This window comes from Siniperca chuatsi, linkage group LG2 (genome assembly GCF_020085105.1).
Source record: "Siniperca chuatsi isolate FFG_IHB_CAS linkage group LG2, ASM2008510v1, whole genome shotgun sequence".
NCBI classification, from domain to species: domain Eukaryota; kingdom Metazoa; phylum Chordata; class Actinopteri; order Centrarchiformes; family Sinipercidae; genus Siniperca; species Siniperca chuatsi.
The window spans coordinates 17819928-17926898 of NC_058043.1; the positions used below are offsets into that span (position 1 = coordinate 17819928).

At 39.7% G+C, this 106971-nt stretch overlaps 7 protein-coding genes and 1 long non-coding RNA gene across 23 annotated transcripts; 3 read left to right on the top strand and 5 right to left on the bottom strand.

The window, feature by feature from the left end:
• Positions 1-7618: 7618 nt before the first annotated feature.
• LOC122887712 (G-protein coupled receptor 61-like) lies at positions 7619-11683 on the top strand. 2 transcript variants are annotated; one of them, XM_044221164.1, is made up of 2 exons: positions 7619-7953; positions 9263-11683. In XM_044221164.1, exon 2 carries the CDS (start codon positions 9477-9479, stop codon positions 10878-10880), a length of 1404 nt encoding a protein of 467 aa, XP_044077099.1. In that variant the 5' UTR covers positions 7619-7953; positions 9263-9476; the 3' UTR covers positions 10881-11683. The 2 variants fall into 2 exon arrangements, with proteins under 2 accessions (XP_044077099.1, XP_044077109.1); XM_044221174.1 differs by lacking the exon at positions 7619-7953 and adding an exon at positions 8691-9042.
• Positions 11684-11724: 41 nt separating this feature from the next.
• On the bottom strand, positions 11725-19697 carry LOC122887720. Of its 2 annotated transcripts, none has more exons than XR_006380600.1 (3): positions 19506-19697; positions 19282-19387; positions 11725-15436 (listed from the first exon to the last, which is right to left on the bottom strand). It is a non-coding gene; the product is annotated as an uncharacterized LOC122887720 (long non-coding RNA). The 2 variants fall into 2 exon arrangements; XR_006380598.1 differs by having other exon boundaries at positions 19282-19407.
• On the top strand, positions 18696-56238 carry LOC122887636 (AMP deaminase 2-like). Of its 7 annotated transcripts, XM_044221100.1 has the most exons (19): positions 18697-19022; positions 19311-19374; positions 41237-41367; positions 42257-42387; positions 43007-43075; positions 45875-45986; positions 46106-46292; positions 47534-47675; positions 47767-47856; positions 47962-48091; positions 48302-48496; positions 48628-48759; positions 48862-49025; positions 49586-49712; positions 49825-49988; positions 50091-50211; positions 51156-51329; positions 51509-51619; positions 51894-56238. In XM_044221100.1, the coding sequence occupies exons 2-19, from the start codon at positions 19365-19367 to the stop codon at positions 52107-52109; spliced, it is 2406 nt and encodes an 801-aa protein (XP_044077035.1). In that variant the 5' UTR covers positions 18697-19022; positions 19311-19364; the 3' UTR covers positions 52110-56238. The 7 variants fall into 7 exon arrangements, with proteins under 7 accessions (XP_044077044.1, XP_044077035.1, XP_044077069.1 ...); XM_044221109.1 differs by lacking the exon at positions 43007-43075 and having other exon boundaries at positions 18696-19022; XM_044221134.1 differs by lacking the exons at positions 18697-19022; positions 19311-19374 and adding an exon at positions 20519-20626.
• Position 56239: 1 nt separating this feature from the next.
• eps8l3a (EPS8-like 3a) lies at positions 56240-66941 on the bottom strand. Of its 5 annotated transcripts, none has more exons than XM_044221146.1 (20): positions 66200-66542; positions 65425-65509; positions 65239-65312; positions 65081-65145; positions 64834-64992; positions 62279-62428; positions 62118-62182; positions 61907-62034; positions 61726-61814; positions 61383-61488; positions 61196-61269; positions 60991-61065; positions 60365-60510; positions 59297-59423; positions 59145-59191; positions 58967-59063; positions 58755-58859; positions 57539-57624; positions 56811-56943; positions 56240-56682 (listed from the first exon to the last, which is right to left on the bottom strand). In XM_044221146.1, the coding sequence occupies exons 2-20, from the start codon at positions 65487-65489 to the stop codon at positions 56671-56673; spliced, it is 1803 nt and encodes a 600-aa protein (XP_044077081.1). In that variant the 5' UTR covers positions 65490-65509; positions 66200-66542; the 3' UTR covers positions 56240-56670. The 5 variants fall into 5 exon arrangements, with proteins under 5 accessions (XP_044077081.1, XP_044077079.1, XP_044077080.1 ...); XM_044221144.1 differs by having other exon boundaries at positions 61663-61814; positions 66200-66534; XM_044221145.1 differs by having other exon boundaries at positions 61663-61814; positions 61907-62031; positions 66200-66529.
• Positions 66942-71406: 4465 nt separating this feature from the next.
• Positions 71407-77092, bottom strand: irf6 (interferon regulatory factor 6). Of its 3 annotated transcripts, XM_044172253.1 has the most exons (9): positions 76987-77092; positions 76745-76897; positions 76234-76412; positions 75292-75487; positions 75068-75181; positions 74683-74949; positions 73172-73564; positions 72958-73076; positions 71407-72510 (listed from the first exon to the last, which is right to left on the bottom strand). In XM_044172253.1, exons 3-9 carry the CDS (start codon positions 76405-76407, stop codon positions 72280-72282), a joined length of 1494 nt encoding a protein of 497 aa, XP_044028188.1. In that variant the 5' UTR covers positions 76408-76412; positions 76745-76897; positions 76987-77092; the 3' UTR covers positions 71407-72279. The 3 variants fall into 3 exon arrangements, with proteins under 3 accessions (XP_044028188.1, XP_044028199.1, XP_044028177.1); XM_044172264.1 differs by having other exon boundaries at positions 75068-75166; positions 76745-76998; XM_044172242.1 differs by having other exon boundaries at positions 76745-76987.
• A 1912-nt stretch (positions 77093-79004) lies between these two features.
• Positions 79005-85334, bottom strand: LOC122887629 (guanylyl cyclase-activating protein 1-like). Its single transcript, XM_044221073.1, has 3 exons — positions 85314-85334; positions 80437-80586; positions 79005-80154 (listed from the first exon to the last, which is right to left on the bottom strand). The coding sequence occupies exons 1-3, from the start codon at positions 85332-85334 to the stop codon at positions 79834-79836; spliced, it is 492 nt and encodes a 163-aa protein (XP_044077008.1). The 3' UTR covers positions 79005-79833.
• A 1589-nt stretch (positions 85335-86923) lies between these two features.
• Positions 86924-96067, top strand: LOC122863069 (pollen-specific leucine-rich repeat extensin-like protein 1). Of its 2 annotated transcripts, none has more exons than XM_044169177.1 (5): positions 86924-87434; positions 90094-90194; positions 92347-92437; positions 93102-95076; positions 95183-96067. In XM_044169177.1, exons 1-5 carry the CDS (start codon positions 87356-87358, stop codon positions 95277-95279), a joined length of 2343 nt encoding a protein of 780 aa, XP_044025112.1. In that variant the 5' UTR covers positions 86924-87355; the 3' UTR covers positions 95280-96067. The 2 variants fall into 2 exon arrangements, with proteins under 2 accessions (XP_044025112.1, XP_044025122.1); XM_044169187.1 differs by having other exon boundaries at positions 86983-87434; positions 90094-90182.
• Positions 96068-97204: 1137 nt separating this feature from the next.
• On the bottom strand, positions 97205-100536 carry wdr77 (WD repeat domain 77). The gene is made up of 10 exons (XM_044169201.1): positions 100133-100536; positions 99510-99695; positions 99277-99418; positions 99081-99130; positions 98818-98888; positions 98485-98542; positions 98138-98209; positions 97945-98053; positions 97784-97852; positions 97205-97689 (listed from the first exon to the last, which is right to left on the bottom strand). Exons 1-10 carry the CDS (start codon positions 100239-100241, stop codon positions 97542-97544), a joined length of 1014 nt encoding a protein of 337 aa, XP_044025136.1. The 5' UTR covers positions 100242-100536; the 3' UTR covers positions 97205-97541.
• Positions 100537-106971: the final 6435 nt, after the last annotated feature.

Consider the following 106971-nt stretch of genomic DNA (forward strand, 5'->3'; position numbering starts at 1 on the left):
TTTTTATTGTTTTCTGGATATTTAACAGCAGATTTCTACAGTGTCAATCATGCAGAAAAAATGTGACTATATAAATTAGAGAGTATTTTATATTAAAAAATCCATGTAGGAGCTTTCTCCTGACAGAAGATGAAAAATTTAAATATAACAATCAAGAAGGACAATAGTCAACTGAAAGATCTATGTGGAGTCCATATAGGCTGAAATGATTAGTATCACTGTGTTTAAACAAAGACCTGCTATCATGTACACATTATTCACTAGTAATGAATGATAACAATGAATAAAGTAACGATAAATAAAATAAGAATAAAATGATAATGAACAAAGAGTAAATGCCAGTGGTAGAAGAAATAATTGACTTAAATAAGAGTAGGTATACCACAAAATACTCCATTACAAGTAAAATTTCACTTAAGTAAAAGAACAGAAGTACTACAAATGTAATAAATGTACTTTAAGTATCAAAAGTACTCAATATGCAGAATGGCTCCTGTCAGTGTTGTATTATTATATTATTGGATCATTATTATTGATGTATTATTATGCAAGCAGTGCTTCAGTGTTGTAGTTGGTTGAGGTGGAGCTAATTTTAACTACTTCATACACTGCTGGTGGTTTAATCTGTAACAACAGATCATATTTTATTAACTGATTTTATGTTTTGTATGTAAAATTTGTAATTTGAAAAGTAACAGTAGCAGTTAACTAAATGTAGTGAGGTGAAAAGTACTTACTTGAGTAAATGTACTTAGTTATTTTCCACCAATGCCAGTGAATAGAGAATAAATGTGGCCTATCCTTCCTCCTTCCTTCTGACACGTCCTTTTTATTCCATAATGGAAAATGACAAAAACTTTCAGCGATGTGATGGATGTGTCAAAACTTATAATAAGAAAAGCTCAATCAAATATTTGCTCAAATAAACTCTTACAAATTAGAAATCAACTAAAACCTTTTTGAAAGTCCCCGTGGAAGATGCTGTACATTGATCAGCTCATCTAGAGTGCTGTAACTGGAGGAGTATTATCTGATATTATCATCATTAATCTTTTTGCCAGACGTCCTTAGGGATCCATGCTTACATCCTCTCCCACTTATGAGAGGAGTTACAAGAAACAGAGAGGACACATTTTCATTTTGAGCTTTTATCGATACCTGTCCTAAACACTGCTACAGAGTGTGTTTCCATTAATTTAATTCATGTGTCATCATATGCGCTGCCTTTCAGGGCAAGAATCCAACTGTTCTTGTGCTAGAGCTGTTGAGCATTATGGGAAAGTGTGACGCATGGAAAAGAAAAAGGATGATTCATTTAGAGTTGAAAAGTGAAACATCTCACTCCACTTTACAAACCCACATGCCTCTACTTTCCAATGAAAACTGTGTATCTCCAAAATATCAGTTGTTCATGACATGAAAACAGCCTTGTTTTAAGCTTTGTGACAGTGAATTTTTAAAGTAATTTAAGTGTTTTTTAGTGTACGACGTAGAAGAGCATTTTGCTTATAATAATTTATGTGAAAACCTAAAAATCACCAAATATGGAGATACATGGTTTTCACTAGACGATGACAATATACATCACGATTACTTTGAGGTCCAGCGAGTTATGGAGCTGTGTTACTGAGACCGTGCTGTGTAGGCGCAATGCATCTGCAACCTCCACTCTATAATAATGTGACATGGATCTCAGTAGCAGTAATTACCCGTCATTACCAGAGTGTTTTCAGTACTAGTACACAGAGATACACATGCAAGAAACACACACACACACACACACACACACACACACACACACACACACACACACACACAAATGAAAACAAGCAGTTTATGCTACTTTTGCTGTACAAATGTACAACATTGCTGCCACGATGCAAGGAATTTGGCCTGGTGGCCTTTTTCTTTAGTTAAAATTCATGAGTTCACTATACCCAGGCTCAAATCCCAACAAATAGTCAACAAATCCCATGAAAAGATCAAAACCAACAGTAAATTGATCCTACAAGTATTGTCTGTGTAGCCAAAGCCTGATGTAGCTTATTCGTCTGTGCCTCCATTGTTATCCAGAAACTATTTAGAAACACATCAGTGAGCCACATAGTTGCACTGTGTGTCATGTTCCTTCATTACGATGAACACACACACTGTAGTCTATTTTGAGTCAATCCTATATACAGCATCCTGCTGCTGTATACACTCACTAGCTCATCATATGTATTAATCCACAGTGGAAAATAGTCCCCAACAAATACACTATTTGCTCCTGTTTGATTAATGATTGCTAAAAACTACAGTGTCCAGAAATCATATTATATATTTGTGACTTGCTTTTAAAGATTTATGTCTTCATTTGGAACTAACAGGTTGAGAGCCAGAGACAGGCTGGGGAAGTTGGGAAGTACTAAGAGACGATTAATGTCCTGCTGTTTGTTGACAATATCAAAACATAGAGCGTATTGCCTTAGCCTTTAAATTCATAAAGACAATCTTCACAAAGGACAAAACTGATGCAGCTTTTGCTTTCATTCTACAGTTATAATAGTAGCAGCTGGACAAAGCTGATTCAACCTGATGTGCATTCGATTGGGAAGCATCAGATAGCAGGGGTGATTTAGGCAGTGGCCTGGAGGATGGCGTTCTGTTCTCAGGAGATTTACAGTCGTCTTGTGAATTATAAATGAGGTGCAGCTCTGGGGCAGTCCACAGCGCTCCATCAGCTAAATGAGATCTGCCTCTTTTCTCAAGAGCTGCTTGCTGCTCACAGCTGAAAAAATAATGGATTTAATTGTTTTATAACAACTGATACTGAACATGATTGTGTGTTGTTGATGAAGATGATCCACATATTGGTTGACAGCTCATTGTGATGCTCAGAAATAATATATTCTGGTCATGATATAACCTGATGTGCCATGATGCTTTTATATGTATAATATATTGAAGATCTATGAAGATATACAGTGGCATCAAATGATAAATAGCTTTTATATCATTCTTTAGTAAGTATTCAGGTTAGGGATCATACAACAGGTTATTTTGGGCTTCAGGGTTGAATTGCATGCAATTGCATGTTTTTTTCATTAAAACATCATTGTGTTGTTGGCCTTAGAATAAAGGCAAAAGTATTTAGAGAATACCAGTAGATTTATATTTACTCCTGAACACTGAATGGAAATAAAGATATTGGAGCTCACAGAGCATGCACATTTTTTGTGCTTGTGATAGGTTGTAGTATCATAGTTTGTCATCAGACTCTTTCTGAATGATATCTTCTCTGAAAGTTTACAGAAGTCATTGCAGATGACTGAAGATGATGAAATTCTGGCTCATTTTCCTCACTGAAGGATCCATAGTAATTCTATTAATGTGTTGGATGTATTGCACACTGATATTCCTTCAAAGCCAGAGAAAGAACAGATGAACAAATCCCAGAGATAAAGCTCTCTGTGTGATAAACATAGCAAGAACAAGAGCATTCATATGGTTTCTTTGTATTAGAGAAGAACAATTAGGTACTGTATAACCCCGCAGACACACACACAAAACATGATCATACTACAAGCTGAACAAGAGTTCACATAATTATTGTTATCAGGTGACTCCCTGGTGTGGTGTGCCTGTGTGATGTTCCTGTCTTATGTGTCTGTATTACCTGTTTAAGAGTGTACATGTGAACCGCATGTGCAGGTGAATTTGTCTCGAAAGGTACCACAACTGTTGTTCAGTTGTTTTGTACATCCAGAACGGGTGGTTGCAGCTCCACGTCTCCATCTAACAAAGGCCAGAAAATCTCCCTTGTTTGCATTTTGCCTCTCTCTGCTTGGCACTGGTGCATCGCAGTTATGTTTAGGTACATGCATATTCAAGTGAGCTTGTGTAAGTGTGTGTGGCTATAAAATAATGCAATACCAAAACTGTTCTTAGAGATATTTCTGTGATCTCTGTTACAGTGGGTGAAGCAGGCAGCTACTGTCCCACACACACAATAAAGTGGACACACTGCCACCATCTGGCAGGTTTGCTGAGTTATCTGGAGTAAAAGATGGTTTCATTCAGCAGAGTTATAGATAACTCAGTAAACCTGCTTCTTGGAACAGGCCTCATGTCTAATGGGATTTCTATAAAAATATAAAACAAATGTTTTTGTTAGGCTGTATTTAGATGTATTCCTACACTAATTTGCTAAAGATGGCAGTCTAATTGCGACAAAAGACGCCCTCATGCATTTTGTTGGAACATATTATGAAGCAAATAAACAGAGAGGCATTGCTACCATGAGATGTGACATCAGCTTTTACAACACTTACTACAAAGCTCTTGCACATTGTCAGTCACTTGGACTCACTTTATTTATGATGTTTTGGTCCTCAGACCTTCATCAGGTAAAAACCTGGTAAAAACAAATTAACTTGGTGAAGGTCTGAGGACTGAAATGTCAAAAATAAATTATTTTAATGGACTCAATTGCAAACTTTCTGAACTCCAAGAGCATCATAGCAGCTACCTGCCTGAAAATAATTCAATGTAAACTGATTCCAGAGGAAACTTTTACTGTTTAGCTTTTTCATAGCTGTTCCCAGTGGCACAGTGATTCAGAAAAAAACAACAACATCTCTATTATGAATGACTCATAATGTCTGATATGCTCCGCCATAATATTATCCAACATTGTGTACAATTCCCAATGCCAAACAATACCTCTTACAATAATACAATACTAATTCTGTATACACACAGTCACTTCGTATTAGTTGTTCCTCCATCCTCTGTTTGACTGTCTGCTGCGATATAAACCTTTCTCCAAAAGTGTCTCCAAGGCAACATTCATCACTTTACCCTTCATTTCCAGTAACATCACTCCAACACATTTACAAGATATCTGAAAATGTGACATGACAGATGCTTGTTAGAATAGTATGTTAGACATTTGTAAATAATCTCTCTTTCAGTTATGTCAGGTATTGTGCAGCTTGACTGAACAATCTCTTTGTGCTTCAGCTTTGATGTTGTTAATGTTCTTCCATGCCTCGGTACACCCGTGCTAAATGTGCTTTTGAATTTGAGTTGACTGTTTGTGTAGGTTGCAGTAATTATGTTCTGGTAAATGTAATGGCGTGATTTTATTTCTGAGCGCGCCTGATATTTGTGCGTCCATATCTATGGGTAGTTATTATTGGCAGTAGGGGCTCTCTGGGGTTAGTGCAGCGTCCTTTGCTATTTCTGAGTACGAATGTGGAGTCTATTTTCAAGGTTGCCATGGAAACCATTGTATTTGTGGTAGCAGCGATTGGTGCTGCCGGCCGAGCAAGACTGCTATTTTTGTCATGAGTCAACGCCTGATACACGCACACACACACACACACACACACACACACACACACACACACACACACACACACACACACACACACACACACACACACACACACACACACTCAGGTGTACATGCCTGAATACAGATGAAAACAGACAGATACACTCACACAATGCGCAAAACCACACCACATACTTGTGTTGTTGTGTTAGTCATATATGCTGTTTGAGAGACACTATGTGTTACACAAGCATGTGTATGTTTCCCATCTATCCTTAGTGTTACCAGACATCTTGATACATCTTCACCATGACAACAGTAGTAATCGCTGTCCATTAAATCTCTCCACCCAACTGCATCATGTTTTCTTAGGTTCTGTTGTTCAGTCATGTTTGAAGTATTGACAGGAAGAGACAGATGATGTTAGCCTGTAATCAGTCAGGTTTAAAAGAGCATAGGTTACTATACATAAAATGTATTATGTATGATTATAAAAAGTGGCAATGGTTGTCTACTACTGTGATGTATGATATTAGAAGGTGAAAGGTATTTGGATTGTGAGACTGTGGACAAAAATGCCATTTTACACAGTCTGAAATAACGGTTTAAAATGGTGAAGAGTGGCATTGTGATGTGTAGCAGGGCTGCAACTACCATAATAATGTTATTTTCATTGTCAATGAAAGTGCTGATTATTTTCTTGATTAATCAATCAATCATTTTGTCAGTAATAGTGAAAAATGCCCGTCACGATTTCACCTGGGCTGAAGGTTAAAAATTACTCTTTTTGTTTGAGTGCAAAGATATTCACTTTGCTATAACACAAGCAGAAAATCCTCACATTTTAGAAGATGAAAACAGAGAATCTTTGGCTTTTTTGCTTGAAAAATGACTTGCAGATTCATTTTTTGTTGACAGACTAACCAACTAATCATTGCAGCTCTACTATGCAGTAGTATACATAAAGTAGTATTATGATCTCTAAAATAAAACTTTTTTTATTTTATTCAGTAGTTTGCAATATGAGAGTAACAAGTACCTTTCACCATTGTTCATCCATAACTGAGTCTGTTGTTCCTGATGCAGTAAGTACACTGATTTGTGGGCTGAAAGCAACAAAATGTATAATATTTCAACCAGAAGACCTCAATTCTCACAGTGACTTAACCAGTGACATTATTATAATAAGGCTATTAGTAAACTAGATTAATCAATCAATTCATGAGAGGTGCTGCAAATTAAAACATGAGACACGATTTCCATGAAATGCAAATGTTATGTGTATTATCATGGGGAACCTTACAAATGCAAATGAAAAACACCTAGGACCTAGCAGCTCCATGCTTGCTCCTTCAGTAAAGTAGCCTTCACCCATAATAGCCCAGGTTTCATTGTCCTCCGCAGACAGAGCAATAAGACGGACTGTATATGAAAAAGATCACTGTGGCAACAGGAGCCCCAGTTTAGAGGCTGAGGCCTGGCCTAAACAATGCCTCACTGTCTCAGTAAATCTTGTACTGGAGGGCACTTTAATCCATGAAATTACTACCTGAATCATTACTGACTGACAAGAAATAAATAAACTTGGAGAGGAGCAAGAAATAAGGGATTAGATATGAGGGTGAGGTAGCCTGTGCCATGAACTGTGCACATTCCTATTTCTGAGTAAACACCAAGAGATCTCTTGGAGTTCATCTGTTAAGAATTTAAGCATTTACCCTCAAGTATGTGTAAAACAAGACTAAAAGTTCATAGCCATGCTATCGGCAGTTTAATAGGCTGTAATTTGTTGGATAAATGAAAATTGGAGAGATAACTTCCTTGATCATACTTGATGCTAGGGGAGATTTAGTTTGTAACATGTGTACAGTTAGTATGATAGCATTCTCATTATGGATGTGGCATACAGTGTGGCATTTAGCATGTTAGCATTGTATTCTGACCTGGTGGTGGAATTAGAGGAAACTTTAGGCAATCACCGAACTAATTTGATTCATCCTCTGAGGATGATGAATGTCTGTGCAAAATTACATGCTAATTAGGTAGTTGTTGAGCTATATTGTAATACATATATATTTAATGTATATTATATATAGTAGTGTTGGACTAACAGAGATATTTTCATCCCTTGTACTACCCTGATAGGGTGGTTACAAAAATCTGTGCTAATGCTAATAACTACAGCGACAAGATAACATTTCCCTACTTCCATCATATTCAGTTCCTCATTTCTAAAGGTAAAATTTCACAATACGGTAAGGACACTAGGACCCTGTGGAGACAGCAGCTCTGGTCCTGTTTCTCACTGCCTCCTGCTCCATCTCTGCAGTCACTGTGTGTGAGTTGAGGGGGGAAAGCAGAGAGTGAGCTGGTGTCTTTGCAAGCATTTACATCAGCATCGTTTCAGAAAAATCCCTGCTGCCACAGCTGAAGTCATCCAGAGAGGAGGATGCACGAGGCAGATCAAGGGACGGGAAGAGAAATAGGCTTGTATAGTGGGAAGTACCTCAACAGCATCCACAAGGTACAGTGACTGATGTCTACTGTGTACCTCAGTAGTGGGAGCTACACCAGGTTTTCATCCTCAGAGACCAAAGCAGCAGACAGCTGCATCAGGAAATACTCTGATTCAGGTACATAATGCTCTCTGCCTTGTTCTCTCTCTGTTTCTTCCCCACACGCTCCCTGATTCTCACCACATTTTCTTGCTTGTTCTCACCCTCTTCTTCTAATCCACTGATTATACACTGCTGAGTGCAACGATAAATCTAATTCAGTTATAATGTGATATATAGAATGTGGGCCTTGCTTTATACAGTGGGTGTAATGCATTAATGATTAATATATAAACGAGTAGGCGGTAAGACATGACTAAACCAGGCAGGAGGGTTAAACTGAATTGGGAGTACCCCTATGTGTGATTTTGAGATGTTGCTCAATGAGGGCAATCATTCATAGGTGATTAGGGAGGTTAGAGCTAATTTTTTACCGTGATGTATACTCTTATCAGGAGACAGAACAACCTGAGCTTTTGTTACAACTGTGGCAGAGAGCATTCATAGCAGTAAGCAACTGGATTTCCTTGATCTGACACATACATATAACAGCAGCCACCCATGTCTATTTGTTGTCTGTAGGCACAGTTAATACAGCATGCAGACAGCCTCTGCAACCTATGAATACCCTCAGGTTTTCCATTTGAAACACTAAATTCACTCATGCTAAGTGGTCAGGGCTTCCTTAGTGGTAGACATGCTATTGTAGTACATGTACACAAGTAAAATCATACAGAAGATTGGATCTCTGACCTACACACAGGGGTACACATTGGCAAGGCCTTCCAGAAATCTGCAATTGTGTGTTTATTTGTTTGGTTTTTTTTTTTAGAAAAAGTAGCCCTACACAATCAGTTTAGACCATGAGTTTACATTTTCAGCAAGAGCTTTCACAGCAGGTGTAGATGTGATGAAAATGGGCAATTATTGGCCTCTTAGGTGATAGGATTGTTTCGGGGGAATTAGCATACATTCATGCATTGACAGGATGTGTGCTTATAAAGTATCACATGCAGCTCCTCAGGAAAGGAGCACACTGGATTTATCTTTGACATTTTTTACCGTAATAGTAATAAAAGTGTAAAGAAGCTCAACTCTCTTGCACGATGATTTATGATTGTTCAAATCATTTTACTCCTTCAGTTTTCTCAGTATGTTGCTAAAAAGGTGCCCAATTTGTCCTGTCCTTGAATAATGCATACTTAATTGAGTTCATTGGTTTGAGGGCTGGTGCCTTAATGGAGATTTGAGAAGCTAAGGAGGATTTTTATAAAACTTCATCCGAGTGAATTAATCTTAATGGTAGCTGGGGCAAAAGTGATGATGCAAACTCAGGTGAACACACATTCACAATTTATTTTCATCTGTCTTTCTCTCTTGTTTTTAGGGCGCGTTGTGACTGATGGCAGACACGACACTTTCTAAATGGACAGGAATCATAAAATCTGAACCTCCTGACGATCACAGCATCATCCTCCAGACTACAAGGCAGCTTTTGACCTCATTTTTAAGTCGCTGTTTTCTGGCCGTACTTCTTGGCTTTGAAGGATGGGTGATGAGCCTGTGACTGATCCTGCTTGCCTGCCTCATCCCACCCTTCAATGGAGCCGATGTGGAACTCCTCCCTCCCACCTCCACAGCTCATGTCCAACATGTCTGCCTCCTCACTGCCTGAGGGCTGGGCTCTGTCCCAGTCACTAGCCCTGCTGGCCATGCTGCTCATGGATCTGCTGGCTGTGGTGGGTAATGTGGCTGTCATGGCAGTCATTGCCAAGGCCCCACAGCTCCACAAGTTTGCCTTTGTCTTCCACCTGTGCGTGGTGGACCTGCTGGCAGCCCTGGTGCTGATGCCCCTTGGCATGCTCTCAAACCGAGCCTTCTTTGGGGAGGCGCTGTGCCGGAGCTACCTCTTTCTCAGTGTGTGCCTGGTTAGCGCTGCCATCCTCTCTATCTCTGTCATCAATGTAGAGCGTTATTACTACATCATACATCCGATGCGCTATGAAGTAAAGATGACTGTTGGCCTAGTAGCGTCAGTGCTGGTGGGGATATGGGTCAAAGCCCTAGCCATGTCTGCTCTGCCGCTGCTTGCTTGGTTCCTGCAAGGTGGAAGAACTCCTCTTCTGGAGAGTAGTGTGGTTGGGGGAGGAGGAGGTGGGGCAGTCCCATCTCCCCCTGCTCAGGGTCACAGGCGCTGCTCACTACATTGGACAGGGGGAGGGTCAAACCGCCTGGCCTTCATGGTCTTGTTTACTCTGGTGTATTTCCTGTGTCCACTACTGGTTATTCTTGTTGTGTACTGCAATATGTTCAAAGTGGCTCGGGTAGCAGCCATGCACCATGGGCCTCTGCCTACCTGGATGGACACACCTCGTCGCCAGCGGTCAGAATCACTCAGCAGCCGTTCCACGATGGTTACCAGCTCTGGGACGGGGACTGGGACAGGCAGAGCGACTCCACAGCGCCCCTTTGGGGGAGGAAAGGCTGCAGCAGTGTTGGCAGCAGTAGGTGGGCAATTCCTTTGTTGCTGGCTGCCCTACTTTACTTTCCACCTGTATTCAGCACTGGCTGCCAGCCCTCCAGCCACCCTTGCCTCTCTGGAGGAGGTGGTCACCTGGATTGGCTACTTCTGCTTCACCTCCAATCCCTTCTTCTATGGCTGTCTCAACAGACAGATCCGGGAGGAGTTGGGCAAGCATCTGCCTTGTCTGTTTCGTCGAGCAGGGATTGAGATGGAGGACAGACTGCCGAGCCGTGAAGGGTCCATAGAGGAGAATTTCCTTCAGTTTCTTCAGGGTACTGGCTGCAACTTGGATCCTCAAAACTCTCACAGCACCTCCAGTCCTAAAGGGGAGGCCTGTTGCCCCGTGGCCCAGTCGCAGCCACCTGAGCCAGCGCAGCCCATTCCGATTGATTTCCGTATCCCTGGACAAATTGCAGAAGAGACTTCAGAGTTTATTGAGATTGAACAGGTGAAAAACAACCATATATACACAGACAATTAAGTTTTTAATGTCTTTATTTTATGAAAGTAAGACTAATTTTGATCATTCAGATATAAACCGTTTCAGGAGTTATTTCAGTGAAAACACGTTTCTCTATTCCTACTGAAAGCTGTGCAACAGTTCATTTAAATGACTTAAAATTCTATCTTTAAATCATTGCACTTTGCCTCATCAGATTTCATCCTTAAACAGTCTCGATGATACAGTTATATGCAGTTGTTTGTGAACAGGGAAATTACTGCTTGATTTTAAAACATTCCACACAACCGCTCAGCTCTGTACAGTAAACGACTCAGTGAATTAATATTGATATAACTTGTTAAAGCCTTTTTTTTATAATGAAAAAATAACATTCATTATATGTTGGATTCTACGAAGGTAACGGAACAGTTTTCAAAGTTAAATGTTTTCAGAATATCCCTTTTGATCTTAAATTAGGGAACGCTTGCTGAAATACACAGGCTCCCTCAATTAATTACTTAACTATTGTGCAGTGAAGATCTGCTATTAGACGAATCGCCTTTGGTATTCAGAAATGAAGATTAAATGGTTCCACACACCAAGTGATACTGTATTTATAACTGCCAAATCAATCATTTTTGAGACTCTGGTAAGTTGATTATTTTTGAAAAGCGTTTTGTAAATTACTTGCAAGAAAAGTAATGTCAAAGAAGACAGCAATAAAATACACAAAATTATGAGTATTTACTACTAATAATAATAATGATAAACTTTATTTGTATAGCACCTTTCATACAAGAAATGCAGCTCAAAGTGCTTTACAACAAAGAAAATACATTTACCAATTGCATCACATTAAAAACAACAGAATGAACATAAAAACAGGGATAGAATGCCATAATTAATGTAAAATAAAGTAAAAATAAGATGAGAATAGAAAACATAAAATAGACATAGAATGACAGAATGCCATACTTACTGTAAAATAAAAAATGAGGAATGCATAACATAAGATGGGAAATAAAACCCACTAAATAATAATAATAAATAAATACAAATAAAGTTAAAAAGTAGAATACATAAAATGCATAAAATGTAGTAAAATACAGCATTTTAAAAGAAGTGCAGCAGTGCATAAATGCGAAGCAAAGAGCAAAACATTTATGGGATCCATTAAGGGAAAAGCACTGTCACTTCTCATTGGTAGTTGAGCTTTCATCAATGATAATGCCACTCTTAACCCTTATGCCAATCTGATTATACTCGATTAGGAGGCATACATACTGTGGCCTAACTCTCATGGAATTGCAACGAGCTGTTTACAGATAACCATCTGAATTTTGTTCTCCTTTCTTGGGTTGCTTGTTCACACATCTTTTTTGGGGGGATTTTCCTAAAAAGCAAGCCAGATCTGTTGTGACTCAGTTTAGGATGTAGGCTGACTTTGTAACGCATCTTTAAGGGTCACCCAGCTTTCTGCCATGTTGATGTATTTATCAGTGTATTTGGATATAGATCTTAAGAATCAGTATTCTCTTGATGCACTGCACTGCATTCAAATATGGTTCTATTTCTTACATTTGTTAAATGTACTAAACTGTATGTTATGTTTAGTAAAACTGTATAAGTTGTGGGTTGTGTATTTCACTCAACATGCCCATTTTTCTTTTTATTCGTGAGTGTAAGTATTTGTTATGAATTTCATTCATTACAAGGAGACTACTTTGACACGTATGCAGTAACTGCCTTCTTTGTTTGTTTTTCAGCTGTGGAGATTTTTTATCCTGGAAGGAGAATACATTTAAATTTTCTTTGATTACCCTGCCCATCAGGGTTTTTATAGTACCTCACATGCAGGAAAAAAACATTACTTTACAGTCCTGCGCAGTTCAATGTCATGTCCTGCACACTCTATTCTAATGTTGTAAGGAGACTAAAGCAGGTGTGATTTGCTCATTGAGGTTTTATTAGAAATTGAGGGTGCAGACTTTGATAAAGTTTTTCAGCTTGAGTTTGATGATGAGATGAAGTAGTATTTTATAGTAAACTGTTAGGGATATGTGGAAATGTTTGATTGAAATAACAGATTCTTTCTTATGTAATGTGGATACAGGGTTTTTAAGATATTTTTTTCAAAGGTTGTTTTTGAGTGACAATGCCAATCCAAAATCCAAAAGCTTGTTGAGCTTGATATCTTCTTTTCATCACGTCTAAATATCCCAAACTGTGAATGATGTTGAACGTTCGTGTTAGGATTTTCACTTGTTCAGAGATTGTTTTTTATGCTGTGATAAAAAAAAAGAATGACTTCCACTGTACTGCAATGACATGAATGTGTTTAGAAAAATACATGGATAAAACTTGAGTGAGAGATACTGTTGTAATAAAGAGTTTCTATGTTTGTAAAACATTTTGGATCCATTCTCATAATTGTACCGTACAGGCTGCTATCACAAATACAGTTAAGTGATACCAAATACATGCTTAACATTTAGGGTCTTTTTGAGCTTCTTTTACTCAACATCTCAGTGCTCTTTTTCTGTATAACTGTAATCTCTGACTCAGTGTGTGTGGCATAATCTCTCTGCTTTGCTTTTGTATTCCATTGCAATGAGGAGGGTGGGAGGATACAGTTCAAACACTTTGACCTTAAGGTAACATTTAAACTTCAAAGGCCAAAGGCAGTGGTATGACCTTCATCAGAAAGAAAAGACTGTCAATACACAGTGAAAGATAGATAGATGTAAATGTGAAGAAAAAAATGTAAAGATACACAATCTAAATAAAGACATCCTGCTGCTGTTTAATGTTGTGTTTCAGTTGGAGGATGCTGGTGCGCGCACCAGCCCTCACACCTCAACGATGGACCTCAGTCAAACCGCCCCCAGCTTCGCCAGGCTCTGCATCCCCATGGCAATTATTACCTAGTGACATTTCTCAGTGCTGTAGTGGGCGGTAGGAGGAGCTCGCTCTATTGGGAACCCAACACGACACCCTTATCTGTGACTTCTTAAAATACATTCTCTTGACTAAACCAGAGCTGACATTTTTTTGTTGTTGTTATTGTTTTCACAATCTTAGGATTGTTTGTGTGAGTATCTCATACTGTAAACTGAAATAACTCAGCCTATTCTGCTGTTTACTTTTGATTATTTCTTTGTAATCTTGGACTGCTTTACCTGCTTTATTATAATCTAGAAAATTAATTATTATATATTGTGTGAAACGTAAAATGGTTAAGCACTGTAGCTGATAGCACCAGTTGTTTACATTAAAATCAATCTAACCTGATAGCTTGGGGCCAAAGAAATGCAAAGCAAAAAATTAAAGAATTGTTGAAAATGCACTTCTCATGTATGTGTCAAGATAAAAGCTAACTGCAAACACAACACAAGTTACAAACCAAAGATTTTCAGGTTAGAGTAGGAGGTGCAGAACAGGTATGACTGTATGGCTAGATAAGATAAACAGTATGTACTGACTGAGTGCCTGGAAAAGGGCAAAAGGCATTTAGCTAGAGCTAAATGATGAACCATGGCCTGGAATGTGTGGGATGCGAGGAAGTGAAAGAGGGAAGTAAGATGGGAATATCTACATATGTATGTAGCTAATGTTTATTATGGAACAAAGACCTGGATCAATAAATTCAATTTTTGCCACTTGGGGGCAGTGGAACAGCCTGAAAACACTGACATATTGTCAATTTATAAAGTTGTTGTGACGAACATCTTGGCGAACATATTTGCATATCCAGCTTACACGGACCAACATTAGTATTCATTTGGAGTCGTGTTTTTCTATTCACACTCCTTTTAGCTCTGGTTTCATCTCCACTAATTCTTCAGGGAAATATTAGCTGCTCTTTAGCTGCTAAAATGCGCCAGTATGTTCACCAGCTAGTTGCTAACTTTGTCTGTCTGCTGTTTGGCGCCGGGCAGGTAGTGTACAGTGGGTTTATCAGAGGTTTCCACTGAAAACAGCTGCTGCTGCAGCTGGAAACAACACTGATGAGAGCGGTGAGACTGAACCAAAACAGTAAAGTTGAAGGCCGCAAAAACCCAAAACAATGACCTGAATGATGCTAAAACGCTTTGTAGAGGTGAGGGAAACTGCAATTGGGTGATCAATTTCTGTGCGTTTGTTACTACGAGTGACACCTTTGACATTACATACATGCATAGTCATTGATACATTTATAATATAAAAATATTGATCAGTGCAACTGTAGACATTATTCTCTATAAAAAATCAACAAACACCATTTGTAGGCAAAGATAAGGCTCCGTGTTACTATCAAAAGAGCATATGGTTATATCATGTAATGCTGTTAGCCATATGGGATACAGTAGCCAGGGCAAGATTTGGTGTCAAATGAACATTTTCTGAACGGCAGTCCTCAATGTATTGTGCTGCCACTGTAAAGACCCAGCTGTTCACTCAAAATTGTTATTGACCTTGTCCTGTAAGGGCAATATTGTCACTGAACAAACCCAAAAAGTTGACTCTAGATGGAGGTCAGTGCTTTACATCACCATCACGTTTCCTGCCGCTGGTTATCAAGAAGAAGTGAAAGCAGATGGACACAAGGGTTGCAGCTGGATTCGGTGGCAGAAACATAGACAGGGAGAGCAAGAAAACAACAATATCATTTCTTTGTTTCCACCAACTTTCCAGGCATATTGTCAGCATTTCACAAAAGAGAGGTACTGTTTGTAGGAGGGACAACAAGCGGACAAGACAAACTGGGGAGACACAAGTGAAGACTGCAGGAGGGGTGGAGAGAGAGCAGAGATTAGATAGAGGAGGAGGGAAGAAGAAGAAGAAGAAGTGAGAGGGGAGAAGAGGAAATAAGATCTGAGAAATGGATGTAAAATGGAGAGAGGAATAAAACTGTCAGACACATGGGCAGAATAAAAGTGAACATTACAAACACAAATAGGCTAAAATGATTTGAACATTTTAAGACAATAATGAAAATGCAGCTACTGGTACATCAATAGCACAGTAATCTTTGAGTATATTATAATTATTGTACTATTCCTACCCAACAACATATTAGTTCAACAGTGACTGTGTTAGTATTGGGCCTTTTTCACGCTAAGTTGCTTCTTTTTAAAGCCTATTATTATACAAAATTAACAGTGTAAATAAACTTCCACATTATGTCAGAAAACCACTTACCACTCAAACTGGAACCTTGTACAGCACCAGTGAATATATCAACATCATATCAAGATCATTATTGTAACGGGAGCTACTAAATTGTATTTCTAAATCGTATCTGTTGGTTTTAATAAAGGTAAAAGGTTTTTATTCAAGAGTGACACACGTGGTTAAATGAAATGTTGGACTTCAATCTTAAAAGCCCTGAGTCAGCCAACTCTGCACTGCTATGTGTTCCCATTTTTACTAAATGTGTCTGGCAGTCTTCCAGTTTGCTTTTGCAAATAGCCTGTCTTGTAGTTACTTCAATGGAATACACAAACTATACAATAAAAGGTATTTTACCGCTATTTTCCTTCTTAAACTCTAGTGGGTATTGTGTTGGATTAACTAGTGAGATCTGGCCAGTGGTATTGTACAACTTTTGAGATACTTTTACTTTACTTGAGTAATTCCATTATTGTAGAAAAGGTTTCAGTCGTAGTCATCTGGACACTGTTTTCAGAATCAAGACGTTTCGGCTCCCATCCGGAAGTCATTCTCAATTGTGAAAAAATTGGACGGGAACTGGAAATTTAAACTACTCTGAGTTACATAAGCCCTGCCCTCAGGAAGGAATCTGCCTGAGTATCTGTAAATAGCTAGTTTCACCTGAAACTGACCTAATAGTTTCAAGATGGCCCAGTAATCAGGCCTATTGTTCTCTGGCTGCATCTACTTCATCACTGCTAAGTGCCTGATTAGCATGTGATAGGCGTGACCAAGGTGATAATACACTCTGATAGACTTTGGGCAGATTAAATCTCAGACCACCATTTCTGTTCAAAGAGGGTTCTCTTTCTTCACAAAAATGGCTTCCTTGACGCCCGTTCAAACCAACTCTTCTCTCTACTAAGAATCTTCACCTCGCTGTCTTCAAATGTGTGGTTTGTAGCTTTTAAATGCAAATGCACGGCGCTCTGTAATCCTGAGTTAGCGTGTCGTCTGTGCTGATAAAGTCTTTTGTGAAGTGGCTGTTTGGTTTCGCCTATGTACCGTTCTTTGCAGTTTTCCTCACTGCACTGAATGGAGTAGACAACATTGCTCTGTTTCTGTGTGGGTAACCTGTCCTTAGGGTGAACGAGTTTCTGTCTTAAAGTGTTGCCTGGTTTAAAGAAGACAGGAACATCGTGCTGTCTAAAGATCCTTTGTAGTTTTTCAGACAGTCCAGACACATAAGGAATGGAGACACCGTTCCTTCTTGGTTCAGTTACACTTTTGTCCTGTTTTTGGCTCTTTTAACTTTGTTGATAGCCCAAGTAGGATAACCACAGGCTGAGAGTGCATTCTGGACATGCCTTTCCTCTTTCTTCTTACCCTCTGAGCCTGTGGGCACTTCTTTGGCTCTGTGCTGTAATGTCCGGATTACACCCAGCTTGTGCTGTAGTGGATGGTGTGAGTCAAAGAGCAGGTATTGATCCGTATGTGTTGGTTTCCTGTACACTTCTATCTGGAGCTTTCCGTCCTCTCCTCTGAGAGTAGAACAATCAAGAAAGGCCAAGCGGTTCTCTTTTGCATCCTCACGCGTGAACTTGATGTTGGGGTCCACCGTATTAATATGCTCTGAGAACGCTTCCAAGTCTTGTTTCTTGATTTTCACAAAGGTGTCATCCACGTAACGGTACCAATGACTTGGTGGTGTGCCCGGGAACGAGGATAATGCCTTCTTCTCAAACTGTTCCATGTACAGGTTGGCCACAATGGGAGAGACCGGAGAGCCCATAGCACAACCGTGAATCTGTCTGTAGAAGTGTCCCCGGAATTGGAAGTAGGTTGTGTTGAGACAGATGTCTAATAGTTTACATATGTGTTCAGGTGTAAGCTTGGTCCTTTGCTGCAAGGTGGAGTCCTCCTGCAGTCTTCTCATCACCGCTGACACTGCTTCTGAGGTTGGGATGCAAGTGAACAAGGACACTACATCATAAGAAACCATAACGTCATCTGGGTCCAACTGGAGATGTTTCACTTTGTCCACAAATTTCTGTGTGTTTTCCACATGATGTACTGTGTTCCCCACCAACGGAGCCAAGATTGTAGTCAAATGTTTGGCTATGTTGTATGTGATGGAATCTGTGCTGCACACGATGGGTCTGAGTGGAACATTCTCTTTGTGAATTTTGGGAAGGCCATAGATGCATGGAATGGCTTCCCCAGGGTATAGTCTGTAGTACAGAGGCCTGTCTATCACCTCCTCCTTCTCAAGCTTCTGTAGACAGTCTATAACCTTCTTCTTGTAGCCATTGGTTGGATCTCTTTTAAGTTTTTGATATGTGGTTGTGTCTTCAAGAAGGTTGTTGACCTTGGTTTCATAATCGGCTGTGTTCAGAATCACAGTGCAGCGACCCTTGTCTGCTGGTAGAATGTTTATGCTGTGATCCTTCTGCAGTGCTGAGAGTGCCCTCCTCTCTTCGGATGTAATGTTGGAAGGAGGTGGTTTGGCACTCTTTAATGTTGCAGTGACACGTAGCCTCAGGTCTGCAGCCTCTGCTTCAGTCATCTTGTTCTTCCTAATGGCTGTTTCGGTGGCTGTGATGTAGTCCACTGAGGGACTACACCGTCTTAATTCCATTATTGCAACTTAAATAAAACAACTGAATATCTCCTCAACCACTGGGTCTGGTGACCAGCGGGGAACTTTGAGGGTCCTCCAGGGATGCTCCCGGCAAAATGCGAACCAAACTCCAGTTTACGTTCCCCATACTAAGCAGAGCTTGTGGTGTAAACATGACAGTTATTTTACTGCCTCTTATATACAACATAAATCTTAGGAAGCTCTTTGTGTGCGTTGAAGTGTTTCATCTTCTGGCGACCTTTGAACCACGACACACGGTCAAAGCGGGCGGCTCCTTTAAAAGTAAAACTTCGTCCCTCTTTTGAGGAACCTGCTTTTACGCCGAAACAAAAACCCCACCGAGTCGAGCAAAGGTGAAGATTACCTCTGGTAACTAACTGCCGCTGCCAGCTGTTCACCGACGAAAGGTAACTGACGTAACGTTAACGGTTAACTTAATTAACATTACTGATAGCTACCGTTAATTTATAACTAGGTATCAGACGTTAAACTACCGTTAGTGGAGTTCGTGGTAAGCCGTCAACTAGCTTGTCAGGGAGGTAGCGAAAAGCACATTTTAACGTTAGCTATGTGAAGCTATATATATATATATAAGATAAGCTTTCCAGGTCTCAGTGTAACGTTAGCGTATCAGCCCGCTAGCTATCTGTTGTGAGTTTAACAAACCGTGTTATGTTGCTGTGTGTTTTCTGCAGGACATCTCCTGTCTTGTGCCACAGTCTACTTCTGCTCCCAGCTGGTCCTCAACAATGTCAGGCGGTAAGTCAGCAAGCTGTGACGCAGTGCAAACATCTGTCAAGAACCATTCAATACAAGTTACATAAAACGACCCAGTGCTAGTTTTGAAATACGGGACGTTTAGCCTAAAAGGTCTAAAGGCAACTGCTTACCTCCAGCAGCTCAAAACTCCTTGAATATACTTCGTGTTAGTAAGTCCGAAGTCTTTATATTGTTCTTAGCGGCCATGCAACAACCAAAGTGGCTTGTACATCCTCTGACACAGGATTTATAAGTAGGGCTGAGTAGCCTACTGAAGGACTAGATGAGTCAATTTCAGTTAAAGCCCCAAAATCACAGTTTTGGGGCTTTACAACCTGTACGACATATGACACCCTCTATCCTTATAGACCCTTGCCTTGGATAAGGAAACAATCATTACTTGGCCTAAATTTTACTATGTTTGTAGTAAAGGTACAAATATCTTCAGATTAATGCTACATGTGTTTAAAAACTACATAAATAGCATGCAAAAGTAGTGCTTTTGGAGACTACTTTGAGTAGCAGTTAAATGGTCACTATGAAATGACCAAGGTGTCACCATCTCATGACTACACCCTACTAATATCTTCAATTCACTGATGTTTTACAATATAGTGACTGTCTTTTGTTTATAACAAAATGTTCTCAAAGATTACATACAGGGAAAACTTAACTGGAATAGCATCATCTTTTTGCTGTTAAAGGATAACTGCAGGTGTCTTTACCTCCTTCCTTTTCATAAACAGTTAAGTGAAAAAATGAGCTTACAAACAAACGTACAAAAAAGGTGCTCAGTAAGTTCTTGCAAATAGTTACTATCCAGTCCTGGTGATTAGCAGAAGCTGTGCTGTTAATAGGAGAAGGCCATGTTATGTAAAATGCTAAAACAATCCTGGGTTTGCTTTTCTCATGCATAGGTTTGGCAATATCAGCCTTTGAATATAATGTGTACGTATTCTAACTAGAGGAAATGACACATGGCGTTTTACATTCCACATTACCTATGAAAGGCTTCACATGGGAAGAGAGAACACTGTTTTCTGCCTTTGCAAACAAATTGCTAAATTCCATGAGCTTTGCTCTGAAGGAGTGAAAAAAAAATCCCCCAGCAGACAGTGATATGCACAGTGGTCTCATTTTTAGCAAAAGGCTGTGTAGGCAGAAAGCTTGACCAAGCAGCAGAGAGCAAAAAGAAAACCAAAGAAGGAATAACAAGAGCTATCAGGCAAACATAATCGATTCCTGTTTCCAGGTAAGGCCTTGAGAATGTGAGTACTTTGGTTTTAGCAACATGTGTGAGATAGTCATGGGGTAGTTAAGATTTTTGTTTCAAACAAAAGTAGGCCTCTGTTTTTAGCTGCTGCACCAGATGGTGAGCGCTCTCAAAAACTGGGTCAGATTTCAGAAAAGGCTGGAGACACCCTGAAACAAGATTTTTATTTTAACTTGGGAAATATAAACCTTGACTTCTTTTGCTTTTGTCAGTCACCCACCAGAATTTATCTTTGAAAGACATTGTTGCCAAGCTCATTTAACAGAAAGGTTGAATTTTAGTTATTTGATTGTATGTGCAGGTCTGTTATAAATCTTCAGGGCATAGTTTGAACAGCTTTGTGTTTGGAGTTCAGTCTTTGTTTTTAGCCTAATTCCACAACGATTCTAACAAAAAATAACTTTTAACGATTATGTTTCAGTTTTAGAGATCAGTGTGGTAGGTTGAAGTGTTTTTGGCTTTGGCCTCACAGTCTCAGATTTCTCAAATTTCACCAGTTTCTATGTATTCTAATTTATACTAAATGAAAATTGAGCATTTTGTTCTGTTCAGTCTATACTGTAATGCCAGAGGCCAGTTTACCTGTAAAACGTTAGAGCATATAATCCAGTAGTTGCCACCTCAATTCAGTTGTATTCTGATGTGTTTAAGTGTAATTAGAGGATGATGGGTGAGGGAATTAATAAATGAATGGACAGCAGCTACAGTATATTTGAAACTGTCTTTATACCAAGTGCTATCCCTGATAACTGCTCTATATTGTTGTATGGAGTGAGTAAAAATGATCACACTTCATGAAATGATCAGTATGCTCCAGTCAAATTATGGTGAAGCCCCTTGAAAATGCTGTTTTTGTTAGTGTATAAGTTAAATGTTTGCTGTGTGGTGTCCATTACAGTTTTAGATTTGATAAACTGAGGCTGCTTGAACAGCAATTGTGTGCTCAGAAGGGACAAACATGTTTTTGTCTAACTGCATAAAATGTTCATACCACTAGATGGGGATCTTTACTCTTTTTCAATTCAGTTAAAAGGCTTTATTGGCATGAAAGTTTTAAAAAAACAATTTTGCCAAAGCATCCAAGTACAAATTTATCAAATATTTAGACAATACACAAACCAGTAATAAAAAATATAAATAAAAACACTTGCTCTGACTACTCAGATTAGTGAAGTTCCAAAATACACGGTAAGGCCAATATTAGATAGTCAGTGTCATCCAGCTACAGCAATATACTGTAGATGTGATGCAGTTTTTGAATATATGTATATTGATCTGTGACATGAAAAATCAGTAATCTGAAATGATTTTTTTTGAGCCATTTTGGTTGTATTCAGTGTATGCACCGGGGAGTCCAAGAAAAGCTCATTATTCTGAAATGCCAAATTAGAGCTAACATGATACTCCATGTGTACTTATCACATGGAGTAAAAGTGTATTTTTGTACTGTCTGTATAATATGTACGAGTCTGATGATCAACAACTTTAACTTATTTACTTGCTCAGGCTCTGGAAGCTTGCTCAGGTTTGGAAGCTTGTGTGGTTATTACACTTTAAATAAAAGTGTGTAATAAACTACAGGAAACAGAGAAAGTTGTGTATGTACTTGTCACGGGTTGCATTACTAGTCTTGCTGGGCATTGGTTGTCACTATTTATAATACTTCATGTCAGGCGGGCCTGTGCTGTGTGTGTTTAGGATGTCTGTCTCCCCTCAGAATTTTCCAGCAAAGGAGATTGAGAGTTCACTGGTCAGCTTACACTCTAAGCTGGTTTCTGTACTTATCCACTCTGACCATTCTGTATTCTTTGGCTTTTTTTTTTGTTACTTACCGTTTATCTGGATCCTTTGTGTTTCTCTCTCTTGGTTGAATACACATCCTGATGATATCTAGTGTATCTAATGGCTATTTTTAGATGAGTGGAAAAACTTTTGTCCTTCACTCCCCATGGCGCTCAGCTGGCAGGGTGTTGTCGGTCTCCAGGCTTGCTGGCTGTCATGCTAGCTATACACTGTGATCTACAATGCCCTCCTCTGTGGCTGTTTTTCCCTGCATTGGCTACAGGAAGCTCATTCCCTGGTTGCTAGGGCAACCAAGGAGGATGGCCCCCAGCAGGAGCTGGGGAAGCCTTGGGCTGCCTTTCAGCTCGTCGTTGTGCAGCATGCCTGCTGACCTGCTGTGGGCTGGGAGGAGGAGCCAATTCTGCAGAGGAGCTTTTCTCGGCCCCGTATGGGTCCTGCCGCCCCATTGCCCCACCATGAGACAGAGCTCCTGCACTAGAGCTAGTGCTCCTCTCTCCCTCTGCTGGCCACTGTGCAGCTCTGACTCACTCTGCTCCAGTAGTAACAGGAGCACAGGCAGCAAGATGTCATCCTCTTCCTCCTCCTCCAGCAATGATGGACAAGGGAAGCCTAAACCTAAATCCCCGTTTCGCAAGAGGGGGAGCCTGCAGAGCACCACAAGCCCTGGTGAGTGTGGGTGAGAGGGGGTCCCATAGAAAGAATGATTAAACTCTCAGCTGTTACGTGAATGTGGAGTCAGAGCATTACACAGATGCTTGTGCAGTGGCATTTAAGAATCCATGCTGCTCACCAAGAGCAGTAAGGGAAGGAATTGAGTTTACAGAGGCTGGGGCCGCTGCAACTCTAGTTTGTTGCTCAGTTTTGTTTTGTATCTGTTTTTGAGACATTGGTTGAATTTGTTTGAAGCTTTGACTGATATATATTTAGCATTCAGCATGCATGCTGCTTTGTGTGGATCTCTATTGCAATTCGCTACAAAGAATATTTTAACTGAACTAGGACTGCAATTAATCTGTTGATAATTGCAGTTTATGTATGAAATGTCAGAAAATATGGGAAAAAGCTCACTGCATGTTTTCAGAGCAAACCTTGTTTTTAGTGAGGCATGAATCAAGAAATATTTGGCGTTTTAATTTGATAAGTTATCTAAAATGATCAATCAATTATTAAAATTGTTATTGATGGTCAGTCGACTCATCAATTAATCAACAAATCTTGTCAGCTCTAAACTAAATGATAATCTTGACTGATCAGTAACTGACACTCTAATTAGGACATTTGTTATTTAGTACCACTGCAGTTAGGGAGGCAGTGTGGGGTGGGTGAGAGAGGGAAGCACAATGTAAATACCACCTAGAATTGTTAAAATATTAATAATGTAATGGTAGTGGTAACATTAATATTAATAAATTAATAATAATACGAATGACAGCTATAGGAATAATAATGATAATAATGACAGTATTAGTAACAGAGCCAATAACAACAACTGAAGTAGCATTTGTCGAGCAGGAACACGGGGGCAGCAAGTGGCCCAGAACCACAGATCCAGTCTCTGCAGCTCTGGAGGCAGAAATACCTGCTGAAAGCGACAGAAGGAGAGAGGAGAGAGACGAGAAAGCACAAAACTATGGGAGAGAGAAGATGTCGAGTTAGTAACATGCAGTAATGGGATAAAAATGCATACAGATGGAGAGGGAGAGAAAGAAGCGGAGAAGAGAGAAGAGCGGAAAGAGGTGCATCATGGGAAGTCTCCCGGCAGTCTAGGCCTATAGCAGCATAACTAAGGGATGGTTCAGGGCTCACCCAAGCCAGCCCTAACTATAAGCTTTATCAAAGAGGAAAGTCTTAAGCCTACTCTTAAATGTGGAGATGGTGTCTGCTTCCTGAACCCAAACTGGGATCTGATTCCACAGGAGAGGAGCTTGATAACTGAAGGCTCTGGTTCCCAATCTACTTTTGGAGACTCTAGGAACCACAAGTAACCCTGCATCCTGGGAGCACAGTGTTCTAGTAATAAGGTAATAAGGTATTATGAGATCTTTAAAATACGATGGTACCAGACCATTAAGAGCTTTGTAGGTGAGGAGAAGGATTTTAAATTCTATTCTGGATTTTACAGGGAGCCAGTGCAGAGAAGCTAATACTGGAGAAATATGATCTCTTTTCCTAGTTCTTGTCAGTACACGTGCCACAGCATTCTGGATCAACTGGAGAGTCTTAAGGGACTTATTGGGGCAGCCTGATAATAAGGAATTGCAGTAGTCGAACCTAGAAGTAACAAATGCATGCACTAGTTTTTCTGCATCATTTTGAGACAGGATGTGCCTGATTTTTGCAATGTTGCGTAGGTGAAAGAAGGCAGTCCTTGAAGTTTGTTTCATGTGGGAGTTAAAGGATAAATCCTTATCAAAGATAACTCCGAGGTTCAATACGGTGGTGCTGGAGGCCAGGGCAATGCTATCTAGAGCAACTATGTCTTTAGATAATGTGTCTCGGAGGTGTTTGGGGCCAAGTACAATAACTTCAGTTTTGTCAGAGTCACAACATCAGAAAATTGCAGGTCATCCAGGTTTTTATGTCCTTAAGGCATGCTTGAAGTTTAGTTAACTGGTTAGTTTCATCTCGCTTGATCGATAGATATAATTGGGTATCATCCGCATAACAATGAAAGTTTATGGAGTGTTTCCTAATGATACTGCGTAAAGGAAGCATATATAAGGTGAATAGAATCGGTCCAAGCACAGAACCTTGTGGAACTCTGTGACTAACTTTGGCGTGCACAGAGGACTCACCGTTAACATGTACAAACTGATCTATATATCTAACTATCGATCTGATAGATAGGGCCAATGGACAAGTCCATTGTCTGATGCAATTAAAAGGTCATTTGTAATTTTCACCAGTGCTGTCTCTGTGCTATGATGCACTCTAAATTCTGACTGAAAATCCTCAAATAAACTATTGTTATTTAGAAAGTCACACAACTGATTGGCGACTGCTTTCTCAAGGATCTTAGAGAGAAAGGGAAGGTTAGGTATAGGCCTATAGTTGGCTAAAACCCCTGGATCAAGACCGGGCTTTTTAAGAAATGGTTTAATTACAGCTACTTTAAAGGATTGTGGTACAAAGCTTGTTAATAAAGACAGATTGATCATATCCAGTAAAGAAGTGCTAACTAAGGATAAAACGTCTTTAAGCAGCCTAGTTGGAATTGGGTCTAAGAAACAGGTTGATGGCTTAGATGAATTAATCGTTGAAGTTAGTTGAAGAAGGTTGATAGGAGTAAAGCAGTCAAAATATATATCAGGGTTTACAGCTGTTTCTAAGGTTCCTGTGTTTTAAGATAAATTGGTACCGGTTGATGGCAGGATGTGATGAATTACAGAGAAGCATGTAGGACTGCAACTCTGCCCCCTGGTCTCAACTCTAAGTCGTCATGGTTTAGGTCCACTAATAACATTTTTAGTGATTTCTAGCTATGAGAGCTGGTCCATCCAAAGTGGGATGAATGCCGTCTCTCCTAATCAGACCAGGTCTTCCCCAAAAAGTCCGCCAATTGTCTACAAAGCCCACATCGTTTGCTGGACAATAGATACATTATAATATAGCCTAGACTTATAATATAGCCTAAACACATTAAAATATGGATCTGACTCTGCCTTTACTGATTTTACTGTCATATTGTGCACACTGATGAAACACCACACTATTGTACTATAGGAGCCGCCTTTTGGGAGTGTTTGCCATAAAAACTATACTAAAACTGTTATTTGGGTTGCCCGCCCAAATATATATACACCCTTAAAGAAGTGCCCTTAATGGGCTCCTTTGCCCTCCCCTTGTAGGAACAACAGTTTATCATGGGTCTACTGGCTATGGCTTCTCCTTATCTCATCACCTTGGGTTGGACGGAGCAGTGGGATCGTTTTATCTTGTAACTTCACCTCTCTCACCATGACAACAACACCCTCTCCAACTGTTTGGCCAAAATCTCATTTTGTTTAGGGGAATAGTGACCATGTGGAGAAAAAGAAAAATCATTATATCATATTTATTGTTACTACAGTTAAAGATTACTGCTTTTCATCCTCCCTGTACATTTCAGTTAGATTCCTTCATTAGAATCCCAGATGTGATAACTATAATGAACTTTGAGTCTCATTGAGCATATTTTTAGCAACTTGCTGTAGTGATGATGACCTCTGGACTTCCATCCAAATTGGATGAATTACAACAAAAGTCATGTCACAAAATTTAGGAAATGCAGTTTCCAAGTTCCTTTTTGATTGTTTGGGTTTAGCTACTTTACTTGGCTTGAATGTATTACTGTTGTTAGTTACAAAATGAATATGACAAAGCAGTTAAATTTTGTATGCTATTCTATAAATAAGATATTAGTTATTGACATGGACATTTTAATTGGACGTTGTTACCACACTGGCATATGGTGGTGTATTAATTAGTGTTACAGTGTCAATTCACAAGGTATGCATAGGGGTTTCATTAACTTTTTAGTGTGATGGGATACAGGCCAAATGATCATAGCTCTATGATTACCTTTTGAAGTTGACGGTAACTGGTCTCTGTTGGGAGAAACTAGACCAGAAATGTATCTGTGAAGCAATTACATGTTGCTATTGATTTAATTTGAAGCTACTTCCTCAGTGTGCCATAGTATAGCACAAATGTTGGGTGTTTGAAGGGATGCAGCAGCAGATCTCAAGCAGTAACTCATGTTGACACACACTACTGTATTTGCTGAGGAAGCTTGTCTTTGCTGCAGTAATAAATAACTTAGAGGTCTCTCCATCCATGCAGTCATTTAAGTCCTCTCAATTAGCCGCTTGGCTGAGCCCTCTGCACTCCCAGTCCAATAAGAACCACATGTAGGCCACCCATTATATTACTTCCATCTGACCACGCCAGTCTGTTAGCCTTCTCGATGCCAAATTGCTGCTGTAGAAAAATCTACTGTAGCTGCAGCTTGAGCAGCTGGTGTTTTATCCACGTCATGAACTGAAGCATTCAATATTTCCTGTGTTACGTCTTGTAGCAGCACCAGAAATAGCTCCACTCCACGGCATCCTTCCTTTCAAGAATTTATTTTTCAAATAAATTCTTATCTCCGGCACTCCTTCACATTTGAAACAATTATATTATGTAAGTGTTGGTGTTGATTTGCTGGAGAGAAACATTGATTACTCATCTGCAGGAATCTGTCTCTGCCTGCAGGCTTCTCTCTCCCACTGGACCTTCATTGCATCACATGAAGCAGAATATGTAATGTCCAGCCTTTGCAGCTGAAGCAATATGACGTGATATATATAGAGGCTATTAAAGGATCTGCCAGAGAGGTGGAGGGAATTCCTCTCTCCAGCATGAATCACTGCTGTTGTGATCTGATACAGAAGCTCTTACCTTGATCTTCACTAACTTCCTGGCCTCTAACTTGACACTACCTTGTGTACCTTTTTATCTGTAGGCTGTCTTGTAGTCTAGCTTGTCAGATGATTTTGTTGCAACACATTTTCTTTGTTCCTTTCAAGCTGGGTTGTCAACTCAATAACATTTGCACTCAGTATGCTCTGTATGGTACTGGATAATGTAAAGAGAGTATAGAGGGTCTCTGAAATGTTTTTGGATACAGTTACAATTTGCCACTGACTTAAGCATATTGGGGGGGAAGTCTATTTAAACTGTGAGCTTTACATAATCTGTATACTTCCTACTCACTAAACACTATACATCCTGCTCCATACTGCAGTTGACTGGCTACTGTACTCACTCTTCTGGTTCATTATTAATCAGATATACTGTTCCTGTTATGGCATGTCTCTGTGGTCTTCTCTCTTGAATTCATGTGTATTCTGTATCTCATGACTTGTCAAGTCATGTGGGCTCTGTTCTGTTACTGAACAGAGCCCTGAATCATTAGCACATCTACACATTGTTGCCCTATGGACTTTAACCTGCACAACTGGCAGTTCCTGCCCTGGCCCCATAACCTTACAGTTGTGGTTGGTGGTGTTACCCACTCCTGCTGAAAAGGTATTGAGGGAACCAGGGAAGACACATTTGGGACTAAGAGCAACTAAAAGGTATGGTGATAATGACTTGTATGTATTACAAAACAGTCCTTAAACTTTGTGTGTAACCAGTTAGGCCAGTGTTTATATGGGGAATGGGGGGATATTTAGAACATTTTCTGTGAACTGCTTTTTCTAGACTATGTTTTAGTAGCACATTCAAGCAGTAGGACAGTAGTACAGTTCTGCACTTTTCCATCTCACCACTAGAGGGAGTATCTGGCACAAAAGTGTTTTGTGAAGTCAAACCATCAATTTAAAAACAAGTGGTTGGTTGTCAGTGACTCTGGTGTTTGGCTGTTCTGCAGTCAGACATAAGTAAAGACCAGTTTGCTCTGTGTTTGGGTGGAAAATTCCAGGGCTTTATTCTGCTATGAATAGCTCAGTTGCTTCCCATATAACAGAGGAAGTGTGTCAGATTTTGGAGGACCAGGAACCAAGGCCATGAAAGCTATAACACCAACAGGTGGGCCTCTTGTTGCTGGGGGCGAGTAGATAACAAGCAGAGCCACAATATCTGTCCTTTTGATCGTCACAACAACATGAACACACACACACACTCACATGCACAGAGCAACCAGACTCAACATCACACTATCAGCCACACCATATCTCACTGGGGTGATTTGCAGGTCAACAGACACATGGTTATGATGGGTTGTATTTCATCGCTGAGGTACAGTTAAGCTTTGGTCTGTCTCTGCTCTCAGCATGGCTCCTAATGAAGATCTGTTTTCATTTAATCCACTGCATTTGATCACAAATTAACTGGCGTCAGCTGATGTTTGGTCCCTGACTGGCTTTTTTTATTGTCCTGTGACCTCAGTGAGTCAGTGAATTGCTCGCCCACCGCTCCCTTGTTCACTTAATGATCACCTAGCTCATACACTCACTTTTTTTAGGATTATATGCGCACACATGCGGCTCCACACTAATACCGTATAAAAAGATGCAACACCCATATGGTTTCTCCACACACACTGCCATACATCACAGTTTACTGATCATCATCAAGAGAGCTCTGAGTATAAACCACACATTCTTGAGGGGGGGGGGGAAGATGTGGGCTCCACAGTTGGTCAGCATTGATCCAGTCAGACAATTGGTCAGTATTGATTAGCCCCCCCTGCAATTATCAAAATTGTTAAAGTGTTCTTCATTGTTTGATATCAGGTGATATCAAGTAGAAAATTCTTCCTGTAATTATGTTTGCATTTGCGCATTCCTGTGTGTATCAGACCACTAAAGTGTTCTTCTTAATGAGGAAATTGAGCTTTCCTTATAAAGGCTAAATCAAGAGCTGAAATGATTAGTGGATTAATTGATTAGTTTGATTAATCAAAAATAGAGTTTCAAGCTTGTGAAATATGAGGATTAACTGCTTTTCTCCATTGTATAACATTTCACTTTTCATATCTTTGAGTCTTGGACTGTTAGTTAGACAAAACAAGACATTTTACGATGTCACCTTGTGCTCTGAGAAATTGTGATGGACAATTTTTCACTGTTGTTGGACTTGGCATTGACTAAATGATTAATCAATGAATTGATACGGTTATGAAACATTAGTCGCTTAGTGAATATGCAGCTCACTAAAAGCTCACACAGTGTGGTTAAAAAAAAAGCCTAAAGTTTGATTCACCCTTAAAACAGACTTTATAGCATTTATAGTGTTCGTGTTATTGTCATGACAATTCTACCAAACAAACAACACTATATCAAAGCAAGAATGGTGAGTCTCAACAGAGTATCCCAAATTAAGCATTAGCAGTGACGAGGTGTGTACATGTGAGTCTGCATCGAAGTTCATAGAAACAGGAGGTGTGTTATCAGAAGCCTCCTCACTTAGCCATCTCAGTGAAGTAACACTCTTGTTATTGCCTCCAGCTTTGGTCCCTGTCACACCTTTTGTCTTAGGAATGGTTTTTCAACCTCTCAATGTCCATGCAGTGCTAAGTACAGTGTGCTACATGTTGACAGTGTCAAGTGACACAGTGCTCCTCTTTGCTATATTCAGATATGATGAGAGCTGCACTGACAGAGGTGGCAAGAGGTTTGGTGACTGGACAGGGCTCTGGATAATCACAGAGGATTGGAGGGGGGAGTGTGAATGTGTGTGTCTGTATATGTTTTGGAGTGTGTGACTGTCAGTGTGTATATGCACTGGCTATGTATGTGTACGTGTGTGTGTGTGTGTGTGTGTGTGGGAGTATACAGGTAGTGTTTTTGTGTATTTGCGTGTGATGGGCTGCAGGGAGGATTTATTGTTTTGAGAACTTTCCCGATGGACTTTGGAAGAGAGATACACAGCATCAGTTTGAATGCTGAGAAGCCAGGAGTATTTTGTTGGAATGTTTGTCCTGTTTTATTCACATGGGAATTTTTGTGCAGGGTTAGAGATTAGGTTTGCTTGACAACAATAATGCCAACTCTGCCAGCAGTTCCTCTGGGAGAGTGAAAGTGAAAAATGTTGCACAGCCACTCCCCTGTGCTGTTGATTAGTCTCTTGGGGAAAAAGTTGTGTTGAACACAACATAGGTAAAAGCAGAAAAGGTCAATCTGGGGTTGAAAAAGAAAGCAAATCTCAGACTATTTTTGAGAAATGGGAAAAAAGTAGACGCTGTAACTTAGATAGAGGTGACAGTAGCATTCATCTGTGGAAATGAACTGCTACTTTTACCTGTAAACCCCCTTAAACACCTCTTTATAACTTTCTACATATAAAGGCTTCTCTATAGGCTTCTTAATAAGTGAATGAATTTGAGATACCATCCTCTGTAGAAGGAATTTAAACATGGCAGCGCCAATAAAATGGTGTGTAGTCACAGTTCCTACCACTGTTTAAATTGTCACATGAAAATACACTTAATGTACGATGCAATCAACAGTTATATTGTTTACTATCCTGTAGTTAAGGCAATCTTTTATAAAAATGAAAGATATTATTATATTATTTTGCCGTAATGTGTTTTTAATGAACAGGAAGTGTTTTAATGAACAGGAAGTTTATTGTTACAAATCTACACAGACAAAATCAAATGATCATTTTTATATGTATTCAGAAACTTGTGTCACATTATAGCCTGTTTAGATGCTGCAGCTGGCTTTGGCGTGCAGCAAGAGCCTCTGTTTATTGACTTGCTGTCTGAAAAACTGCACGCCCTGTCATATGATCAAAATAGGGCAACACATCAATTCTCACAAAACAGTTCAAGGTTAGTTATTTTTCTTTTCCACAGTGCCAGCATCTCCCAGCCATTTTTAAGCTTTGCACTCTCCAAAATGTACACCACCACCACCATAAGCTTTCATGGAATAAGGACACATTTGTTTCCTTTCTTAAAGTCAAAGTCATGAGCAATGTACTTTCAAAAGTCTTATTTATTCATCATGTTTTGTGTTTATCTTTAATCCCTAAGATTTAAATCAGCATAGCATACAGCATTCACTGATATCTATACAATTTGAGATTAATGCAAAGGTGGCAACTATGCTTCAGAAATCATATTTTTTACTTTGTGAAACTTACACATGTTGAAGTATTTATTAAAGACCCTTCTATGTTTGCTGAAATCACTGAAGCAAAAATAGATTGTTGTTTTGGCTGTGTTTCGTTAGACCTCAACTTAACTGTAAAAGTCCTGCCCACTTAGTACACAGCAGAATGGATGTGGAAACATCACTGACCACCACCAGGGCTGGACTGGGATAATAATTCAGGCTGGGAATCTAACGTCAGCCCAAGCCAATCTGCACACATTAATAACCACATATACTGTACGTTTTGTTGAAATATTTTCTCTATTTACTGTCAGTAACATATTTTTTAGTTTTAGTACTACACACAAAAAGTGCTTCATAATACATCCAAAATAGTTAAAAACAGCCAAGTGTCTTCAGTTTCAAGAGTTAGTCAATTGCACTTCCATAAGTAAGAGTGTTTGTTTTGCAGCTGGCATTTCCCCAGAGCTCTGACTGGACTTGTGTTGATCATTAAGAAGCTCTGAGTAACTTGATCACTTCCACATGACAGAACAGCGTATACAGGTCTTTTTCCTGCTTTCCTACAGAGCGTGATTAAGTGTTGATACCATTTATTAGTTTTTGAAACGTAGAAACTCGGGAAGGGTAGTTGAAGGGTAGTGAACATATGTCATTTTGCAGCATTTAGCTGCACTTTCCTCCCAGGCTTTTCTCCTTTTAATGCGCTCCCTCTCAGCTCCACCTTTTCTCGTTCTCTCTTTCTCCTGTGGTGTTAATTTTTTCTCCACGCTGCTCGGCCACGCACACTCCGAGCACTGACTGAACTTTGTGTACCACTTGCGTGTGATGACAGGCAGAGATCATACCATCAAGTTATGATACCAAAGCAGGCGGGGAGGCTGACGGTCTACAGTTCTGAATGACTGTAGCTGCCCCATGTTGTTTTCACTTTAATTTACCCATTTCATTATGTATATTAAACACTGGCCTGACACGCAAGGCCAATCAGCTGACCAGGCCACTGGGAATTCTCCTGGTGCCCCCTATGGCCAGTCCGAGCCATTTTAGGTCCATCATGTAACAGGCTGCATAGCTAGAGCAATCAAAGTATTGTGTATGTAGGTCAACTTTTTTTCAAAATCAATGGGTGACGGGTAGGTGTTGATTGTGCAGCTTACTAGTACGGCATGGTTCATGAGTTCATCTCATTCTTCACATTTTGGCCAACTTCATCAATCATGCAACTGTGGAGAGAGGAATTCCAATTTTCTCAGTGTGTAATGCCCATAGATCATGTTCTCAGATTCAACAGACCCAGTAGGCATTGTCTTGTATTGTAGTAGCCTAAAGGCTTGGCCCATATAGGCTAGCTCTCCGGCTGTCAAACTGGGTTCGTAAACAATATTGAGTTTGGATACGGTAGCATGAAAGATGAAAAACAAACTCTCACTCATGAGTCAGACAAGTAGAGCAACCCTGTCATCGTAGTTTCCTCTGAGTCTCGTGTACTGTATGTTGTTGACTTGACTTATGATGCAGCTTGGTCGTTTGCTTGTGATGATATTGCACGAGAATGGGGATCTGTCCAGAATTCAGTACCCAGTGTGGTTTGTGTCTACCTTTTGTGTGTCTTTAACACTGAAGTTCATATGTGTCTTTGTGTACCTATGTTTGACGGTCATCTGGATAATTCCTTTATCATCTTTGCTCTGAATGTTGCTTTGAAAAATCACTAAAAATAGAACTTAAATAGAGGCTTAGCAGGTTTCTTGTACACTGAAATACAGCAAACAGGCCTTCCTTGTGCCGTGCAGCAGTCATGTGATAGGGGAACGAAATAGCCTCCCCTGGCATCATGTGGTCGGTAGAGAAAGTAACATGGCATGTAGTTTTTAAATGCGCTAACTTGCATGTACACACAATCATATACCCATATACCTGTAGTAGTAAGTAATCACACTTCAGACATTGAATTTAAACATCTGACAATCACATAAAAATTATTTATATCATGAAAAAGTTTTTGTTTTTGAAAATTGGCTCCCAGCATGGATAAATCAGATGCATCAACACAGACAACACAACAGCAAGCAGAATAAAAAACACCAGTTAGAGAGACTAGCATATAATAGCAGTTAAACATTAAGTCACAGCAATAAACCAATTATAACAGATCAAATTCATAAATAAGAACAACTTACAAAGAAAAACAACAAGCCAAGGACCATGATACAGTGCTACAGTGTAGACAACTACATGTGAGGCAAATAAATTGATAGAGTGCAAATTAAGTAATTTTTATTTTGAATCAATATGCAACAAAACATGTCATGTAATAATTGTTTTTTAATACTGGTATTCATGTTATGAATACCAGTATTTAAAATTTAAAGGTTTGCAGTCATGAGATGATTGGAGAAGTGTGTTCATGAATATGAGGTGGGAGGTAGAGAAGAAGTGGGAGTGGCCAGAGCTGCAGGGCCTCCTCCATTTTACAGCACAATAGAGTCTGAAGTGGTTCAACCCAGTCCCTCCCCTGTTTTGCCACGTGGTATGTTCCAACCCAGTATTTAAATCCGGGAGCTTGAAGGCTGTGCTGTTCATCCACTGACAACCGGTGTAATCCAGGAAGCAGCTGAAAGACAGAGGCAGAAAGAGAGAGAGAGAGAGAGAGAGAAAGAGAATCAGAGGAAAGAGGAAAAAAAACTGCTTCACCAGCACACTGGAGGTGGCGACAGTTACAGCAGGAGAAGCAAAGAAAAGAGAAAAAGAGGGGAAATTGTGTGATCCTGGTGTTAGAGCAGCTTGCGTTTAGGAGAGAGTGCATATCCTGTCTCTCTCTTCTCCCTCTTTGCTTTAATTTCTCTCTCCTCCACTGTGCTAGCGGGGGAGGGTACATCGGCTGTCCCAGGCCTAGTTACATGTCCCAGCATCCCGCAAGAGCTCACACAAGGCCACTGCGACCGTAACGGAGACTGTGAGAACCAGACAGACAGGGAGATAGAGGTACTGTAACCCATGCTGATTAATGATAATTAACAGTACCATATACTGTAGAGCCTGTTAAAGTGCATACTGTTACTACAAGTTTCAGCAGTTCTGTGTGACGCATGGTACTTATCATTCCAAAAATACTGCACATCAAGCTCATTGTGACAGATGAGGTGCTAGTAAACACAGCTGCTGTGTACTGGAATAAGCTGACAACATGCAGAAGGAAATGTAAAAATGGGGGGGGTCTTTATAAAGAAGCATAAGCAGATGGACGAGAAAAATGCCTTGTGCATTTGTTAGGTCGGTCTGTTGCTATGATGCTGATATTTGGAAAGCTTGAAGCGTTCCATAGTTTTTTGCAGAGTGTGGCTGTTGCAGTGAGTGAACATTTGGGGCATCTAGTCCCTGCTGCTGTTTGCTACAGTCCTGTATGATGCAGTAATATTGCCCAGTGGATTAATCACTAAGATTCTCGTGAGTGTGCTGACGAAAACAAAACATATACTGTATATGGCACACATTCTACAAGAGTGTGCAGTAAATCAGAAAGGCAGCAGAGTTTCAATAAGCGAAAATGTGCCACTGAAGCTGAAAGAAAATAAATATCTTATTCAGAATTGAAACTGTCAATTCTTCATTAACACTGTACTCAGGCAGTTTGTGTGAGCAGACATACTGTAAACTGCTGGGGTCTTAGTCCACCTGAACATGTCAAGCTTCCTGATGTTTATGAGGGCAGTGTTTTCATGAGAACAGCTGACATCTGTTTTGTGTGATGGCAGTGACGAGTGACTTATCTGTCTTCTCTGAAAGGCTGTTTATGGTATAGATAGCAGCAGAGAAGCAGTAAAGGGAAACGTATCTTATCACAGTACTGGGGATGATCTTGTTGGTTATCTTGCATGCATTGAAATGTATTTTTGTTTCTCTAGCAGGCCGTCATTAAGTTTTCACCCCCCCGTTTGTTCCCTTGCACCCAGCCTGCTGAGTACTGATAATATATGTTCGAGACGAAGACCCGAAGTAGAGTTTTATTCTCATCTGTAGTTGCTAAGTAACATCTGAAGTGTGTGCCATCACTCTCCCTCTCAGGGAATAAAGTGAAAACTGTAAAGAAAAACAAATGTTTCTTAACACTGGAGCCACAATCGCAGTAGACCAAAAAGTAAACACATTATGGGACACTTCACACACACACACACACACACACACACACACACACACACTAGCATAGTTTTTATGCCATCAACAGTTTCTCTCATTTTAAGATGCCCATCATGCATAGTTGCTGACATTCCTGGCTGTACATGACTTTTAGCTTTTGTGAAGAGATGACACTTTCCCTTGTTAACATCACTACAAATGTAAGTAGCCATCCATTATTTAATTTATTTGTCTCTATTATTATTTTCTTGGTTTGATAATGGTTCACACAACAATGAGTAGGGCTGGGCAATATTTCAATATTATTGTTTATTGACTTTTAGCAGAATCATATTGTGATGACACAATCATTATGTTGTTGTTCAACACATTTCTAGTACTCAAAAGTATTCAAATTAGTTACTGAAGTTCTTCTTTTGACACGTATGAAGTCTGGTGTCTGGTGAAGAGACTGGTATGTGCACCATCAAGTAAGAACAAACCAAGAACAAAATTGTGGCCAGGTTGCTGCAATTAGACAGACAGTGCTAGACACACCCCTGAATTCATGGAGTTATGGTAGTGTCTAATTTAAAAATAGGTAAACAAGAAAGGAGATGAGAAACAAGCATTGTTTGCTTAGCACAATAGTTGATTTCTCCCTGCAGCTATAATCACTTGTCACTTAGGCATCCGGCTATCCAACCCCCTAACAGTTGTAGTTTTTTAGACTTAGGAAATAATCATGTTGATATCTGGGTGAAAAGGAGAACCATCCATTATCTGTTGTGTACTGAACTGAAATTCACGCAAGTGCTTAATTGAGCGTTTCCAAACCACAATGACAAAAGGGAATTGCAGGCTGGCATTGTGAGGTCCCATGTAAGAAGATTTACAATGAAAGTATATTTTTCTCATTATTTCTTTGAGACATGAACTGGTTGAACTGTCCATAACATGTTATTAGCTCTGGTGTCATGGTGGGGAATTTTGGCAATTTCCTGACTTAAAGATGCAATCTTTGATATTTGTGTACCCAGCACAGCGTGCTTTGAGTAAAGGTTTGAGGAGAGAAATCCATACAGATGAGGCAGTGCAAGGCCAGATGGATTCACCAAAATGCCGGTTACCTTGGGTGTTGTTATTGTGGTGAAAACTGTCTCTTTGTTATTGCACTGAGCATAGTTGTCTAACAACAAGGTCTGTTTTCAGCACAATATCACGCATTATTTGACCGATATGCTCATCAATTGCAGAGAAGGATAGAACAAATGTAGAAATGAAACTGGGAGATAACTGAGATAACTGCTGTTCACCTCTGCAGTGGCAGCTAAATGTTTATCATCACAGTAAATGACTCAGCCAGTAGGCCTGATGGGAACATTTTGGTAACAATGTGGGGCTTATGGGACTTGCAGTTTGTTGCACACGTTGTTTTGTTTTCAAAATTCACACAACCAATAAAAGTTGCAAAATTGATATAGATTGTTCTGGTCATGGAATATTTTCATGGACATACTGTACAACGTTTTGTTTGACTACTTCAGTATATGAACTAGAATGACACTGCCAAAACTAGTCTGTTGATACTTTTGGCCTGAAGGATGTGGAGGACGAGACAGGCTGGAAGGATTGTATTGATCCTTAGAGATTCTAGATGGCTGTCTCTCTGGTAGGGTTTAAAAGAACAGGTGGGTAGTGTATATGGGTGGTGTGCTGACTCAGGTCTCAGGGATGTGAGAGAAAGCTGAGATGGAGATCTTTGTCAGTATTACTCACTGGTCTAAGAAATTAACCCACAATGGCTACATGAAGATAGAAGGGTTGAAGCATTTCATTCTAAAATAGATAAGACATCCTCGCACAGTAAACCGCACGTTTCCAGAAATACTACCAAGAAAAGGAAATTAAGGTGTTTTGTCCCTTGTTGAACCACACTCTCTTTCACAAGTGAGTCGCACAGCTTAAATTTGTCTCAAGGACAAGCCCATAGCCTACAGTGTAAAATGCTTCCTATGGTTTGTTCATTGCTCAGACATGAAAGACATTTATCTTTATTGTTCAAAGAATTATAGATTTACCATAGCCAAGACAGATTAACAGTATTGTTTTAATTTAATTTAATTTACCTGTCTAGTTGCTATTTGGACAGATTTTCTTTTAAATGAACTACAACTGAATGAATCATACAAGCCTTTATGACTAATTAAAGTCTTTCATGAAGTTTCCCATCATAAACTTGCTAGAGCTGTTGTTTTGATGGTTGACTTTTGACTGTGTTTTTGTTGTCTTTGCACGTCAGTAGGGTGATTTTTAAAAGAGGTATCACAGTGCAGAGCAGAAAATGAGCCAAAACTCTGAGATAATTTGCTGTTTACCTTTATTTTTTTCTAATTTTGTAGTGTTATTTGTAGAGTTTCTCCCAGTTTTGTTGTGTTTACTTGTATGGATGTGTGTAGAAGGTTTGTGCTCCCTACTACCACGATGTCACTGAGATAAATAGAGTTGGGAGTGCTGGATTAAGAGTCATCTGTGGTGGAAAGGTCGGGGGATTACATGGATACTATACTGGGGTTGACTCTGTTTGTGTGTGTATCTGTATACTTGAAGCCATCTGTTTGTCCATGTGAAATGGACATGTACTTATATCCACACACGTGTGTATACTCTGCATATAATCTGATAAATTGGTCAGGCAGATATGACAAAGATATGTTTGAGGTAATTTAGAAAGTGTTACCATTATTTGGTTTGTCCACCAGAGAACACTGACAAGTTTATTTTTCAACAGTAAAATGGTCCGCTCACTACATATTGTGATCATAGATCTTTAAAAATCTAATTTATGGAATGTTTATCAAAAATGTTGACGATATGTCTGTATGTTCAAGCACTCTTTTTATGTCCTTGAGCATATGATTGTCAGCACATCATGGCACAGCTTTAACTTGCATCCTTTAAAACTTCTAGGTGCAATATTGAAAGGTTTTGCAGTGTCACGCCAGTATTAGTAGTGTGGAGAGTTACCCTCTGTTCATTCCTAACTCCACAGCCTTGGAGGCAGACAGCAGATGGCAGAGACTAATTGTCACAGGCCAGACACAGCACTAATAACTGCGCCAGTTATAGAGGAGAATAGCTGTCTTTAGAAAGTAGACAAGAATTGGTAAATTTGATGTTCCTAAATGTACCTCAGTCAAATGTATTTTGTCTTTAGGTAGTTCTCCCCTGTTGTGTTTGGTTTAGTCTGGAGTGGAGCTGGCGTCATCTGTTTCCAGCAGGTCTAGAGTGGGAAAGGCACCTCTGTGTCATTCCCAGCTGTGTGTATACAACCGTCAGTGTGTACATGTGAGTTAGGGTAATTCTTTTCCAAGTGTGTACATGCCCATGTGTGATTGAAGTGACACAGTATCTGCTGTTACAGTTGTCTGTCCTTAAGCTGGCCTCTGTTCTTGGACACATTGGAAAGCATTTTCATGCTCTGTCACAGATTGCAGCCACAGTCACTGTCACCAGAGACAACTGATGTCTTCAGTGTAGATACAAGAAAAATGGGCTACGGTGTTAATGTAGCTGAAGGAAGGAAACAAAGGAAGTTGTCTGCCAAAGACTGCTCAATCTTGAGAGCACTGGTTTTCTCCTGATAGCCTGTCTTTAGTTGTGGTCTGTGAGATCAGTTATGTGTTACAGTAACTTATGTAACTGGCAGAAGTTTTTAGTTGACTGATTTTCTAGTTTCACATATAATGAAGTGGTAAGAGCAGTAATTAGCTGTTTGTCCAAAGTCTATAGTTTTTAACTAAATGAATGTGTACTTTTGTATTAGTTTTAAGGATCACATGAGTCTCAGTTGTAGTGAACACAGTCTGAGCCAAATTTGTGCTTGCTAAAATCATTGTTTTCCGCACTCAAACTACCACATGTTGCAATCTTTGGTAAACCAAATGTAAAATCTTTTCTAATTTTGTCTGTGATGGTACTAGTTAGCGTTGTCTGTTGTTACATATTTGTCTGTCTCTGAGACTGACATCATGGTTACTGAATTAGCTGTGAGCCTGCAAAGCACCCAGTTGGTCCATGTGTATCTGAACCACCATGAGTTCTGTCTGTTACTACACACTGCACATGATGTTGTATGCAGTAAAGAAGCTGTTATGTGTGTTTGGATAGAGGTCTACTGTCAGAGCTGTTTTAATAGTAAACATTTACATTGTAAACTGCAGGCCTTAACAATTCTTTGTACAAGCACACACAACACATAGTATTTTGTTATCCTGTACTTACATGGTAAAATTCATATGACTCTTTTCCATAGACACTAGGCTTCATACAGTAGTGGAAAGATTTCTGGAATGCATTAGTCAACTGGAGGTCCAGTCACTTTACTGACATTTTACTTCAGCAAATGTATCTGTGTGATATACCTAAGCAAAAGAAAAATAGAGCTTAGTATAAGTTGCCTTGTTACTTTGCAGAAAAGAGACAGCATCGTTAAATGTGATCTTTCCCATGCAACACTAAAAGGTCCAGAGGTGGAGTTCCAGATAGATAGATAATTGCAATTGTGTGGCTTCAGATGCAGAAAACTAAACCACGTAACTATCTCTGGCCAAAGGGAACCTACTCAAAACCTATATTATTCAGTAGACAGTGTGAAAGTGTGCTGAAATTTTACATAGCTAAGAAAAGAATGTGCATCAATTATAGAAAATGTACTTAGATTACCACTCATATATACATATTTTTCAGGCAGTTAAAAAGTTAAAACTAGTTTAAATGATTATGAGGCTGACCCCTTCCTTTAATGCAGACATTTTAATGTTTAACTGTTCTGCTTTCTGGTTTTTCAGCCTTTTATGGCTGTTTTATGTTTGAATGGTGGCACACGTGTAGATGTTGCCATGACTGCGTTCAAAAGGCTCAGTTTTTGCAGTTTGTTACTTGTTAATTGTAATCCATCGACTCTGCCTTTACTGGGCACAGGACCTAAAAGAAAAGACTCTGTAATTAATCATTTCTGATTTTGAGACCATGTGTTTCTATCACATACTGTAACTCTCTCTTTGTCTGTCTACAGACCTGTGTGGTGCATCTGGGCCCAAGCCCCTCAAGCCCCAGAGATCTCTTCCAGGGACGCCTGTTTCTCTCACACACTACCCAATCGACCTGCGAACATCCATGGAAGAAAAGTACAAAGAAATTGCTGAGGTAAAAATTCAAAGCCAGACAGATACTACACAGTAAACTCACAGAAACACTATGATCCACGATTACATTAGATCTTTTAGATACAGCTAATCTAACTAATCTTAATCTTAAGGAGCACTATTGGATAGCACCCATGCACCCGTTTTTTTAGCTATTCAGATATTTTAATCAGCTGTTACTGGCATTTGTTTGAATATGTAATAGTTCTGAAAATACATCTTTGAAAACCAATTAACAACTGTATATTGCCGCGGGGGCTTTTGCCTGGAGAATAATTTCAGTTTCCCAATATCTTACCAGTTTAACACAAGAAGATTTAGTTTTGTTGATTGACTGAGTAATATTAATTATACAAAATGAATTAATATAATGCCTTATAAGTGGGCAAACACATTTGAAACTATGTCACAAGTTCAACTTCTTATTTTGAATCAAAGCACTTTCAATCACAGCATGTTCTGGCTTTATGTGAGGGTCAATGTAATGCCAGGGACACACAGGTTCGCTGTTCACACCAGAAGCGCATTTCTCCGCGCCGGTCAACAAGCGATTCTGCTCCTCTCCTTTTCTAATCACAATAAAGAGCCGATCTTTATAATAACCTCATGAATTTATAACTTAAAGCTTTTTATGTGTTTCTGTCGGGTAAGAGATGAGCAGACTGTGTGTGTGTGCTGCTCGCAGAAGCCCAACTGGTTAACATGTGCGCCTAAAGGAAGCAGGCAGCACTTTGGGTCGCGTTGCGCCGCTTCCGCCTCCTGTGTGTCCCCGGCGTAATAGGTGGTGTTGTGTGAGCCTCAGAGTCTGCCATATGTCCATAGGTGCATGGAAATTGACCCGTTTTCCTGTTTTATAACACCATAAATGGTATAACTTGTGTTTGCACCAGGAGCTGTTCACACGCAGCATGGCAGAGAGTGAGATGCGAAGCGCTCCTTATGAGTTCCCGGAGGACAGCCCCATCGAACAGCTGGAAGAGCGACGGCACCGCCTAGAGAGGCAAATCAGCCAGGACATTAAGTGAGGAAATGCAAACACACCACACCCACAAAGCCAGTTAAATAAACTCTTTACATTACCTCCGACAGACACAGCTCTCCGCTGCCCCCAACCTTTACACACAGTCTTGCTTTCAACCCATGCACACATGCTTATCAGCTTCCAACATGCCACTTTGTGGGCTGACTAACCCCAGCAATCAGCTAAGTGGGCTAGGCAGCAGTTGGCACCTGTCCTGGTGTTCAGTCTTCTTCTTTACAAACTTTTATAAGGAGGTGGGTTCTGTCTCAGTTGCCAGTGTTGACGCTATCTGCACCACTAAGCCGTTCGATTGGGTGGTTATCTGACACAACCCCTGCCAGCTTCTGTTTACCAATCAGGGTGTACCACTACTAACTGATGATATTTTTCTGTTTGTGTCAATCTCCTTGATAACTTAATACCTAATATGCTTTGTATGTATCTGTATTTGTGTGTTTGTGAGAGGGTGCTTGTTTGAGTGTGTGTTCATGAGTGTGTGCTTGTGCATATTTTTGGTCTCTCTCCGTTTGTGTGCTTAATTTCTTCTCACTACCTCTGATGCCCCTCTGCCCCCCCTGCCTTGCCCACACTATCCTGCGCCGCTGCATATCACCTCAAGGCTTGAGCCAGAGATCTTGCTCCGCGCCAAACAGGACTTCATGAAAATCGACAGTGCTACAGACCTGGAGTGAGTGAGCTTTGCTTCAATATGTATGTTTTGTATATTGATTTTCTCTTTGGTTGTTTATTTTCTGTCTGTCCTTGTCTGTGTCTGTGTTAGCCCTGCGACGAGTTGGCCACTGTCCAGGGTGTACCCTGCCTAAGGCCCAAAGTCACTGGGATAGGCTCCAGTCACCCGCGACCCCTAACGGGACCAAGCGGTAGAAAATGGATGGATGGATGGATGTTTATTTTCTTTCAATTCATCTCTATTTTTCTTGCTTGTACTCTTAGAAATGTACATGGCAAGTACTTACCTAAATGTTGTAGTATTTATCAATACAACATTCTTCATCAATGTCTAGTCTACAGTATTTAGGAACTCTGGACTGGTGAAAGTACTTTTCTCCAGAACCACTGACAGAGATTATCAGCATACTGAGATGGACCACATCTTCCCCCTGCTGGTGACTTGATAGATGTACAAATGGGTACCTTGTTCTTGCTTTTCACTCTCTAAAAACAACAACTCTATTAAGTGTGAAAGTCTAAAGTCTGTGACAGCATTTGCATATTCTATCGATCTTAATTTGACTCCTTAACTCAGATATGACTTCCTGTATTTTTTAGTAATGAAACTTGTACCTCCTGTGAACCTCGAGAAATTCTTACAGTTCTGGGGTCTCCTTTATAACCGTTGCGTTCGCACAAAACAGGGACTGGAAGAGGCATACGCCACTTCCCATGCAAAAGTTGTGATCTATAAAAACAAACTTAAAGGGAAAATTTGCGCACCTATAAGTAAACTCTGACCTATGCATACGCATTTTGGAGACAGTGGAAATTGGCGACACAGATGGTGAGGTGGTGAATTGAAGCCAGATTGTATAATGATGCCTCTCACGCATTTAATTTCACTTAATATCAAACATTAATTATAGATCCACTTTATCATAAACATTCAAACCAGCAATGTTATTTGTACTTGCACTTGTAGTGAGACATAACTATTCCATAAGCACCTTTCAATTGTGAGAGATATTAGCCAACTAAAATCTTAAATCAAAGTCTGCTCAATATTTCAACAGCGCTGTCTCACCGCCAACTGGTGCGTAATGCTGCATGATGGATGCGTTGTCACTGCAGAGGACAACGCGAATGGAAGGATTAGGAGGGAACAAAGATTTCCTGGCCCATGATGATGACTGGCTAATATGCCAATTTAGATTCCCTAGAGCCGTGCTCTTGCATCTATGTGCCTAACTGTGACCAGCATTAGACAGACCAACCTGATGGAACCGCACCATCCCCGTACAAATACAAGTAGGCTACTAACCACTCTGGGGTTTCTGGCAACTGGCTGTTACCAGCGGGAATTAGCTGACAGGTGTTTGATATGATCAACAATATATAATGTTTACCTTTCTGCCTAAAGCCCCTTTTTTTGTTAAACTTGTTGCATTTTCTTCTGTTTGTGACCCCCCTGCTGTGGCCATCAAACAATATGTGCTTTCTCACCTCGATTTCTGTGTCAGAAATTTTGTTTTTCCCATCTTCCTCTCGGTTGTTGTTGCCATGATCATTGCCATTGATCAGCAGGCTCATTTATATGCCTCAGTATTCATGTAGTGCTTTGCATTGACCATTTATGGTTAAATGTGGGCATGTAGAGGGCTGGATATGAGGCTGATCCACGTGTGCACATTTCCAGGTGGACTGTGATTTACAAAGGGAAAGTTGGTTGCAGGTGTGCGTACGCACAATTTTATAAATCAGATTTTTTTTAAGCGCACGCCATTTTCAGCTTTTGTGTGCACTTTTAGTATGGATCCTATACACTGTTTTATAAATGAGGCCCCTGGTCATTAGGCAGCTCTGTAGGTTCAATATTGAAGTTTATAATATAGATACATGAAATCTTACTAGCTGTTACCCTATATATACAGTGGGCTTGAAAAGTATTCATATTTATTCACTTTTTGTTGACTTTTTTTTACTCAATTTTTTAACCCCAGTACCCCATGGCAAAGTATACATTTTTAGAGATTATTCAAATGTGTTAAAATTAACTCACAGAAATACCTCCTCAACATATGTCACCAGACCCTTTGCAATAACATTTCTAATTGAGTTTGGATGCATCCTCCTTAAATCATTCCTGTCCTGACCTGGCTCCAGAACTTGATTAGAGAACTCGTGGCAGATTCAGTCGACTGGACATTACTTTTAGAGGTTGTTTGAGACATGCATCTAGAAAAGTCTATACAGTTTCTTACAGTCTTACACTCAAAGTTCACAGGAACACAATGGGCTTCATTGTTGTTTGGGTCACCAAGACCTCAAGAACTGAACCACTGAAATCCTATGGAGAGAATTGAAGATTGCTGTTCATCAATGTTCTGCATCCAATTTGTCAGTGCCTGAAATAATCTGCAAGAAACTGTGCTGAGCTGCCATATCCAAGAAGACTTTAAGTTGCATTGACAGCTTATAATGTTTCTACGAAACACTGAATAAGGGTATGAACATGTATGTAAATGAGAAATTTCAGGTGTTTTTTGTGAAAAAAATCACTTTGTTTATGGAGCGTGTTGATTAAAGTGAAGGGGTCAAAATACTTTCCAAACCTATTGTTTCAAACAATAAACTGCACTAATTTCTGATGTTGCCATTACAACTTTATAAAATCAATATTATCTGGATTTTCTTTTCAATCATTTACTTTTCTGCCACACTTCCTGCTTATATCCACATGTGTACTCATCCATCCTGCCTCTGCCTACCTTGGTCTTTTTTAAAATTCTCTTCTCTATCTCTAACCTTTCAGGTTAATGAAGGAGAAGAGCGTGGACGCTGTTGATGGAAGCTTTAAGGAGAGGGCAATGCCAATGGAGAGAGAGTACCAGCGGGTCTCAATATCTGGAGAGGAAAAGTGCGGGGTGAGTAGCTTTTTTTCATAAGATTTTTATGTGTTTTCATCTGCATTTAAACTTAAAACTCCAGTTAGTTAAATTCCATTCACACCCATTTTTATTACTGTCTATTGATATCTTCCCAGGTGCCCTTCACTGACCTGGTAGATGCTGCAAAGTGTGTGGTGAAGGCATTATTCATTCGGGAGAAGTACATAAATCGATCTATGCAGAATTTTTGTAAGACCACAGCTCACGCCTTGCAGGAGCTCGGGGTGAAGCCTCTGGATCTGAGAGTCTATGACGATATACCAGAGACCCCTGTTGATGCTGGTATGACGTGCACACACCAAACACATATTCTATTACAGTTGGGAAGAAATAGCAATTAGAAAATGTACATCAGAAAGCATAGAAACACATGGTGGACATTGTTCAGTCTTGTACTGAGTTTAAGGGTTTTGTTGAATTCCACAGAGATGGCTGTTGTACCACATAAGGAGGCAGTAATGGCCGAGCTACAGTATATACTTTGAAAATATGCAGCAGCATTGGAAAACAGTGAATAGGTATTCAGGGAATCGGCTACAAGCATTTCTGGCCCTGTTCTACAGGGGAAGCTTGTTTCTTTTCATATTATACCTCAGAATACCAGGAATGATTGCATCATCCTTACATGAGGTGTCATTGGGCTGTATACAAGAGGCATTTGGGGAAACTTGCAGCCTAATCCAGCTAGAGCTGTAATGATTAGTAGATCATTGGATTAGTTGATGGACAGAATATGAATTGGCAACTATTTTGATAAATGATTAATCGTTTGACTCATTTTTCAAGCAAAAATGCCAAAAATTCTCTGGTTCCAGCTTCTCAAATGTGAGGATTTTCTGCTTTTCTATGTCTTATACGATAGGAAACTGAATATCTTTGCTTTTTGGACTTAGTCAGACAAAACAAGTAATTTAAATATGTCCCCTTCAACACAGGGAAATTGTGATGGGCATTTTTCATTATCCTCTGACATTTTACTAAAACTATTAATCGATTAATTGAGAAATGAATTGGCAGCTTAATCGATGATTAAAATAATTGTTAGCTGCCGCTCTAAATCCATGCCCCTAAGAACCAAACAGTCAAACCTCTTTCCATTGGAATTTAGTCTTTCTACTCTCCACATTTTCCCTCTAAGGTGTTTCAGTTCAGTTTTTCCCAAAGGGGATTTCCAGGACCAAAACTAATGGGCGTGTTCAAGCTTGAAAAAGCTTGACTGTCTTTAAGATGAGCCTTTCAGGCAACACATAAATGGGTATATATATTGATGGAGACAACAAGGAAATGCCAACTAGTGGGAAAAACTAATGAACAATAAAGTGTGTGAAAAACACTGGCTCAACAGTTGTTTTTTATTTATTGTTATGAAGCTTGCCAGATTCAAATCTAGATCAAATGAAAACACAGCAGTCCCCCGGGACCACTATGTAATAAAAACTCCTACACTTTGTCTCTTATCTGAGCAGTTACCTTGTCATTATTTATCATTTTAATAAATTGATATCAATTTCCTGTTTTCCCAGATGCCCCCGTCCACCCACCTGTGTCAGAGACACACCCCTATGACAATCAGGACCCCAAGAATATGCCGGCAGACACAGGATACGGTTGCAAGATGGTGGATGGAGTAGCCCATGTCTATACCAAGAAAAACAACATGGACAAGTATGCATTTGTATCTGTAAGATGACATGTTAATAAAAAAAATTAAAAAAAACGTAACTTGTGTAACTTGTATACTGTTCTCCTTTTTTAGAAGTACAGAACTGGACCTGCCTTATCCTGACCTGAAGGAGTATATTGCAGACATGAATGTTATGATGGCGCTCATAATCAACGGACCAGTGTAAGTGTTTCTTTGATACCATCATTCTGCAAATGTCATTATTTTGTAGCTCCGTGTTTATATTAAATGAAATATGTCTGTGCTTCCTCTGTATGATGTCCACAGGAAGTCTTTCTGCTACCGCCGCCTACAGTACCTGAGCTCTAAATTCCAGATGCACATCCTCCTGAATGAGATGAAGGAGTTGGCAGCTCAGAAGAAAGTTCCACACAGAGACTTCTACAACATACGAAAGGCAAGAGCCAACAAATGGCAGTCAAAGTCAATCACTACTATTTTATTTGGGAATCTAATTATTCAACTTAATTTCTAAGCCGGCTGCAAACCAAATGGCAAAACTGCAACTCTGCTGATTATTTACTGTGATGTAAATATATAAATAAGACTTAAGGCTGACTTCCAAGGTCATATCTGCCTCTCATATTCTGCTCTGACCTAACTTCAGGTGGACACACACATACATGCATCATCCTGCATGAATCAGAAGCACCTGCTGCGATTCATCAAGAGAGCCATGAAGAAATACCCTGGGGAGATCGTTCACATTGAGCGCGGCCGCGGTCAGACCCTCAAGGATGTGTTTGAGAACATGAACCTGACGGCCTTTGACCTGAGCGTAGACACCCTCGACATGCATGCGGTGAGAAATGGGAACAGCAGTAACCAGTATCTAACTAAAAAGTATTTTGAGAGATTATGTACAAAGGGATACTGTATAATACATTTGGTATAGATAAAAATGAGGTTTGATTGGTTTTGTTTACTTAACAGGACCGTAACACATTCCATCGGTTTGACAAGTTCAACGCCAAATACAACCCCATTGGAGAATCCATCCTCAGAGAGATCTTCATCAAGACTGACAACCACATTGAAGGAAAATACTTTGCACACATAATCAAGGTGTGAAATCATTCATATGTAAGGTATATCTGTGCCTTATCCAAACAATTTATCAATACACACAAACTGATACATCGATGTCTCCTGTCACTGTTTGTCCAGGAGGTGATGTTTGACTTAGAGGAGAGTAAGTACCAGAACTCTGAGCTGCGTCTGTCGATCTATGGTCGCTCCCGAGACGAATGGGATAAGCTGGCTCAGTGGGCCGTGAAACATCGAGTGTACTCTGATAATGTGCGCTGGCTTATCCAGGTGCCCCGTCTTTTGTAAGTACTCCCTTAACTTGCTTTACCTTGAAGCTGAGGTTGTGCAGCGTTTAACCTTTAGATTTTAGATTGGTGAGAGTATAAGCGCCAATCAAAACAAAATGTCACTGCAAATTGTGTATCTGTTTTTTTTTTTTTTGCATGTATGAGAATGCATATCTGTTCCATAAGCATGGTGCTGTGTGATAAACTGTTGTTTTGCGAGATAGAAGGTCCTGTAGTGTTGTTACTATGTTGATCAAACACATGGTTGTAATAAGAGCATGAACCAAAAGGAATTAATTTGTCTGATGCTAGCGAAAGAAGATATCCATCCATCATAAGATGAGTTATCTTTCCTTTGTGGTTCCAGCTTACTCAAGAAAAAAGAAAGCAACGAACAAGCAACTATATCTAACTCCTTAACTAGTGTAGACATGGATTATAGCTTCTAGCCTCTACAATGAAACCTACATTTGAAATAAATGAGTTATCGTTTTTTTTTTTTTTAAAAGAAAAACAAATAATAATCATCGCTATGATAACAACAATATGACACTGTTCTATCACCACCTCTCCAGCGATGTGTACCACACAAAGAAGCAGCTGGCTAATTTCCAGGAGATGTTGGAGAATATCTTCATGCCTCTGTTTGAAGTCACAATCAACCCCCGCAGTCATCCTGAGCTGCACCTCTTCCTGGAGCATGTGAGTATCACTTCACAGGACATCCAAGCTATCCTGATGATTCACACTTAAACAGACTGACTGATTGTTGCTTTGTTGTTTTTTTTTTTGTTTGTTGCATGTGCGTTGGTAGGTGGTGGGCTTTGATAGCGTGGACGATGAGTCTAAACCTGAGCACCACATTTTCAATCTTGACAGTCCGCTGCCAGCGAACTGGACAGAAGAAGACAACCCACCCTACTCCTACTACCTCTACTACACCTATGCCAACATGACTGTGCTCAACCACCTCCGAAGGTCCTTTTATTAGACCTCACACCCATTCATTTAAACACATAATCACTCACAAAATACATGAGGTTTTAATTTTGTATTTGTGAATACATTCGTCTGACTCAGGCGGCGAGGCTTTCATTCGTTTGTGCTGCGACCTCACTGTGGGGAGGCGGGGCCGATCCACCACCTGGTGTCAGGTTTCATGTTATCAGAGAACATCTCCCATGGGCTGCTGCTCAGAAAGGTCAGGACAGAGCATACTGGATTGTTGCTATGTTGAAATGTTGCCATGTTGAAATAACATTGTTCTTACTAATTCTGGCTGTATGACATTCAAAATACGTTCTAATTTGGAAAGCTTGCTGAAAGAGTTAGTTCAATGTTTCCTGCAGACCCTGTAGTGTATTACAAACGAACAAATACCTTTGTCATTGTACATGTACAACGAGATTCGGTGAGCCGTACCAAGCTACAAGGAGAGATTGAATAAAAATTTAATGGGTGAACACGTTAAATGAAGACCTGAATTATAAATACTACTTTTTGACATGCATAATTTTCAAATTTTGTTGAGACTGTGTCAGAGCTGAGAGCAGTTAATTAAACATAATGGTAATTTTTAGTTACAATTGTATTGGACTGGACTGCATTATATTTTAGGAAGTATAAGGAGAGATACACATTATTGGGCCTTCACTGAGGGAATTACAAACAGGTTCAAGGTTCAATTTATTCTTCCCTAAAAACATGGAAATTACAGTGCTCCCATCCTAATCAACCAATGCTGATTACCAAATGGCAGGAAACAAATACCCACAAAATAAAACCACAGAACAACATAAATTATATTTCCATAATAAACTGTTAAAAATGTTCAAACAATATAAAAGCAGACCATGGTAACAATAAATTTTGAAAAAAGTTCCAGTTTACGTACTCCGTACAAAGTTCTGGTTTTACTGCTGTATCCCCTGTGGAATAAAAGAGAGCGAATACCATTTAGTGTGTGTGACAGGTGGTCTTAACTAGTGACTTTATGCAGCAGAGCATAAGAGATCTTAACTAATGCTGGTGCTGTTAAAAAGAGTTACTCATATCAACCCGTGACTGTGGCTTGCAGCTGTATTTACTCATTCATCTGTCTCTGTCTTTGTCTCTCATGATCTCTCTCTATTTGATATTCATCAGGCCCCGGTGCTGCAGTATCTTTACTACCTGGCTCAAATTGGCATCGCCATGTCACCACTAAGTAACAACAGCCTGTTCCTCAGTTACCATCGCAACCCGCTGCCAGAGTACCTTTCCAGAGGCCTCATGGTCTCTCTGTCCACTGATGATCCTCTTCAGTTCCACTTCACCAAGGTCAGTATGAAGGAAGTTTCTCTGAATCTATACATGGCCTACATTTAAGGTACAAACTGCAAAAAGATGATCAGAAGTGATGAGGCTGAAATGACATTTTTCTCTGTGTGTGTGTGTGTGTGTGTGTGTGTGTGTGTGTGTGTGTGTGTGTGTGTGTGTGTGTGTTTGTCTGGGCCCAGGAGCCTCTGATGGAGGAGTACAGCATTGCTGCTCAAGTGTGGAAACTAAGTTCCTGTGACATGTGTGAGCTGGCAAGAAACAGTGTCCTCATGAGTGGATTTTCACACAAGGTAAACTTAGTTTAACTAGTTTCTTCTCATTTTGTGTATTTAATCAGGTGACATACACTCAATGGCCACTTTATTAGGTACACATGTACATTATAATGCAATTCAATACAGCAGCTCAGCCATAAACTCTACCTTTATGAAGTTTATAATGTTCAGTTTTTGGTGACATTGTCAGAAAAATACAATTATATGTTTATTACTGATTTTTGTGTCAGATATTGTGTGTTTTGCTTGTACCTGAGCTTCCCACTCATGTAGCTTCTCCTAATTCCAGGCCAAAAGCTACTGGCTTGGCCCCAGTTATTCTAAGGAGGGTCCTGTGAGCAACGACATCCGTCGTACCAACGTCCCTGATATCCGAGTGGCGTACCGCAGCGAGACACTCTCTGAGGAGCTTCAACTCATCACTCACGCTGTGCGCACTGAAGAGCTGGACACTATTGATGAGGAGGACTCTCTGTCCATGGCCCCACTCCCGGGACAACGCTGAAATCACAGTCACCAGGACTTGGGTTCCTGTAAATCCCCAACCCTGTGGTCCCCCCAGCATGACAATGAAGAGAGGTGATAGTAATTCTGTCGTTCATCCTATATACAGCATAAACCCCACCAACCATCACTATAGAAGTATGCCGCACACTGACAGCTTCACAGCTACCAAAAAGCCAAGGATACAGTTCTGCCAGAGCACTCCAGCTTCGACGTACTTTGATTTAACCCCATATTATTAAGTTTCCAAATTTATAGTCAAGGTTTTCCCCAGCTCTTTATAACCTCTGTTTCAAGGGATGCACCGATATACCGGCCGAACATCAGTATCTGCCAATATTCGATATTGGCCTATTGGCAAATAGGATGACATTCACCGATGGCAGTGGCCGATATTTATCTGTTGTGTCGCATCAATTTTCTATTTGTTGTATAGCAGCAGGCTAAAAAGGCTTTTGAAGCACTTATTTTTCAAAAAAATAATCTTTTTCACATGAAAGAAGGTTGTATTAAAGGTTGTTTCATAATTGAATTTATGCTCATTCAAAGGTAGTGTAATGAAGGGCTGGCTGAATGACTTAAACTAAACTAAAACAGTTCAATGTTTTTTTATAATAAAGATTTCTTTGTTTCCCTGGCACAAAATGGGGAATAAATGACAACAACAAAATAAACAACAACAAAACATCAGCTATCAGCCAAATTGTTATTTTAAACATCGGTTTTGGCCTAGAATTTCACAATCGGTGCAGTTTAATCTGTTTCTATTTTTCTCTGTGACGTGTTCAGTCTCAGTCAGCATAATGAGGGTTAGCAGAGGTGAGCAGCACCAGGGTTTTTTGTGAATGAAAAGCAGGGAAGCAATGTTGTCTTTATTTCTCAGTTCATGCGTTTGACTCTCCATCCTGTCCGGCCAATGCCATCAGATCTCTGCGATATGTTTGAATATCGGAGACATTACATAGCATGTAGTAGTTCTGTAACTTTCTTCACAGCCAATCGGCTCTGAACGTTGTTTATCTTCCACTATACAATCATGCTGTTTAACTAAACTTAGTGCATCTATCATCTTCGTTATACAAACTTATAATGAAGGATTACAGATGCAGTTTTATTGAAAGAATACAGTGGGGTTATTAGTGAAGGTTGGACATACCTACACAACAAACTCTGGCAGGTTTCAAGTTTTAAGCTTCAGGGTGGCTTAAAGCTTGGAGATATACAGTAACTGAATCAGAGAGTCGTATAACAAGAGAGTATAGCCTCTCTCAGCCACGCATAGTGCTTGGTGTGGTTTCAGATCATTTATTAGCCAAATTGCGCACACAGAATCGTTCTTCCGTGATTTTAATCAGCTCAGAAAGTAACATAAAAGAGAGAAACTCCATCGCCCTCAAGTCAGGAGAGAAGCAGACGTCCTGTGGTTGACTGCAAACATTCCATGAAGAAAACTGTCCTCTAGCTGCAAATGCAACAAGTTCCAGTAAATGTTGAAAATCATCTTGGTTTGATGTTATAGTTCTGTGGTAGAAGAGATATAAAGGGAAACTGTGCATTGTAGACTTTAACCACAGCACAAATGAATGTGGATGAATTCAGCATCGTCCGAGGAGAACGCCCTTACCGTTACCTCACTGTGGCCATGAAGACATGGACCCTCTGTCCCTCCTGATTTCACTCATTCCTTCCCCTGCGGGTAAACTAGAAAGACATGGAGTTTTTTTTCCCCCTTTGCATGCAGTGCACTGTACATATGCACCAAGCCAAGACTTCACAGTGCCTTTTCATTTTTAGCTTTGGGTGCTGCATGCCCAGTTTATGTCTCTATCACCTCAGTCATATACAGTAGGCCTCTATCCACGCCAATGGAACTGAAACCACCTAGCTGCATGCTCGGTGTAAAATAGCTTTTACCTTGGCCTTCATTTGAGGAGGAAAGTTGATTTGTTTGTAGTTCTCTACTTATAAGTACTTTTTTGCATGCCTGCATGAATAATGGATGGCAGGAGAGAAAGAGTTGTTTATAGCAAGCTGTAATGTGAAGCATCTTAACTATTTCTGGGCTGCCGACCAGCTTTCCAGTCAGTTTGAATATTACAGCAAACAGATTTAAACTAAGCATTGTTCACCATGTAGAAATCAGAAAACCATGCTGGGACATGGTTAAGACTGTTGCATGGTTCTTGTAGCCTTTAAATTTTTTTTAACTCGCCCCAAATCTGATCAAAGCTGGGATCACATTTTGTATTGTACACTCACATCCTGTATATGTCATCACATCCTGCCACTGGACGCGGTCCAACTTCCCATCAAACTGTGAGCATTCTTCTTAAACCTAGATGCTACTGTCGAGTAATATTTGCTGCCAAGACGAGGAGAGTGAATGAGAAAATGTCATTCTTTATTTGAATAACCAACTTTAATGTATTGATATATATATACATGTTCGCTTTATAGATGATTAGGATAAAAGATGAGAACCCGTCTTAGTTCAGCAAGAATACAGTAGCTTCTAAGTGTTCAACGAATACACCAGAGTTGTGCAAACACGAACATGGTGAAATTTGTGTGTTTGTTGGATTCCATGTATAAAGTGTATTTTTTTAAAGGCGATATAGAGATAAGAAATTTTATATTCACAATATATTGATGTCAAGGTTTGACACTTAGTTTTGTTTCTGTCGATCATTGTGAATTAACATTATGTCATGATCATAGTTTTTATTGTAGTTAGTAGTTAGCCTTTTTAATTTGTTAATTAGACACAATATTTTAGTGTCTGTTCCGCATATTTGATATTATAGTAGCCGTTTTTTCTCACTTCCTGATCATTCTCAGTTAATATTATAGTACATCTATTGCGCCCATGATAGATAGGTCCATGATAGACACCTCTTACTTTAAAGCCAAAAGTCAGAATCTGACCCCTATACACACACACACATAAAAACCCTAATTTTTAAATAGTTGGCTTTTTCTGTTTTTTTTGGTTGCAAAGACTCTTTTTAACCACTGATCTACACTGACTTGTCCTTAACTGTCTGACAGCATCCGTCCACAGACTGAAGCACAAAGTGTAGTTATGTCTAATTATTACAGCTTCATTTTGTTATTGGCCTTTCCTAGTTTAAATGTTTAACAACCATCTTGCTGACTTTGTAACATTTTGCGAGGTAAATATGGGAATAAGTACGTTTTCACTGAGAGACAGTTTAGATCCGGACTGACCTAAACCTTTTCCATCCATTCAGTTTCCATCCATTCAGCTTTACAACAATAGTGCGCCTTACCTCACAAATACTATTCTCTGATAAATGTCATGTTGCTGCTCTGTGTTGCCCTCAGCAGCAGCAGGGCCACAGCTAATTACTATTTTCACTATTGATTAATCTTAATCTGGCTATTTTCTCGATTAATTGTTTGGTCTATAAAATATAAAAAAAATTGTGAAAAATGCCCACATATAATTCCCCATAGTGCACGGGGTATTGAACAGTCCAAACCCCAAAAACATTCACCTTTCATAGACAACAAAGAAAAAGCAACAAATCTTCATTTTTGAGAAGTTTTTGGTCTGTTTTACTTATAAAATTATTTAAAACATCAATCAGCACAGTTGTTGCTAATAAATAATTTTTTTGTCAATCAACTAATCGATTAATTCCAGGAAATAACGGCACAAGTGATTCACAAGAGACAAGACCATTTAAAGACACATCAATATTCTCTGAGCAGTAACAGTGATTATTTGGATGCCTACACAAAAAATATTAATTATTTAAATATATACTATACTGTATTCACAGATTTCTAGTTCAGTTTCTGTAGTTAATACATTCAGATTGATATATTTCTGTGCACTAACGTCACAGTGCATTGATTACAAGTATTCTGATGCTCACACACAAGATATTTTTGTTTTTTTCTCAAAGTATCTTTGTTTTTACACAGTCTTGTCACTTTTTGACATATGATTTATATTTTTAATTTAGCCTAATTTTTTGTCCATTGATCTGTAACCATATAATTGCCTGAAATGGATTACCAGTGTTGAACAGATTCAGATGCTTCTGGTTTAAGGTTCATGTGTAATGTCTGAACAATAAAATAAAGCATGTTTATTCACTAAACCTTTGTGTGTCAAACATGACTTTTATTTACAGGTTCCATAATGACCACATAGATAGGCTTTTTGCTCACCCAATCATTTGATACATAATTCAGACCATTACACTTTGTTAAATGTCTTACTACACACCATTAGCACAGTACAGCTGGTTAAATCGTCTAAGTGCACTTAAATTTACACTTCAACGTAACTCTTGCCAACTGATTTGATTACATGCTGACCTTAAACATTTTTGAGCACATTCTGTGAATGTGACAAAATACAAAAGGTTTCAGAGGATAATCTGTTATGCCAAACAAGCTGTAAACCTAATCTCTCTGATTAATATTATCTGAAAGTTTACAGTGTTTGATCATTGGTGACTTGTTTTGGTCCACGGTGATTCTTCTTGTTCTTCCTCTCTGATGTTCTCTTACTGCATTGTTGGTCCCACTTAAATGGCAGCCTACAGTGTTGAAACAAAACAGTCAGAGGGGGTGTCTGTGTTTACACCAGCATTCAACAGTGTGATAATAATACATCTCCAGACGAACAGTGGAGACACATGAAGCTGCACCGTGGTCTGTCACTTACAGCCATGGCAGACTTGACCGCTTGTAAATGGAAGAAGACTCGCCCCCCTTCCTCTGGACACAAAGTCTTCAGTTCCTCTCTGGTCATCCCCAGGAGTATAGAGCCGCTCAGCACGCCCAGACAGCGTATAGTGCTGTAAGAGATGAGTCATATTGATCTGTCGTTAATCAATGCTGGGGTTCATTCTAGCAGGAAAAGTGTTATTTGTGTCGGTTGAGTTACCACTGAATTTCAATTGAAGAAGAAAAAAAAAAGGTAAAAATTCCTGCTATTTCGTATTGCAGCTCCAAAAAGTTTGGGCACAATTGTAAAAATCAAAGCGGCAGAAGCCAGTATATCCTGACTTTTAGTCCCTAATAAGGGTCAAGCTCCAAAAACACTGGATCCTGCATTTCTCATAATGCAACTCGATAGTGTCTGTCATTAGACCCCACCTGCATCTTAAATGCCCACTTCTTTTAAACCCCACACCTCCATTTTTAATACAGGCTTTCTGTTCAAAGATTTAAGTCATCAAGACATTTTGATGTACATGCATCATTAAAGGCTGATGGAAGTCTATAACACTATATTAGATAATAATAATAATAATAATGATAATAATATAATGTAATATACTTATGGCCATAGATTTTAGTAGCTTTTATCAAGTTGAAAAAAAAATCTAATCTAGCTTCTATTGCATATATTAATTTAATACTACATTTATTAACTGTGTGTGTACTTACATTTTACTAAAGCCCTTGTCTTCGAGCCAGGCTTTCACTTCTGCAGGCTTGGACTTCTTTGTTAGGACAGGAGAACCTCCAGTTTGCTGAGAACATGGAACGATAATGATTTTACTGAAATGTAAGAATGGAAATTCGAGAGCAATCAGCCTTAATCAACAATGTTACTGTCAAGTTTAGCCACATCTCTCCTCCTATCCTTGTGTGCTCTGTTGTGTTTCTCCCTTCCCCGTGTTCCTTGTCAGTCCTCTCTCTGTCTCGTGTGTGTGTGTGTGTGTGTGTGTGTGGGCTGGCCTGGGCATGGCGCTCTGGTTTTCCCTCCTGCTGCTGATCACCGGCACACCTGATGCTCATCATCCAATCAAGTCTCACAATATATCTACCCGGCTCTACCATTCAACCATCGCCAGATCATCTCAGTGCACCATTGTGGTACTTTCGCTACGGCCAAATTCTGAACCAGTCTAGTTTTCTAGTTTGCTCTTTTTTCCAGTCTGTCTCTGCCTCAGATCCATTTCCTGCCGGTGATCTCAGCCAGAGTCTCTTCGGTCTCCAGTCAAGCTGCCTCCACCTCTGTCTACTGCGCTACTCGAGCCATCTCCAGCACACTCTACCCACCGCCTTCGCCCTCAGAGTCCTGCCAGTATGCCAAGGGCCTTATTAGAAATCCTGCCTGCTCTGGAGCTCTCACCTACAAGTGATCTACTGTATCATTTGCAATAAAGACTGACTGAACTAACATCCAGTTCTCTCTCTCTGCGTCCTGCTTTTGGGTCCTTTAGATTGTTAACCCTAACAGTTAGAGTTGTCATTCGGTTTGCAAATGATGCAGTTTAAATCAACATACTGTGAGTCACGTTTTACATTTTGTAATCATTCTGAGCATATTTGAATTTTCTTTCACTGCAGTGGTGACTTTTCTGCTCCGATTTAATCTGGTAAATGTCGGTCAAAATCACTGAGGAAGTGACACACACCTACACATAAGCCTATTGTGTTAGTAGAAAATGCTCAATTTACTGAAGTACAGTAATTGCATTCCCACCAGTGGTTGAGGAAAAAGTGTAGTCTCAGACTGACATCCTGTTTTCTGACCGTGAAGTTGCTGCTTTTCTTCACTGTCATTGTCAGGATTACCCAGTGATTGAATGATCCAGTTATTGAAGATTCCTGTAATACTGAGTTTAATTTTACCTGTGGTGTTGGTGGTACCCACCTCGACAGGTCGCTCATCATGAGCCTCCAGGACATTATTGGGTACAAAGCCCTCCTCCCCTCTGCTGTTCCTCACTTCCCACCACTGCTTCGACATGTCCAGCAGCTGTGGACGGACAAAGCAAAGACTAGCCAGGGTCTTGAAGAAGAATAGTTGAGCAATGGAGAAAAGAAACAGAGAAAGAGCAGTTGGTTCAGGTCACTAATACTCACCTCAACTATTTCTCCTTTTCTGACAGTGAGCTCTCGGTGGTTTCTTGAAATGAAGTCATACATAACGCGCATGGGACGCGTTTTTAACTGACCTGAGCTGAAAAACACATCAGGGCATCCTTTTAGGGTTAAAAACATTCACATTTAATTGAATTATTCTTTATGTGCTTGTGCGTACCGTGTTTTTTGCGGGGGGTGTGATGGTGTCCACTTGGCACACGGAGTCTACACGGAAAAAGTACACAGTCTTGTTATGTTTTTTCTCCTTCTGCCCAAACTACCTGTCTACCTGCGCTAAAGTCACACTGAATGTTTGATGTGAAGGTTTACCTGGCTGGGTGCAGGTTGTGGACTCTCCCTTCTGCTCACAGGTTCTCTGGGTTCAGGGGGCTGCCAGCCGTCAGAGAACTCCAGAGTGTATGTTGGGATGTCCTCATCGTCTTCTGGCCATTTGGTGCTGGTGATATTGTCAAAATCATAACTGATTATTTCCCTGAGACTTATCAGACGGACACACAGCAGTCTGATACACTAAACCAAACCGAAGTGTGCGAGTGTAGAAGCAGTGAAGAAGAAGTACTCATATCCTTTACTTAAGTAAAAGTGCCAATGCAACAATGTAAAAATACTTATTTACAAGTAAATGTCTGTTATTCAAAATCCTAGTTAGGTAAATCTGAGTAAGATAAAAGTATTATTAGCAAAATAAACTAATAGTATCAAAAGTAAAATCAAAAGAAAACTGGCAAAAGCAGCATTTTACTGTTGAAGCTAGTTTAGATGGAGCTACTTATATCCAGTTAGGTTTAGTCCATAGGTTCCCCTCCAAAGGATCACAAGATAAATCTTGGGGGTTGTGAGATGATTAATGAGAGAGGAAAGAAGAAAAAAACAAAGTTATGCTACACAAATGTATCAATATTTCTCAAATATTTGCTTTTTTTAAATAATATTGGACAATTGTACCTCTTTGGGAAATGAACAGTTATTTAAATGCAACCATATGAGAAGTTTAGAGGAGAAATGTCTCCTTTGGTGGAACTCAGACATTTGAAACAAGGGGTCCCAACTAAACACTGCTTTTTTTTTACAAGGCAAAAAAGTCAGGAACCACTGATTCAATCTTTAATAATAATAAAGTTCATTGTATGTTTTTTATGTAAAATCTTCATCTAAAAATGAAGTAGTACTAAAAAGTAACATTTTTTCCTCTGAAATGTAATGGAGTAGAAATATTAATAAAGTAGCATAAAATGGAAATAGTAAAGTACAAATACTTCTAAACTGTACTTAAGTACAGTACTTGTACATTTAGTACTTACTGTACTAAATGTACAGTTACTTTCCCCCCACTGGTCTCATGCAGAAATAAAGGTCCAACAGTGTCCAGTGTCCCACCTGGGGATGTTCCAGGCGTCTCCCAGAGACTGCCACAGCTTGTCGTTGTCTGCGGAGGCCTCTTCACTCATCAGACGGATACACTGAGGCGTCAGCAGCGGTGCCACAATGGTCGGTGGCAGATCCTCAGGGCAGTGAGATACCACCTGGTGAGGAAAAGCATACCTCACTCTGTTAACAAAAAATATGTGCAGTAGTTGTGTAATTAGGCCAGGTGCAGGGTCACAGATTTGGTTAAATAGGAGCAGAGGGTGTCTGCACACTGGATTACAGCTCCCACAATGAATTGATGAGGCAATGCAGACATGATGGTCAACCAATTAAGCAAATAAATTGGATCCAACATATATTCATGAATAGCTGATTTTAGATACATACAACATACATACATACAACATAGCTATCATAGAAAAGTCATTAACTATAAAGAGAAAATGAAATAACAATTTCTGAGCTAATTATACAACAGAACGTGGTAATGCATTCTTTCAAACTGGTATATGAAGATCTATAATCTAAATCTCCATAGTATGTGATAGAATAGGGTTTTATGTGCATTTTGAACTTTGTAACTGATAATAAATTCTAAAAACAATTATTCAAATTTAAAAGATGTAAGCACTTACAAATGTTAATGTGGAGAAGAAGGAGTGAACAAATTCAGGAGCACTGGGATTATTAATCCTTCCATTGAGCTCTCCCTGTCAAAACGAAAACATATTTATACATAATACGCAGCAGCAACACTGTTACACATACTGTACAGTGTAAAGTGAACAGGAATAAGGCCGACAATGATGATAGTATGGAAATGTGTTTAAGGACACATACCAGAAGGTTGAAACCACATTTGATCTTATGGAGACACGCTGCAAATTCTGCTACAGGGGGCATGCCGTCCATGGCTTAAAAAAAAAAAATCCAAAATAAATACATGATGACGCCGTCACAACTGATATTTCAACAATTTAATTTAGGTCTACATGTATGTCTGCCTTTATTTTCTGCATTAAATTACATTTTCCTTTTTTCTTTTTCTTCTTTTTCTTTGCATTTTTAGCTACTACCGCAGCTACTTGTCCCATGAAGATTTCTATGTCACTTAGAATATGATTCAGGATATCCTGGAGAGAAAGGAAGAGAAAGAAGAAGATAATTTCCACATTCTTCTTCTCTTAAATGTTACTAAACATGTATCCTGCTTAAAATGTACAAAAACCAAAATAGGTCACAGGTTATCAGTGTATCAAATATAGCTTGCACATTTCCTGTGTGTGACTACAAAAGGAAACACTCACTACATTCCTGTCCAGCTCTGTGTACGGGCGTGGAGCGGTGGTGAAAGGTTGCAGCGATAGTACCTCATCTCTGGGAGTTGGGGGCTCATCTTCCTCCTCTTCCTCCTCTTCCTGAGGTACAACCAGCTCAGGCTCAGAGACGTCATCCTCCTCTATGTCCAAAGGAGACTGAATGTTTGTATTGATTTTGAGTCCATCATTATTGATCAACGCAGCATTTGTATATCTCCTGTCACAGACTCACCATAGTCAGGAGCCATCCATTGGGGCACTGAGTCAACTGCAGGCTTCTGCTCTTTATGTTCAGAAGATTTTGCAGCATTACAAAGGTTTTTCATTTCCTCATGTGCAGCCGTAAGTCCTGCATTGCTGCTTCAAAAAGTGTGAGAGGTGTTTTGAGGAAAACAAATTAATAAAGTTTCAGGTATTTGTTCTCACTGACTTTAGGTTCCTACCTGATGCTTGAATCCTCTCTTCTCTGTGACAGGGCACGTGAGAGATCCCTTTGAACATAGTCAGCCTGTAAACAACAAAAAAACATTTACTCACCCATTTCTTTCTTATTCCTTTTACGTAATAGTCATGATAGCTGCCATTTCCGTCGGTTTGTCCTCACCCTGACATCCTCGCACTGAAACATGAAGACAGTGGTGGTGTGTTTTCTCCTGGTCTGGACTGACACTGTGAGCAGAGAGTTAAACACTCCAGCATCCAGCACAGCCTTTAGCTCCAGGACGTCATTGAGAGCCATGGACTCCAGCTCCTCCTGAGAAAACACAACAGGTTTTTATACACACAAACCACTTCATATATCTCTGCACATACACAGATGAGTGATAAATTAAAGGAAAAAACAAGTCTATAAACTCTATTAGAGCACACCATTCTACCAAAAGATATTCCTTCATTTTATATTAATAATAGTAAAACTGAATTTAGATAGCACATTTTCATACAAAAAGATGCTAAACAATTTGCTTCACAAAAAAACAAAAAATACAGACAAAAAAGACATGCATGAAATAGGAGTATTAAAAGAGCAAAAAAGTTTTTTTAGACAAATAAGAGAGATTTTAAAGGTGGGTAAGGTAAACTAGTTAAAGTTTCTAGTTAAAAGCAAGTTTGAAAATATGAGTTTTAAGTTTTGTTAAAATTATAAACCAGGGGCACATTCTCAAATCTATAGGGAGACTGTTCCAGAGTCTGCAGGAGATAGCCCAAATTCTAAAACCTTAACTGAAGGAGATTTTGACCTCTTCCAATCATTAATTTCTGAAATGCAATTTACAAGATTGTCGACAGGGATCAACAGTCTGATCTGATGCCCCTATCGACAGAATGAAATAATTTGTTAGTGTACCGTTACAAATCACTGTTTTATGATGTGACAATGTTATGGTTGAGGTTTGGTTAGGTTTAGGCACAAAAATGACTTGGTTATAGGTTTAGGGAAAGATCATGATTTTGGTTCAAATACGTACTTAGTTAAAGCTCCAGTGTATAGGATATAGTGGCATCTTGCTGTGAAATTGCATTTTGCAACCATTTGAATACTGCTCGCTTCACCCTCCCCTTTCAAGCGTGTTGGAGAAACTACGGTGGCTGTAAAAGTCACGAAAAACGTAAATGGCCTTATCTAGAGCCAGTGTTTGGTTTGTCCGTTGTGGCCTACTGTAGAAACATGGCGGTGCAACATGGCGACCTCCGTGGAAGGGGACTCGCTTCCTCTGTAGATAAAACAGCTTATTCTAAGGTAATGAAAACACGATTCTTATTTTCGGGTGATTATACACCAACGAAAACATGCTTATAAATACTATATTCCTTTTCTGCCAATAGCTCCTAAATGTTACACGCTGGACCTTTAAGGTTAGGGAAACATTGTGGTTAGGATTAAAATTACTACTTTGTTTATAAGGTTTGCCATCTATTCAGACCCTTGGCCCATAAAAATGTATAAAAAATACTAAAAAAAAACAACCTTTCTCTATCTCTTACTGTTACTAAATGTAGCACTTGCAGCAGTTCAGCATATTTGATGAAGTTGATGTACTTATATGATTCTTTCATAAAAGCGTCAGCTAAATAAATATAATGTAGTTGGAGGACCTTTGATGACATGGTTACAATAATAACCACATGGTTAAGGTTAGGGAACAATCATAGTAGTTATGGTTAAAAGAAACAAACATTGACCCACGTTACAGTCCGACATTTCTATAATAACGTCACCTGATATCCTCCTTTGCTCCAGATGGACAAGATGTCATAATTCCTACGGCTGCTAGAGGGCTTTGTCGCAACATATGCCGTTATTGGGAACTTCCTGAAACAACTGATTTTGGCGTTTTTCTTGAAAGGACAGTCTCAAATATAGAATTGCGTGTCGTCTGCGTAGAAGTGGAAACAGATGCCACGTTTGAAGATAAGAGAACTTGTGACTAGACTGTAAAGGCTATAACATATGATTCACATCAATTTTTGTACTCATCTAATCATTCAGTGACCATTTATGCCCTGGGTGGGGTCATTGGCATCCTGGAAGTGTTGTAGTTTAGGTGTATCACTTCCTGGTTTATTTTGTAGTAGTCTCCTTCCCTTGTGTGTCTTGTGTTTTTACTTCCTGTCTGTGTTTTCCCTCCAGTTTTGATTGTTGGTCCTCCCTTGATTGTTGGCACCTGTGTCTTGTTATCTCACCTCCCCTAGGGTATTTAGTCTGGGTCTTTTCTTTGTTCTGTGTTGGATTATTGTTGTACACATGGTGGTGGTCCTTGCTGAGCCCTTGTCAGTGAGTTTATATTGGATTCTTTGTTCTCCTGTGGTCTTTTTTTGGATTCTTGGATTTTGGATTTTTGGATTTTGCCTGCTCCCCTGTGAACTGTGTTCCCACCTTGGACTCACTCCCCTGCTTTCACCCATGCTATCTGGTACTTATCTGCCTTTTGTCTGCTCATTACCTGTCTGCTCACCTCTGCCTGTTCTTGCCTGTATACCACCCCACAATAAACACGGTAGTCATCCGGCTACTTCACCCTGAGACCGCTTCCTTGTCATCTGCTTTTGGGTCCACATACCTCTATTTAGCACCTCGCCTTACGACAGGAAGAGACTACTCCCATCAGATTTGTATTTTAATTTGTCACTCGTCTGAAGGTCTCAAATGCCGCTTACCTTGGTTTGCTTGTCTGTGAGCAGCAGTTTAGCACCTCGCACCTCCAGCAGCATGCTCTGACCCCACACACGACCCATCCCGTCCAGCAGATTCAGCCGCTCCACGCAGTCAGCCACGCTTCTCAACTCCTTCCCATCCAGCTCACAAGTGAACAAATGCTGCAGCAGAGAGGCATTAACGCACAACATTGAACATAGCATGATCCAAAAAGGGTCACATTTGTATGGATAATGTTGCATATGATACCTCCACTCTGTACTGAAATTTGTCCATCATCTTGTTTATTGATGCAACATACTCCTTCCTTTGCACTGTTAAAACATCAACCAGAGCTCTGTCATTCATAAGATTAACCTGAACAGGTGTACCCACTGATTATGTCAAGTGCAGCAGTGTTAACTTACAGTAAATTGACTTTCCACTGGGTTTCGACAGATTTGACACCTGTGATGACACCTCATCCATAGTGGAGTAACCACTGTCACAACAAATGCAAGCAATTTACAACATCGCTCATCTGCTAATAAAGTAAGTAATGAATGAAACAATCAATCAATTGATCAATCAAACACAAATTGTGAAATACATACTTAGACTGGATCGATCCTGCGTAGCTGCTGGTGTCATTGTCAAAGGGACTGTTACTCCTGATCATTGTCAGTACTGACCTAACAGCTGCAATATCATATGATATGAATTATACACACCATGAATGTGTAATGTTAATGGTATGAGCTGACTCAACAACCTGCATCTGACATAAATCTAGAAATCATTTATTTTGGGAGGTTTGTCGAGCCATCAGTCTTTAATCAAAGCTGAGTGAAGCTTAAAAATATCAAGTTTTGTTAAGTTTTAGCTGAGAAACTTTTACATATGTCAGAAGCAAAATGAGTCTTTGCTCAAACAACACCTTGGTTATTAGCACTAAATTAATAAATAGCTGTTGATAATTATCAACTAGTTGTAGTCACCTAGCAACACAGCATTCTGATCAACCTGACATCTTTATGGTGTTGTTAGAATATTTCAAGAGTTTGTATGTTTTAAAAACAGGTTTGCAGACTGTTTTATATCACAAATGCAGACTAAATCAGGCCGAAGGTAAACGATCTGAATACAATAAAACAAACAACATATTTCAAACACAAATACATTGCAAATGGTTAAGAACATTCCACAGTAAGTAAGTCAGATAAGTCTTCTATCTGTTCTAATAAGATCTATTCTTGAGATTTTATGGTAATGTGGATTTTATTTGAGTTGTCTTAAATGAAGTGCAAACACGCAGCAACCCTTCATTACAGATCATATAACAAAGACATATCCAGTTTACTATGGAGATTTATTGTCAAAAGCTCTTACCTTTGTTGTCTGGCAGGTGAATGTTGTTACTTCCTTCTGTATTATTTACCCTTATATTAATACCCTTGTATTAGTAAAAATACAACTCGTATTTTAATCCTGTACCTGAGTGAACAACATAATGCACCCAAGACTTCCTTGATAAAGAGAAGGACAAAGTCCACTGTCAGTAGCAAAACGATCTGTGGGATACTGAGCCAACCCAGTTGAGGGTGTGAGATCTTAGTGTGGCATCCCATCTGAGCAAAGGTTACCAGATACTGAGAAAAACACCTTACCCTGGAAAAGCTTAAAGGTTTCCAGGTCTATAAATGACACCCCCCCGTTAAATATTAACAAAAACACACCGCTACAGGCGCAGCAGCTTCAAAAACGCCACAACAGCTGGTGCGCCCCTTCAACAACAACTGTTCGTCTATTTACCGGCATAGTAAACGGCATTATACTCACCAGAGAGATTCACCTGGCTGCAAATGCAACAGGAAGAAAGTGGTAAAGTAGTCAAGCTCGCCTCTTGCTTGATTTGATTGGCTGCCTGGGCCAAGTTTGGCATTAACGAGCGGTGCGACTCCGCACTTTACATTAAAAAGTTGAGAATAATAACTTAATAATAACTTTTATGCGCGTCTAAAAACCGCTAGAAAAACGCGACACGCAAAAGAGGAGCGCACGCCAGGCGCGCCGTACCATAGGAAAACATTGGTTCTGCTGGTGACGCATTTCTAGCGTCTAGACCTCTGTGTGATCGCCTCTTTAGAGTGAATTAAAAATAGATCTACGGAGGACGAAAAGATAAGGCAGTATTATAGAAAAGGTTTCAGTCGTAGTCATCTGGACACTGTTTTCAGAATCAAGACGTTTCAATTATGAAAATGGTCTGAGAACTCAGAAATTTAAGCTAATCTGTGTTACTTAAACCCTGAGTTTCTGCTGTTTAACCTGCCTAGTGATTGAATTGAGAATGACTTCCGGATGGGAGCCGAAACGTCTTGATTCTGAAAACAGTGTCCAGATGACTACGACTGAAACCTTTTCTACGATAGAACACTCCTGGACGAATGAGGGGCTACACCGTCTTATTTTGAAGAATTTTGGATAAGGAAGTATTCATTGCAGTTTTGATAGGCCAACTTCTCTTCAGGGGGGGTCATAACTTAAAACTTAAAACTAACATTATATTGTATTTTAGTTACATAAACAAAATGAAAACCTACCAAAGTCAGGTTCATCTCTATTCAACATCCAGTTTAAAATGTTTTCAATATCAAATAATGTCAGTCCATTTGGCAGAACGGTTTCACAATAAAACCACACCAGCCTTTTGTGTTTTAATGTCAACTGAGGAGCAATCACACTGCCAAACATTAACGTTGGGTTACTTAAGGTAATTCCCGGTTCTTTGATAACAGAGTGAGGTGTTTCACTGTGGGGAATGCCTCTGACGTGACCACTACGGAGGCTCCAATGACACCACGTCTGTCTATGACAGACAGGTAGATCCGTGGGGTAGATCCGTCTTTATAACATGGTTGACCAGCCAGCCAGGTCATTCTACACCGGTTTCTTCCCTCATCCTACAAGGAGGGAAGTGATAGTGAAACACCTCACTGTTATCAAAGAACCAGGGATTATGTTAAGTAACCCAACATTCTTTTTCTGATGTCGTTCGGTGTTTCACTATGGGAGATATGGCCCACTCCCAGATTGCATAATCTCCCGGAGCCATATGACTCCCAGACTCCCATCTGAGACCCCACTAGACAGTCCCTGAGGCCCCAGTCTCCAGTACTGCATGCGCTAAGAGTGGACCTGAGACATCCAATCTGTAGAACTTCACAAACGTATGTTATGTAGCGCAACTCGCCGCGGCACAAACATCCTCAACCAGAACTCCTTTACAAAGTGCCTACGACGTAGCCATGCCTCTGGTGGAGTGGGCCTTCAACCCTAAGGGCGGCTGCAGGCCCCTGCACCTGTAAGCCAGCCTTATAGCCTCCACAATCCAGTGGGACAGCCTCTGGTGGGACAGTGTCTTTCCTTTGTGGGGTGTAGCCCAAGACACAAACAGCTGATCGCTTCTCCTGAAGCTTGTTGACCTGCCAACATAAAATGGTGATGCCCGTACGGGGTATAGCGTATTCAGCCTGCGCTCCTCCACTATACTGAATGGCGGAGGGTGGAAAGCCTGCAGCTCCACTGTGGGACACCTAAACGCAGACTCCACCATCTTAGGTACAAAAGCTGGGTTAGGCCGTAAAAACTTTTGAAAACCCCGGAGCAAACTGCATTCAGGCCGTGCGTGTCGACAACGCCTGTAAATCACTCACCTGCTTAGCCGTAGTCAGAGCTAACAACAGTGCAGTGAAGTGAAAGAAACTTTAAACCTACGCCATATAAAGGTTCTAATGGATGTTGTGAGAGAGCATCCCACAATGGTACCAGGGGCCTAGAAACTGGGAGCTTATGGCACACCCCATCTCTGCCACCAAGTGTTTGGATGTCCATCGTGGGGCTATCGGGAACAGTGACAGGCCCAGCTCCCTCACCCTGGCCAGAGTGGGGGAGATCAGGCTGAGGGGAGGGAACGCTTATAACAGCACGTTCAGCCACAGATGAGCCAGTGCATCCACACCCAACGGTGCATTTACATCCGCCAGGGAGAAGTACAGAGGGCACTGAGCGTTTTCTTGCGATGCAAAGAGATTGACAGCAGCCTGACCGTATCTCTGCCATGTTTGTTCCACTACTTGGGGATGGAGCTTCCATTCCACCAAATAGAGGATGTCCTCTGGACAACAGATCTACACCCTTGTTCAACACTCCTGCAACGTGGCGACCCGAGCCGGGAGCTGCTCCACGGAACTATCTTGCAAGCCAACCTGTACAGCTGCCGGGAGCGTGTGGCTCCCTGGCGATTTATAAACGTGACCACTGTGGTGTTGTCCGACTTTAACAGAACATGCTGGTCCTGGAGGAAAGGAAGAAAATGTTTGAAAAAGGACGGTTCATTCGGTAAGTATGAAAAAGCTGCTTCGGCCGCGCTGGCTGGTCTGGATTGCTGAGATGAGAAGGTGGAATCGTCCTTCCCTTCCTCCATCTCATTCAGGTCGAGGATGTCGGACCCGGACTCGCCATCTACATCATCGCTCTCCGCCCCCGGCCCAGTGAGGCCGTCAAAAAACAGGCACATGTCCAGCGGATCCCCCTCATCCATCATGTCCACCCAGCTCGTAGTGGCTCGCAGCTGATGGGTAGAAGGGTATGCTTTAGTGGCGGTGGCAGAAGCAGCCAGGCAGGGATCCTGGCTACCAACACTCACCACTGCAACCCTCAGTCTCCTCTCCAGGATGTTTTCAGGCATTGCTGCGCAGTGTGCATAGACTTGGGGCCAGCAAGGCCTAGGCGTGTTTAGCACCCATGCACATTATGCATAATGGGTGCTGGGTCCCTGCCCGAAATGGCTGCTCCACATTACGCAGGGCACGGGCGGGAGGCGCTGCGGGCCTCTCCTTCGGCTCGGATCCTTTGGTGGAGGCCGCAAGCACAGACATGTCGCCTGGAATGGAGAAACAAAAAGGGGAAGCTAGGTGGTAGCCTAGAGAGATAATAAAACCACCACAAGGCTCGTCATTTAACATCTTGCAAGGGTGCACCTAGTTGATAGTATAGTCGATATTAGCCTAACTACAAATATGCTGTACGGAGGATAGCCCACCACTATGCATTAGCTGTGCTCCAAAGTCAGCCAGCCCACCAGCTAATGCAAGCTGACCCACTGGGCTTGCATGATCCGTTAGCCTGAGATACTGTGGCTACATAGAAAATAAATACGCGGTAGCCGGCTTGAATAGCTTGCCACGACGCGGTTGCTATTCCACTCACAGCTTAATGCTTATCAGCTTATTAGCACAAACCAGAGTTGCTGCCGATATCTCGCTAGGCGACGTGACGCCTCGACTGGATGGCTATTTAGCTGTTAAGCAGATATCTGACTGGATGCACTGAGGGAGCTTAGGTAGCTTCCCCGCACGGGAAGAAAGCGAGAATGACCTGGCTGAGGGGGCTGGTCCCCTCCCACAGGTCGACCTGTCTGTCACGGGCAGACGTGGTGTCATTGGAGCTTCATAGTGGTCCGCCAGAGGCAATTCCCGTTAGAAATCACGTTAGAAAAAGAACCAGAACGAAAGTAATGTAATGAATACAGGGCAAACAACGTGACCATATTTAGCTCAAAGGACCTCACAGGGGAGTCATAATATGTGTGACAACGATACAAAATCGAGAACTAACACCTGTCACCTATTCATCATCCAGTTTAAATGCAATGTAATGATAAGAGCTTGTTTTAGATTAATATCCTCCATCCTGAAAATCAGCAGAACACGTGGCTAAATAACCTACACAATCCACAGCCAACCTGCCTGCTACACAGCGGTGGAAAATACTAGTACATCAAGGACTGTAATTACAGTAATTACAATTTCGAGGTAGTTGTACTTTGAGTATTTCAATTGTATGCTACCTTATACTCCCACTCCACTACATTTCAGAGGGAATTATTAAAATTCTGCTTACATGTTAATGCCTAATGAGTACTTTTACTTTTGATACTTATATAACATTTTGAATACAGGACTTGTGATGGAGTACTGTGGTATTTTTTGTCAGAGTATCTACCTAACGTATCTGAATACTTCTTCCACCAAGGCTGTTAAATATAAAGAATATTTATGGTATTTATTTATGGAACAGACTTATACTGTATATTTGGTCAATCTAATGATATATTTGGCATTTATTGTCAGATGGCTGGAAAACGATTAATGTAACTAACAACAAACAACCTCACTTTGGAGGTTCAGGAGCTCTACTAATGTGGACACTGGACCAAAACATATCACACATTATACTCATTTTCTGTTGAACTAAACCACTGGAGGTCAGCAATGTTGCATGAGCACATCCAGAAGGTGTAGAGCTGCAGTCAACTAAAAAAAATCTGTCAACCTGCAGCCTCACCAGTCAGTCAGCTGGAGCAGAAAAGTAAACCATGTTTAGACATGTAACTACTGTCAATATCTAACAGCTATTTGAGAGGGGATGAGGTAACAATGCCGCATTGTACAAAGCTGATATATTTTACTCTTTTTGCCCAGAAAGAAGTCTAGCACATTTGTAATCATTAAAGTAATTTATAAACTCAAATGTTATTTTAGCATTTTTTTATTGATAAACTATACAATCACAGGATAAATGCACTGACATTCATCTAAAACATAATTCAGCACCCCAAAGTGCAGTGGCATCCATATTAACAGATCCATATAGCTGAATGTGTAGTTAAATGGCTGCCTGGATACAATAAATGGCTTAAAATCAAAGATATGAATACAAAAATATCCTACAATATAAATGGAAAAATAAAAACAACTTAAGACAAACTGCAGGCCGGGTGACCAGAAAACTGATACTTCTGTCAAACGGGAAGATTTTTGGTCAAACATATGTTAAGAAATTGTGCTTGCAGGATAATGGGATCTCAAACAGCTTGACTATTTAGTCATAAATGAATGGAAAAAGAAACCAACCATCCATGCGTTCATTCACATTTGCCTGTATGCTATCCAAAATATACAAATCCCATGCTAGATGACATTTTATATGGAGGTCAAAAGATAAAAATCATTCTGCCCTTTTTCTTGACTCTAGGAAAGTTTGGTAATCACTGTCACATGATCTGTTTTGGATAACTAAGGCACAGGGCAATTTCTGTAACTCATTAACCATGTTAAATGTTCTCTTGCAGCTAGCAGGACTTTGGCCCATGCAGTCACCACATCTGTCTACAGTCCATGCACACATAATGCAGAGTAATGCAGGCTTGAAGTCACTACTTCTATATACAGAAAAGCATTGTCACTGCACATTTATACCAGAGAAAAGCATATGAATTCTACAGTATATTGTGCACACTTCTAAATATGATTACACATAAGTACTTCTTTGCTAACAGTAGGTAACTCTCAGTAGCAGTGTGAAACATACAGTGATATATGATATAATTCGCAGTGTGGGCTGCTTCACTGTGTCTGCAGAGCCTGGGCGATGTTCAGGCCTGAGCCAGGGGGCAATGCCCAGCCGTCCTGGCCCTGGTGGGTCTGTAGTAGGCAGTAGAGCTGCTTTAGGTGGGTCACTATGTTGTCCTTGATATCTGGGATTGAAATCTGCAGGCGAACGCTGCCGCTGTCGAAGGATCGTGTGTTGTCTCCGGAAAACATCTCGCTTAGCATACGTGCCACCACTGGAATGATCTGCAGGTCAGAGGACGGACAGAGGACCAGTATGAGTCACACTATCAGAGATTCTAAACACCAAAAGAGTACAGCTTATCGACAGTCCTGTAGTCCTTGTGACAAGGATCAATAGTTGTTCCTCAGGATGAGAGGAGAAATATGAGTTGTGTGAAAAAAGGTTGCTAAAGTTAAATTAAGCAGCTGTATACCTTTTATTTTCTTTAAATAATAATGATAAATAAGAAGAAGAAGAAGAAGAAGAAGAAGAAAATGTTCAGAGATTTTCCGCTTGTATCTTTTATGTTTTTTCAAGCAGTGAAATATTTCCACAGAGTTTACTCTCTTTATGGAGTAAACTATTCACAGGTATGACCCCTGATTACTGCCCTGTATTGTCCCTCGATGACCACAAAGATTCATTACCTTTTTCAAACTCTTGTTACAAAAAACGCCAACATTTCTCACCTGCACCATGATGAGTTTCCTCTCCCTGGGCCTTCCATCAGGCCACTCCTCTCCAAAACACAGGTTGATTTCAAACGAAGGAGGGATTGGCGTCTGGCCGCGCTGGTGGGCTATCACCCCTGCACACCACACAAACACATTTATCAGAATTCTTTCTCAGAGAATATCACGTTTAAAGAAGAGCTGCAAAGACCATCATTTAAAATAAACTTACCACTGAGAAAAGACTCCAGGCAAAAGAGTTTGACCTTCCTCTGACGCTCTATAAGATTTGGTGCAGCTGGATTTGGAGCACAGGGACCAGACCAGTACACCTTACACTGGCAGAGACGGACTGCATAGATATCGTGGCCGCTGATCTCCAGGATTAGGCCTCTGTCCATCACATCCAGCAGGCGGCTAGTGAAAATCCTCTGCTTGTCATTGGTAATATGCTCTGTGGTCGGAAAGCGTAGCTGTTCCAGGTTCACTGGCCCGAACAGCTCCTCCTGGTTGACCATAGGGCCGAGGTCTCCGTAGAACAGCCTGCAGCCCTGCGGGTTACTGACGGTCATTGTGGGACACATCTCCTTCCCTCTGTACTGGAACTGCACCTCCAGGTCCGTCACTGTGTCAGAGACAAATGTAGGCACGTGTTAAAACCATGTTTGATGCACAACTGAAGTTATGCTTCAAATTTATTTAAAAAAAAAAAAAGGGGGCAGTTCACCCAAATACATAAACTTAAAATTTCTCACACAGTACCTGAAGTGCTCCCAAGTTTTGGAGATAAGTATAGGTCAAGTTTCATTTAAAAAAATATGTCTGGTGATATTCTACAATTTTCTTACTGTCAACTAATGAATTGATCTTTCTAACAAGTATTGGCTGTGTGGCTTATTCCAATGTGCCATAGACCTCCACTGTAAAACACATCAATAAGCCACATTGTTTCACTGGCTGACATGTTCCTTCATTATGATGAACATGGGCACTGTAGTTTAATTGGAGTCACCAAATCCACAGCTGAAAATAGTCCTCAACAAAAGGCACTACTTACTCCTTTTGACTATTGTTTACTAAAAACTACAATGCCCAGCTGTTTACATAACCTTTTCAAAAATGAAACTATGTATTTGTGACCCATTTTTAAAGATGTATGTCTTCAGTTCGAAACAATGAGCTTGAGGTTGTGTGACGTAGACAGGTTGGGGAAGTCAGTAAGTATTGAAAGACATTGTTGGTTATAGTCTTTTTATTGGATTTGTTAACAATAACAATATAATATTGCCAGCTTTATTCTTTAAGAAGAGAGATGTTGAGCTTTTCAAATGTAACAGTTTGGTCATTTGGGCAAACTGAATGCCATTGAGCTCCACTGGACTGGGTTGAGCTGCAGTAGGAATCCCCACACCTCAGCTGTGGCACTAAATCTATCTGAATCTGGTGCTTTTCTGTGAACTGTCTCTTTAATTATGTGTGGTGATCACAAGATTGCTGCATTTTTAAAATGATACTAGAAGAATATATTAATACATTTATTTATGGAGCACTTATCAAAACAAAGTACAAAGTGCTTCACAGAGAGAGAAATAAAATACCACAGTGAATGATGAAATACATAAAAACCAATAAAATAAAACAGACAGCTCAGGTAAGATCAGGATATGCTTTCCGATAAAAATGCGTTTTGAGAAGAGACTTAAAAGAAGACACTGACTCAGACAGCCTAAAGTGCATACTCACTCGGGAGGGAACTGATCCATGTTTCTGGAGAGGCAAACAGTACGTCAGGTAGAGGAGGGGGCTGCATTGCGTGATCAGGCAGAGGAGCAGGAGGCATGTCAGCCAGAGGTGAGGGGTGCATCTCCACATCCACAGGCTCCTCTTTAGGCCAGATTTTAACAGGCTCCTCTTTGGGCCAGACCTCATTTGAAGGAGGGCAACTGGGAGGCTGCATGGAGGACTCTGAGCTCATAGGAGACCACATAATGAGAGGAGAGGGACTGGTGCCTACATGAGGAAAGAGAGAAGAATATATTTGTTATCAACAGCAATCAAACTGTTTCTGTTTGCTTTGCTTTTTGATATACTGCCAGGAAATTGCAATGTGCAAGGAGAAGTCATTCACCATTGGATGGGTATGGAGGGAGAGACTCTGGTGTATCTGGAACATCTTCCTCACCACCATCTTCATCATGCGGAGTCCAGGAGCCAGCGTCTGAGGAGCCTGTGGGGTGAGAAACTGTATTTAAAAATGGTATTTATTACAAAATGAAAGTAAAATTGCAGCAAATTTGTAAAGATGAGTTGAGGATGAAGAAAGTCAGTCATATTCAAACAGCTCTTATTGACCTTGGTTACTGAGGGGCTGTGGGATGTCACAGACATCATAGATCTTCAAAGGATTAATGGGGACCTCTTTGGTGCCATCATAGACCAGGTTGAACTCTCTGCTTTTGTTCAGGGCACAGCGAAGCTGAGCTTTCCACTTTGCAGGATCAGGTTCATCAACTCCTTCTTGGAACTTCCCGGTCTCCACAGCCCACGCCTGGAGGAACATTTACACAGAACGCCGGTATCAATATCATAGTCCATTTTTATATTCCTGCACAGGATCCACATGTCTGTACTTTTGAACCCCTAAAGAGTTCCTTTCTCATGAAGCATGTGTACAATGTATCTGTTCAGTACCAAGATGTTTTAGTTTTCATAACCTTACACCTTTCCTCTTTAAAAAAATAAATAAAAATCAGTCATATCTTGTTTGGCAAGTGTACAGGGACATAAGACAAAGAAGACTGAATGCAAGGAAGTACACAAGCCATGATTAAATACCTGCACACAATCTTATAAAAACGGAAACGAGATGTCCCAACATCTCTGTCTTAGATCTTTAATTGCAGCAACACAAATACAGATCCAATGCCCTATAACGTTACCTATATGACCTGATGGCTTGTACCAATCTTTCCTAATGCTGGAAGCCAGAGAAACCACATGCAACTGGGTTGCAAAAACAGATGTTGCTCCAGAGACCTGGAATGGTCTTGAGTTTTTGCTACAAAATGAGGTACTTTTAAGCATATTTTACCGATATGAAGCAGGATAAACCTTGCTTAAACATTGGACTACAAAAATGTGAGAGCCTAATTCCCTGCCTGTGCAGCAGTGTCACCTTTCACGTGTTGTGACTGTCAGTTTCAGAGTACTTTACAAAAAAAATCCTCTTTCAGCTGAACCCAACGTTTTTTTTTTATTATCATGCCATCTGTTAAGGATAGGTAGAGTCTTAACCTTAAATATGGTGTCCTCGTCCTCGTGCTGGGGTGTGTGTCGCGTAGCGTGTTTCCACGGAATCCTGAAGCGCATGGCTTCACGGTCCATCCACACCAGACCCGGGTACCGTCCGCTGTCCACCTGAGAGACCAGCCAGGGCTTCAGCCGGACACGTCGAGGGGTGACCGACATCCTGACTGTCAAGAAAACACAAACCCGTCAGTCCACAGTAGTTTGTTTATAACTGAATCATTTCCCCAAACTGCCAAAGATCTTCAATATACTCAGTGGCAAACAATGCTGCAGCCGAAAGCCTGCACATCCGGATTTTCCAAACATTTTAAAACTGCATGTCCACACCTTGACAGGCGGAACTTGTTTGGCATATTATGGCCACTGCGGTTGCTTACAGGTTAGACCTTGTGTGACAGGCCACCGTATCTTTTAAATGTGAGGATTAGTCGAATTCATCCAAAAACTAAAATAAACAAAAGCGACCAAACACGATACTAAAGAACGAGACACATACCTGTGGTAAACCAGGAAGTCGGAGAAGTATTTCCTCGTCGGCCTGCTGACCAGCAGCTGATGATAAAACCGACTGTTTCCTCAGCAAATCCCCCAAAACTCCTGCAGATTCCCTCCAAACAAAGTTAATCGGTAATCACTTCGACGAAAGTGGCTGAGAATAACAACAAAAGACAAGTTTATCTCGGAGAACTCTGAAGAGCTGATATTGTTCACGCGGTTTGGCCCTTCCCCTTTGCTCACCGAAACTCAGGTACGGGCGTGACGTCACGCCAGTGACACACCTTTCCTGAGCAGCTGGGGGGCAGCTTTTTCAAAAAGCACGTGGACAGGGCACTTACTTTTCCAGGAGCATGTGAGCATTTCACTGAGAGCCATGCAATATGAGTCTGACACAGAAATGTTACTTATAATTAGTCATATAAAATATTCCTAATCTCGACATAAATAGTTGCTTTTGTAAGGAAGAAACACGTTTATTTTGGCTTTGTTCACCCAAGACAGTTATGGCCATATATATATAGTTATTATACTGGCATATATCATATAAGGCACAGAGAAATTTAGGAAAAACTAAACATCTGTTTTCAGGGAATTAGATCACATTAGAATTGCTGAATCATCCATTAACATGAAGACATTTAATCTGCCCATTTAGGGTTTTTAGGACCTCAGTTTTGTTATTTTTCTCCATTGATGTTTGATATTTTTTCACACATATGCACATTTTCATGCAATTATATAAGTATATGTTATTTGCTTTGAAGAGTGTGAGGAGAAAAAAAAACAAACTGTATAACTTAAGGGTTTAATATAAGTGGCCTACGTCTGACCTACATCAGATTGCAGACAATATTTATGACTGACATGACTTGACTCAGCAGGCAGGCATACCAGGAGTTATACCGAGATAACAATACATTCACTATGAAGTAACACAAGTGAACGGGCGATGATGATCGTTGCTAATAGTCGCCAAAACAGCCCGACAATAACAAACCACTCCCTGAAACTATTCATGGCTTTGGGAGCATGTGTCCGCTGTCAGCAGCGCACCTTTCCCTTTGGGTTTCCTGGTTTCGGCATCATATGCATGATGAGCCTGTTGCCGTCTGTGTGTGATGCTAATTATGTGTTTTGCATTCTCGGACTGGGGGTGGATGGTTGTATGGGGCTATAGTGGCTGGGTGTGTTGGGTTGTTTTGGGTCCAGGTAAGTCAATTTAGTGCCAGCTGCCTGTAGCATCACAAAGGATGTGCATGTATGTGGTTCACCACCTGAGGGTCAGGATCACCCAAGGGATCCCAACATACATCTAACATAAAGGGGACTGTAAAGGGGTCACCAGATGATTAAAGGGATTTTAAAAAATAGAATATTCCTGTTACACACTATTTGGTTATTTTTTTCTGACTTCGCTCCAATTCTTGCCATCTTCTTGTGGAAGGCCACTAAAAATCAGTCAAATGAAACAATCCATGAGGGCAAAATTGTCCCAAACTGTCCACATTAAAGCCATAACCTGTGATGAGGAGAATAGATATTTGATTGGTTGGGAACCGCTGTACCACAAAGTCATCAGTCCTCCTTGGGAATTTTGCAAGTCTTTCTGTGTCAGTCAGAGCCAGTTAATTAAACTGTATGCACAATACATTCATGCACCAACACATGGAGCATTTTCAAAATATTTAAAAATATAAGCTCTGATGGAACTAATTAAAGAATTAATTAAAACAAAAAAAAAACAACCAAAAAAACAAACAACAACAAAAAAAAATTCAAAATCTATCAGTTACTGAGCTGTCTATTACATTAATGCTCGATATGCTTGTAGTTTAACACTTTACAACAAAATGTATTTGGTTACACAAAGGTACATTTTGCACAATCTGTCATTTACATTTAGGAATGTGCACAAATCAAAATGAAGTATTTTGGTTTTCTTTTTAAACATAAACTCTCTAGTCAACAGACTTGACAGCATCAGAAACTAATCTAATGTGGAACTTTAATTGAAGAACAACAGAATATTTTAAAGCACTTGCTTTGTGCTTGCTTGCAACAGCTGTTGTTTCCAGTTACTTTGCTTTCAGTGATACAACAATTTAAAGGGCAGCTTAAGGGACAAACTTGTAAATGCACACGTCCTGATGGTTGTCCTAAAGAATAATACACATTCAGTCAGAATCAGACTAGAGGCTGATTAAAGAAGAGAGTCACATGATTTTAATAAAGGTACAGTTATTGTTAATTTTAAAATATACATTACAGCTACAGTCCAGTCTACCTCAGTGTAGTATAGTTCTTTACATGTAATTAATTCAAAGTATAAAACAGCTTTTCTGTAAAGGCTTTACAAAAATACCTTCAGAAGCAGAGAAATCTCAGGGGCCTTTACTGTACAGTACATAAAATACTACAATTAAGGAAGTTAAGGGGTCTCTGGATTCTACTGGTACTAGGTTTTACTTAAAACACATAAAGTTCAGCATGTATTTAATGTCAAACAGCATGCAGTGGCTAAAATTCATGGCAATAATGGCACTTAATGGGCACTGGACAGAAATCATGCAGAGTTTCATTTCAGTGCTGATACAGCTGGACAATATACGTTATTAACTTGTCCTTATAACGTAGACCTATTGAATTTGTTTCAGTTATTTCAGAACCTGAAGCTGACAAGAAGACATTTTATCAAAAAGTAGCATCCTAACATTTTGTTTTCACTGTTATTGCCACATTCGTAGATAGCTTGAAAATATGTGTTTTAGTTTTTTAGGTGCATGTTGAAATCATTAGAAGCTATGAGGTGACACACTTTGCATTTTAAAGTTTGTGTCCTTTCATTGAATACATCTTTAATATAGATGGAAAGTCTTTGCTGGCCCATGAATATGTGAGGAAAAAACAAAAACAGTACAACCATGCTGTACTCTGACAATGACCCAGAGATTTTTTCGACATCCATTTGTCCTGATGATGATTTGTGGGTTATCCTGAACCCACATCTTCACTCATTCAGTTGTGGTGCAGTTATACCAAATATATATTTCAGTGGTACATAAAGTTGGAAATATTAAATGTTGGCCCTCATATCTCCTTGAATTCTTGGCACAGGGTGCAGAGCTTGAGGTCCAAGCTTTCTGTTAGTGTCTTCAGCAGTATTTCGTCATTCTGAACCACCTCCATGAGCTCCTCATAGGACAGTTCACTTGGGAAATAAACAAACACACACACTGAACTCAAATCCTTCACTGCTGGTGGTGACATAGATTCATATTTAGTGAATAATTTGGCGAGCTTTTTCCATCTATCCCCCCTATCTCCACTGATGTCAGTCTTGTCAAACACCATGTTGGCAAAGTCTTCTGCTGACATCTCACCAGGAATTCCATTGATCGCACGGATGGACTAAACATGACACAAAGAAAGGAGTTGAAGACTGACACATGTATTGCTTAATTGTTGCTTCCATTTTTTTCAACCAGTAGATGTCAGTTAAGTGTCAGCTGCTTGCCTCTGCACATTGCATTACCACAGGATGTCCTACACTCCTCTAAGCCTGAGGTGGGATTTCTGTGCCTGATATCTCATTCAGACCCGAATGGTCTGAGCATGTTGTTTCAGGGCAGTACTTGGCATTTTCTTAGGTCTGTCACTAAGCCATTCGTCAAGCTGAAGGCTCATGCGCACCTTAATTATCAGAAGCAGCTCCTCATGGTCGATGCAGCCACTCCCGTCTATATCATACAGTTTAAAGTACCAGTAGAGCTTCTGCTGCACCCCTCCTTTTAGCACCCGGGTCAGAGCGGCTACATACTTCATGCAATCAATTAAGCCATCCTACAAAAGAAAAGTACAACATAAATATTGTCATAAGCAGAGCCATATGGAATTTAAGGTATACTCCTGCCACATTAAAAGCTTGGCAAATTGTGGGAGCAAGGCCTGTTGCCCACCCATTTTATACTTTCGTTAAATGTAATACTTCTGCTACACTGATCTACACCTCCAAAATAATCTAATAATACAGTCATAACTACTGAATAAACACACTTTTATTGGAAACTCTATATGATAGTTCACATGTATGTAAAAAAGAGGTTGCACCTGTCTTGTTTAAGGTTGTAGGTCATTTGGGTAAGCAGCGTCTGAAGGGGTAAGCCCCCTCTCTAATAGACTAAGTTCCTTTCAAACTGATTTTCTATAAGCAGAAATAACATGAACAACTTTCCTCTAATGAAAACACAAGCAAACACTGAAGCAAAATACACATGCAGTTTTTCAAAAAATTGGGATGAACATGAGCCAGTTTCTTTGCTCATACAGTTAATAGACACGAAATAGATGTAATTGGTGGATACAAAGTACATACAAACAAATAAACATACATGTTTTAAAAATATTTGTGGGATAAAGATGATGATGATCATTATAATTCTTTTTTTTATAATAGTAGTAGTAGATTTTCAGTATTATTGGTATATTATGAGTATGATTTGGGTTATTCATATTACCATCATTATTGTAAGCTATCTACCTGCAAATCAATTAATGTTATGTAAATTAAGCCTGGCTTTTATGAATCACATACCAATTATTACTGCTCATTTACCCAATTTCTATGTAGGCATTATTGTGTTTAATGAAGTCTGCAACTCAGCTATGTGTTCATAAGACCAAAAACCTCTTTCTGTATTTCTGTATTTCAGTTTTCTGTAACTGTGAATGTATTTTAATATGCATCCACCTTGTTGCTGTTTTTAATGCTTCTTTTTGATTCCTGATATGTGTACATGCCTGGATAGCAGTATAATACTTGGAATTTGTGTACTTCATTTGATTGTATGTATATGTTGCTTTCCTGTGTCCTGTATGCTTGTCATAAACAAGACTAACAGTCTACAGCTATGCTAGTAGCTCTGTGAGGCTGTACTTGATGCTCACATCAGCAAGCTAACATGCTTACAATGATAATACTAGCATGCTGATATTTAGCAAATATAATGTTTTCCATTTTCACTGTATTGGTTTAGCATGTTTGCACGCTAATATTTGCTAATTAGCACTAAACACAAAGTAAAGATGAGGCTGATGGGAATGTCATTAGTTTTGCAGGTATTTGGTCATAAACCAAAGTATCACACAAGTGGGAATTTTTGACCAAATGGTGGCTCTGGATGAAAATTCAAGAGATCAAAGTTATCACAAATCATCCTCTAGGGACCATGAATGTCTGAACAAAATGTTACAGCAAACCATCCAATAGTTGTCGAGATATTTCAATAGAGAACTAAAAAGTCAAACTCATGGTGGCGTTAGAGGAAAAATAAGAGGTTCACCAAAGTCAGTAGGATTCAGCCTCTGGAGACCATGAATGTCTTTACAAAATTTCATGATAATCAATTCAGTAGTTGTTGAGATATTTCAGTCTGGACCAAAGTGGTGGGCCGACGAACCGACCAGCATAGCCTTCCCTAGAGCCACTTTGCTAGCTTAGCACCAAGACTGCACTCATAAAATGACATTCACCTGAACAGAACCTGAAGTCTCTGTTTTAGTATTGTTAGATCTTAGTGCCGCTTTTGACACTGTGGACCATACACTTCTATAGCAAAGATTAGAAAACTGGGTGGGACTCTCTGGAACTGTGCTTAAGTGGTTCAAGTCATATCATCATGACAGAAAGTACTTTGTCTCCATTCGTAGAAAAGGTTTCAGTCGTAGTCATCTGGACACTGTTTTCAGAATCAAGACATTTCGGCTCCCATCCGGTTGTCTCCATTGGTAACTCTGTGTATCCGAGCAAATGGCCATGACTTGCAGAGTTCCACAAGGGTCCATCTTGGGACCTCTCTTGTTTAACCGCTATATGCTTCCTTTAGGCCAAATTATACAAAATAATAAAGTAGCTTACCATAATTGCGCAGATGACACGCAAATCTACATTTCACTTACAGTCAGTGATTATGGACCTGTTGGATCTTTGTGTGGCTGTATCGAACAAATCAATGGCTTGCACAGAAAGAAAGACAGAATATCGGCTTTCACTTTAACTCTCATAACTAAGAGTCAAGCCAGAAATCTTGGCGTCATCTTGGACTCAGTTTTATATTTCAATAGTCACATCAAATTGGTCACTTCGTCTGCTTACTGCCATCTAAATGTCCAAGCAAGACCTAGAAAAGCTTACCCACTCCTTTATTTCCAGTAGATTGGATTACTGCAATGGTCTATTCACGGGGCTTTAAAAAAAGTTCTGTGGCAACTCCAACTTATTCAGAACATTGCTGCCAGGGTCCTCACGAAAACTAGGAAGTACGACCACATTACATCAGTTCTAAAATCCTTCAACTGGCTACCAGTCACTCAGAGAATTGACTTCAAAATCTTGCTGCTCATCTACAAATGACTCTGTGACTGTGGGCCCAACATATCTTTGATATGCTTGTGCCATTTGAACCTCCTAGAACCCTTAGAACATCTGGGACTAGAGTTAGAACAAAACACGGTGAAGCAGCATTCTGTTATCATGCAACACAGACCTGGAATAACCTCCCAGTTGATATCAGACAAGCCCCGACCACTTTCAAGTCAAAGTTAAAAACCTTCCTATTTTACACTGCCTACTCTACCCAGTAATGACTAATAATGTATCTTCTTAGCTTAGATTTTAAATAGCCTTAATTTGTATTGTTATTAAATTATTTTCCATTTAATTAAATTGTGCATCTAAATGTGGGAGTATTTGCTGTGTTCTTTTATTGTTTTACTTTTACTTGATTTAAAATGTACTAGTTCACTTTGTATCACTTGTCTGTACTTTGCACTTTGCAAAATTGTAAATCTTTTACCTTTGCTGTATTTTAGTAGCCTGTAAAGCACATTGAATTGCCCTTATGTCATTCAAATAAAGTTGCCTTGCCTTGCCTGTTGTTTTTTAAATAGGGAGAAGTGAGTTTAGTTTATAAGCATGCAGAGCAATAACAAGGGAATTTTAATACTGGTTAAAAAATATGTGGAACAAGACACCATTATGCTACAGTATCAGGTATTAATTGAAACATGCAACACAGAAGCATACAGCAAGCGACACATACATAAACAAACATATATTACTGTGGCACAATAAAAGCAATACAACTATGAAAGACGTGCATGCAGGCTCACACAGATATCACTGGGAACAGTTTTCATTTCGAAATACTGACAGAAATGAAAGATGCCTTCAGATGGCAGATCTATAATGCTGAAATACACTGTACCTGCATCTGTCATCCTAGTAACTGCACACATTCTTCCACACATTTTATGTGGTTCAGATATCATCTGTAGTTTCATTTCCATTTACAACCAATTCAAACCTCATCATAATGGAATGTATAATATTTATGGTCTTTCTGTCTTCATTTCCTTTTACTTCAGTGTGTGTAAACGCATAATGTCAGGTGTCTTTGTACTCATGTATGAGTTACAATGCTCAATGTGCTAATGCACAGGTCAGGGCCTGTATGATGTGTAGCTAAAATTACATAGGAACAAAGGGGAGGAAAGCAGAAGTTCATCAGAAATTTTTTTGTATAAACTGGTACCTGTATTTGCCATCAGGACACTGTCATGTTTCAACATGATAAAACTTTAAAACTTTTATCAACAGTGTAAAGTGGCTTTATTAGTTTATATGCAATTGAAATACAATTAAAAAACTGTCATCATGGTGCCTCTCCTTACTGAATGAGCTTAAAGTGGTAATTAGTAACTGAATAAATGGCTGAATAATTACATGAATGAATGGCCCAAAGTGCTAATGATGCCCAGATCTGTTACTGCTTGCATTTTACGATATCCTGCGTAGAGCTGAGCTGTACAGTGTGTTCAGCACTGTGAAGCAGGTAAAGTGTTAAAGGCTCTTGCTAACACATTCTTCACATTTCAGCCAGCATCAGTCAACAAGGACAGAGGAACTGGATCAACCAGTCTGGTTTGTCTCCAGGACAACTGAGGTTTAGGTGCGACAGACAGACTTGTGACTGAGCTTTCTGGATATGCAGGAATATTTCAAAAATCCACTGTTACATAATTAAAAAACACTGGGCCAAAACTGCTCCTACTTAAATTCACTTCACTTTTACAATTGATATTCAAGGAAATAGATCAAAGGTCCTTATTGGATTATTACTGTTAATAGTAAGTGAAGTCTTATTCAGATCCTTTACTTAAGTAAAAGTAATGATACTACAAAGTATTATCAGCAAAATGTACTTAAAGTTATCAAAAGTAAACTCTAATAATGCTCCATGGTCCGTCATTGTTATAATATATATAACATTTTTGGATGATTATTTCTTTAATTGATACAATTTAACTATTAATACCAACAAATAGCTGGTATAGCACACTGTGAACTTCCTCAGCTCCAAGGCCATGAGAAAAACAAAGATCTTCGTTCAGCTCAGATGTTCAGTAGGTGAATGCTGTTGTCAGAGGTCAGCTCACTCTGACCTTTAGAGGATTCTTTGTCCTCTTTAGCCAAGGCTCTTCAACATCATATTTACAGTTATCTTGCTTACATAGGTCACATGCTTCACCATCCTTAGGTAAATACCGCCATGGAATTCAGGTAATACTTAAGCAAAGACACAGATTTGTAATAAAGATTAAAAAAAAGGATTCATAACAAAAACTTAATGTTTCAACAACTGAGCAAACACCCAGAGGGATAAACAGCATGGCAATTACTGATTTGTTATCTTAAGGCTTCTGACAAACATTACACGCAGAGAACATATCTCTGCAGTCCCGGCTCCAGGCTCCATAATATCTGTTTGATATTTTTCTGACCAAATGTTGTTAAAAGTTCCGCAATCCAGGCACAGGACAAAGGGTGATGGGTGATGCTTTTACGTTTACCTCCAACACTGTGCAAAGTCCTCCTCACTGCAGGTTAGCTGAGTCTGTGCCACACTGTAAAAAAGCTAGCAATATCACACTATTAAAATACTCTGTTACAAGTAAAAGTCCTCCATTCACATTTTCCTTAAGTAAATATACAGTATTATCAGCAAAGGGTACTTAAAGTATCAAAAGTAAAATTACTCACTCTGCAGAATGAATCCTGTCAGTGTTATATTATTGCTGGTTGAAGTGAAGGAGTTAATTTCAACTGCTTTATATACTTTTGGGTAGTTTAATCTATAACAATGCATCATATTTTATAAACTGATCATAGGCTTCGTATTTAAAGTCTTCATCTTCAAAGTATAACTGCCTGATATATGTAAATATTTGCCTCTGAAATGTGGTGGAATACAAGCATAAAGTAGCATGAGATAGAAATACTCAAGTACAAGTACATTAAAGTTGTATTTAACAGTGGTGGAAGAAGTATTGAGATCTTTCTAAAACTAGCAATACCACAATTTAAAAATACTCTTTTACAAGTAAAACTCTTGCATTCAAAATCTTACTTAAGTAAAAGTACATAAGTATTATCAAGAAATTGTATTTAAAGTATAAAAGTACTCACTATGCAGCCAAAATCAGCTCAGTCGTTGTTACATTACTATAGGCTATATTGCACTTATTAGATTATTAATATTGCTGCAGTAACATGTAAGATGGATTTTAATAGTGTAGCTGGCTTTTTTATACTGTTGGGTAGTTTAATGTACTGTTTAACGATGCATTGTATTTATATGTGCATTGTAGGTGTTTAAAATCTTAATCTGCAAAGTAACTACAGGTAGGCCTACTTAATAAATGTAGTGGAGTAAAAAGTACAATATTTCCCTCTGAAATGTAGAAGAAGAAAGTAGCAGACAATGAAAACACTTAAGTAAAGTACAAGTAACTCAGAATTGTACTTAAGTACAGTATTTGAGTAAATGTGGTTACTGGATGTTTTGAAAGGTGCTATAGAAATAAAGTATAATAAAATTGATTTACATATGATCTGAAGATGACTGTTTTATTACTCATTTATAACCATAAGCGCAAAATATCCAGTTTATTTCCCTCATTTGACTCATATAAAATAAAAGCCCATTTGGCTTTTTATCAAGGTGCTGTAAAGTTAAACTGTGTTTCCTGAACATGTTTATGATGGTCATTAATCAAATAGGCCTGATGTTTCTTCCAAGTGAAACCACTGCCACAGTCAGTCAGCTCTGCCAACTAGACCTTCGAAGTGTTTATGAGGATGACGGACTCATTTCACGGCGATCTAAGCTGAGCAGGGAGAGCAGGTCGTGAGCAACCATTAAAGACAGGAGCAGCTCAGTGAGTGCGCAGGTGAACGCAGATGAGATTTGTCCTGGAATGTCGCTGAAAAGGAGAGCTGAGGCCTCACCTGTTGGGGGTGTACAAAAAACAGGGAGGCACAGTGAAAGGAGAGTGGGCGGAGTCAGATCCATTTTTTCTGTCGGTCCCGAAAAGTTTCCACCAAATAACTGCAGGCTTCAGGCTTACCTGGTGCGCGGCGGTGCACCTGTCCGAAAGCAGAAGAGAGTAACTCACCTGCTGCTTCACCTCGGATTTACCTGTTGATCAAAATGCGTCAATAATCCTGCCTGAACCAGATCGGTCGTATCTAGACATTCACTAATCATTAATCATGAAGAGGGGAACGTTGAATTTTTTGGGTCGGAAGAACCAGTCTCTTTTCGGCTCCAATATCGAAATCAAGGACATGGGTGAGTACAGTGTTTACAGGGCCTGTAGGCTATAATGGAGATTATTACTATTACTACGATTACTATTGAGGAATAACACGACCTTTGTACTTGGTGTTGACATGGGCAAAAGTGTTAGAACCTGTTTCAACGAAGCTCCCATGTGTAGACTTTATACCTGTTGACAAGTGGCTCCTAAAGGAAATCTCAACAGTATTTTAGTATTATAGTCTTTTTAATGCCATGTCCTGATGAACAGCAGGTGTCATCAAGGGAATATGATTCAGCCATGATAAACCTGTTCTCAAATGTCCCTTCTTGTAAATCTGGGTGACCTTGCAGACGTGGCTTCACACTGACCTGTCCTCTGTCCTCCACAAATTGTGTTCACTTAGTGTAGTTTTGTGTTGCCTTAACAACGCTTTAAGGAAATAAGGGCTTGTAGTTTAGGACAGGCATCTCTAGAAACTCCAGCCAAGTGGGAGAATTGGTGTAGCTGAATATCTCCAGGATCTGTTAGACAAGAATTAGACAAATTAGAATTATGTCTAAAACAGCTGCTTTCAGTGTGCTTGTTTGACTGATTTTTACGGTTCTGACCTGTTTGGACACAGTTTGAAATAGTTTATGTGAACATGAGTCAACTCTAATCTTAGATAGAAAACATAATGATATCTAGTGGTGATTACAGGTGAAATATCCTGAAAAAAGTATGACAACCTGACAGTAGGACTGGATGATACTGATGAAATCAAAAATCACATTACTTTTGTTTAAATACCTTGATATCAATACACTATTTTAGGGATTGGAACATTTATTAGTATCATAGGAACATACTATAACAACATATATGCATACTATTACAACTGAGCAAGTTCTATCTGCTGAGGAAGACCGTGAGATGCGGTTGATAGATAGTAAGTGGACCTTGAGTTAAGTTTTTTTTTTTTTGCCAAATGATAAGAACACAGTGTGAAATAATAACCATGCATTCACAGTTCATTTCACTCAGCTTAAACAGTTAAATAATGAAGTTGTATTGCTTAAATGTAAAGCAGCCTTTAAGACCAGGAAAAGACCATTTCAAAGAGGTAATACTACAATATCTGGGTAACACTAATCCCTGACAATATCTACTCGCACATGTTGATATCAGTTTGCTGATAAACTGTCCAGCTCAAAGTTTCATTTGATTGGCGAGAGCAGGAAACAAGAGCTATGCAAAGCCACAACATGAGAGAGAGCATTTGTCTATTTAAATCAGGCAGGTGCACAATAGGGAAACTAATCTTTTGGTTAAACTGGTTTAACACCACAGGCAATTCTCTCTGTAGTCGTTCATACTGATTTGATCCCTCAGTTGTATTTATTTATTTTTTTTTTGGTGTGACACCATCAAATTTTTGGTCTAAAGTGCGTGAACATCACAGGGACAACATGATACTTGTTGAGTAAAGGAAAAACACTTTGCCTTCCTTGTTTATAATGTCAAGCTCTTCGGTTATCCTTTCTTCAGCCACTTTGAAAAGTGTTGCTATAGAATGCTGACAGAACATGCAGACTAAGTGCCTCTCAGTGACAAGTTTCTTTCATCAGTCACTTAGTGGACAAACAAGATGACAGCAAAATAACGTGCGGCTTCTAATTTTCTGTTCTTCAGCCAACCCCAGTGACTTCTGATATCAGTTAGTTTAGCAAAATGGGTTTTTCAGCTGTCCTGGTTTCTATTTGTTTGTACTTCTACATTTAAAGTTAAGGGAATACGATTAGTTACTGGCTCTGTATCTCAGTGCTCTTTCAACTCACCTTTCCCCTTTTGGCCTAAGTCTAGGATTGTATTTGATTTGAATTGAACACAAATATGAGATAAAGACCATCAGGCAGTTTTTCTGACCATTTCCACTAACATTATATTAGAATTATATAAATATCTCTTTGCCACTTTGACTCCAAAATTCAGTATGCAATATACTCCACTGTTTTCAGTACAAATAACAAAGAACTTTAAAAGCATTAAAAACATTCACGTTTAGCTGACATGTGATGCCAGGTCTTTTGGAGAGAGTGAAAATATATACAACTCCATCAATTCAACCTAAATTTATCCCAAGAAATTAGAAAGAAACTCAATTTGCCAAAGCTTGGCAACAGATCAACTATTTCTATTTGGGAATGTGATTAACATATATACCACCATAATTAAACTTTCACTTCAACACGATGGTGAAATAAAAATAAAGATTACAGTCATCTGTTCAACTGCCCAAAACTATTTAGTTGTCAACAACAAAACTACCTGGAACACACATGGGATCATACAGTAGATCATTAGGTTGAGTGACAACTACTAAGAGGCCACTTTGGTGCACACAGTATCTCATTACCTGTAGAATGACTAGAATGTACTAATCTTCACCTGAAAGAAGAACAATGGACAGTTTGACATGGTGCAGTTTCAGAGGGTGAAATGTGCTAAATGTGTTCTTTTACAGGTAAATTGAAAAATATCTGGCCGTGTTCATCTGCATCTTACACCAACACCATTAGTTGTCCTCTCTGTCCAAATTATTCACAGAGTTTTGAGCAGAAATTGAATGGCTGAAATCATGAACTGAAACTTGCCTTGCTAACAAAGGGCTGCCAGAGGATTCAAATCTTTTGCTTTTTATTTCCTCAGACAATGTGGACCTGGTGCTGGGGTCATCAGCGATCCCCGAGTCAGGAACTGCCAGTGTGCGGGCCAGACCCACCGTCAACCATCACACTGTGAGTTTCTCTGTAAGGCTTCATGGTGCATATACTGTAGATATTCACATTTATCGCTCAGTTTCCGATATTGGAATAAAATAAGATATGCGTCTCCACCCTGTTGTTTACCTGCAATTTAAGGATTATTTCATCTTGAACTCTGTATCTGAAGAGCTGCACAGATGCAAATTATTTGATGAATGACAGTTTAGTGTTTGACTGGCGGAGAGCGTTTGAATCTGGGTCACAGAGTCAGGACATGTATGAATCTGAAAAAATGGCTCATGTTGGGTAATGTATATTACTAAGTGTTTGTTAATCAATCATTTGTAATTTTGTCAGTTGTGCATTGGTGTCGGTTGAGTTTGGAGATGTTTGTGTCTGTTGGTTGAAAGTCACTTTCCCTAATAACTGTAATATACTCTCATGTGGGAATGATAACTGTGAAAGATGGCGTAACTCACAATGTGATATTATCACAACATGTTGTCCATAATAAAGATGATTTTTCAAAAATTAAGAGTAAGTCAGAAAAGGTATAGTGCTGATATACATTTATTGCATTCAGAGGTGCTTTGCATTTCATAGAATTTTAAAACTGGAAATTTGAAATTTACTGCACAAAATAGCATATTACAACAAGGGGCCACAATACAATTTTGGCTTGTGGCCCCTTGTTAAAAAATAGTCTATTTGGTGTCCTTTATGTACAGTATAACACTCACGGGGCCATTCTGCAGCATACCCATAGCACTACATTAGCAGCCCATATGACTGTCAGGCCTCCCATTATGTTGTCATGGTGCAGATACAAATACAAAGCTCATTTCTGCTCTGGTTCACACACCTCAGTGTTTGGGAGTGTTCTGTGAATGCATCTGTGGCATGTGTTGGTCGTGGCACACCCAGCAGCACACAGGCAGGACAGCTCAGACTACTGCAACAGATGAAAGTGAGTCACAGCCCAGGGAACAAACATGAAATCAAATTGGATCATACGCCATCTTTACTGACACACCTTCTGACTGTGGTGCTGTGTTCATACCTTTCCAGGAAGCCACATAAGTGTCCTGTGATTATTAGCAAAGAGAGAATTATGTCATTCAAGGTGTGATATCAGGCAGATGTCCAAATTATTTGAATTGAAACTGAGACCTGTTTGACGTTTTTTGGGATGTGGATTGTTGGCTGAATTTGCCTATAAAGTACAGTTTTATTCTATGTATAATAACTTGGTCTTTCTGAAAAGACTGTTTATGCAGTGAAAGTGATGTGAGCGTGTTGTTTTATTGCATTAGCAGATTACTTAAAGAGCCTGCAGTACAATAATGTCAAGAGGTGCAGCAGTAAAAATATGTTTTGTGTCGCTGGACTGATTTTTTTATTTTGCCCTTTCGAAGGGCAAATACCCCGTTAACTCTCATGGACTTGTATTTTGTCAACACAGTCTGTGTTTATTTTTGGTGGCGTTTTTGCCGTGAAGAGAACAGTAAATCTGTCTCTCTCACACTGACACACATACATACAAACACACAGGTATCTAAGTGACAGCCTGCATTTTTCTCAGCCAGGCCCACTTTAACACTAGACAATGTAATAGGAGTATCCTCTGATCCACCAAGTGCTCATCATGAGTGAAGTATATGAAAATGTGGTGTACAAAAACAACCTAAACATAAACCTAAGAGTAGCCTAGAAATGCACTATTTTCATGCATTTTGTCACAGAATAGTTAGTTGTAGTAAAACAATGAGTTTTATTTTCTGTCAGAACACATTTTATTATATCCACGGCAGTACTTTAAACATTTTTTTTATTTATTTATTTTTTTACAGATTTTACTTTAAATTATTTGCAAATAAGGCATTTGTGAACTACCATACAGCAGTCTCCTTGTTATACCAAGACCTGTGAACCAGTGAAAGTATTTGGAAGCAACTTTTGTTCTATCAATGCTAATAATGTAACAAGTATTGGATATGTTAACCTGTTTTCAAGGAACTTTGAGAGCTACAATAGTTGAGAACTGGTTTGTTCACTCCAAGAGTGAATACGTGGTGCCTCTAGAACAGGATGTAGAGTTTATCTCATGTTTACTGCTGTTTTTGAACCATGCTTTGTTTCTTGTGTCTCAGATGTTGAAATATCAACAGTCTGATGGTGTTTGTTTTTTTCCTCACAGTCCTCATCTGACAGTTTTCAAGGGTTTGCCGTCCCAACGCCCAAAGTCCCCCTCCTCCCCCCTGTCAGTGTTCCAAAGATCAACGGTTCAGGTGAGCATCTACCCACCTCAAATATGTGCTTTAAGTATAACTTGGCAAATGCCAGCCTTCCATTATTTACACTCCGAAGGACCCAGATCATGTGTGGTGCCTTTACTCAGACTCAGTTGATGGATCACAGCAATCAGAATGTCTCCATGTCTCCAAAGGGTTGAACATACAGGGCAGGTAAATGTTTGTCTAGGGCATTGCTCAGTAACCCACCTGAATGTGTCCAAACAGCCATACCAGATGGCAATTGTATTTACAGAATGGGAGTGTTTGCATTTATAAAAAGAAGTGGATATCATGTCATTTCTAAATGTCAGATTATCATCTTACTTGTTTATCAGGCTTTTAACTCTATAATTCATTTCAGTTTTGTTGATTCTTTATGATCTATCTATTTCTCCTTTTTAAGATATCTGCTGTTATTGCCATTTCCACACACAAGTGAATGTGACATTGTTGATGCACCTGATCATATCCAGAATTAATCTAGGAATTTTATTGTATTTTTACTATCTTAACATTTCTCACACAGTTCTGAATACTTCTACAGTATGTAAATGCTTGAAACATGGGACAGCAACACATGTTAAATATTGTAAGTGCTCCTGTTCCACAGTGTACAACAGCACTGAACTTTTCTGTTATTCTCCTTTTTTATCCATAGTCGATGGAGATCGTTTGTCCAATGGATCTGTGATATCTGTGCCTGACCTCGAGAATGGAGAAATATTTGTTCCTCCTCCTCCCTCTATGGCACCTCCACCCCCTCCTTTTATCCCTCCTCCACCAGACTTCATGGGTGACCTAAACAGTCTAGACCAGGCAACCTGTCAGCCTCCTTCCATGCCCGCTCCTTCACTGACACCCTCCATGGAGGAGGAAAACTTAACCTTCTTAAAACCGCCACCAATGGCTCCACCAAAGCCTCCATCTACTTGCTCTAGTGGCTCTGCATCATCCGTACCCATTTCTAGTCCACCACCTGCCAAAGTTCCTGATCGTCCAACATTTGCCCCACCACAGCCCCCTGCTAATAGGCAACACAATACTTATAAGACACCACCTCCAAAGCCCATTAGACTGTCCTCTATCTACACCCTCGACTCCCCACCACAGACTCCTGCCCCACCTCCCCCCATTCAGACACCCACACTGTCCACCTTCAATCCCCAAAACACAGCAAAGCTTTACAATGTTCCTAAGACCTCCATTCTCTGCGGGTATGAGGATCGTGACCCAAGACCCAAGCAGATGTTACTCCTGGAAGATTCTGGGTCTGTCAAATCTGCCCCAGTGCTTGTCCAGGTGGATGAGAAAGCCCCTAAAGTGGCTACACCATCTAAACCGGTTTCCAAAGATGTACTGGAGCTGAAGGAGAACTTACAAATTACCCAGCCCTCTCAATCACCCCTGCCTGAGCCAAACAAGGAGGCTAAAACAGGGACAGTTTCAGCACCACCAGAAATAGACAAACCTCTCCAGATTTCACATCGGACGTCGCCACAGCTTCAGAAAGTGAACAGTACTTGGGTGGATTCAGAGCCCAGCAAGGACAAATTTAAAGGATCTCCAAGTCAAAGTCACAAGTTCAGTCCATTATTAAATCGTAAACTACGCAACCTGAAGAGTAATGAAACCAACGGGGCACGAGAGGGACCTACAGCTTCCCCGCTGGCTCTTTTAATGGCGGCTAAAGAAAGAGAGAAACAGAGATCGACTCACTCTCTGTCACGGGAAAACAGTGCCAAGAAGAACGAGCAGCCTAGTGCAAGCATTCACCCAAGTGACTCGAGTCCCAATTCCTTTACTGTCACCCCAAAGTCCAGCTCGTCCTCTTCTCTAACATCTGAAGAAAGAATACAGGAGAGTCCACAGTTTGTCAGTCTTGTGGAACATACGCAAACAATTCAGACTCCAGAAAAATCCAGCAGTCCTGCACTGGTCAAGGATCAGATGCCATCTAACAGTCCAGCTCTCAGTAAGGTGGCTGCATCCCCAAGTGCAACCAACCTGGTTGAGCAGAAACGAGATGCAGAGCAAAGCCCCTCAAAGTCTCAATCCGCACAGCATGAGGGTAATAAAGAGGAGTTAAGTATGCCATTACTCCCCCCACCGCCAGAGTTTGACGATTTAGATGAGTTTATGGGGCCCCCTCCTTCCATCCCTCCACCTGACCCTCCCATGAAAAAGGCACCAACACCAACTGTGAGCTTTCTCCCTCCAGCTCAAGTTCCACCTCCTCCTCCAAAACCTAAACCTCCAGCACCTCCAAAACTCCCACCTCCTGACATTGATGTCAAACCAAAGCTGCAAGTCGAGACAAAACCCAAGGTGGCACCTTCTCAGCTACCATCCACTCTTTCATCTAGTCAGGCCACACTTCAGAGCATCTTACAAAAGAAGATGTTGGAAATGGACCACAAAATGGCCCCAGTGAAGGAGGCAGAATCCAGTTCTGATGATTGGGGCACCCCCTTGTCTGATGAGGACAATAAGGTCCCTGCTGTCCCCAGAGCCACACCACAGACCAAGAAGTACCCTGTGATCAACAACAAAGCAGCAACCCTGAACATGCAAGAGCTGGAGAGTAAGCTTTTTAGAAAATATCAGGAGACCTCCTCAGTCAAAGTTCCCAATAGGTAAGACTTCCAGTGCTCAAATATGACACCTTCACTTTTTGAGACAATGAGCTCAGTGTTTAGGTACATTATCAACTCATAATCATGAATGTGTTCTTTTTTTCAGCAACGGACTGCAGTCAAAACATCAGTATGGTATGACCTTTACAGTTCGGCCTGGAACCAAACAGCCCATTACTCTTGTTAGTAAAGGGGAATCTTAATACATTGTGTAAATGAGATAGGTGTTCTTCTGTTTAGCACACATTGCATGTGATTGGATAATGTGGTTTGGTTTGTACAATGGGAGGAAAAAAGCACTTTGAACAAATGAGTTACACAAATGTGGTTGGCAAATATGTTACGAATGTCTCATAACAATGTTCTGCTCAGTTCTGAATGTAGTCTGAATGCATTGTTCCATCTCTGGAGAACACACTATCACTGTCAAATAATGTTTTCTGTTTTTATATTTTATTTTTGAAGTGTCACAGTCAGGTGGACAAAGTTTTTTTTTTTAGCTGACTGTTTATTCATTGTAGAAGTATATGTTGCCTTTTTAACCAAAGTGTTTAATCAATCTCAGTGCCACATGGGTAATATTCATAGTATACGCAAAATTCTATTCATCTTAAATTATTCATAGCTGTAAAATGTAAGCTGAATGAAAATTAATCTACATTATTCAGTAATCTGCCAATGTGGTGATCTCTCAGTAGGATTGTTTCTCATATTTATTGATCTAGGAAATGTTTTGCCATCTGTATAATAGTTATTCTACTGCAGTAAAATGTGTGTCAATGTAGCTACGCTCATGTTTTATGCTGTACATATCAGTTTGTATAAGATTAAAATAGAACTTAGATATTGTAAGATGTAGTTTTATATACATGTTAAGGTTGTATAATCAAAGTATTTAAAATATTGGTTATAGTTTTTAACAACTTCCTGTTTATCTACACCAAATGTTGTCCAAAAACTCCCTAACTGGAAAATAAATCCAAGCAGTGATTATATGTCCTTTTTTTATGCACAGTATTAAGCTTTTGTGTTAGTATCTAGACGTCTTAGTCAAGAAGACAAAGGTACAGCTAACATGGTGCTTTTCTATGTGTATATAGAAAAAAACTTAAAATGGCAGGACAGTTGCACTGCAGTTTATATAATATATTGGGGTTAAGAATAGGGAAGCACCAACAAAGATTTAAATCAGCAATATCTCGATTAACGTTGACATCTTTTCTGACATGGTCTTAGATTATTCAAGTTCTTTCAAGATTCAGATGTCAGTCTCAGTATTAAACCCTTTGTGAAATTAGACATTGCCTAATAATTAAATATATTATTTTTTAACGGACAATAATAACAACTCTGGCGTCTCATCATACTATCCACCAGAGTAAATGCAGTAATGTTAAGGCGTTGCGCCTTGTACTTGAATGATGGAGGCAAGACAATGTTCCTGAACTCCTGGATGATGACCTAAAGGTGATTTCTCCTTCTTTGATGACATTGGTAATTAAAATTTACCAAAACTCTTAAAAACAACATTCCATTATTGCGGGCCTGACTGTTGGTGTTTGATTGCTTCAATGCTTTGTCTGAATCTCGATAGATAATGGCATCTCGCAACAAATATTATTATGGTCAAGTGTATTATATTGGCCACAACACATTGTGCTTTTTCTTCCCCACCTTTATTTATTCATTCAGGGGAGGTTCACTGAGAGCAATGCTCTCTTTTTCAGGAACTCCCTGATCACATTCACACAGTTACACATTCACACCTGGAAGCTGTCCAGTACAACCCCAGTCTGATCTGCTGGCCACTGAGCAGAGTGGTGCTGGTGCAATGTGAAAATGATTATGGCATCTAAGTCCAGTTTACAACGTCAAACCACAGAATAGCAATGACACCATACCTGTGCAAATCACACGTGTAATCTTGTTAAATCAGTGTAATCTTATTAACTTCTGAGCTGACCGTCCACACACTTAACACACTACCCTCTTTTGACCCAGCAGTGGGTAAATGGGGTCTGCCTCAGTCACACTCATCCCCAGTACTTTCAAACTAATGTTTCTTCCTATAGTCATGCAGTTGTTAGCATTTCACATATACAAGGAAGCACAAAGAAATATCAAAATGTTCTTGCTATCACAACATTAAGTTAGCTTTAATGTAAAATTATGCAATACAAATCGGTTGCCTCAAGTGTAATAACACATGGAAATGATATATAGTATGAAAGAAGTGGATAGAGAGAGACCATATCACAGAGTGGCGTAGTAATGCACCAAGGCAAGGACTGGCAGAGCAAAAGTCCAAATATTGTGCACATATCTGGATTACTTAATGGCAATGAAACACTTTATTTCCTGAATGATATATTGTATTTAACTTTTTGGATACACATGGACACCCCTCAAAAACAGGGGGGGAAAGTAGTTATTTTAAACCGTGCTCTTCCAAGCATCTGTTGGGTCTAAGAGGAGGAGTTGGGAGCTCCAGCAGCCGGATCCACCGTGTGGTGAAGTACAAGGTGATCCCAGCCTACGGTTGTGAGAGTGTTGGAGCCACCGTGGAGCCAGCACACAGCTTTGACAAAGTCCTGGTGTCGTCGATCTCTAAGTCTACAGAAGAGGAATACATGGTTTTACATATAATTTATAAATAAATAGTACAGGAGATTGACCAGGTGTTTTAGTATGAAGTTCAAAGACTCACATTTCTTGCAGTTCAGAGTTCAGAACTGCGAGGGAACAATCATCACTTGTGGAGGCTAGCATGGAGGCACTGGGATGAAAAAAAATAAAAATAAATAAGGTAAACGTTTTGAAGAGGAGCAATGTAAGAGCTAATGACACTATGCTAGGATTTGTGTTTACCTATGTGTAGAGAAGGCTAGCCCGTTAACTCTGCGGCTGTGGATGTTCTCCACCCGAGCCGGGTCTGTTCCCAGGAAATCCTTCACAGTCACTCTGCCCAGCTCATCACCTGAGACACAATAAGCATTATCAAAAATGTCGGGACTGCCAAATTAATGTCTCTGTTAATCAATATTCTGCTGCTGGGCCTTACCAAAAGCAATGGTGCTTCTGTGGTGGGGGTGCCAAGCTACAGTGGTAGGGGAGCAGATGGGGGACTCTACATCTGAGACAAAAACAGCAATGGATGCATCATCAAAAAACAAAAACAAAAAACAAATCCTGACAAGCTGTAATACCATTAAATTAGCTAGACAGACTATTAGATGGGATCAACAGTCACAAGATCAGGCTTTGTTAAATCAGCCATAAAACCAACAAGTAGGTCACTAGTTAGACACTTCTCTATGAGCGATACTAATTTCCACAGTAGCAAAATTAATTCCAGTACTGTCAACAACCTTGCAAAAATGGTTGTTTAAGCTGGAACATGTTGCTCACCAATTCTAGAGGCTGGTTTGTTTGGCTTCCTCCTGTCCCACATCAGCACACGACCATCCTGAGGGATGAAGATAACAACAGGCTGAGTTTGAATGAAGATAAGTACAGTCTTATAGTTACCATCTTTATTACTGCTGGACTATCTATTTATAAACAGCATTAATTGTAGCTTTCTTGTGTTACAACACAAGAAGGAAATCAGTTCATCCTTATTAATATGGACATGTATGCTGCAAGGTGCTCCAAAATCTAGTTCCATCAGTTTCTATCAGTTATTGTATGTAGGGTGTTGTGTTTACAACAATACGTGCAAACTGTTGATCGGTATCTTACTTGACTACAGGAGATGAAGAGAGACTCGTCTGTAGGACTGCAGGCAACACAACTGACTGGCTGTGTGTGCACTGAAGGGAGAAAAAAGTTGAGACATATTCAGTTGTGGTTTCTACGGTCTTTTTTTGTTTTACTGCTGATGTCAAAACCACATTCTTACAATAATTTATTATGCAATCATACTCTGTAAATCACTAGGAAAAAAAATTCAACACTTCCCTATTACTATCTAGATATTCTGCAGTTTTGAGATGTTCCCTTACCATTGTAGGTAGTGACAACCGTCTCCTGACTAAGATCCCAGACTTTAATTCTGTAGTGAAGAAAGGGAAAAACATGCATTGTGATGCGAAAGGGTTGAAAAAAGCATAATGCCAAAGTTTAAAACATAAACAGTCAACATGCTTCTGTTCTGCACTTCAGGCAACTGTGTGTATCCATGTAAAATGGGGTTCTAACCGACAGTCCATGCTGCCGGTGACAGCACTGCTTTGTCCAGTAACTGGGCTCACTGTGGTGACAATGTGGTCATGCTCATGTTTGGTGAAACGATTCACCAGCAGGCGCTCGTCCTCTGCCAGTTCCCATAGCTCCAAGGCACCTGCACAGGAACCAGTCAAACAAAATCCAGGGAAACATTCACATCTTAAGACCAGTGTGTGATTCATAATTTCTATCAATGTGCTTCTTACCCGAGTCTGACGCGACAACAACACCCTTTTCTGATACCCATTTGACATCTGTGACTCCAGTCTCAGTCTGCACACCAGCTTTGCAGAGTTCCTCATTGGGGGCCTGCGCAGGGTCACTATAGATCCACACAGATCCCTGCCAGGTCCTGCCAGTGAGACTGGAGGCACCGAGCACCAGAGTGCCATCTGTGAAGAGAGCCAATATGGACAAAAAACATTTAAAAACACTCATATTTTAATCCTATTTTGACAGATAACTAAACTGAATTGTTGAGAGCCTTCTTCAATTCGGCTAGCATCCAATCCAAAGAGTAGCTCATATTTACATTTAAGCTGTAAAATTCAATTTCTTTTGACAAGCTTGCTTATTATCTAACGTTAGCCACCTGCAGCAAAATAAAGAACCTAACTGTTCGCTGGGATGCTGAGCATGTGCACAACTTTTCTAACCAAAAATGCCATTCATTTAACATTTTGGCGGATTGTATATACGCCAAACATACCAGAGCACCCTTTCACATCAGTTTAAATGTAAACATAATCAGACTAATAATAACCAACTAGCTGCACCGCGTGTTTACCTGTGTAACCTTCAGCTAGCTTGCCTTGTTAACGTTACCTACCGGCTCTGTATTGCGCCGAGCACAGATGCTTCTCCATGCATGCTGGAGCATTGGGGGGTATATTCCATCGGTTTTCCTTGATCATGCTAGTATCTACTGCACTTTTCATTCAGATAACGCACTTGAATTTTATTATGTGATTTTCAAAACAACTTTAGCGCGATTTCTACGTTAGCTAGCTAGCGTTAACATTAACTGTTTGCGTGCAGAGACACCACAGTTTTCGTCTATGGTTTATTTGGGAGAGATCATTAATCGTATCCTAAAAAACAATGATGTCCGTGTTCCGTGAGAAACTACAATATGTAATGGAGCTAAAGTTGTCGTTTCAAGAATAAATGAACGAGTGAACAGCAACGCATGGCACCCATGAACATACACTTCCTGCTACGTCTTCTTTGATTTTACTGGCGGACTACAAACCAACGTTAAAGGTACATGCCGCCACCTACTGTATCGGAGTGTGTAACAGCATGACTTTGACCAAAAACTAACAAATGGGGGTAAATACTTTCTAAAAATCTCTACCACTCTGCTCTTCAGTCTCTTTTTCTACACTGAACCTCCTACATCCCATCAGCACATGTTCAAGAGTTCCTTTGCAATTACAGTAAATTACATTAAAGTCTCACATTTATCTGACACTGACTTTTTCATGGTATACAAGGTAGCATCGAGTCCTGTATGTCCTAATCTTCTTTCCTACATTTACCTTGTTTATTATTTCTGACTCTGACACATTTTTGGATTTTATAGTATTCTCTGCTCTTAATGTTGTGATTCCAGATTTGCTGCCAAGATGTCATTATTTCCTGATGAGTTAGTGATTTTGCTTCTGATCTCCCAAAACACATTTCTAAAATGTCATTTTTGTTTAGTGCATTTTAGCAAGTTTATCAGCAGTCTCATTTACCTCTATTCCAACGTGCGCTGTTATCTAGCAGAAAAGAACATCTATACCTAGTTGCTGTAGATTCAATAAGACCATATAAACCTCAATTAAAAGATCCTCTCGAACTGTTTCTCCTGATCGTATACTTTGCATTACAGCAGCAGAATCTCAACATACCACCACTTTAATCGGTTTAACCTCCTCTACCCACTGAAGACGGATGATTATTGCTGACATTTCTGCCGTGTATACTAATAACCAGTTTGAGATTCTCTTAACAATTCCTTTGTCAGATTCTGGGATGTATATACCCACCCCTACATGTTCGTTATTTGAGTGTTTTGATTCATCTGTAAAAATATTAAGATAAGTATAGTAACTTTTCTTCAAATGTTCTTGGACCATGCACCTAATGTTATTATTCCTCTCTGTCCACTCTCTCCTCTTTTCTAATATTGGAAGATTTACTTTGGGTTGTGGAAACATCCATGGGGAAATGCTTCTTCGTGATGTTGCCGTGTCTCCTTCTTCTTATTTGAAGGTTTCAGAATCAGAATCAGAATCAGAAATACTTTATTGATCCCCGTAGGGAAACTCTTTGTTACAGTAGCTCGTCTTTACGTCAGTGCACACCGGAGAAAGTACTAGAAAAAAATTAACACTATAAAACAGGTCAGAAATAAATTAAGTATCCTGTCGGTATAAGTATAAGATAAACTAAGTGTCAAGTACCAAGTGGGTTTACTGGTTGGTGATGAAAGTACAGTCTAGAATACAATGTAACTCCTTATGTAATAAATAATATTAATAAGCGGAGGTGCATGTACTGTCGAAGAGTAATTGAGGTATATAGTTTCAGTAGCAATAAATAAGATAAAAACTAACAAGGGGAAAACTAATATTGCACGGAAGTATTACACAGAATATTGCACACTTATTATTAATTATGGCGGAGATGTAATGCTCAATGTCCAGTTTAGTGACCTAGGGTCAAACAGACTAACCCTTAGAGGGAGGAGTTAAATAGTTTGATGGCCACAGGCAGGAATGACTTCCTGTGGCGCTCTGTGGTGCTTTTTGGTGGGATGAGTCTTCCGCTGAAGGTACTCCTTTGTTTGACCAGCACGTCATGGAGCGGTTGGGAGACACTGTCCAAGATGGCGTGTAGTTTGGCCAGCATCCTCCTCTCTGACACCACCGCCAGAGAGTCCAGCTCCACCCCCACAGTGTCACTGGCCTTGTGGATCAGTTTATTGAGTCTGTTGGCGTTTATTGAGTCTTCTTGGTTTACGGCAGTCGGTGTCCTTGATGGTGCATTACTGCCATCTTCTGTGGTTTATTAGGTTATTTCATTCATTTGATTTGATTTATTTGATTTGATTCTTTCATAAACAACATACACATAACACACTTGTGCAACTGTTCACAAAAAAGCAAAGAGAAGAAGAAAACAAAAAAACACAGATTCAATCCAACATGGAACCTATGTGAAGACAAAAAATAAAACAAAATAAAACTATATAAATATATTGTAACACAAACAAGGTTGTATGCATAGAACTGAAGCATGACACAGGAAAAAAAACTTTTTTTTACAAACTAAAAGTCAAAATAACTTATTTTCATAGTGGTCCTTGCCTGCCCCAAATCATAAAAACAAAGACTGCTCAGTGTCAATTTGTCTTCTTGTTTTTTTTGTTTTTGTTTTATTACCAGTAACCCTGTTAGCCACCAAAATCAAACCCCCATAAAACTATTTGGATGCTTTCTTGTACGTTTTCTTCTTCCTTTTCATACTGGCAGACAGCAAACCCACATGCATACACACGCCCATGCACTGACATGTACTGTATAAACTTCCACATGGCTTATATGGGCCTGGCCATAATGAAATCTCTTCCAAAACTTGTAGCAAGAAAAATAAGACACTCTGTCCTATCCAGAGACAATTTAGAAATATGCTCTGTAGGCTACTGTCAGTGATCTTAAGTTGTGGTCTCATTGATTTTTTATTTGAGCATCTATACTTAATGTTGTAGTAGTGCTATCACCGGCTTTCACCATAGACTGTTTATAAAGATGGTCGTCACCAAGAAATGAAGCCATGTTTTTGAAAACAGAGTTGTATCTCAACTGAATACATCAAATTTCAAGGTTTATAATAATAAGAACATCAGACAGCATCAACCTTGTTTCAAACATCTCTCTAAGTACAATTTCCAATTTGACCTTATATATAAATATTACCCAACTTGTCATCTCAACACTTACTAATACTTTATATTAACTTCCTGTTAAACAACTTGAATGACCCTGAACATTATTTCCTTTCCTTGGGACACAACTCATTTGGTCACTAGTTTTCATGGCTTGACTTCAGACGTTTCCCCGATGTTAGTTAGCACTACAGTTAATTATTCTCTTGTCTGTTTATTGGGATGTTGTGACACTTTACTTTCATTCATAGGCTATAATTTTGTTGTCATTGATACAATTGGTCATAAATTTAAAAAAAAGTGGTATAACCTGTCCAAGACTGTGGGAGTGGCAATCATGAATCATCTTTAAGGATGCATGAAAGAATGAAAGGAAAATTCCTCTCATTCTTAGTGAACACTTTGGAGGTGATCATTTCCTTCAATGTACGGCTCCTATCTGGTTATTCCTCAAACACCATTATACCATATTATGTCTTGCACACTGTCACTGATATTTTACTGCAGCTGGCATCCTTATTATGATGCCGTATATAGTGTTTCTTATTTTTTCTTCTTCATCCTTATATTGGCAGACAGGAAACCTATATAATATTTGCAAGTGTCCGTTTGGAGCTGCACAGCAGGTGTCATGGAAAAGAAAGAAAGAAAGAAAACACATTACTGTCTGAAACATATTTCAAGTCTTTGTGTTCATCTGGCTATGTTGTGCCCTAAAATAAAGCTAAAGTACAACTTGTAAACTGCTAAGCTAATGACATACATGTCAGACTGAATTAGACAATGTCAGGAGGGAGGCGTTGAAGACATTTTAAAGCCTTTAATCTTTTCATATATAGTTGACAGTGACCATTTTTGTACCCATTTCCTTGCCCCTTTAGTAATTTTCTGTAAGCTACTGACAAAGCAAAAATGTCTATTAGTGTCAAGTACTACAACAGTTACATGTTTGAGTGTTGTAGAACAGCGGTTTGCAACCTTTTTGGCTTGTGAACCCTTAAAATGAAGCAATTTCTGCTTTTGTTCCATTGTTTTATTTAAATGATTTTTAGAGATCTGAACAGGTAAAATTATCCAGTAATTCACAAGAGCTGTGTAGCAATAAATTATAAAATCAAGTCACCAATAGGCTAACTCATTACTATTATATATAGTGTGCACCAATATGGTACCATTACCTCCACAAGAATGGGCTAAGTCTACTTATTACTGAGCAATCTGACAAAAAAACAATCTTATTGTCTTTATGATGGCTTTACATATGTGGCTTGAATACAACTTCACTTCTGATTAACTTCAGAAATCAGTAAGAGAATCATTCTGCCAGCCAAATTGTGAGCTTAGTGACATGGCAACACAATTGTTTCCTTGAGAACCTGTAACTTGAAGAAAGAAAGAAAGTTAACCTGTGGTTCTCTCAAATATTCAGGAATAACATATCAGGAATTCAAGGGATTTGAAATGAATCTTCAATGTACAAAAACTGCTGCTTATAGATGACTGTCTGTTCTCATCATAGCCTACAGGGAAGTTCTCAATGAGCCAGGGGGAATATATACACAATATGATTTTAAACAGGTGAAAATGACTACCTGACGTAGCTGATGTTGTAGATCTATGTAGGTTAGAGAGCTGAAGAGGTTTTGTTCTGCCGAAATGAAGAGGTTGATGTGTAAAGTAGAATTCAACTAAGAGGAACTCGACGTCGTAGCTTAATTACACGTTTTGTGTTTTTTAATTTCTCCATGGATATGGTTTCTAAATACTAAAAGCGGTCACCATTATTCGACCTGCTTATCAAACAAACCCCACATTAAAGTGAGAAAAGGAGAAAGAATCATTATAATAATATGAAACGCACCTAAAACTACCTCGAAACCATTTGCGCCTTTATTCTGAAGGTGAAGAAACGGAAGTGGCGGTTGCATTGTTGCTAACTTCACACTTCTGTCCCTCTGTCTAAAATCGATAAGTGATTGGCTTTTTTTGATGGTTAAGATTTTGTGGGTCTAGTAACTTGCTAACAGAAGGTAAGCACACAACTATGTCAAGTGGACTGAAATATAAACTGGAGTATTTTCCATAAAGTGTCGTTGATTTACTTAACGGTAACGTTAGTTAGCTTCGTAACGTTAACGTTAGACGTTGTTACAGTGAAGCCTTTGTCTCGGCGCTCGCTGGATGATGTTGAAGGCTAACCGTTAACTGTAGCTAACGTTAGCCGTTATGTGGTCTGTACCTGTCCACAGCGAGTGACAGGTACGTGGACAGCTGCTGCTCTGTGTGCTAGCTTACTTTGATGTGTGCACACTGGACTGCGGTCTGTGCGCAGCTAGGTGACATTAGAGAGCGGTTAACATTTTTGGTCAGTCAAACCTCCAGACACGCAATCATCATTGGTGACCGGTGATAGAAATGTCATTCCAGATGATAATAGTCAGCTAGTGCGGCTGTCACCTTTTATAATCCGACAATAAGGAACATAAAACCAACAAGGAGACCCGAGGGTCTGTTGGTAAACACCCATGAATTGCTTATTTCTGTTGCCATTTGAGAGGAGAATTTAAAGCGCGTGTCCAGTTGTCTCAAGTAAAGCATTTAATTAGGGTTCAAAGGTCATTTGGTGTGACATGAAATTACTCATCATGCACGACGTGGGTATCTCCCATCCCTATGGCCTTTCCTCAACTAAACATCATTTGAGCATTTATAATGGTAGCTATATTCTGTGATTTATAATAAAGTAAATGATTAACCTAACTGTAACTAAAATATTCCTACATTAGAAAAAAATGTTTTCTACCTTCTTGACAAATTGTGTCCTGTTTTTCGGAAGTACCTCCCTTTCCCCCCTGTTTTAAAGAACAACGTGTAAAAGTGAAGCTGTAAAACATAAACGGGGTAATGAAATGTACAATACCGATATAGAAAACTGTAATGATCCCTTTTGTGTCTCTATTTTATTCTGTTTCTCCAAATGTATTTGTAAATACATGATGAGTGTGGTTATGAATTGTGTAGGCTTTGCATTTTGACTGTAATAGCTTCTCTGCTGAAATATTTACATTATCATTAATGCAGAGACAAACATTATCAGCTCCAAGGCATTTTAATGGAAGACATTTTGATATGTCACAGTAGAAAGGCACAGGTGTACATAATAAAATTAATGATGGCTGAATTCTATTTAGCTGCTTCAGTTTCAGGGCCATTTAAGTGCTCACTAGGACACTTGAATAGAATGCAGTCATTGTTAATGTTATTGGTAACACCTGTGCTTTTCCTACCACAACAAATGAAACGTGTGCTGTGAAAACCCCATTAGTCATTAACAGCTGCTCAGTTCTTCAGTATTGGTGATCATAGCTTCCCATTCACACCAGTAGTCTGTTGCATTTTACAGGCGAGGGATGTTTCATGACTGGGAAGAGGCCATTTTTAAACCTTAAGCAACTTTTGACGTTTGGTCTGTTAAATATAGAATTAAAACAATATCAGGATGGCCACAAGTAAATACTGATTTACTGCCCATCTGTACGTAATGTCCCCCAGCTTCTGACTTTTAGCAAACATGGCAACAGCTAAAGTGAGGAAAACACACTGAATGGAGAGGTTCTGCCAGCTCTAGCTATAGTTATAACATTACCTCATGTTTTTACAATGAAATTAGTTTTATTATACAATTAGGAACAATGTTTTGTAAGTAATCATTAAGGAATGGCACTACTTCT

Excerpts from the sequence above, each read along its gene's own strand:
- LOC122887636 (XM_044221082.1), top strand. The coding sequence starts at position 22,672 with ATGCCCTCCTCTGTGGCTGTTTTTCCCTGCATTGGCTACAGGAAGCTC. Across the intron at positions 49,026-49,585 it reads ATCCAGGTGCCCCGTCTTTT|CGATGTGTACCACACAAAGA; the intron begins GTAAGTACTCCC and ends CCACCTCTCCAG. Across the intron at positions 51,330-51,508 it reads TTCAGTTCCACTTCACCAAG|GAGCCTCTGATGGAGGAGTA; the intron begins GTCAGTATGAAG and ends GTCTGGGCCCAG.
- wdr77 (XM_044169201.1), bottom strand. The coding sequence starts at position 100,241 with ATGAAAAGTGCAGTAGATACTAGCATGATCAAGGAAAACCGATGGAAT. Across the intron at positions 99,696-100,132 it reads CTCGGCGCAATACAGAGCCG|ATGGCACTCTGGTGCTCGGT; the intron begins GTAGGTAACGTT and ends CTCTCTTCACAG. Across the intron at positions 99,131-99,276 it reads ACCGGCAGCATGGACTGTCG|AATTAAAGTCTGGGATCTTA; the intron begins GTTAGAACCCCA and ends TCTTCACTACAG.
- LOC122887712 (XM_044221164.1), top strand. The coding sequence starts at position 9,477 with ATGGAGCCGATGTGGAACTCCTCCCTCCCACCTCCACAGCTCATGTCC.
- LOC122863069 (XM_044169177.1), top strand. The coding sequence starts at position 87,356 with ATGAAGAGGGGAACGTTGAATTTTTTGGGTCGGAAGAACCAGTCTCTT. Across the intron at positions 87,435-90,093 it reads TATCGAAATCAAGGACATGG|ACAATGTGGACCTGGTGCTG; the intron begins GTGAGTACAGTG and ends TTATTTCCTCAG. Across the intron at positions 90,195-92,346 it reads ATCACACTGTGAGTTTCTCT|TCCTCATCTGACAGTTTTCA; the intron begins GTAAGGCTTCAT and ends TTTTCCTCACAG.
- eps8l3a (XM_044221144.1), bottom strand. The coding sequence starts at position 65,489 with ATGATCAGGAGTAACAGTCCCTTTGACAATGACACCAGCAGCTACGCA. Across the intron at positions 61,066-61,195 it reads AATGTGGTTTCAACCTTCTG|GGAGAGCTCAATGGAAGGAT; the intron begins GTATGTGTCCTT and ends TCGTTTTGACAG. Across the intron at positions 57,625-58,754 it reads ATGATGAGCGACCTGTCGAG|CAAACTGGAGGTTCTCCTGT; the intron begins GTGGGTACCACC and ends CCATGTTCTCAG.
- LOC122887629 (XM_044221073.1), bottom strand. The coding sequence starts at position 85,334 with ATGGTGAAGCATGTGACCTAT. Across the intron at positions 80,587-85,313 it reads TGGTGAAGCATGTGACCTAT|GATGGCTTAATTGATTGCAT; the intron begins GTAAGCAAGATA and ends TTTCTTTTGTAG. Across the intron at positions 80,155-80,436 it reads AGCTGCTTCTGATAATTAAG|TCCATCCGTGCGATCAATGG; the intron begins GTGCGCATGAGC and ends TGTCATGTTTAG.
- irf6 (XM_044172253.1), bottom strand. The coding sequence starts at position 76,407 with ATGTCGGTCACCCCTCGACGTGTCCGGCTGAAGCCCTGGCTGGTCTCT. Across the intron at positions 73,077-73,171 it reads CCTGGAGTCTTTTCTCAGTG|GGGTGATAGCCCACCAGCGC; the intron begins GTAAGTTTATTT and ends TGTGGTGTGCAG. Across the intron at positions 72,511-72,957 it reads GGAAACTCATCATGGTGCAG|ATCATTCCAGTGGTGGCACG; the intron begins GTGAGAAATGTT and ends TCTGACCTGCAG.